This window comes from Pleurodeles waltl, chromosome 10 (genome assembly GCF_031143425.1).
Source record: "Pleurodeles waltl isolate 20211129_DDA chromosome 10, aPleWal1.hap1.20221129, whole genome shotgun sequence".
In the NCBI taxonomy this organism is placed as follows: domain Eukaryota; kingdom Metazoa; phylum Chordata; class Amphibia; order Caudata; family Salamandridae; genus Pleurodeles; species Pleurodeles waltl.
This window is the reverse complement of record NC_090449.1, coordinates 255,959,604-256,103,782: the sequence shown is the minus strand read 5'-3', so window position 1 is coordinate 256,103,782 and position 144,179 is coordinate 255,959,604. Positions and strand designations below refer to the sequence as shown.

Genomic DNA, 144,179 nt, shown 5'->3' with positions numbered 1-144,179 from the left:
AGCCATAAATCTGAGTATAACTTTTAATCTCCATAACTTAAATATTTTGCCTTTTTGTTGCTTGGAGAGATGGATATTCTATGTGGGATGTAAAATAAACAACCATTAAAGTGATAATAGCAAATAACTCCAAAATGTAAATATAAATTGTTGCCTATAATAAAATATCTGCCTATATGTATTGTAAGAAATGATCAGCAGAAAGCTCTCCCAAAGTGATTTCTTACAAATCCATCAGCATTGAAGTGAGATGTCACACTTTCTCTGGAATTGGCTGAATCCTTTTCAAAATAGGTCATTGAAAAAATTAGACTTCCAGAAGGGAAACTGATTCAATATCTCCACTTAGTATACCCATTCAAATACAGGGTCAATGTAGTGTATTTACCAGTAGTTCCTTTAACAGATTCTAATTTATTTTCCCTTTAGAAGGTTGAAGATTTGATTGGTTGAAGCAACCCCTAGATGCTTGCGTTTGTACGAACAAAAGTAAGCCCATCGATTAACACTCTCATTCAAAATATTTTAAATGCTTGTCTTTGTCTCACTTCTAGCATTGGTCCCTTGGGGCTGAAAACTGATTGTAAAACCCCTGTAATGACAATTGCATTGGTTCCTCTTAATCCTGTTAGTTTTAAGATTTTTTTCTCTACTCTTGTATGTTGCCAATTCAGTTATTGACTAGTCTGACGGGGATAATACCTGGTTTCAACATTGAACTAGTGGTGGGATAGGTAATTGATGAACTGAAGTTGAGACCCTGATTCTATAAGATCTGCCAGTGGCTTTCAAAACAACTGACTATCATAGACTAGTCAAGGTATCCCTTGACGTTGCAATGCTAAATTGTACAAAATAATTTCTTACACATAGAATTCGGATGATTCAGCTGTTTTTTTTTTATCTCAGCCTTGGGTGGTGTGTCATGTGGTGTACCAGGGTTATCCCTTCCTCCCGTATTGTTCAGTTTGTAACTGCGGTCTCTGTCACGTGTTGCAAGGAGTCAGCACGACCTCCTTAGTGAATGTGAATGATATTCAGCTTCTATTTTTAGCATAGGAGAAGAGAGGGATTAGGAGTATGAGAAGATCCACTTGGGGTCGGTCCTGGTCCCTAGGTGGAGGAACAACAAATTATGCCACGCTAAACCCATCTCAAACAGAAATTCTCCTCAGATAAAACAATTCCAGTATTTCAGAATACAAGTCGCAGCCAACTTCAATGGGAGAATAGCCCAAACCAATATCTGTAGTGAGAAATGTAAGTATCTAGATTAATTCACACCCCTACCCATGAAGTTTCAAAAACTTTCTTTTTCCATCTTAAAAAAATTGGTCAGAATCTTTTCTTTCTGTCTACAGCACATAAGATCACAGTATCTAATGAATTCATCCATTCTCACATTTCCTATAGCTAAGTAATTTCTAGAGCTGATTTCATTGTAACCAAATTTAACTGCCACGACTTACGTAAATCCACTGGTTGCCCGTTCATAACAGAACGATCTTTAACGTTCTCTGCATCGCACAGAGAACAGTTTATTTAAGTAAGCCGACATAATGGTCTGAAACATTCATAAAAAAAAGCTTTTTCTATATTCCAGTCAGCTTCGAATAAACCTTGAATGATGCCTAAGTTCAAGAGTATTTGATGAGGTAGAAAATCTCCAGGAGCTCCTGGCCCAAACTAGTGGAATAGCATCCCTCTTTCCCTCAAGAATGAAGATCGCCTAGCCTAATTGAGGAATCCAGTAAAATCATGGCCAAGTGACTAAAAGGTCTATACCCTGGTTTACGTGTCAGCAGTACCAGTTCAGCTTTTCCAGTGCTAAATGACCGCTGCTTAGGAGGTACACTGGAACAGCAGACATATCCAAAAAGGACAAGGAGAAGAAGGTGGAGGAGGAGGAGGAGTAGTAGTAGTAGTAGTAGTAAAGCTGCAATCAATAGATTCTCATAAGATCTGGGTGGCATGTATTGCTTTACTAGAGGCAAAGGAGAGGGACCGGGAGTTTATGTGGTCCAGTGTACAGTCTCCCAACAATGTAATATACAAAAAAGGTACACTGTTCCAAAAGTGCTCAAATAACCTAGGGCACACTGAGGTGTCAGGAGCAAAGACCCTCAAGCATCACAATGGATGGCTGGCATCATCATTGGGAAATGCTCCTCGCCAGGCCGGCGCTGCAACGCCTGACGGGCTCCCCTAAAAGGGAAGCACTCAGCCGTACTGTTCTGATGGAAACTAATCAGACAGGAATGCCTATATTAAGGCACCAGCATACGCTCGGAGAGAATAAGATGTAAGACTAAAATTGGTTATTCATCCAGAAAAAAGTTACATTCCTTTAATTAATATACTCGGATGAAGACCAAGACTAAAATCAAAAAGGAAAGTAATAAACTGAGTATTGATGCTCAATTACTTTCAAAGAGCAACGAACTATCGGGGTCTGTAATAATCACAGTACCCTCAGAATAAGGTCGACATGTTTCGCGTCGTGTGGTCCTCAAGGATCCAGTGACGCTTCATCAGGACCAAAAAAAAGGCAATTGTTAAGGTAATTCTTCTCCAATTAAAAAGGAAAAATGTGACGAAAATTAAATATATATACCGGTCACTTACATTTTAAGTCAAACTGGCTACGTCACTATCAGGTCGCCCTAGGGGACAGAGAAGTATCAAATCAAACAAAAATATATTCATACAACTCATAATATCTATTGTGAATATCATGGTGTAATATGTTTTTATCATAAGGTTGATCAGGCAGTCTTAGAAGTAAAACATGGGCTTACCATCCCTTAATCAGGATAGGGCTCCTTGAGAGGCACGTTTCAGAGACTTGGAAACACGTAGCCTATTGGTAGATGTAAGTCATCAAAAAGCACAAGATAACCATGTAATCCATGTTGTACACATAATATAAGTAGCACCCAGCACTCTGTAATCAGTGCGTCGCATTATGAGGTAAGATTGGTGTCAAAAGTAACCAAGCAATTATGTGCGTTAAAGTTGTTAGTACCAATCATTAACAATGAGTAATCCAACAGATTATAGTACACGTCACCATAAGTGCAATACAATTAAAGGAAATGTCCATAATAGTGCCCACACTCGTGTAACCTGGAAATATACATTAGAAACGCTAGGTCGTTATGTCTGTTGCTTCAAATAGTTTAGAAAAAAATGCCCACTTACTATAATGTGTGGTGTTTAAAATTAGTACACCATTAGGCATTTGTGAGCTCGAAAAACGAGCTATAGAGCGCTAGGTATCGCGTAAGTAGCAGCCGCAGTACTCACATTAGTATTCCAGGTCCGTAGCTATGGACCTACCCTCCGTAAACGGCGTCTCGCACAAGTACAAAGCGAGCACCGTCGGAGCTTAAAAAGACGCAGCGGACCCGGAAGCAACTGTGTTTCCACGGGTTCCGCGCGTCTCAAGTCATGGAAAGGGAGGAAGGGCTCCCAAAACCCCAAGTAAAAACTGAAAAAGGACTAGCAATGTCAATCCTAGTCAGATCACCGATGTGTCATGCTCAAGTCCTGCCCAAATTGTAACACACATCTCTCCTCCTGGAATACTAATGTGAGTACTGCGGCTGCTACTTACGCGATACCTAGCGCTCTATAGCTCGTTTTTCGAGCTCACAAATGCCTAATGGTGTACTAATTTTAAACACCACACATTATAGTAAGTGGGCATTTTTTTCTAAACTATTTGAAGCAACAGACATAACGACCTAGCGTTTCTAATGTATATTTCCAGGTTACACGAGTGTGGGCACTATTATGGACATTTCCTTTAATTGTATTGCACTTATGGTGACGTGTACTATAATCTGTTGGATTACTCATTGTTAATGATTGGTACTAACAACTTTAACGCACATAATTGCTTGGTTACTTTTGACACCAATCTTACCTCATAATGCGACGCACTGATTACAGAGTGCTGGGTGCTACTTATATTATGTGTACAACATGGATTACATGGTTATCTTGTGCTTTTTGATGACTTACATCTACCAATAGGCTACGTGTTTCCAAGTCTCTGAAACGTGCCTCTCAAGGAGCCCTATCCTGATTAAGGGATGGTAAGCCCATGTTTTACTTCTAAGACTGCCTGATCAACCTTATGATAAAAACATATTACACCATGATATTCACAATAGATATTATGAGTTGTATGAATATATTTTTGTTTGATTTGATACTTCTCTGTCCCCTAGGGCGACCTGATAGTGACGTAGCCAGTTTGACTTAAAATGTAAGTGACCGGTATATATATTTAATTTTCGTCACATTTTTCCTTTTTAATTGGAGAAGAATTACCTTAACAATTGCCTTTTTTTTGGTCCTGATGAAGCGTCACTGGATCCTTGAGGACCACACGACGCGAAACATGTCGACCTTATTCTGAGGGTACTGTGATTATTACAGACCCCGATAGTTCGTTGCTCTTTGAAAGTAATTGAGCATCAATACTCAGTTTATTACTTTCCTTTTTGATTTTAGTCTTGGTCTTCATCCGAGTATATTAATTAAAGGAATGTAACTTTTTTCGGGATGAATAACCAATTTTAGTCTTACATCTTATTCTCTCCGAGCGTATGCTGGTGCCTTAATATAGGCATTCCTGTCTGATTAGTTTCCATCAGAACAGTACGGCTGAGTGCTTCCCTTTTAGGGGAGCCCGTCAGGCGTTGCAGCGCCGGCCTGGCGAGGAGCATTTCCCAATGATGATGCCAGCCATCCATTGTGATGCTTGAGGGTCTTTGCTCCTGACACCTCAGTGTGCCCTAGGTTATTTGAGCACTTTTGGAACAGTGTACCTTTTTTGTATATGTATTGCTTTACAGCAGGCAATGACGACATGATCTGTGAAGCCTCAGATCATCTAAACTCCACAGAGGTAGCTCGGAACTCACAGAATCCCCTAAATCTTAACATCACCCTCATTCATTGGAACAAAGGTGTCAATGTAAAAAGAAAGGGAAAGGGCTTTAAAAACAGAAGCAACATTCCTAACAAATTTCATAACTGTGACTCAATCCACCTTTGTTATCATCTTCTTGTATTTGTCAATTGCATTTTGCTCTATTTTCTCTACTACGTCTCTTCCTAAATATGATTCTTTTAAAGCGGTTTTCTGATAAATCAAACTAAACAGTTCAAGTGTGACAAGTCATAGTCAGATCTAGTGTACAGTAAGGGGTCTTAGAAGGGACAGACTTCGCAGTCCGATCCTCATTAACGCAAATTAAGTAACTCTGACATTCGCCTCCGTCGGTAGAAATCTTAGTGTTGCAGTTAGAATCTCAACAAGAATTTAATCTTTCATTAGTGCAACATGTGGCATCAAATAAACAAATTTGAATGATACACCCTTTCTTTCCAAACAGCTAAATAACGAGCCAAGTCACCAATAACTGGTAAAGTGGGCTATTACAATATTCTATTAGGGGGACTTACCTAGTATTTCTTCTCACGCTCCACATTGGCTTTACCTTCACTACTAGAACCTGGTAGAATCCCCAAAGGCACACTCCTGCCTCATCATCTTGCCGGAAGCTGACCGGCTTGCTGCTAAAAACAGGACCATATGTAAGATACCTTAAGTTTATAAAGCATTCCATGGCATATACCCGGCTACCTTTCTGATCCTTTACCCATTATACTCCTACCTGCAACCTAAGATCTGCCAGCTAAGCTGCTGTAGCCTCAGCACGCCGCCATACTTTACACCTAGGATTGCCGTCAGGCTGTTTTTCACTTTCCTGGCCTGTATTTTTAAGCCCAGGCCTGTAAAAATATTAGGAAAATTAAGACAATCAGATATTATGTCCCTTCTCAAACATAAAGAAAAATAAAACAACAAACACATGAAGAAATCATTTATGAAGTATTTCAGAGCTGTGCAAATCATGTTAGTATATTTAGAGCAAACACAGGAATAAAGGCCATGTTACAAAATAATTTCTGACAATTTTACACAAATGAATGCTTATGAATCTAAACAGTCCCTGCAACAATTAAGTATTGCCGTTGCCCAGCTATGCATAGGAACCAGATGTTAGTGCGAGGTCACAGAATAACCAAGTACCTTCTCGTTAGGGTTTGACTTTTCGGGGGTAAGAGTCTGAACAGACAAGGCTTACCCTTCCATGGTGGTGAAGGGTACAATCAACCCGCTTGTCACACATCTCGCTCACAATAAGTATAATGTCCAAGCATTGTTACTAGTTTAAGAAAAAAGACAAGGTTTTTATTACATTAACAAAGTGCTATTAGTAACCATACTGATGTTATGGTAGGAGCATTATTCTATGTAACGTAATTATTCTGTAATGTCTCTCTTTCTGAGGGCCTGTGTTCATTTGTACAGACGTAAAGTAGCAAAGATTTAATAACAGGAAATATTCTGCGTTTTTGTTTGTAAACAATCACTGACACCCCCATAATGGCCCGGACTTGTTTTAATGGATAATCGCAACCTGAAACAAAGGACGGTCTGTATGTTTCTCCCTTGAAACGTTTATTTCAGAGCCTAGGGCCCATTGAGTACAACACTGCCATCCTTTAACTAATAAAAATCATCGCTTGCGCTTTAAAGAAAAAGTACAGAAGAGCTTGTTCTCAGGCATTGTAAGGGCTAGAGAGGGGCAAATGAGCCTTTAATCTGGAATCAGGAATGGCATTTTAATTTCGCTGAACAATTAATCAACACCATTTGCACTAGACATTGAGTACAGGCCTGGGCAGCACCCCCCTTTCCGGTCACAGCTCCTAACAACGGAGCGTGACACTCTCGCGTGAAAGGCACCTAGTTAAGTTAAAATGTAACTGTAAAAATAATGGTTTTTAATTCCATCTTTACTGAACCCCACTTCGTCGGGAGACGATGTATGAGAGGTATCCTCCCACCATTTTCCTTTATTTTTATTTTCTTCACTGTTGTGGCAACGTGGCCTGTCTGGTCAAGACAGGCTGGTTCCTCTCTGATAGTTTCGCCAGAAGGCGGACAATTTTGGAGCCCTCTCACAACTGATGTCTGCCAATATTGCATCCAACAGGGAAAGCATAAAACGCCTCTGTCTGTGAATGAACTGTCAGGCTGTGCATCCTTCTTCCTTCAGAATCAAACTGAAATTTGAAATCGAAACATTTTATGGATTCCAGGAACTGGTGGCTTTTCAGCATCTCATCAGACATCACATTAGACATCATGGTCCCATCCTACTTGCCTGGTGAGTCCCCACGGGGCTCCACTGCTGTCCCATTTAGGGGAGCCTGATCAGTTTTCCATGGTGGTGTCCTTTATGCAGGTCCCCGTCTTGTGCAACCTTCATGGTTGTGCAGATACACGCTCCTTCCATGAAACAGCTGTGGTCGGCACCTTGGCCAGGAGGTGAGCCCGTATCTCAGTTGGTGTGCAACCTTCCTGTGATCCAGGCTCAACTGCTCGACCCGTTTAGGGGAGCCTGATCAGTTGTCCATGGTGGTGTCCTATATGCAGGTCCCCGTCTTGTGCATCCTTCAGGGTTGTGCAGATACACGCTCCTTCCATGAAACAGCTGTGGTCGGCACCTTGGCCAGGAGGTGAGCCCGTATCTCAGTTGGTGTGCAACCTTCCTGTGATCCAGGCTCGACTGTCCTTCCCATTTAGGGGGAGCCTGATCGGTTGTCCATGGTGGTGTCCTTTATGCAGGTCCCCGTCTTGTGCATCCTTCAGGGTTGTGCAGATACACGCTCCCTCCATGAAACAGCTGTGGTCGGCACCTTGGCCAGGAGGTGAACCCGTATCTCAGTTGGTGTGCAACCTTCCTGTGATCCAGGGTGTGGAGATGTACTGCAGAAAGTCAGGAGCGCCCGCACTTTGGGTTGGTCTCAGTTTGCTAGCCACTTTCCATCTCCTTTTCCCACGGGCAGCAGTAGAATCTGAACATTGTTCATTGTCGGTTTGATGTTTTCAGATTCGCCTTCGCTCTCTTTGTTGCTGTACCGGAGGTCCTGGCACAAAGAATGCAAATGTTGGCTACCTGGGAGTTCTGTGTGTTGTCTATGGCAGTAGGCGAGTGAGGGCCCACAAACGAAGAGCTGTGACGTTCTTAGTAATGATTGTGGCATCATTACATCTGTGATGTGAATTGCGACCTATGTACATGAGGTAGGTGGACGCCTTTGGCATTTTCAGGGTACTATGATATCATGTTCATGTTGCATAGTGTCCAAGGTTGCTACGGAGGATGACTGGGACACAGGAGAAGGCTGTGCTGCAAGACCATTTCTTTTTTAGGTCAAGCATAGACATATTTAGCTGAATCGCTAGCCTCATGTTTTCCAAAAACATCATAATACAAATACATACATATATACAGGGGTTTTAGTCAGCCCTTATTCCATTATTCTGTTTAGGTGTCAATCACATTCTGCTTTTGACCACCACAGGATGCAGCATGCAACGATGGCTCAGCACACTTCATACACTGGCAGTCTTGAAATGCGAGTGATGGCATTTCGCCTGAGGAGTGCACTTCAATGATAGGGCTGTATGTTTCGGCTGCCGGACCACTCCTTTAGTTTTATATGTATATTTCATATGGTTCCACAAAAACAAAATTGAAAAGACCCCGGAAAGCTTGCCAAAGGCAGACTAACTCGCCTTGCCAGTGCTTGTTATAATTTTGGGACTTATTTTTCTATTATCTTCAGAACCCGAAAAAGGGGTAAAGGTCGAGGCCTCGAAACCGCTGGATGCACTCCTCCACCAGGCACAAAACAGATGAGGCACTCAAGACAGATGAGGCACTCTTTTACCGCTAGATGCACTCCGCCGCCAGTCACAAGACAGATGAGGCACTCTAGACATGTTCACAAGCTGGTACTATAGGGTGGATGTCCTCTGTTGCCCAAGGCCTAAGATTTCTTGGAATTGTTTTTTTCTTCTTCCTCTAATTGGGTTTTCTGTAAAGGGGGATGACCATGCAGAGATCTCAATTGCTTTATTCATTGGTGAAGGGGACTCATTTCTCCTGTATCTGATGCGGTCACCAGAGGGAATAGACATTCCTCATAAGTGTATTGCCTCCACAATGTCTAATGTTATTCTGGACGCAGCCTCAGAATCTACAATTCGGTGCATGCATGGTTTTGGTCTCACATCTCTGGGGACATCAAGGATTTTGTCTTGCATATACCATATTTTGGAAGACTTTCAAACATCAGTTCATGTTAGCACAATCTTGTTAGTTCCTTGGGATGAATCCGGTTGCTCCACCCTTGGTCTCACTGTTTCTCCTATAGATGTGAAATCCAATTCACTGCCATTTTGAGGAACCGCAGAGCTTTTGTGCCTCCTATTCCACTGGTGCCCTGACGGATTACTTTCTGGTTGTCCCTGGCAAGAATTGAGACCCACTTTGCTTTCACTTCTGATAAGCGACATGGTGGATGTGGGTTCAATTACCCTACAATCCTTACCTCAAGCCTCCTCTTGTTGGCATAGCTCATCATCCACACACGTTTCAGGCTTCAGGCACGGTCAGAATCCAATTTGTCTCCTGTTTTATGTCTGCCTTGCTGAATCATTCTTTCAGTTGGTATCAAGACACTTCTTTGGTTTGCCTGAGCTGTGGAGTTCAGTTTGGCTGGTGCTAGAGGCCCTGACTCTGCTTTTCGTTGTGCATCAGTTGTCAGTGTTATTTGCATCATGAAATTGTGGCCGAATCACTGTTTACAGTGACCTTTTCAGTTAATGGCAAATACCTAAATTTAGGACTATATGGCTAGTATAAAAACGATATATTTTCAAAGTCTGTACATCCAAAGGAATCTATGGGTGCAACACCAATATCAGACATGTGGGTGTTTTATGGGGTCATGGTGGCCACAGGCAATTAACCAGGTGCAGTGCATTTTGGAAATTTAGAAAGCAACCACAAGCGAAATGTCACTTTAAGCTACCTGCCTTTTGGTTGTAGGTATCACTCCTCAGCTGTATGGGAACCTACCACATATTCAACATCTACACACTGAGTGCCCAACCACTCTCACCTGAGTGACCAGCTGGGAGATCAGCTGAATGTGACATTTGTCAGATGTTTAATGTTTGTCCAAAACATGGTAATTTTCTCCATTCTCTCTAACGCAGGAACTTGTCTTTGCCAAGCCTTTGTTCCACTGGGCCCTTGAGGTGGACCCCCACCTTTGTTCCACTGGGCCTTATGATGCCAGACATGTATGAAATACAGAATTTGGGTGCACATCGGTGATATATTGGGTGCAATGCATTTTATAAACTTGGAAAGGAACAGCAAGAGAAATGCTGGTTTAGTCTTTTTATCACAACTATCAATCCTGGACTTTATGAAACGGTAATACAATGAAATCTTTTGAATAACTACACATCATAAGGTTTCTATCGCTGGTGCCAGACCTACCTCACCCTGATTAGTTGGGCAGAAGATTGCACTGATCATGACCTTTGTCAGATCTTTTGAATTTTTTTTCCAACACATGGAAATTCCCTCAAATCTCCCCTGCTTACAAACATATGCCTATCAAGGCCTGAGCCCTCCCAACTTTGCTTCTCTGTGTCTTGAGCATGGTGGTAAAAGACGTGTATGGGTTTTATATTGGTTGGGCATGCTCACAGCCAATTAACAAGGTGTAGTGCATTTAGGAAATGTGGACATCAACTGAAAGTGAAATGTTAGTTTAGGCTACCTGTGTTTGGTCCCAGATAGGACACCTGGTCTAAATGGAAACCTACCACAACCACATATTTTCAACATCTAGGAATCATAAAGATTCTGTTGCTGGGTGCCAGACTGCTCTCTCCTTGATTGACTGTTCGGAACAAAGCACCAAACAAAACGTTAGTGAGCTTTTCATTATTTTTCACCAAAACATCGTAGTTTCCTTCCGTCTTCCTCCCACAGAACTTATTACTCAGAAGCCTTGACTCCAAACTGGATTCTCTTAGGTCTTCCGAGTGTAGGGTTATCAAACGTGATTTTTTCATGAGTTTGAGTAAGAATCCATCCACACCACGCCCTGGAATGTTTTTACCGGAAGGATATGGGGCATGTCCAGTGCCTAATTTGTAAATAAAAAGATGCCGGTGCCCAAAGCCCTCCTCAAACACACAGCTGCTGTATTTAAATGTGCGAACACGGAATACGGAGGCGTAATCCTGAAGCCATCTCGGGCCTCTTCAATCCATATAAAGCCACTCCCTGCCCCTTCAGATCACTCTGGCAGCTTTCTACTTTCTCCATTTGTGATGCTTTTTCGTTTTTCCCTTTCTCCGTCTTTCCCATGTGTGTCGTTTGCTCGCGGCAAATGCTGGAGGCTGAAGAATAAGCCCCGGCCCTGAAAAATAAGTGCCGGTGCTCAGCACCGGAAACAACAAGCACAAATTAAGCACAGGGCAAGTTTTTACTTTTTGGGCCTGAGGTAGGATGGCAGCCAGGGAACCTTCCGACCCCTGACATTTCTGAAAGTTAGTGATATGGGGAATCCATAGTGACATTGCTTGCATTAATAACAACACGCTTTATGACCATGATTCCCTGGAAAAGTCAAAGCATGTTGGGAAAATACATTTCCTTAACTTTTATGTAAAAGAAAACTCCATAACTTCAAGCAAACAGCAAAGTCCTATCATCCAATGTTCCACACTTCTCCCGATAAAAACGGTACCCCGCGTGTGCTTGGAACACTTTATATGGACAGGACTGGGATAAAACTGTGACTATCTAAAGACCACTTTGACTTCAGACAATCACATATTTGGTCCGTTCCTTTGAGTTATGATAGGTCCAACTAAACACAGGAAGTACTGTTTGTATTGGTACAAGTATGGGAATACTTGCAGGAGGGGGGTTTTCTGTTCCAGGCAGAGCCTGGAGCTTTCCATCTCAGAATAGTGTGCATATTCTTTTTTGATCTGCACACAGTGTACTGGGTACGTAAACAGGTAGCATCCTTGCAAATCCCGCCACCTAAGACTCCTCCAGCTACCTGGTGTTGGTGTCTGAGACTGATAGATTTCCCTGGGAGCCAGAGGGTCCCAGACCGTTTCAGTGCCCCCGGAAGGGGCCAAACACAGCTCCAGCTCCTCAATGGGATGCAGATGTGTGAGTCACTGTCCCAGCAAGCAGCCAGATGCTGTTCGAAATATGAAGCAAAGAAAACTATCTAAACAGTGTCCAGATCGTTGCTGGGGTGCAGACACATGATGTGTATTTTCCCCAGCAAGGTGCAGGACACTGTTTATATTCAAACGACATCATACTCCTTTGCAGGGGCACAAAGCTGTGTGTGTATGTTTAGCCTACAAGAGTCAGACAATGTATGTTTTTTTCCCTTAGGATATCAAAAACTCCAAATAGTGTCTGCATCATTGCTGGGTCACAGAGCACTGTATCTGTGCCCCAAAAATGAGTAATCACTCCCTGCATTTTGTGCAGACTAAAAAAAAAAAAAAACAATATCAGGCTTGCAGCTGGAATAGACAAACAGCCCTTTCCTCTGCAAAGGATTCTCAGTGACAGAAGCTTTTGAGAGAAGGCGCTGTGTGAAAACAAATTAGCATGTGAGATTGGAATGGGGGAGTAGACTAGGAACATTCTTAGCCCACTTCTAAACACCACGTTCTGGTGACATCATACACACGAGTTTGCCTGTGTCTAGAAAGGATCAGGTACAGACAAACTCCTTCCACCCCACTTCCAGGCACTGAAACAGTGTGTACACCCCCACCAAAGATACAGCAGACAGAAACATGTTGACCATTTATAGCAGGTGGAATTATAACCCAGTTGTTAACCTCTACCCACTAGGCAAAGGAGTAAATTAGAATAGATCCACCACGCTGTAGCTGTGGACTTCGCCTAGACCCACAATGTGGCATCCGAGAGAGAGGAAAGAAGGAGTGCTAGCTTAAGGACATGGTAACATGCTCTGCTGGGACTTCGACCGAGGGAAGCCATTAGTCTCCGAGGCCGGAACCTGCGGCGGTATTGGGCGAGGAGGAGGCCCAGTTGATGCACTCCTTCATGGAAGCGCTCTTCGCTTTCCTTCGTGATGACATTCTGGCAGTGAACCGGGAACTTGCACAGGGCCTTCAGGAAGTCAACTAAGATCTGGAGGTAGTGGCGACATGGTGTCCACCCTGGAGGACAATGAACATGGGAAGAAGAGATCGAACATTTACAGCAAGAGGTCCTATGACTGAGGGAGCAGCGGGAGGTGTTGCAGGCCCACGCAGAGGACCTCCAAAACTGCCCCCAAAGGAATAATATACGGATCCATGGGGTGCCGAGGGGGCTCGAGGGCACTGACATTGTGGGCTATGTGAAGGCTTCTTTCAACAGCAACTGTGTCCCCAGGGGGAGGTCCATAGAGCTGGTCTATTGAGCATGGATATGGGTAGGCCGCCCAATATCCTTGCCTGTGTACACAATTTCCAGTTGAAGGAAGCCATCATGTGCAGGGGTGAGGGACACTCAGTCTGTGCAATTTTGAGGACAAACCTATGCTGTACCAAGTCTTGCCAGTGCTAACTCTTCAGAAATGTAGGGCCTTCCGACCTGTTACTACCTTCCTCAAAAACACAGGGCTCTCCCACAACTGAGGGAACCCGTTCCGCCTGATCTTGCAGGGGGAAGGCCAGGCTGCAACAACTGAAAGGTCTGAAGACGGCCTGCCAACTCCTAAACATCCCCAATAGTGTCGGGGAGGGATCGCCACAGGGGACTTGCAGACATGAGAACCAACATGGCACTCAATGAAGTATACCAACGTCATTGTCTGACGGCTTTCACCCAGGTCCTGAAACCGTTGGCCTGGAATGATGACGATTGACAGCCTCGCCAGTGACCCGGAGAAGCATGACACAAACTAAGACCTGATCCGGACCTGTGGCACTCACAGACTGCCTGTGAGATGGTGAGACTGTGCTGGGTTTGTGGGATGGGGTTGTCTTGGGTTCGTTTTAGTGTTTTCTTTGGGCATAATTACTTTAGCTTTGGTCCTGTGCCCTTTTACCAAGTTCATTTCATTTATTCTTTTTTATTATTTTAACAGTGCTTCATTTTAGCTGTGATGTTTTATTATTTTTATCAGTTGCCTTCTCACGCAGGCATCGTTATTGAGTCCTTGGCATGACATTTCATCTTGTGCCCCTGCTCAAGGCTGTACATTATAGTCTATTGGGTACTGCCGTCCAAGAGTACGATGGCAACCTTACACAGAAAGATGCATTATCACGTCAGGCCAGTTCTCAGAACACAACACGTTTTGTTATAATAAAAAATAAAAAAAACACCACACTGGCAAAATAAGGTTAAAGGGGACATTCCAGCCATCCATCTTATGCTGTATCATGTAATCACGGCTCTGCTGAACTTGGCCTCATCACTCCAGCCACTTGGGAGGACTGCCAGCAGATCACAGGCAAACCTCTGCTTATTATTCAGGAATGAGGCTGGTGGTCCTTCTAGGAGCTAGTATGGGAAGAGAAGGGCTATTATGGCTATTCTCTCATGTAGGTGCTAGAAGTGTAGGTAGGGATTTTAGATTCACTAGTGTGCCAGGATCTTGGGACTTTTTTCATTTCTTTCACGCTCATAATTGTAGCGTTTAATCTTCCTAATAATCGCAGCTCATACCTTCTTACATATAATGCAGTTGCTTCAATAAAATATATTGAAACCTGTCCTGCATCTCTCTGTCTTGAAAGTATAAGACCTTGTGCAAATGAGAGAAAGGGGGAATATCTGTTCTACCACAACTTTCATGAGGATTCAGAGCGTCATGCCTCAGGCTGCCACAAATCACCTTTACTTTCTCGATTTGGGTGAGGTGCTGCTACCTAGCTGAAAGGGTTAGGACGACAGTTTCCAGAGAGTGTGGGATTGACTCAGTCGCCCACACGCGGTTGTGCTGCCACCCAAAACCAGCAGTATTGTCTCCATGGTAAGAGTCCAATGACATGGCACCACCAATGTTGCTTAGGCACTAACTTTACAGGTCTCACAAGTATCTCTGTCTGTTTACATGTTAAAGGCACCCTAATCACCTTACACAGAGACGTCAGTGTTATTATCCTCAATATCCTCCTCAATTAAATAGGCAGTACCTATTTTAGGATGCAGGTTGTTCAAGCTTGAACTTTAAGAAGAATTTCCCCAAAGTGGTGTTTCCATCTCTGAACTGACCATTTTTAAATATGGCGGGCCCTCAACTGGTAGTAATTGCAGCAAACAATGCACAACCTCTCACACAACATCTACTTAATCATGCGCTCACTGACGAGGGCAGGGAAATTACGTTTGTGGTTGAGACTCAAGATGCGTACATAATTGAATTTTTCTATTCCTAGGTCACCTTTCTATCAGTAGTGTTGTAGTTGAACTCTTGCTCTAGGCAAGACTGTTGGTTTAGGGATGACAGCACTTTTGTTTGTAGGTGAATAGGCCAATCCTACAACAAGTCGCAACTGTCGGCTCACCCCTCCCGGCTCACATGCAGTACCTCACCAAAAATCTAAATAGTAAAAGGTGATTTGTGGCAGCATTTACGCATGGACTCAAGAGTGCGACATCTCAGTGGAGTCGTGGTTGAACGGAGATTACCCTTTTCTCACATGAGCAACACGTCTCAATCACACACAGGCAATAACTGAGATGCAGTAAAGTTTTCAATAACAAGACTGTGATCTACAGTAAATTGCATGGGCTGCAATGATTAGGATAATAAACAATGCAAGAAACAGAATTGCAAAAATGAGAGTCAAGAATATAAAGACCCCCATCTTGCAATGACATGAGATGTGGAATATATGTGAAATATGCCGGGGGAGGAGCCAAGATGGCGACTGAGTCGGACGCCTGAGCAGTGAGCTCCGACTCTGGCCAAAAGAAACGATCCTGCAGGGCGCTCCCGACGGGGAGATTAGAGCCCTGAAGTGCACAACCGGTCCCGGGGTCGATCACGGAACCGGGGGACCGAACGGAGCTGCGCATGAGCGGGGAGCGCGCGAGCACCGAGGGGCAAGTGAGGCCGTGGCGTGGCGGTGCCTCGGAGGCTCGAGCTCCCGAGGAAACAGGATTGGAGTGCCCCGGTGCAGTAGGGGCGGAGGTAAGAGGCGGGGGGGCTTCAGCGCGGGGGAGGCCCTGAGGAGTGGAGCCTGTGCATCGGTGTGGCTTCTCCCCTCGCCTTTGCACCCCCCCCTCCGGCGGAGCGTGCCGGCGTACTGGGCCGGACCGGCTCTCCTTTGCGGGGCGGGTCGCCCCTTCGGAGCACGGGGGGAGCGGCAGTGCAGTGGTGCTGCGGCCAAGCACCGGGGACGGCCCAGCTGCGCTGAACACACAAGGCGGCACAAGGGGCAAAGAAAGGAGACGGCTGCAAAGCCGCATGGGATTCACAGGCGCTCACCCGACCCAAGGGTGAAGCCCAAACACATCGGTGATAGCCCCCCCACCGCCCAATTAAGAAAATAAATGCCTTCCCCTCCCAGGAACGAGGGGACAGTGAAAAGTGAAAAGGGGGCAACAATATGGACAGCGAAAAATAGGCGAGGGGGTGGATTGACCAGGAGGCTTCCCACCCTCACCTGTGCCGCCGCCTTCGATAACGCCGAACTCCCATGCATGCTTCCCTGCGCTGCGTTGGCGGGGGCCCACAGACACGTGCAGGAGCGGTGTCTGTGGTGGACCACTTTGGGCATCTGGGCCGCCTGGAACCCCAAAGGCTCTATACAGGTTGGGCACCCTGCGGGGGCACCTACACGCACTGCGGGACCGGAGCACCCAACCATTAGCAGCAGGATCCCCCCCCCCCCCCAACCGATCCAATTGATCTAGCACAATGTCCCATAGATAGGTCTGACAGACAGGGTCCACAGGCAGAGTAGGGGCCTCAGTAGGGCAATATACACCGAAAGAAGAACCGGTGCTCTTGGGGCGCCCGGCCGTTCAAGAAACACACAATAAAGCTGCCCCCCTTGCTGTGGGAGTTACTCAAAAGATAAAACAATGGCTGGGAAGTCCAAGTCCGCCAAAAACCAAGACCGAAATGCGCCTGGCCCAGCATTCAGCGACCAACAGCAAATCCCAACCTTGCAGTCACTGGAGAGCACACTCCAATCCCACTCCATTCAATTCGTAAAAAGTGCTACAGGCAATCATGGACACTAAATCCTCGCTAGAACTCAGAATAGAAACAGTATCGCAAGATCTAAACCTACTCAGAGTGGACCATCGGAGCTTGACAGAGAGAGTGAAAACGACGGAAGATAACCTGAGCAAGAAGAGTCCTATGGTTTAGGAAAACCAGAAACAAATTCAGCGTCTAGACGCAGAGGTGAAGATCCTTTGGAGGCGTGCCGAAGAAGCAGAAAGCAGATCCCAGCGTAATAATGTTCGCTTCGTAGGGTTTCCTGAGAAATCACCAGAACAGAGCTCGGAACTATTCATAGAGCAAAGGCTAATCAAAGAAGTGCTGAGTGGGTCCCCCTCGAAGTTCTTCTCTGGCGAAAGGGGGTACAGAGTCCCGGGAAGACCGCCATTGCCGGGTCAACCACCCAGACCATTAATAGCGAGATTCTTAAACTATAGGGACCGAGACCTGATACTGCAGCAATTCCGCAGCAAAGGCCCATTCCGCCATGAGGGCTCAGTGGTCCACGCCTACCCAGACTTCACACAGGAGGTACAGAAACAATGGAACTCCTATGTAAAGATTAAACAACTACTTCGGGAGCACAATATCAAATATGCTCTCCTCTTTCCTGCCAAACTGAGAGTAATTTCAGAAGAACGCACCCACATGTTCACCTCCCCCGAAGACGCCTGGACCTGGATGCACGCTAAAGGCATAGCGCAAACTAACGAAGGAGTGAGCGAAGAGGAGGAATGGCTGACCTCCAGATCGAGGAAGCGCACCAGGAGACGCCCCAGGGGTCAACCCACGGAGAGACAGGCAGCGGAGGAAACAGCAAAAGTGTTGAAAGAAACCCCGTTGCTGATGCAGAACTCTTTTGAGACATTCCGGACGGGCTCCTTGGCGGGCTCGGACTCTGATTCAGCCAGCTCGGACTCCACGATTACAGAAGCGCTCAGGGGCCCAGAGGTCACCCCTAGAACTGCAGACGAACTGTGAACGGTAATAACAAGACCGCCTCCTCTGCCCTGTCGGGGCGGCATGCTGCTAGGGAACAGGAGTGACCACAGCAGGAACGGAACTGCCAGCCATGCTGGCTAAAAAGAGTATCTTTTGAACGATTAATCCCTACCTGTTGTGATCGCTGACTAATATTTGTGTGCATACGGAATGGGGGGGGGCTAACATATCGGGAGCGCCCATACTCACACATATACATACACGCAGACTAGGTCTGAGGAAGGATGTGAGCTCCGTACAAGGGACACATCTGTCACCTAAAATGGCTCTCCCACAGGTATTCGTACGGATACAGGCTTCACCAAACAGTAGAGTGTGGTGTGTTTTACTGTGTGATAGCAGTTGGTTAAGGGAAATAGTTAGAATGGGGGAGGGGTAGGGGGAGTTAAGTTGTATGTTATAGGTCAACTCAGTGGACAGGGTATACTACAGCGGATGTCAGTCTTAAACACGCACCCGGCGAAATGGGGGGGGAGCTCGAAAGGAAGTCGCAATCCGGAATGAGTACTGTAGAGGTGCACCACACAACAATACATGTCCCAACGCACGAATGTACATACACACCAATATGAAATAGTCATGTGGAATGTGACGGGCATGGGCACGCCAGGCAAAAGAGCGCAAGTGCACGCGCGTCTCAGACGCCAGAGAGTTCACATAGCTATCCTACAAGAAACACACTTACTGGAGCCTGAGCTACAGGAGATCCGCGGGAAATGGGGTGGGCAGATAACAGACACAGCCTATTCAGCATTTGCTAGGGGAGTACTGATATGGATGGCAGGCGGCGTCCCATTTGTCCGAACCTCGTATAAGATAGACCAAGGGGGCAGATACGTAATAGTAGAGGGACAACTAGATGGGAGACACTTAACGATTATAGGGATCTACGCCCCCAACAACGCACTGGCGGGGTTTCTGGGTACACTCTCCCCGGCACTACTAGTAAACCCCGCAGCCCCGGCCATATGGGGGGGCGATTTTAACAGCTTACCAAATGCAGTGCTGGACAGATCAAACCCCCCCAAGAAAGGTATAACAAATAGAAGTGCTAAGTGCCCTCTGCAGACAGGGGCGGAAGATATGAGACTATACGACTTATGGCGCATGCAACACCCCCAACAGAGAGAATAGTCATTCTATTCAATACGGCACTGCGGATATATGCACATTGACTAATGGGACAGAATACCTGGCTAAGACACTATCGGACCACTCACCGCTCAGAATGATATTAAAATGGGGGAGAGGACACTCAGTGATCCCCACATGGCGACTACAGCCAGAAGCACTCCAAGATCAGGCATACGCAGAGGGACTGGACACAGCATTGAGGCAGTACTGGGAAATTAACACAGACTCCGCGGGCTCAAGAGCGGCAGAGTGGAAGGCGCATAAGGTGGTAGTCAGGGGGTACTGCATGTCATCCTCTTGGGGGGTGAGGCATACCCTACACTCGGAGATCAGCAACTTAGAAAAGGAACTGAGAGCACTTGAAACAGCGGTGGCAAGGAGGGAGGTACCCTTCACCGCATTAAAAGAGGCACGTATAAAATATAATGAAGTAGACTCTCGCCTTCGTAGACACGACCACAAATATCATTTAATGCGGCTACAGTGGGAGGGAGACAGATCAGGCAGACTGCTGGCTTGGCTCCTGAAGGAGGACCGACAGCAGTCTCCAATAGGGGCTATAAAACTAGACGACGGCAAGACAATCACCACGCAAGCAGAGATAAATGGGGCGTTCAGGGAATACTATACAAACCTCTATGCCAAACGAGCGGCCTGTTCAACCGCACAGCTTGCATCCTTTCTTGCAGGATCTCAATTGGCACAACTATCTCAGGAAGACGGAGAGAAACTAGAGGCCTCTCTGAGCGCAGCGGAATTGAACGTAGCACTAGCACAGATGCCCAGGAACAAAGTGCCGGGAATAGACGGCCTTCCACTAGAATACTATGCGAAGTACTCAAAGCATTTAAAGCCTCATCTGCTGAAAGTATTTAAGGAGGCTTGGAACCACAAGGCATTGCCCCCCACGCAGAGAGAAGCTATGATAGTGGTCCTACACAAGCAGGGGCGGGACCCCACGGATGTTAAATCCTACAGGCCACTTTCACTCTTAAATACTGGCTGCAAAATCCTGGGTAAAATATTGGCTAATAGGTTAGCACCCGTCATTCACACTTTGATACATGACGACCAAAATGGCTTCATCCCTAAACCCAACACCTTTTTACATATCCGCAGATTGTTGGGAGTGCTGGGGGGCACTCCACCGGAGGCGTATGAGGAAATGGTGCTTTCACTAGACATCGAGAAGGCATTTGACACACTAGGGTGGGACTTCTTATTCGCCACTATGCGGAAAATGGGAATCGGCCCTAATTCTATACAATGGGTACAGACATTGTACTCTAGCCCACAAGCTCGTGTGAAAACGGGGTGAGTCGTATCTGATAGAATCCCGATTGCTAGAGGCACCAGACAGGGATGCCCCCTGTCCCCCTTGCTATTCGCAATAGCAATGGAACCATTGGCGACCCGCCTGCAGATAATGGAGGACAGCTGGGGTATACTCAGGAATGGGGCGCACCATATAATATCTTTATATGCAGACGACACCTTAATATACATGCGGAAGGGAAGCAAGACGATTCCATTAGTAATTTCACTCCTGACCGAATTTGGAGAGATGTCAGGACGGGTGGTGAATTGGGAAAAATCGTGCGTGTTCCCCTTGACCATACGGCCCCTGTCAAGCACAGAAACTTCCCTGACTGGGCACCTGAAATGGTGCGTTGACTCATTCAAATACCTGGGGGTGCAAATATATCACAGACCAGAGGATCTCAGAGACAGAAATTTGGGGCGAGCATTGGCTTCCATAAAAGGGTTGTTACGTTTCTGGAGTAAACTACCACTGTCACCGATGGGCTGAGTGGCGATAGCAAACATGCTGATATTACCCAGGCTTCTATACTACTTTGCGGCACTGCCGCTCTTGATCCTCAGGAGTTTCTTCCGAGATTTGAACGGAACCTTGCTGCAGCACATATGGGGGGGAGGGGGTAGAGCGTGCGTCGCACTCACTACACTGCAGCGCCCAGTGAATGCGGGCAGCCTGGGTGCCCCTCATTTTGAACTCAATTACGCGGCTGCACAGCTTCAGTGGATACTGAGTTGGATGCATAGACCCACGTTGGCAGAGTCAGCATGGGTACTGGCGAGTTTTCCCTGTGCACCCTTGGTCTCTTGGCTGGCAACCAGGTCTCCGAAGGGGGCGACCGACAAACCGCCTATGCTAGTGGCGCATGCATGCAGGAAGAGATATATCCAAAATGGCAGTCGCGTGTTCCCCTACTCGCCGCTCCTTCAGTTAGGTATGGTCCCTGGTTGGGAAAGAGGGGACAGAAAACACTCGTTAGCGGCCTGGACAGAGGTGGGCATAGTGACGGTAGGAGACTGCTGTGAGGAAGGAAAATTAATGTCTTTTGAATCGGTACGGGACCTCACTTCAGTAAATCCTGGGCAATTTATGACATATTATGCCATATGCCATCCCATCAAGAAGACGTGGTTGGCAGGAAACCAAGAACCAATGATCTCCCCCGCACTGCACCACATGCTGCAATATGACAGCCAGACAAAGGTCGTGTCGAATCTATTTAAAACCCTGAATAAATACCCCGCACCCAACCTGGAGAATGCACGGGTAAGGTGGAACGCTGTTCTTCCAAACCCAATTTCGCAAGAGGAGTGGCCGGACGCTTTACAACACACACAGGGGGTATCGAGAAACCCCAGATTCCGCTACACGCAATTTAACTACACACATCAAACGTACCTCTCACCAGCCAGGATTAAACGTATGCTCCCCAGCTCGGACCCAACCTGCCCAAGGTGTAAGGCCCCACTGGCACACTTCTACCACATGGTTTGGGAATGTGCCCAGGTGCACAGGGAATGGAGCGGAGTGGTGGAGAGGGTATCGGAGTTGACGGGGTTGGCGCTCACAGTGGACCCTAAATCCTGCCTGGTGGGTCTGAGACAGAGAGATAAGAAACATAAGCACCTACATAAGTTCACAGACATAGCATACGTGAAGTACAAAAGACTGATAGCGATGAACTGGAAATCGGCCACAGCTCCAGATCTGAAAACCTAGCAGAGCATGACACTGAGATGGGCTAGCGCAGAGTCAATGGTACTGCGGAAATCAGCAAGGGAGGGCCAACAGCATACAGGAAGCGAGGTCTGGGAAACTTTAACAAGCAGACTAGAAGCCAAAAGCGATGAGAAACCACCATGAACTGGTACATATTGCGACCCTGAGACAAACATTCTTTTACCTAACTAATCTTCATACCCCGAGTAAGCAGGACGGGACAAATTGTATAGCTAGAGTGAGCTCCCACGCCCACCTCTTCCACCAGAAGCAACCCATAGTGATTAGTTAGAGCGGATCTAGTGCCCCGCACAGGAACACAAAGTCAAGGGGACCCATACACCACAAATTGTCACTACACTGGGTCTCCCCCACCAAAGCAAATAACTGCATAGCCCAGAGAAAGAACATTACTAAGCCGGGGCACACAAGTCCACTAAAACCACATGGTTAATTTGATCATCCAGCAACCGCATCTGAATACCCTTTAAGCATAATGACAATACCTAAGTTAAGTTTTACTGTTAATTTGTGTGATAATTGCGTAAAAGATCTACCATATCCTGAAACTGTAATTGTTAAATGTTGGTAATGGATCTAAATTGAAAATTCAATAAAAAAAATAAAAATAAAAAATATGTGAAATATGCCCTAATACCCTAGCATGATGAACCTATAGAGAGCTAGGTGTGTTAAACCTAATCTGCCAGTATCATGTCCATGAGAAGAACCCCCCAACCCTTGTTACCTTGGAATGAGGTCGCTATATCAGACTCCGTGGGTACACAAAGGCTGGGTCTGCATCAAAGCGAGGTGTAGCATGAATAGCGTTGATGGTATCTGGTAGGAATCCCTCTGATAACCCTGTCTGCGTGAGATGCATTTATACAGATCTTGTAGGACCCCTGATGCAGGTATGTTCCCAAACAATAGTTAAGAAGGCATGCTTGGGGTGGCAATGATACAAACAATTCCCTGAAAAGGTGCATTATGTTACTGTCTCACGTAAGTGGGAAAGTACATATTGTGAATAACTATGTATCTCATTTGTTTTTGATGCTGATAGTGTCGCCTTCACAGAGCGGCACTGATAACGTGAAATCAAAACATCTTCCTAACTACAAACATGGTAGTCATCTTAGAAGAAATAAATAAATAAATGAGCTAAAACAGAGCAGGCTAAGTAGGTTAAAAGTCTCTAAGTGACAGGGACTCAGGCCTGCCAGCCAGAATGCTAAGCTATCTCCCGATTCCCAATAAAACTATATAGGATCCACTACAGTAGATGGGAACTCAAATACATTTCACAAATACACAATAGCAAATACACCTTCACAATACAAACCATATGCATATTTAGAAATACCATTATCTTATCAAGAACACCAAAATTGGCTTAATGGTGCCCTAACAGACGTTCCACAAAACGTTAGATTAGGTTCTTTAAGTAATGACGGTTCTACCTGGCCAGCATTGGCCACATATACACCACATCCTAATGCAGAAATCTAGCCAGTGGTGGATGTACGCCTCTTATATAATCATTTAGTAGAAAGATATCAACACTTAATACAATTGTCAACATCAGGACAGTGCGCGCTCTACGGGGGACAAAAAATGCAAAAACCCAGCCTTTATGCAAGAGCATAATTCATGCATTGTGTTTATATGCAGTATGTTAACCTTTTGCATTGCAGACTTTAACCTTGAAAAACACTATTAATGATGTTTGCAATAATTGTTCATTTGAAAGGTATTGCTGCAGGCTTACTGAGTGTGTTAGGGCGTGGTCCCTTTCTAGGACCTTCTAGAAGCTTTCTCTGCAGCATGACTGGGTGTGGTTTGTGGGCTGGGCCAGACTCTATATAAGAGAGCCAGCCCAGCTCCACGTGCTCACTATTCAGAGGTCCCAGTGCAGAGCAGCAGCAACTTCCTGAGCTCCTGTTCCGGAGGCCTACCTTGATGTTCCAGGCCTGCCCTGCATTATACTGGTGATCCTTGAGCAGGGTGGTAAGGTGGAGGTCGGCTGGGCCCCCGACCCCGTTCTCAAAGACTCTTGAGTTTTGGGCCTACTCATGAAACTTTCAGAGTACGCGATTCATTGCTCTCATGTAAAACTTGGTGTTCAGATCGGCAACAGCTTGCGCGATCATTTTATGGCATTTGCATATTGTTCGAATCGGCATTGTGCGCGATTCATTTCCCACATGTAAAACTTGGTGTTCAGATCAGCTACAGCTTGCGCGATCATTTCATGGCATATGCATATTCTTGTTAGAATCGACAGTGTGTGCGATTCATTTCCAGCATGTAAAACTTGTTGTTCAGATCGGCAATAGTGTGCAAGATCATTTCATGGCAATTAAAACTTTGATGTGTAGTGTTTGTTGAAGTGCACACATTTATCCTGGGCTTTTGGATTTTCTGTGAAGATGCTAAATTCAAAATGTGACATTCTTTGCGCATATTAAGTCCCTAGTACAATTCCTATTGTTTTCCAGGGAATGTTTCAGATTGCCTTTTGGCCTCATGTAAAAATGCAATGTTTGTTCTGAAACATTATTCTAGAAGGTTCTTGTATTCCTAGACAGTATGTGACATTTCATGAAAAGCTCATATGAAACATTGTATTAACCATTCTTGATTTTTTCCAGGTACCCAGAGTTCTTGAGGTCTAGTTATAGCCACTTCTTAGGTTATCCATGGTTACACTATGAGAACGCTTAGAACCATAGTCTAGTGAAAGTCAATGTGATAATATCTTGATATTGTGTTGTTTAACCTTTTGCTTCCTACAGGTCTCCTTCCCAGCTGTTCCCTACCTAATCCCCTTTTCCCCCACCTGGACTCTCTCAGGCTCTGTGATATTTCCATCAGAGTGTTGGCGCTGTTTAGTGGTGGACATGTTGGGAGCGTGCGCAGGCCCTGAGGATCTGGTCTCCCTGACAGAATAGTGAACCCACAAATGTATTATCCTCCCGGTTTGCGTGTGTTTTCAACATGGCCACACTGGATGAGCTAGTCAAGGTTATCACGCTGCTCCAAGCAGAGGTAGTGTCATCAAACGATAAAGCAACCAGCTTAGCTGAGAGAGTGAGTCAGTTGCAGGTAAGGGTAGAAAAGAAAGAACAAAGTCCTTTGGGTGTGGCTTGGCCTGGTCCTCCTTCTCATGTTTCTGGAGGTAATCCTCCTATGAACATTTCCCTCAACGTTCCCTCAGCTATTCCCCTAGCTCCTCCAGAACGTTTTTCAGGCGATTCCCTGAAAGCGCAATCTTTCTTGGTTCAAGTGGAATTACATTTTACCTGCCGACCAAACACTTTCCCTGATGCCCAATCCAGGGTGGCCTTCTTGTTATCTTACCTGACTGAGGACGCAGCCACCTGGGCAATCCCTCTTGTGCGTAAAGACAGTCCCCCGCTTTACAATTAGAGAAATTTTGTTTGTGAGTTTGAACGAGTGTTTGATCGAAGAACAGTGACATTGTCGGCAGATCGTGAACTATTAGACTTGCGACAAGGTAACCAAGATTTAGTTTCTTACTTAGCTAATTTTAATCGGCTGGTAGCCGAGACATCCTGGCCTGAAGCAAAGCAAGCAGCCTTGTTTTACAAAGGACTCAAGGACGAGTTAAAGGACATTCTTGCCCAGATAGACCCGCAGCCTACAGGTTGTCGAGATCTAATAAACCTTGTTTTGAGACTGGATCATCGTCTAGCAGAACGAAGGGGAACACGAAAAAGACTGACAAATATTCCTGCCGTGTTCACGATCATAGAGAATCAAGAACCCAGAAAGAGAGAACTCAGGAACCTATGGAAATTGGAACTATCAGGAGACCTTTGACCAAAGACGAAAAGGACCTACGTAGAAAGAATGGACAATGTCTTTATTGCGGGCGCAAGGGTCATTTCGCCAAAGATTGTCCAGTCAAACCAAAAAGCAAACGAGGTCCTGTCGAGAAACTTGCAGCCAATGTACAAGTCGAGCCGGAAAACTAAATCACCCAAGATGTAAAGAAGGGTTGCTCTTGGGTGTCACCGTGGACCCTTCACAGTCTAGACATCTCAAGCTGGGCATAAAAGTTCAAGTAAAGAAGAAGAACTATTTCAAAAAGGTCCTCGTAGATTCTGGGGCTACCGGGAACTTTGTTGATGCCCAATTGGTTCGCGCATGGGGGATCCCATGAACCAAGAAGAAGACTCCAGATATAATACAAGCAGTAGATGGAAAACTCTTGACTGGAGGCCCAGTAATTCTTCAGAATGTCCCCTTGTCGGTGATCTGTGATGGGGGAAATCAAAGAACCAAACATGAAGAGAAGCTCGTATTTGACGTGATCCATGCTCCTCAGTATTTAATTATCCTTGGCTTACCATGGTTAACTTATCACAATCCTGAGATTAATTGGGCAGAACGGAAAGTTGTGTTCTCTTCCGCCCTATGTAATAAGATATGTCTCCAGACGTCTCCAGTCGCCAAAAATTGCAACTCTCACATAGCCAATGCAGCGGAGAAAGAAGTAAAGTTGCCCAGGCAGTATTCGTCCTATGAAGATGTATTCGATGAAAAAGAAGCAGAAACCTTGCCTCCTCATAGACCTTATGACTACCAAATTGATTTAACTCCAAGTGCAATACTCCCTAGCTGTCATGTGTAAGCCTTGTCAAAACATGAAAATTAACATTTTCGAAAGAACCTAGATCAATTCTTAGAGAATGCTTCATCCGCCCTTCCAAGTCTCTCGCAGCCTCTCCTTTGTTTTTTGTCCCTGAGGCAAATGGGGACCTTCAAACCTGTATTGACTATAGGGGTTTGAACAAGGTCACAGTCAAGAACAAATACCCCTTGCCTCTGATTCCTGTCTTGTTGGATCAAGTGAAAAAAGCAAAGATTTACACTAAGCTCGATCTACGAGGTGCTTACCATTTAGTCAGAATGAGAGAAGGCGACAAATGGAAAACTGGGCTCAAGACAAGATATGGTCTCTTTGAATACACCTTCATACCCTTTGAACTGTGCAATGCTCCAGCAGCGTTTCAATCTTTCCTGAATGACGTCCTTAGAGAGTACCTCGACATATTTGCAATAGTCTATACCGATGATATTTTGATCTACTCCGACAATGAAACCGAACATGTACAACATGTCAAGAAGATTCTCACAGCTCTTCGAAAGCATCATTTATATTGCAAACTAGCCAAGTGTGAGTTTCATGTTACCACAGTTGAGTTTTTAGGGGTTATCCTTACCCCTCAAGGTATGGTCATGGCAGAAAAGAAAGTACAAGCTGTATCTGATTGGCCCACTCCAAAGACTGTTCGAGATGTACAGTGCTTCCTGGGTTTTGCTAACTTTTATTGCAGGTTTATAAACCATTTCTCCCAAACAGTGGCGCCAATCACCAAGTTACTGAGAAAGAAAGAAAAATGTGTATGGTCTCCAGAAGCTGACCAAGCCTTTTCAACTTTGAAAGAAGCTTTTTCCACTGCCCCAGTCTTGACTCACCCTGATGTGGATCGTCCATTCATAGTTGAAGCAGATGCCTCAGATATGGCAATTGGTGCAGTCTTGTCACAACGAAGTAAAGACACTGGCCAACTTCATCCTGTAGCTTACATGTCTCAAAAGCTGAACGAAGCCGAACAGAACTATGTAATTGCTGTAAAAGGGCTTCTGGCGATCTGTGATGCCTTTAAAGAGTGGAGACATCATTTGTTGGAGGCCAAGTACACTATCACAGTATATACTGATCATCGCAATCTCCAGTTCAGCTAGACTTTTGACTCCTCGGCAATTACGCTGGATGCTGTTTTTTGCAGAGTTCGATTTTGTGGTAACTTTTCGTCCTGGTAAAGACAATCGCAAAGTAGAAGCCTTGTCCCGCCAAGAGTCTACCACATTGCCTACAATCCAGCTTTCCAGAGCTATCATTGCTCCAGACAAAGTCCTCTGCATCATAAAAACCGAAGACTTCTTTGAAGACATCCGTAATTCCTTCACCATTGAGAAATGGCAGGCATGGGCTCAAGCAGATCCCAAAAGATCAATCAAGCAAGGACTACCTTACCATGGCGCTCATTTGTTCGTGCCCACTACCAAGCTTCGCAAGTTAGCATTTCATTGGTTGCATGTTATACCTACGGCAGGTCACCCAGGCACTCCTAAAACTCTTGAATTAATCCAACGCTACTTTTGGTGGCCTACTCTGACAAAAGACGCCAAAACAATGGTCACTAACTGTGAAGTCTGTGCTCGCATCAAGACAAGTCATTCAAAACCGAAAGGTTTGTTGCATCCGCTCCCAACTGCACGTCGACCTTGGGAACACATCTCGTTAGACTTCATTACAGGAGTACCAGTGGTTCAACAGCACTCAGTAATCCTTGTGGTGGTAGATAGTCTCACGAAATATGGACATTTCATTGCCTGCAAGAAATTGCCCACCTCCAGTGAACTGGGAACCATCCTACTGAATAGAGTGGTCCGTTATCACGCGCTGCCGAGAATGATTCTCTCCGATCGAGGACCGCAATTTGCCTCCAACTTCTGGAAAACGTGGTGCAAAACACTTCAAGTTACATCCACACTATCTACTAGCCATCATCCTCAAACAGATTGTCAAACTGAGAGACTGAATCAGACATTGAAGCAATATCTGCGTGCTTACGCTGAGAAAGCACTTCATTCCTGGACATCAATGCTCTGGTTAGCTGAACTAGCCTACAATAACTCGTTTCACACCTCCACTGGTGTCACACCCTTTTTTGGCTTGTTTGGCTATCATCCTGATACTTTGCCTATCACGATTCCTCAAGAAAGTTCTCTTACACCAGCTGTGTCCGAAACGATTCAACACCTCCACCAAACCCAGAAACTGATTCAACAACATCTAGAAAAAGCTAAACAAAAATACAAAAAGCAACATGACAAGAAACATTGTGAAGGACCTTAGTATCAACCAGGTGATAAAGTGTGGCTTTCTACAAGACATATAGACTTCAAGAAAAAGCACATGTTTAATCCCAAATTCATAGGTCCTTACACTGTCCTCCAGCAAATTAATCCAGTGACGTACAAACTGCAGTTGCCCTGGTCACTGCGTATTCATCTAGTGTTCCATACTTCCCTCCTGAAAAAAGCAGTCCAGAAGGTACGCTCCCAACCAGCTCCAGTTCTAGTACAGGGGGAAGTGGAATACGAAGTTAAACAGGTGTTGGATTCCAAACTTAGAGGTCGTAACCTGTGGTATCTGATCTCTTGGAAAGGTTACGGTCCTGAAAGTAACTCATGGGTCTCCGCATCCGACGTTCATGCTCCACGACTAGTGAGACGTTTTCATTGTCTTAACCCAGGCAAACCAGGCCCTAGAGCGCGTTTCGGAGAGGGGAGTTCTGTCAACATCAGGACAATGTGCGCTCTACAGGCGACAAAAAATGCAAAAACCCATCCTTTATGCAAGAGCATAATTCATGCATTGTGTTTATATGCAGTATGTTAACCTTTTGCATTGCAGACTTTAACCTTGAAAAACACTATTAATGATGTTTGCAATAATTGTTCATTTGAAAGGTATTGCTGCAGGCTTACTGAGTGTGTTAGGGTGTGGTCCCTTTCTAGGACCTTCTAGAAGCTTTCTCTGCAGCATGACTGGGTGTGGTTTGTGGGCTGGGCCAGACTCTATATAAGGGACCCAGCCCAGCTCCACGTGCTCACTATTCAGAGGTCCTGGTGCAGAGCAGCAGCAACTTCCTGATCTCCTGTTCCGGAGGCCTACCTTGATGTTCCAGGCCTGCCCTGCATTATATTGGTGATCCTTGAGCAGGGTGTTAAGGCGGAGGTCGGGCTGGGCCCCTGACCCCGTTCTCAAAGACTCTTGAGTTTTGGGCCTTCTCGTGAAACTTTCAAAGTACACGATTCATTGCTCTCATGTAAAACTTGGTGTTCGGATCGGCAACAGCTTGCGCGAACATTTCATGGCATTTGCATATTCTTGTTTGAATCAGCAGTGTGCGCGATTCATTTCCCGCATGTAAAACTTGGTGTTCGGATCGGCAACAGCTTGCGCGATCATTTCATAGCATTTGCATTTTCTTGTTCGAATCGGCAGTGTGCGATTAATTTCCCGCATGTAAAACTTGGTGTACAGATCGGCACCCCAAGAGATCTGAGAGGACTCCGGACTGCAAAAAACGAACATCGGAAAGCACCACAGCACCTATGACGCCTAGCCCGAGCTGAAATGGGTCAATGGTGCAAACGTGGTCCTCCATCCCTCCAGAGACAGAGCTCACCTTAGACTTGCCCACTGTGGACTCCCCTAGGTCGCCTGCAGCCACTGCCCGCGGGGCCTCTCAATTACAGGTGCTCCAGGTGGGGAAAACCAGATGCCTAAGGACACCTCTGCACCTATCGCCCCTGGCCCGTGGAGAAGAGGACTTAAGGTGTCTCCATATCCTCGATCATCTCAAGACTTGAACCCTTGACTGGAGTCCCTGTCCAAACCTGCAGCCAGTTGCGGCTCACGGGTGTTAAAGGAGGTGGGGTGGTGCCAGGGGAGGGGAGAGGGGGTGGCACAGTTGGGGGAGTAGGGGGCTGGCGGGGGGGGAATAATAAAATTTGAAAAAAATTAAATAAAAAAATTAACTTACCTGCACGCTGTGCTCCACCGTCGCTCCTCTGTCTCCTCAGCAGGTTGCAGGCACAGGCTCCCAGCCTGCCCTGTGGTCAATCCTCACGCTGCTCAGAGAAGTGGCAGGATTGGCCTGGAGCACCCAGCTAGGGCGCTCAAAGGCAGACTGGGAGCCTGTGCCAGCTCTCTCCAGCCCGGCAGCTCAGTGCGGGGCTGGAGACAGCCTACTGCTCGCGTATGTGTTTGGCCAGCCAGGGACGTACATGCGCACTGAGGGGAGTGCCATAGCTGAGGAGCCGCCACTGCCTGCAGTCTCTTTTCAACTGGACCGTTACCCATTGACTAACATTGGGCACCCAATGCTGTAAAGCACCTCTGCACCCGGCAACCCCAGTGCCACCTGAGGTGACCTGTTGGTGCTGCCTTGGACCTTGCCACATACTTATCTTAAGGCCAGGAGATTGGTCACATAAGTCACTGTGAAGTATCCGAATGCAGCATAAATGTTTTTCCTCAATAGGATAACATTGGCCACCCGATGCTGAAAAGTACTTCTGCAACTGGCCACCCTAGGTGACCTGTTGGTGCTGCCTTGGGTCTTACCCCATACTTACTTTAAATCAAGGAGACTGACCCTTCACGTTGCTGTGAAGGGACCAAATGCAGTACGTTTCCCCTCATAGGATAACATTGGGACCCAAATGTTGAAAATCACCTCTGCAACTGGTCGCCCCAGTGCCACCCAAGGTGACCTGTGGGTGCTGCCTTGGACCTCGCCACATACTTAGCTTAAGTTCAGAAGATTGGTCCCACAAGTTACTTTACTATAACTGTATGCAGTATTTATTTTCCCATCATAGCATAGCATTGCCGCCTCTGACAAATGCACTGTTGACTTTTGAAACCTGAAAGTATTTTTCTTAAAAACGTACTTACCGGATTGTATTGATTCTGAGATATATATATATTTGTTATTTTTGTAAGTTGGTATGGATCCCCTTATTGAGTAATGTCTGTCATTTATTGACTTTTTGTGTATTTGCAGATATCTTAAACACTCTTCCCTGATAACCCAGGGCTGGACGACCACACTGTCCCCTAAAAGAGCACCTTAGGACTTCTAGAGCAAGCCCCTGTCCACTGTTAAGGGAACCCCTGGACTCTTTGCACGATATCTCTCATTTTGATATATAATATAAAGAAGCTGCTTCCTACAGCTGTAGAAGGCTATGAATACTGAATGAAGTCAATTGGCTTAAAGAGTGTGTGGGAGAACTAGAGACTAGCAAATACAGGGTAGAGAAGTTTTATTTACAGCATGAAACTGCACAACAAACAAGTTGTTTAGGCTTGGCGAAAATAAAAGAACTGAATACACCCAGTATTTCCTCACCAGCTAAACTTGATAAATGGCACAATTTTAAATGTCACTGAAGAACAGTTCAATGGATGGGTTCAGAACGGTACCTTTAATTCAACACTTTCAGGTCCCACTGGGTGGTTATTGTGGTCAATGGACACAAATGGATGGCATGTGTGTTTTGTCAACTCCACGTGGAGTTTTAGAGCAACTAGACCTGACCCTTCTTACGTCACCACACAACACTCTGATAATGACACAACATATAGCGTGGGCAAACTATGTGAACAACAGTTATAATCTTTAACGCTAAAAGATGTTAAAGAACACCTTCGTGTCCTGTCAGAAGATGTAGACTTACAAGATTTCTTGTTACGTCCCAGGAAACAAAGTACAAAATGTTTCTTCTATGTAATATATAATGAAATTTTGAAACTTTCCCAAAAGGAAGCTGCAGTCCTGTTAAGGCAAATAGATCTGGAAAATTTGCAGAAAGCTCTAGCCGTGGTCGATAATGATATAAACACTTTATCCAAAATAACATTGTGTCATCTGCAATCGACACCATTCAAAATTACGTCACTTTTACACAATGGAAAGAGTCAACTTAGGTCCATTATGCAGTTGAGCTGATGTTACAAGTTCTTAAAAATGGCCATGTGTCCTAGCAGCACAGCAACTCTAAGGAGTTATCTGCTGCATTTAATTTGACTAGAAATTTGCCTCGCCCCCATCACAAGAGATAAAAGTAGCAGATATAGGGCCTCCTATTGCTACTTCTAATGTAAATTGTGACAAGCTGAGCAGACTGGATTCTCTTTTATTTCCAAAACATATAGCGCTTACATCAGCCCACAAGACCTTTGAACAACTAGGAAGGTACAGTCCCTATTAAATACCAACTTTCCATAAAGATTTCAGTGAATTGATTTGTTGCATCTTTAATTCGTCCAACACCGTTGGGATTGTGCACTTTTTAAGGCTGTCGGTTCTGGTTTTGTTAGCGCCTTTCAAATCGTCTTTGGGGTTGTACCTTCAGCCATTCACTCACTGCTTTTGCTTTTTTGGGGGGGATTCCTAATAACTTTGGCATTACTTGGCAGTATTCTGCTGCTGCCGTTTTTCATTCGCAGTGGCTGCCCCAACACAACAAGGAGGAATGATGGAGCTTCCACCAGCCCAACTGTCTCAGGAACACATTATGCAGTACTTTGGAGCACCACTCCTGGAAGAACTGGAGTCCAACTGGTCACTGTCATTCAGACCGGTTCTCAATTGCATGCAGCCCCTCTTTCGATGCGTGTGGTTCCCATTGAAACATGCGCTGGAAGTGTCTTGTTCTGCAGCGTATACCTTCTCTGGATTTGGGTCTGACTGTGTTGTCAATGAGGGTTTATTGCCAGACATGCCCAATGACATTGCGGTTGAAGCAGTATGCTTCCTATAAGTTGCCCTTCGTGGATCTAGTTGCTCCTGCTGCTCTAACACCCGACACTTCACAGAGTGCTGCCTCCTCAGCCGGACATATGGCTGAGGCACCAGAACATCCGTGCCCCCTCTCTTTTCTTAGTGACAAGCTGGTTAACTTACCGCTTGCCAGAGTAGGATCTTTCCTGGATTCCATCATTATTGATGATATTGGTGATTTTCTGCAGGATCAAAATTATTGTTGATTTTGACATCTGGCCTTCATTTGAATTAATTTTTGGTGAAATTTTAAATTGACCGTTTTTAATTTGACCGGTCTTCAGTTTGTCCTGCTTGTCAATATGGACACTGCATCTCTTTTATGTATAGTTTAGCCTGCTTTTGGACCATGCAGTCTTGTACCGACAATGGGCAGGGTGTTGTGGGTTCATTTTAGCATTTTGCTTGGGCACATTTATTTCAGCTTCAGGCCTGCAGCCTGTGTCCTTTTACTTGATTCATTTCATTCATTCCTTTTATTATTTTAGCATGGCTTCATGCAGTAACGTTTGATTATTCCATTAGTTGCCTTTCCATGCAGGCATTGTAATTGATTCCCTTCCAGGACATTTCATCTTGTGCCCCTGATCAAGGCTGTACATGATAGTCTACGGAGCACTGCCTATCCAAGAGTACGAAGTCAATCTTGCATAGAAAGATGCATCATCACATCAAGCCAGTTCTCAAAACACAACATGTTTTGTTATAAAAACGCCACACTGGCAAAATACATTTAGAGGGGACATTACAGCCATCCATCCGTCTTATGCTGTACCACGGTGTTGCAGCTCTGATGAACTTGGCCTTGTCGCTCCAGCCACTCGGGAGGACTGCCAGCAGGTCACAGACAAACCCCTGCTTATTATTCAGGCATGGGGCTGGGTGGTGGCTTCCTGGGACTAGTATGGACAGAGAAGGGCTAGATTGCTATGCTCTCATGCTGGGACTTTTTCATTTGTTTAATACTCATGGTCACAATAATAATCGTATTGTGTTTCATCTTCCTAATAATTGCAGCCCATGCCTTTTTACATAGAATGCACTTGCTTTAATAAAATATATTGAAACTTGTCCTGAATTTCACTGTCTGCCTTGCATGTATGAGATCTTGTGCAAATGAGAGAAAGGGGTAATGCTTGCTGCCAAAAATCACTTTACTTTCTAGATTCAGGTAAGGTGCTGCTAGCTAGCCCGAAAAGGTTAGGCAGACAGTTTCCAGACGGTGTGGGATTGACTCAGTCACCCACACTTGGTGGCACTGCCGCCCAAAACCAGCAGTCTTACCTCAATGGTAGGAGTCCTACAACAGGAGCGCGGGGTGGGGGCAGATTGGTATCCCTGTACCCACACCAAAAAACGTGGACTTGGCTTGCCCCGTTCAGGAACGACTCCTGGGACTTCCTCCGCTACTACCAGCTACCCAGTGGACTCATTAAGTTATGATTTATTTACGTTTACGGTTGGGGTTTCTGTTGATTTTGTTCTCACTCCCTTATGGAGACTGCAAAGTGTGGGGAGGGGCCCTGCCTCGCATTACAAGACTGATACCTCAGCACTCCTCACACAACAGCTTCCCCTCTTGTCATCACCTACAAGGATGGCTAGAGTTTTAACCTTCTGTTGTCCCTATTCATGATGAATTGGAAGTCATTACACTGATTGTGAAGGGGCTCAAGTCAAGGTGGTCAAGTTTGAGGGGATTTTGTCTTATTTAGAGCATGCGGGTAGAGATACCTGCGTGGTACAGGAGATGCACTTCTCTCATGGCGACTGCCACAGAATGAAGTTCTGCCACTGTCCCATCCATGCAGTTGAGATTACATTTACTACTCACATGCCCATAAGACACATGCTTGCCTTGATTATTTTCTGGGCAACCTGTCCGTGCAAACACTGATCAGAGGAGTGGAGATTGAACGCAGATCACTGTCTGATCACGCCCCATTGATCCTTAAGCTTTGGATGGCCCTGATGCAGAATCCCAGCCACCCATCAGTCGGGAGTAATTTTGCTAGGCAGACCTGACAGTACACCACACTACGCAGGTGATTACAGACTTTGTAGCCATTAACGATACTGGAGACATCCCCCTGACTACCCTACGGAAGGCCATGAAGGTGGTGATTTGTGGAGGGCTTATTGCGGTCTCCACCGCTGACAATAAGATGCATAAGGAAAAGAGAGGGGAACTGGAGGCCATTCATAAAAGGACTGGGGCCTGAGGACATGGCGGCAACTGAAGAAGACGAGGGCGCAGGTGAGTGATCTGGATAGGGCGCAGTTTGCACTATTTCACCTGCAGCACTCCTACATGGGTTGGGACAAATGCGGCAGGCTTCTCACTAACAAGTTGCAAGCGAAGCGACAAGCTGAATGGGTAAGGCCATTCTTCAGTAGGATGGCAGCAAAGTGACTGCGGATTTGGCCATAGCGGCTGCTGTCAGGGACTTCAATAAGTCCCTTTACACATCGCAAGACCGGCCGTCCACATATTTACAGACCTATTTGAAGGATGTCTACACACCCTGGCTGACACCCCAGCAGGCCATATCTCTTGATCAGGCCATTCGTACAGATGAAGTCATTTTGGCCACTGCACATCAGAAGCTTCTTAAATTCTCAGGCCCGGATGGCTTTGTAGCCCTTTTCTATAAAATGTTCTCTCAGGTACTCTTCCCTATTATTACTAGATTCACTGGCAGATTTGGGCACCCTTCCATGCTGGAGGCATCCATCACGGTCATACCCAAACTGTGGAAGGACACACACCAACCAGTGTAGCTCGTACTGGCCCATTTCACTTATTTTATAAATGTGGATGCCAAGATTTTTACCAGAATTTCAGAGGCAAGGCTCAGACCCTTTAAGCCAAGCCTGATAGATCCTGACCATTCAGGATTTCTCCCTCACCGCCAATGTGGCGACAACACCAAGTGAATCCTTTGCGTAGTTGACAAAGCCAAATGTTTGCGGCGGGGCATAACGTGTTTGGCTATCAACGCTGAAAAAGCATTCAACCGAGTGTATTGGTGTTATCTAGATGCGGTACTGACCCACTTTGGTGTTGGGAGGCTGATTTGGTGCCTAGATCCTTCATAGCTATGGGGTGCCCAGGGTGGCATTTTAGGTGAACGGGGTCTTATCGGCCCCCTTTCCTACTGGTGGGGGTACTAAGCAGGGCTGCCCGCTTTCACCCCTGCTGCTTTTTCTGTACATGGAGCCCATCACACAGAGGGTTATGTAGACCCCCACATTACTGGGGTGAGGTTTGGAGGTGATGAGCACATTATTATCCTTTACGCAGACTATGTCATTGTGGTGCCAGAGGGCCCATTGCAGGCCCTGATATCCTTTTTGACAGAACTGGAGCAGTTTGGGGAGGTCTCGGGCTTTCGAATCAACTAATAAAAGTTGCACGTCACACCTGCTGTACTGGATTAGCTGGTTGCTTGCTATCCATCTGCATTGGCAGGCTCCTTGGTGACATACATTGGAAAACACATTTCCCCCACCATAAACAAGACTGGCTACCAACTACTGAGCCTTACTCCGACAGGTTTGTAAGTACCTTACACAATGGTAACACTACCACCTCTCATGGCTTGGAGGGTGGAAGATCTGAAAATGACTCACCTACCAGGGTTTTATTCCTGTCCAGGCCCTCCCACTAACGCACCCGGCAGGTATGCGCCTGAATCTCCAAGCAAAAATCCATGGTTTTGTCTGGGAGGGACGGAAGGCTGGTATGATCCACAACAGGCTGCATTGCCCAGTTTGTGAGGCTGGTTTGGAAATATCTAGCCTTCTGCATTACTACCAAGAAGCTGCAACATCGGTTCCTCCTGGAATGGAGTTATATGGAGACAGAAAAGCACTGGTTATTAATGGATAGGGCGATAACAGGGGACCATCTCTGGGAGGAGCAAAAGATCCTGGGGCTGTATTCATCCACTGCCATGACTGCCACTCTTAGGGTGTGGGACCAGGTCACTACTCGGAAGGTGTTGACATTGTTCCCCTCCCGACTGCCCCCAACCATGGAAAACTCAAAGTTTACCCCCATCAAATACCACCATCCCCATCTGCTGCTTTTGTGGCCTGGCAGGCAGCTGGCTGTAGATACATTGGTCACTTATTTGATGCGGAGTGGCTCATTTCCTTCAAACAACTTAAGGCCGACTATGGCCTGCTGGAAACAGCACGAATGTGCTACCTACAAGTCAGTCAACTGTGTCACCCATGGAGACACTCAATGTATCCTTGCACCCTTTGAAAAGTGGCATTTGTCCAAGGAAAGTGAGCAGTGCCTCATCACAGAGTTATATACCCTTTGGATGCCACCCCACTCGGAGGAGAAAACAGCGGGTCAGAAACATTGGGAGTGCGAACTGGGCAGACTCTGATACACAGGGAGTGTTGGGGGGGACTTATATTACAGAGCACAACACAGCCCCCAACACTGCAAGCTTGGAATCCGCTGCTAAAATTGCAACGTAGTGGTAATTTAAGGCCAGCTAGACTACATGGGGGAATCCCACTCGTAGTGCTGACTGTTGGAGGGGCTGCAGGGCTCCAAGGACCCTACTCCATCTCCTCTGGGCTTGTCTGAAACTTACACGATATTGGGAAACGGTTTTAGCAGATGTGCATTTCGATACTCAGCTGAATCGCTTCCCTGCATACATTATCCTGGGGCTCTTCTACCCCTTGACTTTTCCCCTTAATTCTAAACTGGGTCGACATGTTGATTTAGCACCGAGAAAGGCACTGTAAGCCCTCCTCTTTCTATAGGGCTTGGAGAAATCCCCAACCTATACTGACTGGCTCCACAGAATATGGCGCATACTGGGCATGGAACGCATGACCCTTGCCTTAACACATCAGCAAGCTGTTTACCAAGACTTGTGCCTACCGTTTATCTGACTACTTTCTGCCGAATTCGACAAATTGACTTGCCCTAAGTGTTTGCATTTATTGAGCCTGATGGAGATAAGGGGCGAACATGAGCCAGGGTGCCAGTAGCAGACGGGACGACTGACGTTTAGGTGCTTAATGTTGGAGAGAGTAAAGGTGGGGAGGGTGGAAGAGGGGTGGGGTATTTGGGGGCGCTGTGTTTTTGCTGTTGTTCTCACCTTGCAGGACGCAGATCAGGGCTTGCTTTGATAAATATGTTTATGTCGAAACGTTTGCAATAATAGAAAAGGATTTGAACCATAAAAATTGCTCCGATGCTAGGTAATCCTAAATGCTGTGGCTTTCTGGAAGAAGGTTGACTTTGCAGATCCACTTTTGTCAATAAATTATGGTTAACTGAAGAACTGCTACCGTGAACACATTCCGATATCTTAGTTTCCAACGAACCTGGCAATGTATTTTATTATTCAAGATTTCCTAAAAAACAAAAAAAAACAACAACAAAAAACGTACATATATATATATCCTACCATTCATTCTGGACCAAAAGCCTGATCCTTGCATACAAAGCATGAATGGGCTGATTGTATTCCACCTATGAGTCTCTGACACCCATATTGTAAGCGGATGTCTAGATCATAAGCTCCAATCACACATTCCTGATATGTTTCTGCTACACCAGTTTCAACTACTGGGGCCAACGCAGGAAAACAAGACACAAGTGGATAATAACCCCCACCGTCACAGTTCCAAAAACGTCATAATTAATCACTGACTATCTTCTCAAACAGAATTTGGATCTCCAAACACAACAGCCTATTCCTGTTTGACAACAGAGACTACTTCTTAATGGATAATATAAAGTGGTAAAATTTCACCCTAAGAAAGGAAGCACGTCAAACAGAGAAAATAAACGCTCCCAGTTGCACTACTTCATCTTATAAAGGAACTTCACCGTCTCAGTGACCCTCAATGTATCTTCACCTTACCCCAACTCAACTCAACCTCACTAACACACTCATGCCCCCACTAACTGCACCTGTCCGTCTTATTCCATCAAGCAGGGCTAAAGACAATCCACTGACACTACTCCTTCTCCCAATCCAGCCATTCCCAGGAACCAGCTTCTCTTCTTGCCTAAACATCACTCTATTGCTTAATCATCGCAACTTCACCCTTAGCTATCAATTATTTCTGCTTTACATGCTGTCTCTGAAGCACACAATTATCGCCCATCTCCACTAGCTCACACCTCTAAAGGACTGCATATGTCAGATGAGAAGTATTACTGGAATGAGAACTACTTAACTCCCAACTCTGCCAAAGACACTTAATTTAACCCTAACTCCTCGTCTTCCTTTACTCTTCTTACTGCCTAAGCTCCTTGTTAATTAGAGAGCGTAGCTTTTATAATCTATATTAACATGAAATGTTTATGAATTAATGTGTGATAATGCCGCATAGAAACTGTAGATGATTTTTCGCTTAAATGTGCACTTGTAATGTGACCACGGGGAGTGGCTGCCAATGTATACATGAACTAATAAAAATGACTAATGTTATGAATTAATATAAAGAATAAGTTTATACTAATTATTAATGATTACATTATTGAATTTGTGCTGAAATCCTCGTAGGCCTTAAGTTAGCATGAGCCGAAGCTTAGCTGCTTGGCTCTCATATTAAATGTATTTTTCCTACCTTGCAGTGTGCTGACTCGCAAAAGGACATGACCCCTTGTTTTCTTTAAACTAGAAGCCGAATGTAACCATAGTAGATCCGTTCCCATGAAATCCACATTGCTTGTAGAAAATGTTAATCAAAATGCAACAGTGTAGATTAATGTAATGTACAAGGTCATTCAAACCGGTGAAGACAATGGAGCTACTGACCAAAACATGTGCAAAGAATTACAGAAGGATGAAATCATACCGGACGTGCTACCTCCGAAGACGTCAATCATGTGGACCAATAAAAAGCTTCTAAAATAATATGGGGTGAAAGATTAATGACATAATCAATTTCCTAATTGGGTAAAGATAGTGGGGTATAACTAAGATCCAATAAAACTTTAGGGGAATGTACAACGAAAAAGGGATAAAAACCCATGACACGGGGAGCCATTTAGAATTAGGTAGGGAATGCTATTGATTTTATCCAGAAACGTTGTCACTCTGTTTGGCGACTTACTTTGGTTTTACTTAAACCATCCTTTTCTTAGATTGCCCATTTTACACTTTACTCCTTATGAGGGAAGTGCCCCTTTTGCCCTGGAGCTGAATTCTGATTGATGGCGATTAGACTGATGTCCTGAAGACGAAGACTGAACCTGAGTGCTGACCTAAACCTTGGAGGGTAACTATGACAATGATATTGTGATTTGTCTGTTTGCTTTTCCTTTCTAGGTACCAACTGCTTACTTTTGACAGAGACCATAGCTAGATGTTTTCCAAATTGGTGTTCTAAATTGTTTTGCATGAAGCCCAACATGCTAATGCTAATCAGTGGTTAGGACAGGAGTTCACTAAACTGACGCAAATAGACAAACAACTGAATCTATGCTTTGTTGAACTGACGCATTGATGACACTGCTAAAATTGACTTATGTTGACGCTGTGTTATGTTCTAATAATTGCGTTCCTTGTGTTGTTCAAGTCTTATTTGAGTTCCCAAATTATGACAATGTTATTGAGTGTTTTGCTAATGAAATTAACACATATGCTCTTAGAATTGTAATCAATAGGGAATAAACCTCATAAAATTCTACTAAACTGGTGTGGTTATTCATGACTGCAAGGTCATGATAGTGTCTTGAATTGATTAATGACTTTGACTAAAGTGAAATGTATTGTGATAAATATTGATGACATCATTGACATATTGATTGACATATTGATTAGCTATCTCGTCCTAAGGTGTCTCTCAACTGGGTCAAAAGATTCATTGGCCTAAAACGAGTCCTGATGTGTAATAAATTATCATAAAGGGACGCGTTAACAGCTCTGGTAGCAGAGTGACGGTTTGGCCCTTTGGGGCCCTAGGACAGAGAATTATTGTTTAGATTGTTTTTCTGAGATAATGCAAATTGGAGGTATGATGTGTTTCTAAATTCACCATGACTTTCCTGGGATCTCGGAGCCTGCCTAAGTGAGTTGGGGATGTTCTCGGCGTTTTAGCATGTGTGGTGTAGGATTTGCGCTTGCTCAGCTTATGCATCTTGCAGGTGATTTGTGAAGTTTGTGTGTATTTAGGCCAGGTGATGTTGTTTTGGAAGGAGTGGGCGTACTCCACAGTATGAGAGTAGGGAAGTCGGCGAACTTCATATGAGTGTGGTGCTTTGTGCTCAAAATTATCCACGTGGTTGGTTGTTAATGTACGGACCCGTCGCGGTCTAAGACTCCAGAGTATACTGACAAGTGTAGAAGACACTTGGGTTTATGTTGTAATTTGTGCGGTTTAGTAGGTCAATCGGCGTGGTTGACAAGTCGAGTTTGAGTCAATTGTGTGAGTGAAACCTTCGATGGAGATTTAGCAAGTTCTAAAGTGCACTAGAACAAACCATTGACAAGTCGAGAGTAGGCTTCAAGTGAAATCTCTGTAAAGTTCTGAAGCGGTTGTGTACCCTTCCTGTAGTGAACCAGCAAATTTGAGTTGTTGTTGTTGTTAAAGGTGATCGCAATATGTTGCATTAGTTTGGTGTGAATCCAGTGAGGGGCGGACAAGCCGCAAGACTATGTCAGCTGCAGTGTGTGTGAGTGTGACGTCAGTGGTGCCACGCTGGGATAGGTCAGTTGCCGAGAGGGGTCGTGCACGGATTGGCTGCCATCCGTGAGAGGCAATAGGTTGAGGAAGGTGGGTGAAGAGTGTCCTGGGAGTTAAAGTCACTTCCTGATTAAATACAAAACAAAAGAAAAGACACAAAAATGAATTTTGTCAAAGCTTTTAGGAGCGCTCTGAAAGGAGACGCATATATTATGGCGAGTGAAGGGGAGCCTACACCGCCTGAGGGTACTCCAGCTAATATAGTCATGGAGGAAAAGGGTGTCGCGCCTCGCTTATGGATGAAACAATGGTGCAAACTGACAGAGAAGGAGGGATGTTTGGCGTTTCCGGAGCACGTAACGTTCAATACGAGAATTTTAGAGAACTTGAGGTGGATGTTAAGTGTACAAAAATCACCTCCGAGGCCAGCTCAGTATGAGGCATTAGCAGTCTGGGAGTTAATGGCTATTAAACAAAGACAACAGAAATTCGAGAGGAGAATGAAAAGGGCAGAAAAGACTTCAGCTGAGGCTAGATGGGACAATGAGAGCAAAATGTGGAGACGGGGAATAGTTGACGGACTCAAATTGTTTCCAGCAATAGCACAGGGAGACGAGACGCAGGGGAAGAAAGCCACCTGTAAGACAGACAAGGATTCTAATAAGCCTAAAGAAACTAAGAGGTCTTGGATAGAGGAAGATGACTCAGATGATGTAGAGTTTCTTAATCAGTTACTGCATGATCGCCCGCCACCTTATGCAGTAGGCGACAATGTCCAGAGCACCAGTGCGGGTCCTGGGAACCAGACGCAGGAGAAGGGAGTTATCGATACAGTACAGACTAGTGATACGGGTTTGATACAGAATGGTGTCAGTGTACCCACTGCACCAGACATGCAGATACAGTTGCATCCTCCATCGCAGATACAGAGAATCTATCCAGACGTCCCAGTACTGGAGACTACTACAAATCCGATGGTGCTGCCTGACCCAATATATACAAAATCAAGGTTAGTGCAGATTGAGCCAACTCCACAATTGCTGCCCCAGCCGCAGCAACAACTGATACCAGGGTATAGTCCAGCAGCAGGACCTCCATTAGTACCTGCCCGGCTTCAGCAAGTCAAGCTTTGGGAGTTACTGCTCCACGGGGTTTGGGACCAGGTCAGACACCAGCTGCCATATCATTACCAATTACTGTCGGTCCACCGGTGCCATTGTATGCGCAAGGTAAGCCTGGCGTGTGTGATTAGGGAGTAATGACCCAAGATGCAATAAGAGGAGGGTCCATGGGAACTCCCCAGTTAATGACCCCGGGAGAGCAATCAGTTGAAAGACCAAGGTCCTTGCTAGACCTTAGCCCGGTTGAAGCACCTTTGGAAGCAATGAGACAGGCAGGACTAGGTGTGCTAACCCCACAGACAATGAGTACGAATTCTTCGCAGTCGCCAATGATGCATGCAGGGAATATTTCACTGCAAGGTTTTACGGTGCAACAATTAAATGAGTGGCTAGAAAAGACTTATGCTTCACAAAAGACTGCAGAGAGGCCAGAAAAGTCAGAAAAAGATGAGTACTTGAACTTTGTGAGACTGGGTGTGGAAGCTGCTGAACTAGTGGAAGGGACAATAGAGGTAAACAGATTAGAATCGTACACAGAAGCAGATTTAAGGTATCTGTGCCCCAAGATTACTAAAGAAGTGGGCAAGGTGCATCAGAGGTTGGCGAACCTGGAAGACAAATACAATATTGACATTGAGAATACTAAGCATTTGAAAAGAAGTTACAGATTAGACTTCGACTCCAAAGATTTTGATCACATGAGGTCGGCAGGAATAAGGGCGCATCTTAAAGAAATACTGCAAAGTGCTCAGATCTGGGGAGCCTTAGAAAAGTGGGAAGGCAGATGGGCAAAGAAAAGAGATAAGGAGAAAAGCGACAGTCCGGGATCGAGTCCGACTAAAGCCTCACCAGACACGGGGACAGTAAAGATACTACCAATGAGAGAAACAGCTCGAGGGGTCCTAGTCCATGTACCGTGGACTAGGGGAGGCATTCTGTCTTTTATGAATGATTATCCCAGGTTGAGGAAGAAACCGATAGAGTGGTATCAGCAGAAAGATAGGTTTGTAAAGCTTGCGAAGTGTCTCTGGGAAGATTTGAATAACTTGTTTGAGATTATTATCCCACCCGATTTATGGCTTGAGTGCAAGAGAGGTGTAGACTGGCCGACACGGGAGCCGGCAAGGGATAAGGCGACCGGAGCACCATCTGCGGAGGTGATGTAGTACTATCATAAAGTGATTGAGTTTTTGAAGCAAAAGGTGTCGCCGAAGGTGACAGATTGGCAGAAAATCGACCAGACCTCACAGGAGGTTAAAGAGTCAATCCATGCTTACTATGAGAAGTTATTGAAAGCGTTCAAACATTACAGTGGCACTGAGACTATTGAGCCGAAAGACATGAACCATCTTGTGTTTAGGTTCGTTGAAGGGCTGAGACCAGAGGTTAGCCAGATGATTAAGAATCATTTGATCTGTTGGCAAGCGAAGCCGATTGATGAGGTGTTACAGTATGCGAAATACTGCAGCGACGAGATTGAGCTGAAGCAGAGAAAATTGAAGGAGAAAGTGATGGTGATGCAGATAAGGGCAGTGCAGGCAGGTATGCAAGGGAATGGAATCCAGCAGATGGTACAGCAACAACCGCAAGGGAATGGCGTGTTTCAGGCACAACCAAGAGGCCGAGGTCGAGGTTTTGTGAATCGCGGTCCAGACTTGAATACTGTTGTGGTTCAAAATGACGTACAAGGGATGAAAAAGATGTCACCATGTCACGCGTGCGGGGGCGTGGGGCATTGGAAGCGGGAATGTCCAAATGCGGTGCATGATGGTGTTGTTCAACAAAGCACTGATGTCGGTACATTTCACAAAGTGAGGGGTCCAAAAATGAGAGGTCAAAATCAGAACTTCCAAAATAACATGGTTCAGATGCAGGGGTTACAGCCCATGCAGCAAATGCCGCGTGTTCAACCAGCACAAATGCAGCAGGTACAACAGCAGGTTCCCATGGTACCTAGACAGCAAATGCAATTACCCTTAGCCCCAATGGGGCAGCAACAGGTAATGCTTCCTCAGCCGGTCACAGGTCAAGTAGTAAGTCAAAATAATACAGTACAGCAGTTCCCATTACGTGGTGAAGATGGAATAAATGATGAATGGTCGGATGAGAGTTCAGACAGTGAAGAGTGCAGGCTTGCAGCGTCCCTAGAAGTAGACCAAAGGGGACCCTGTGTAGAGGGAAAGGTGATGGGTCACAAGGTTTCATTCTTGGTTGACACCGGAGCTACACGCTCTACAGTCAGAAGTGCAGAGGTTCAGAAATTGCCACTTTCAGGGCGTACCATAAGAGTGGTAGGAGTAGCAAACCAGTACTTGACAAACCCGATCACAGATCCGGTGCAAGTTGAGATTGGCAACTTTCAGGGACTGCATAAGTTTGTAGTCTGCAATTCAAGTCCTGTGTCCCTACTGGGAAGAGACTTACTGTGCAAAACAAAATGTTCGATTACCTGTTCCAATGATGGAACTGAGGTACAGACAAACAGTGATGATGAAGGGGATGATGGTCAGTTCTCAGAGTTAGAGACAGAAACCGCGAATGAGGATTACCCTTTGATAACCTTATTCCCGATGCTTACAGTGACTGACTTACCAGCTGAGTTACAGGGAACAATGACAGAGAAAGTGTGGGACTTGACAGGAAAAGAAGTGGGGCTGATAAAAGGAGTGGAACCAGTTAAAGTACAAGTGAAGCCAAATGCAGTGTTTCCCCAGGTGCCACAGTACCACATGGCACAAGATGTCCTTATCCAGGTGTCGCAGATAATTGCGGATTTTGTAAAGCAGGGAGTTTTGAAAGAAGTGTTGAGCAGTCCATGTAATTCACCAATAATGGGTCTGAAAAAGCCTTGTGGGAAGGTTCGAATTGTGCAGGACTTGAGGAAAATAAACGAGATTGTGGTAAAATGTTGCCCTGTAGTGCCGAACCCAGCAGTGATTATGTTTCAGGTTCCGTCTGATGCAGAGTGGTTCACCGTTGTAGACTTGTCACAAGCATTTTTTTTGGTGCCTCTTCATGAGGACAGCCAATTTCTATTCAGTTTCAAATTCCTGGACAAGGTGTACAGTTGGTGCAGAATTCCTCAAGGATTTTCTGAGTCCTCGTCCATCTTCAATCAGATATTGAAGAAGGATTTGGAGACATTGGAACTGCCTTTCAGTTCAACTCTAGTGCAATACATTGATGACTTGCTAATTGCGTCCAGAACAAAAGATGACTGTAGGTATGACACAATTTCTTTACTGAACCATTTGGGAAAGAACAGACAAAGTGTCTCTAAAGAAGCTGCAGTACTGTCCAAAAGAGGTGAAACACTTAGGACATTTGATTGAGAGAGGGTCCAGGAGAATATCAAAGGAAAAGGTGACGGCTATTCTGTAGATGAACCCCCCCGACAACAAAAGAGAGATGTCAGAATGTTTTTGGGAATGGTGGGCTACTGTCGCCAGTGGATACCCAACTTTTCAATTATCTCTAAACCATTAATAAAGCTGACAGGCAAGGAAACTAAGGATGACCCGTATACCATAACTCTGTCCAAGGAAGAGCTTGAGTCATTCATGGAATTGAGGGAGTGCATGTGCAGGGCACCAGCTTTAGGTATGCCTGATTACACAAAGCCTTTTCTACTGCTTTGTCATGAACGTGATGCTTGTTCTTTGTCTGTCTTGACATAGGTCCATGGAGGTGCAAACCACCCTGTAGCATATTTTTCAACTACCTTGGACCCAGTCGCAGCAGCCTTACCGGGTTGTTTGCGTGCAGTTGCAGCAGTTGGTCAGAGCCTCACGCAGTGTGAAGACATAGTGATGGGACATCCCTTAACAGTAATGGTTCGACATTCAGTTGAAATACTGTTGACTAACTAAAACCCAGCACATGACAAATGCCCGTCTTACCCGATATGAGACAATTATTTTGGGGTCGCCAAATGTCTCCTTAAAGAGATGTACTGTATTGAACCTGGCAACTCTACTTCCTGTTGAAAGTACTGAGATTAATAATGAAGAGGAAGTGGAGCATGATTGTCTTGAGGTAACAGAACTATGTACCAAGCCCTGACCTGACATTCAGGATACGCAGTTAAAAGAAAATTACTGCATTATGTTTGTTGATGGATCCTGTTTGAGAGACTCAGTTGGAATATTGAGAGCCGGTTATGCTGTGTGTACAATCGCTGGTATTATTGAAGCTTCCTGGCTCGAGAGAGTGTATTCCGCACAAGTGGCAGAATTAATTGCCCTTAGTAAGGCATGCCACGCAGCTGAAAACCTGAAAGTCACTATCTATACTGACAGCAGATACAGATTTGGCTTTGTACATGATTTTGGCCAATTGTGGTCACAGAGGGGTTTCGTGACCTCTTCTGGTTCTCCAGTGAAAAATGGCGAACAGATTAAGGATTTGTTACATGCGATTCAGTTACCTCTTGAAATTGCCGTGGTGAAATGCAATGCTCATGTTAAATCACAAGACTTTGTGTCAATGGGAAACGGCTATGCAGATCAAGTCGCAAGGTTTTGCGCATTGAACTGTATATCGTTCAAGGATCAGTGGGAATTGTTACCGCAAACTGAAAATGAAACATGTTTGAACTTTGCCTTAAGAGTGGTTGATACCTTAGATGAGTTAAAATCACTACAGGGTCGTGCTAGCAGAGAGGAAAAACGCTCCTGGCAGAGAATGCAATGTGTACAGAGGGCTGATGACTTGTGGGTCTCAGAGGAGGGGAAGCTGGTTTTACCAAACAGTCTCCTGTCACAATTTGCAGGGCTTTATCATGGACAGGCACATCTTGGGAGAGATGCAATGATCAGGTTATTCAAAATTGACTGGTTTAACCCGAAATTCAGACAAGCCGCAGAGGTTACTTGTCACAGGTGCATCATCTGTCAACAGATGAATGCAGGAAAAGGGACTGTGGTAACTTTGAGCCACATAGGGAGAGCTGGTGGTCCCTTTAGCAAGATGCAAATGGATTTAATTGAAATGCCTGTTTGTGGAGGATTGAGGTACGTGTTGGTGATTGTGTGTGTTTTCAGCCACTGGATTGAAGCTTACCCCACACGTAGAAATGACAGTCTCACAGTCGCAAAGCTGTTGCTCAGAGAATTAATACAAAGGTTCGGTTTTCAGGTCTCTTTAGAATCAGATAGGGGCAGACACTTCAACAATGAGGTGATTAAGCTCCTGTGTGCTGCGTTAGACATGGAACAGAAGCTGCATTGTAGCTACCGACCTGAAGCATCAGGACTAGTAGAACAGATGAATGGTACCTTGAAGTCGAGAATGGCAAAAATGTGCGCAGCTACTAATATGAAATGGCCAGATGCATTGCCCTTAGTGCTGATGTCGGTGAGGAACACCCCTGATAAGAAGACAGGACTATCACCCCATGAGATCCTCATGGGCAGAGCTATGAGGCTACCTGCAGTACCCGCAAATGCTCTTGTGAATATCACGGATACATGGTGTTGGACTACTGCAAAGGTTTGGCTGATGTGGTTCGCTCTTTTTCCCACCAGGTGGAAGCCAACACATTGCCACCGATCAGTGATCCAGGTCACACCCTGCAAACCGATGACTGGGTGGTTGTCAAGAAGCACGTGAAAAAGTCATGTTTGGAGCCGCGCTGGAAGAGGCCATACCAAGTAATACTGACAACAACCACTGCTGCGAAATGTGCAGGCGTTCCAAACTGGATACATGCCAGTCACACAAAGAAGGTAACATGTCCAACTGATGAGGAACTTGAAGTTTCCGACTCAGCAATTCCAGAGAAGGAAGTCTCAGGGCCAGAAAACACCCAAGGGGGAACTGAGACTACAGGAGAGCCCGCTGAGAACAGCCTAGTCCCTCAAACAGTATACGAGTTCGAGAGAGGTGACAGTGAGCCTATCTCAGTAGAGGCAGCAGGAGAACTAAATCAAGGAGAGGTTCTCCCAGAAGTAGACGGGTACGGGTTAGAGCTTGAACCTGTTACAGACCCAGAAGAAGGGGAAATAGCAGAGAGAAGTCAAAACACACTGGCATCCCCTGAGCCAGTTGCAGGTCCATCAAGAGAAAACACCATAGCACAAGAGGAGGGTGCTGTTCAGCGTCCTGAAGGGCCAAGCAGGAAAAAGACGCATAAAGGTGATAACTGGCCAGAGAAGCAGGCTGCAAAAGAAAAGGTCGTACCAGGTGAAACAATACCGGAAGAAATCAATGCAACCCGAATAGAGGATCTAAGTGAAGGAGAATTGCAAAGTGAAAGCAGGTTGAAAAGAAAAAGAACCGCAAATAGAAGGTACGCAGGTCCTGAATGGGCATATGCAACAACATCTGAATGGCAACAAGAATTCTTAGCGTTCTGTTTTGATAGAGAAGTACCAGGCCAATACTACGGTACCTGAAATCAATCAAAGAAAGAGTCTGTGTTAAAACCGAAATTGAAATTGAAAGCTGAAAAGCTGAGAAAAAGACTTTTAAACTACTGAATGTGACAGTAATAACCTGAATTGACTTTGAAACCCGATTATGACAAGCTGCTAACCTGACTGACAAAAGGGTCCTGGAGTGAGTGAAACGCTGTAAATACATGCAGAGAGAGAGACTTTGCATCAAGAAAAAAAAAAAAAAGAGAGAGCTTTTAAATTATCCTCAAGTTGATTGTTAGCTCTGAGTTATTCTGCTATCTGATTCTTTACAGACCATGGCTCATAATAGAGGTAGTAGCAAGAAGGGTAAGGTATGAGGTTGGTTAAGTGTTATATTACGTATTGTGTGTACAATAATAATTGTAGGTGTGATTGTGGGAATGCTGATTGTGGGAATGCCGTGGTTGGATAAGAAAGCGATTAACAATGCTTCAAAACCTGGGACTACAACACTAACACCGTGGGAAAGGTTTGAGCAAGATACAAAACACTTGCATGAGGGAACTAACTCAAAGGGGGAACTCTCCACTAACGTCTTCTATCGATTGCTGAATGAGTATGTTGAAACCATGGATGCAAGAAATTGTTATGTGTGCACAAAGATTCCTTCATCAGTGCAAGAAGGGGTCACTTATCATAGCTTGCCGTTAACATATGGGATAAGCTGTAGTTTGCTACTAACAAGATTCTATAATCAGGAGCATGTGCAATATGTTTATTCTAATTTGGATGTGGTGTTTTCTTTTGTACCTGTGATTGAGTTTCTGAATAAGTTAGCTAAAGAGCATAGTATAAAATTAGTTAGAGGTTTCTTTGAACCGACACTTACATTTGGGACAGCTTATGCACACCGCAACAATCTGACTTGCTTATTAACACCTGTAGAGAAAAGCTTCTTAGATCACACTGATGATAGACGCAAAGCATTAAAAGAGAGACTATGCAAATGAATATGCTCACACTGCAATAAAGACGCAAGGCAAATTAGCTATAGATGCACTACATGTAGGAAGGCTTTGTATCTATAGGCCAAAATCTGGTCATGACACTTTATTTGTGGGAACGAGTGAATGCAGGCATGTGTTTTTGTTTCAGAGTAAATGGACATTCATGTTAAATGGACAGGATCCAGCGATCCCTGGGAACTATTATATTTGTGAACTTAATGCTTATTACCATCTCCCTACGGGATGGTATGGGACATGTTATTTGGGGATAGTTTTACCAAAGATTTACCAGATTGATGACTTAAAGCAAATACCTAAAGCGTCTGAATTACAACATGCTAGACAAAAGCGAGAGACAGCCGCTGCTGTCGTTGGTGACATATTTGGAGCCATAATTCCTTCAGTAGGGGTTATTCTAAACTCCATAAAGATTCGAAAGTTGTCTACTATTGTGGATAACATGCTGACAAATTTTACAGGGGCTATACTCCTGATGGATACTGAACTTGCTGCGGAAAGAGCTATAACTCTTCAAAATCGGCTTGCCTTAGACATTATTTTAGCAAAGAGCGGCGGAGTCTGCAAGATGCTCAAAGAGCATCATTGTTGCTCATTCATACCGGACAATAGTAAAAAGATTAGAGTTATGCTTACTAACCTAACTAGAGATAGTACAGATTTGAAGGAATTGAAGGAACCTGGAGTGTAGGAGAAAGTGGGAAAAGGAATTGCCAGATTAGGGAGCTGGTTTAGCAATATTTGGAATGGGGTTCTTGCAAAAATATTAGGGGGTCTATTAATTGTTCTGGTCTGTTTATTAGGTTTATGGGGAGCATGCAAAATTAATGACAAAATTAAAAGAAATTGGACGAAGAGAAACAAGAGAAATGAAGAAAGTGAAAGGGAGAAAATGTTAAATGAAATTTGGGAAAGTTCACACAAGGGACAACATGTTGAAATGCGCATTATGCGCAAGGTGAAAAATTAAAAGTGAAACGTTGAAAGGGAAAGGTTTGTGTGATGACGAACGTCATCAGAGGAGGGACTGAGAGAGCATAGCTTATATAATCTATATTAACATGAAATGTTTATAAATTAATGTGTGATAATGCCGCATAGAAACTGTAGAAATGATTTTTCGCTTAAACGTGCACTTGTAATGTGACCACGGGGAGTGGCCGCCAATGTATACATGAACTAATAAAAATGACTAACGTTATGAATTAATATAAAGAATACGTTTATACTAATTATTAATGATTACATTATTGAATTTGTGCTGAAATCCTCGTAGGCCTTAAGTTAGCATGAGCCGAAGCTTAGCTGCTTGGCTCTCATATTAAATGTATTTTTCCTATCTTGCAGTGTGCTGACTCGTATAAGGACATGACCCCTTGTTTTCTTCAAACTAGAAGCCGAATGTAACCATAGTAGATCCGTTCCCATGAAATCCCCATTGCTTGTAGAAAATGTTAATCAAAATGCAACAGTGTAGATTAATGTAATGTACAAGGTCGTTCAAACCGGTGAAGAAAATGGAGCTACTGACCAAAAGATGTGCAAAGAATTACAGAAGGATGAAATCATACCGGACGTGCTACCTCCGAAGACGTCAATCATGTGGACCAATAAAAAGCATGTAAAATAATATGGGGTGAAAGATTAATGACATAATCAATTTCCTAATTGGGTAAAGATAGTGGGGTATAACTAAGATCCAATAAAATTTTAGGGGAATGTACAACGAAAAAGGGGTGAAAACCCATGACACGGGGAGCCATTTAGAATTAGGTAGGGAATGCTATTGATTTTATCCAGAAACTTTGACACTCTGTTTGGTGACTTACTTTGGTTTTACTTAAACCATCCTTTTCTTAGATTGCCCATTTTACACTTTACCTCCTTATGAGGGAAGTGCCCCTTTTGCCCTGGAGCTGAATTCTGATTGATGGCGATTAGACTGATGTCCTGAATACGAAGACTGAACCTGAGTGCTGACCTAAACCTTAGAGGGTAACTATGACAATGATATTGTGATTTGTCTGTTTGCTTTTCCTTTCTAGGTACCAACGGCTTATTTTTGACAGAGACCATAGCTAGATGGTTTCCAAATTGGTGTTCTAAATTCTTTTGCATGAAGCCCAACATGCTAATGCTAATCAGTGACAAACAACTGAATCTATGCTTTGTTGAACTGACGCATTGATGACGCTCTGCTAAAATTGACTTATGTTGACGCTGTGTTATGTTCTAATAATTTCGTTCCTCGTGTTGTTCAAGTCTTATTCGAGTTGCCAAATTATGACAATGTTATTGAGTGTTTTGCTAATGAATGTAACACATATGCTCTTAGAATTGTAATCAATAGGGAATAAACCTCATAAAATTCTACTAAACTGGTGTGGTTATTCATGACTGCAAGGTCATGGTAGTGTCTTGAATTGATTAATGACTTTGACTAAAGTGAAATGTATTGTTGTGATAAATATTGATGACATCATTGACATATTGATTGACATGCTGATTAGCTATCTCGTCCTAAGGTGTTTCTCAACTGGGTCAAAAGATTAATTGGCCTAAAACGAGTCCTGATGTGTAATAAATTATCATAAAGGGACGCGTTAACAGTTCCTACCTTAGATCCCTACCTTACTTTTTAATCTCACTAACCAATTCTCTCAGAATTCTCCTGGTAGCCGTACCCTTCTAAGCTCTGTAAAATTTCACCTTGGCATGCTACATGCCCAACTCCTCTGCTGTCACACTTGTCTGAGCTGCAAACAGAGCATTCCCTAGACCAAACTTCAGAGCTATCAACCACTTTACAACCAGCTAAGAAACAAAGGCAAATCCACAGATCCCTTCCATCCCAGAAAAGCTGCCTAACTCCCAAAAGGCAACATTTACCATAGAGATCTAAACAAGCATTTGCAATGCAATAGGTCTCGCTTTTGCTTGAGTTAGAGCTATTGGCGTTAATGCATAACTGGACTTTTCTTGCCACATAAATTGGTCATTTGGTTCTCTTTTCCATGTAATTCCAGTGGCTCTGCATATAACTAAAGCACTTCCATTTACCTTTTTCCTCTATCAGCTAAACATGAAAATATTGTCATTATTTATTATATTTATTTATATTATTTAGGCGTTCCCCCAACCTAATGTGGGGACCCAAAGATGACCTATACAGAAAGAGAATCGTGCTGTTTTGATGGTGGTCCCACTGTCCTCGGACCACCACACTGTGAGTTATGGGCAAAAAAGAGGTCGAACAGGAAGGAGTGATGTCTGCACTGACAGTGAGAGACGATGTGTTATTGGATGCTGTCCTGGGTGTGCTTTAAGGGGCCATACAGCATGAACCGCCTTGTGAACGATACGGTAGTGAGAGTCTGGTGAAAAGGCCCGAGTATATCACACATCCAAACGTAAGAATTTTTTAAAAGTATGTTTACGGATCCAGACATCCAGGTGGAAGCACCAGTTTGCTCACAGTTATGTATTTCTTGGTAATGGATGGGATTGCCCTGGCCATTCCCCAGCCCTGCACTCACTCCAAGATTCTCAGCAAATTGACTAAGGCATGTAAACTCACTCCTGTTTAGGGGGATTTATCAGCACCCACGTACTATATCAGAGGGTAAATGGCATGTATGAGGGGGTAAAACTTGCACCATACACATTTTAAAATAAGCTACATGATTACATATTTAGAACTTGACAGAAAAATTACACTGACAAAGTCACCACAATATAATTTTGCCTATCATAAATTCAGCACTATAAGTACAACAATGCAAAATAAAAACCTTGAGTGAATAAGCTACATTTGCACAGAATAAGAACATTTTTGGGATTGGTTTGTTTTTACAAATCATTTAATTACATGCGTTGGTTAGTCCAGCTGGGTTAACAAAAACAAACCAAGATTGTAGCTCACAGAACACATTAAGATGCAAATTAAAAAAGACAGTACTGGAAACATGTTGTTCTGACAACATGGAGGGAGCTTGTACCATTAGATCTCCCCAGCTGTTCCAAAAGACCTGAAATATCGACATCAGTATGAATTGAGAACTAAGGGAGATCGATTTCCAAAGCAGTCACAACATGCATAACTTGCCGACTGAATGAAACCTGGAAAAATATTCACGCCCCCAATGTAGTGTAAGGGTGAATTTTCAATAATTGACAAACATATTCATGTGTTGTTTTTTTTTTTAAGAGAAGACGGAGGGCTCCAATTGCCAGAGACTTGATATCTACGCATCTGTATGTGTCATATAATCACAGATCTCAAGCTGTGCCCTATCAAGAATGAGTTTACTTTCCTGCCCTGGAATTTTCGTTATGTTCTAGAACTTTTCAATTTGATTATCCTATTGCAAGTGCAGGACTACAAGTACATGAATTGACCAGGAAGAAATAAAAGCCAGAAAACCCACGAACACAGGGTAATGAGAAAGCCATATGTTAGTCAATCTTGAGATCTGCCAAATGTCCACCAGAGTCCAGTGTAACTCCTATAGCAATTCCTGTATTTTGGCCAGCAGCACTGTGCTTATGGCCTGAGCTCATATTACAATGCCACAAGTGAAAGTACAAGTCCCAGAATGCAATGTGCTGATGCTCAGCAAGTCGGGACTGGTTGAGTCATGCATAACATGGGATCCATTGATAGCTAGGTTATAGAACAAGTAAAAGCACTTTGGGTTTTTACGTTTGCAAGCCAAAAGTACAGCAGACGAGGTAACAGTAAGGCAGACTTGTGAAACGCCAGCCTTTCTCCCTCTAGTCAGTCTTTGCTATCAGTGATGGCTGTCTGTGCTCGGTGTGTTTACAAACTCGTTCCTAGGAGACCGAGTCACATGGCAGAGTCATTTAAAGAATAGTACTTTATTAGCATGAGAAAAAAAAGAGAGACAAACGACACAATGTGATGTAAATGGTAGTCATGCAAAGCACTCCAATACCGCCAATCGAGTTTATGGTGTATGAAACTTCAATGCGCCCCGGCTGCCATGGAGCACGAAATGCAGAGATGAAAGAAAAAAGTAGTTCGCCCACACTAAAGCTTATCAGCAATCGTGCAACAATCTATGAAATAGGGTCAGTCTGCAAGGTGTAACAAAACAGCCTCAAGGCAGGACAAATGTAAAGCATGTACCAATGACATCAAGGGATTTTTGTAAGGCAAGCCCAGGAGTGAATGAAAGTGATGGGCATGTTTAAAGCCCACAAAACAGATTACAACATGTTGAAAAGCGATGCTTGTGCACTGCTATGCTCAACCTAAAAATGACATTTGCCACTCCCAGAACTATATTTTTCCACAACATTCCAATTATGAGCCACCAATAACTTTCCAACTCCCTCACCATCTAAAATCTCACCTGAAAATGCAGACACCCGCACCAGCAAATCTTTATAGCTGACCTTTAACTAAGCAGCAGGATGGCTAACTAGTTACAGAAAGCCAATCAGATCTGGCAATGCATCCATGCCAAAAAACAAGCAAATGGCATGCTTTCTAATCAATGCCAACACACTAAGCAAAAGCACAAACCTACTAGAAGTCCTTAAACCAGATCTCCTTTTCATCACAGAAACCTTGCTAGGAGACAAGGCACGAATCCTACACAAATCAATTTCCGAATCATACCTATCTTGCTTTGCAAACTGACTAAAGGGAAAAATTGGAAGAGGGCTGGCTATAGCCCACATTAACACATTTCCCATATTCTTCACTAAGGAGTTTGCCATCTCACAATGCAAAACAATGATTTCCATCCACCACTTCCCCAGCTGCCTTCTTAATATGCCACTCACCACATCAGGCATGACTACTTTCTCAGAGGTGATACTGGACTCTATGGTGGACTTCTCAATAGAGCAAAAAACCTAAGCATTTTAGGAGACCTAAACATATGGTCCAATAAACCTCAACTATAGCAAATATCAGGTCTACTCACCAAAACTGAAGTATTTGGTTTAGACCAATTAGTTTCTAGACACACACACCCAAGCTGCCCATATCCTTGATGTTATAGCTATTCCAAGATGCCAGATATCAATTACAGGAAACAGCCCTGCCATAAGGAGACACCCTCACCAAATTTGAAGTTAACTTGCATTCGCTAGCCCAACAATCTCTGAATTCAATACAATTGTCTCTCAAATGTGGAAGAATCCTGACCTAAACCCAATACAAAAAACCTTTGTCTCCATCTCTGATGCCTTCTATATAGTGATTCCTCACACAACATAAGTACAACCGCAGAGAAGGAAGACTGCATAGCTCAGCACTGATATAAAATTACGAATGAAGTAAACTAACAATTAAACTACAGTACAATGTCTTATGATCAACTCTATTATTATACCATACACTTCACTCAAAACGAGTGAATTTTGAATTGTACTTCTATTCAAGGGCAAGCAATGAACAGCGATCAGCACCCTTGTTACCAGATATCCTATATCAACAACATGAACAGTGCTACTTTACCCTACTAACTGAACGCAAATTTCCTGACAAAATCAACAGCATCCACTTGGCAAGCTAAGATCCACTCAGTTCAAACATCTTCAAAATGATTCCCCTAGAATTGTTTGCTGCCATGCCAGTGAGAGAGCTGATCAATTTCTCCCTATCAAGGAGGGAAGTCTAATGGAAATCGAAAACATCCTTCAATAAACCTGTACATAAGAAACAAGGACTTGATCAGGCAGACCCAGCAAACTACAAACCAAAAAGTAAGCAACCTGTCATTGGTAAACTTATCAAAAACCATATTTCTCACAGACCTAATCCTTAGTCAAACTACACAGCCTACTATCCAGTACAAAGCACGGCTTCACAGCTAGAAGAAGCACTGAATTGGCTCTAATCTGCAACTGTGATGATCTCAAGAAATCAATTGACACTACAGAAGTAACTGTTTTACTCCTATTGCACCTGGCATCAGCATTTATCATGTTTGGGTCTTACTAGCCCAAAGACACAAGTATTCAGGGCACCGTGCCGGATCAGATTAAATCTCATTTTAAGGATAGATCACAATTAGTTTCACTACCATGACTGAATTCCCAACAATAACCCATGCAAGCAGGAATCCTGCAGGAAGCATCAATTATGCCCCTACTTTTCAATGTTTATTTAGCCCATCTTTCTGACCTGTTGAAATTATTAAATCTCACATACTAAAACTATGCTGATGATACCCAAATCATTCTAAAACAAGAACCTTCTAAAATTAACATACATGACTTTAGTAAAAGCAAAGTCATAACTCTATATCTTCCTGACCCCTCAAAATAAGGCAGCTACCAAGAAAATCAAGATTTTTTTTTATAAACTTTGCAAACATGAATATGAAAGTTTCACTTTTGAATTCCAAAACAACAAAATTACTAGAAACACTCTCTATATTATGTGAACACTTAACAAATCTTCTCTGAATCCTTGGACCTAGTTATTATCCCACCTAGACTACGCAAATAGACTCTACATTGGAGTCCTTAGAAAACTAATTGGCAAACAACAATAAAGCCAGAATTTAGCAGCCAAACAAATCCATCAGTTAAGAAGAGGAGACTACATTTCTCCAGCTCTCAAAGTGCTTGACTGGTTACCAATGGCTACAAAAATATCTTTAAAAGCCCTTTGCATTGCACCAGGAGATCCATAGAAGAGGGGTCTTCTTATCATTCAAACTCAAGTTATACAACCAAAGGAGAAACCTTAGATTTAGCGTGGCTACTCATCTGACAATACCCATTTACCACAAAACCTGCCTTGGTGGTAGCTCCTTCTCAGGACAGGCATGCAGACTGTACAAAACACCCAAGGAGGAAAAGGGTCAGCAACAATTATTGACTATTCAGAAGGGAAATATACACCAGGTGTCTCACATGGTGTACTATACTCAATGAAACCCTACCCCAAAATTGTTGATAGTTTACATTTGCTGCCTATGAACCCCATCATCAGACTCCTTTGCTTACAACCACAAGCATCAGAGAGGAAAATGTGATACTGCGCAAAGCCTCAAACACACAAGGCTATGGGGGTAATGTTTGCAATGTCTAGCCACTGGCAATCGCTTAGGGTAGCATTCTAGTTGGGTGTATCTAGGTTCAAATTGGCATAGTGAGCACAGCACTCACATATAAGGACATATCCTTGGAGACTCAGGGCATTACATCAAACACACAAAAACAAGTGATGGGAGCAATGATTGCAATACGTAACCACTAGCAATCACTTGCGTTAGCATTCCAGCCCATCATCCTTTAGCCCTCCATGCCACCTCAGTTTGAAGTCAGCAAAATGCAAATCAGTATCAACCCTGCACCAACAGGAACAGTCAGTCCATCCTGAGCAGCCAGACAAGGTTATCCCTGATCCTGGACAGAAGCAACTCAAGACTGATTTCGCCCTGACTGGGGATCTTCAGTCATGTGTAGCTTGGTTTCAGTTGCAAAGTGAACATGAGACCCACGTCTGGGCATACCCTTGGCCACTCAGGGCAACACACAAAATGTGATGGGAGGAATGCTTGCAATAAATCTAATCAGTCACCTGAGGTAGCATGCCAATCCATCAAGCCACCTTACCAAGCCTGGAGTACATCCTTGAAGTCTCACATAAGTCACCAAGCGTTGGCACCAAGAGATGTCGCTAGTAACCACACCCTTCTCCCATCCATGCACTCTACATGCTGCAGCTTTTCCCAAATACCGGATAAAATTGAATCCATGTTAAAATTCTTGTCCGATTTGTATGTGCTGCTATGAGTCTATACACACACTACCTTCCTTACACCCACAAATGTAAGCTGTATGTTTAAGCAGGGACACAAAGTCTGGAACACAGTCTCTCACCTACAGACAAGACACCAAAACACTAATACATCTCAATATTACAAATATGTTTCTACTATTCGTGCACTACTGATGTGGAATTCACTCATGTGACCATTCAAAAGAGCATCTGGGGGCTCACCGGGAGATAGGAAAGTGCTATGGAAATGCCACAATACACAGTAATACACTGAAGAAGAGATACGAACTGCAACAGCCCAAATTAATTTCTGATAATCTTGATTAGACAGCGCGAGTACTAATCCGTGTATTAATCCTACACTCCACCCATGCATTATCTGGTAGGCTTCACCACTTGATCCTTGGTGCAATGTTTGGTGCTGCACATGAGGGCTGCGTAAGGATGAACAAACGTATTTCCTATCCTCCGGGGAAGGGATAAAAAAGGTGTACTATAAAAATGTACTTTAGATAACGTGCTGCCACGCTCTGGGGGAGGGTCACCTTTAGCTTTTCAAAAGGAGCAGTGCTACTCTAACTAATGAAGGGTACATTATGGAAGGCACTTGTAAAACCAGCACTATTTTATTCCAAGCATCTGAGCACTTTCCATAAAGAAATAACAGGGTCTTAAGAGTAGAACTGCAAAGTTAATGCTGCTTCAAATATCGGGATAAATAACACTACAGATGGCTGAATAAAAACACTTCCAAGTCAAAGCATTCCGGTGTTAGTGGAATAACTATGAGATATCGGACAACAGCCATGAGCAACGAGACTAGTATCAATAGGAGAGCCCTAAGAATGCACTGGTTACAGAATGACCTTTGTCAATAGCCTCGTGAAGCCCTTTATAAGGGATAAAGTTATACCTGACAATGACTTTTAGAGGGGAAACACATGCATGGTCAAAGTTCGAGTGGCAGCAATAGAAGAGCCTTGACTATCAGAGAGGAAAACACACCTGTGGCACAAGTTGGCATTACCTCTAAAGGTAAGTCCTGCCTAAGCAGGGCAAGAGGGAAGGGCCACAGAAAGGTCTACATCTGAGCAACGTCAGCATGGTCAGAAGGGCAGCCGTGTATAAAATGTGGACTTGTTCAGCATCCCCTGTGCCACAGTGACCAAGTGCAGCATCATGTGTGGCAGCCCTTGTAACGGCCAAGGAACTGTAACACAGCCTCGGTCTGAAGAAAAGCAATCGTTCCGGACTGATTCTGTTCGGTTTGCAGCCTATTCCGAAAGATACATTTACACATGTAAATTAACTCCTGCACCAAAGGCATGGATTCACACGTATGTGCAATTCACCATTTCAGAGTGCTGTTTTACACCGAAATGTAGACTTTCATGTCTCCACTCCCCTCATTTCCAGAGATGGAGACGTCTAAGGCTGAATTTATGACAACAAAATTACCGCGAATACATTTTCACACAAAGATCTTTGCCACCCAGTCATCTCCTTATGTGAAACTATAGCCAAAATTAATAACGTTTATAATGTTATGTTTTAATGTAAATACAAATGTAAACTAATTTATAAATCTTTTTACCCTACAACTGATCAAATTAAGTGTTATGACACATTAAATCTTCAAAAAAAGTTTATTAAAAACATTAAATTAGTTTATTTAATAAAAAATAATTTCTGCACAAAATAAAATTCACCCTCATTATCATTTTATTTTTAATTATTTAGTTAATATAATTACTATATGCATTTATTATATATTTTTTTGAATTTTTAACGAACGTTTGCAAATATTTCATTTTTAAAATAAGTTAACCATTACAAATTTTAAATAAAAGTATTTGATTAATAACTTTGTAAATTTGTTAACACTAATTATATAGACATGCACAGGCACTCACATATAAATTTATATATATTTAAAAGTCTTAATAATTTAATTTGTTTAAACATTATTTCCTATGGGTGTTATTTTAATTCACTGCTTCCTTTACTGTCTATGGTAGTGTTTCAATAACTGCGAGTGACAATGTATGGTGCTAGACTTACTCCAGGAATGGGCTGGAGGAAATTTACAATTCTTTTGTGGCTTTTAAGGCTGTAGCAGTTTTATTGTAGTCTGTAAATACCAACGGTCTCATTCTTTTGTAAATATATATATTTGCATGTACCACCCTAACCTCATTCCATGTAAGAGAAGATATTCCCTACTTTCATACCACTCCCAATGGCATCTCCCACATTCCCAGCTAAATCACACATTCACACGTGCAGAGAACACGCTCCACATGGAAAAGACAGAGAAGGCAGAGGTGGAGGTCTCTGCCAGGAGGTTAATGGATATCACTTGGTAGTTCGTCAGCAGTACTACTTCATGTGCTGCAAAATTGAGTTTGTGGATAGACCCATTAGTCAGAAAATCGACCTTGACCAAGTTCTGAGTCTTAACAGCTTCACCTCAGTCAAATGGAAAACCGTTTCGAATTTAGGGAATGCACAGAAACAATTGCGGACAGCAGTACTAAGCCGGACTTTACACAGCAGCACTGGAATCGTACTGCCACGCATGTGAAAACAGCACCTGGAGATCATTGAATTTCATCAAATGGTAATCAATCAAGAAACAGCAGGCTTTTCATGCACGTTAGAATTGGTTTTAATTTACTTCAGAAGGTGTCATCATGCGAACGGCACAAGATTTTGTCCACTCCATTATTTCATTCTCTCCAAACAAAGACACAAACAAAAACAGGTTAAAAATGATGCTCCTGTTCACTGTGATGTAGAGAGGGACTGAGGTACTTTGCCGAGGCAGAAATTACACCATACTGTATACCTGATGATTAAAATGTACTTGATTTCCTTGGGGTTTTTGTGGTTACGTTCAAATCTGCAGTCTTAAGCCCCAATAATCCATCTCCCTTGTTTCAACTTTAAAATAAATCATTTAAAAGCTAAAAATCTAACATATAATAGTTTCTTTTCTTGAAACTGATTTATAATTCTCCATCGCGCTTCCAACCTTCTAGTGCCTGATTGGCTGGGTCTGGTGGTGTTGGTGCTTCCGAAACATTGCAACAGCTCATAACAGTTGAGAGCACAAAACAAAAAACACCCAGACTCAATTTCCATATTCCTAAATTGAAGTGCTGTCTTGAACATGACTGTTGAGGCTGCAGGAAGTGAAAAGTGTGCTCATTTGAAAATTACAAAAACGTAGTTACCATTTCTAATCACAGAGCTGAAGTGCCGACACAGGGTCGTCAATCTGAGCACAGGCACACTCCTGGGGAGATCTGTCAGACCAGTTACAAAGGTGTTATTTTCCTTTTTTTAAAGGCTCGTTTTGTGTTCCAGAAACTGCTAAAGGCGTACATCACACAATGGCACGCACTAAAGTCCAGATGCGGCTCCACACGTCACATCAGATGGTCTGCTCTCAGGGTAATTCCATTTTTCGCTCCTGATAAGGGAAGGGGTGATAAGGACACCAACACAAAGCTAACATCTTCGGCCTGTGCCTCATCTTTCAGCCTCCATGGCAGCCTTTGGCTCACTATCACCATTAGCTCCATGGCCTGCGGGAGGGGGAGGAGGCGGGTTGGGAGTCCACATGCTTTGTTGATGCTGCTGGCTTGTAGGTGGGATCATAGGCCAAGCAGAGCTGAAGCTTCCATGGTGGGGAGGAGGAAGTGGTGGAGAAGTAGCCATGGATCCAATCGGACTGCTGCCACTCAGGCTCTCTGAGGCCTTCAACCGTGAAAACATGGCTAGGGCATCTGGAAAATTGGGTGGAGTGGCGGGAGTGTTGGCTGGTGTACACATCTAAAAAAAGAGCAGAACAAAACAATTAGGAAGATTGAGGAGAACCCAACCATGACATCAACATGTATGTTCCAGTTGTTGCTGAAAGTAGTCAACGCCTTTATGTTCCCCTAATTATGACCTCTTCTTTCAGTTATTCTGAGCTACTTATGTCGTACTCCTCTGTTTAACTTGTCTCCACACCAAAACCTGTACCCTGTAGGGTGGCATCTCAGGAGGGAGAAAAAGAAGTTGCTTTATTGCACTACATATCACCTTAGGGGCTCTACAGCACAGACAAACACTTCTGACACCAAGACCAACCTACATATTACAATAAAAACAAGCACTGGTGAAACTATTAGGTCTGATTTGCACTCTGAGTTTTAAGCCAGACCCATTGGCTTTCTCAATGCTTGTTAGTCGAGGCTCAGCAGCCCGATACATAGAACTCAGACATACTGGTAAGCAGCGGCATACTGGCAACAAAAAAATAAATAATTGCTGAACTTTCGACTGCAGGATGTCATAATCACAGAATTGGTGGAGATCAGATGACATAACCCCCCAAGAATTGTGTTTCAATGACTGGCCTGTGGTTGCTAATTTCAGAAGAGTTCGGTACAGCATACCTAAGCTCAGGCTATTCGAATCTACAAAGGAACATGCCAGTATGGAGGCCACTGTAGGATCATGCGGAAAACGAACCCAGATCTCATGGCCAGCCATCACTACTGTCAAAAAAGCTGCTACCATGAAGATCATCCAATCAGGGGCCCCATCTGACTATTGCCTCCAACACCAGGACGCTTACTGATCAGAGAAGCACTAACACCCACCCTCAATGACTCCATTGGGTTTGTCATTCCTGCCCACCTGGAAACATGCCACCATTATGCCCCTATTAAAAAAATCCAAAAAAAAAAAATCACTGACCCAGCAATACTTTCTAACTACAGACCTGTATCCCTTTTACCATTCTCGGCAAAAGCATTAGAGAAACTATTCAACCGATGCCTCAACCACCTCAGGAACCAACAGCTCCTCCACACCACGCAGTCCGGACTCATGCCCAACCATAGTACAGGAACAGCACTTATCACCGCCACAGATGTCACCTGCATGATCCTTGACAGAGGAGACATGGCATCCTTCATTCTCCTTGACCTCTCTGCAGCATGACACGCTCTCACACCTAATTCTTATCAGGCGCCTACATGAGATTGGCATCAAAGGACACGGTCTTTGCAGGATCTGTTCCTTATTAACGAACAGAACACAAGCTGTCAGCCTGGTACCTTACCTCTCGGAAGCCTGCAAACTCATCTGTGAAGCACCTCAAGGTTCATCGTTTAGCGACACCCTTTTCAACAGGTACATAATCCCTCTGGCCAACGTCATCCGTGCATACATCAACATTCACTCCACAAGCGACAGGCAACTCATACACTCCCTCTCAGAGAAGAAATAAGTTCACCACCTTCATGACCGAAGTCACTAACTGGATGAAACCCAACAGTCTCAAGATCAACACCGACAAGACAGAAATAGTGATCTTTGGCATGAACACCTCACCATAGGACTCCTACAAGTAGCTGGCCGAACTCACACCCAGCACCCACGTCAGGAACCTCAGAATAATAATTGTCAGCAAACTGGACATGACTGCACAAGTCAGCGCCATCACTGCATCCTGCTTCCACACACTGAAGACGCTGAGGAAGATCTTCAAATGGCTCAAAGAAACACTAAAATAATTGCCATACACACCCTAGTCACAAACAAGTTATACTACGGGAACACCCTCTATACCGGTGTCACTAACCAACTCATTTGAAGACTGTAAACCATTGAGAACTTGGCAGCCAGACCCATCCTCAACCTCTCACACAGAACTCACTTCACAACATACCCATGTGATCTACACTGTTTCCAACAAAAGCCCGCTTATTTCAAACTCCTCACACACATTTTCAAAGCACTATACAATTTAGGCCCCACCGACTTAACAGTCACAGCTCTTTCCACCAGCCATCCAGGCACCTCCTCTCCACAGGACTCCTACTCGCACACATGCCATGCATAGACAGAAGCACATAACAGCGTTCTCTTAAATCACTCCTAAAGTGTGGAAATGCCTCCCATTTCACATCAGACTCTCATCATCTCCTTGAATTCCGCAAGAAGCGGAATACTTGACTTTTCAATTAACCAATCTACCATAGGCAGTGCTAGGCATACACACACGCTCAGAGCCATGTGGTTGTGCACTTTACAAACACAGAACATATTACACTGCTGACAGAAATGTCTGCAACAGTAAAAAAATATATTGACAAAGCTAACAGGCCTTGCCTTTAAAATGTGAAGCTATTAATTTTGCCAATGCTTACTGGCACTGCCAGGCAAACACATGCATTAAAATGCACGTGCACACATTGCAGGCATAGCTGGAATGGGTGGTCAATTAGAAGAATCCCTTTCCAAAATGGTTGCTGTTGAGCGCACATGCTGTGATGTGGGAAAGTGTATATGTCCTGCCATAGCAGCCAACTTACTGCTCATATAGTCATATTAGGACAGTTACGTAAATTAGAAAAAAATTCACAAACACTGCACAAACTCCAAAAAAGGTAGCGAGTGGCCCGACAGCACTTTGCACCTGGTGGACCTTTATTTAAATAAAAACATTCAAATAAAATAAAAAACTGCAGGCGTGATGGTGAGCATCGGGTGGAGGGAGCCAAAAGAGTCTGCTTAGAAGAAAAAAGCAAACTTAAAAAATAAACGCAGGGAGTGAGACAGGAGCATTGTGGGTGGAGAGAAGTAAAACAAACATTTGCAATGCAATAGGTCTCGCGTTTGCTCGAGTTAGAGCTATTAGGGTTGTAAATTTCTAATGAAAATAAAAAGTAAAACAGTTGACATAAGCGAGCCAATTCAAAGAGCTGCCGTGAGCGCGAAGGGTAGAGACAAAAGGAAAAAGAAGTTTGCTCGCAGTCAAAGTTATGGGCAATAGTGCAACTATCCATGTAATAGGGTCGATGGCCAAGGTGGTAACAAAACCGCACTAAGGAGGGACAAACGTAAAGCAGTTACCAACGAAAACAAAAGATTTTTGAAAGGCAAGCCCATGAATGATTGATAGTGATGGGCGTTGAGTGGGCATGGTTGAAAGCCCAGATACATAACAGCACACTGGAAAAGCAGTGCTTGCACGCTGCTATGTTCGGACTAAAAACAGCATAATAGGGGTTGGAGGTGGGTATGGGGAAAGAGGTAAAGGAAATGCATGATCTCCCTTGGCGTGCTTAACAGAAAAGAAAAAAGTGTCTACATGAGACTGAAATGCTCCTTGGTGGGCAAACACAGAATAGTATGGAAAGCCACTGGATCAGGGGCAGGCAAGTGAGATAAACCGCAAAGCTATCCGAACATGAGCAAAGGGCTAACCAAAATCCCTTCCTATGTAGATGTAATGTATTGGAAGCAAGAGTTCTGGTCAAAAGACAGCTTCAGTCTATAGTTGCGAACTAATGAAATAAGAACAAGCCTCATTTATCATCAAAAGCCATGTGTGAGATAAAGCATTCAATAGGACAAAGTGTGATGACTGAGGGTGCTTCTGAGATGCAGCAGTCCCTTATGTATTACCATAAGCCCTCCATGGGAGGTGGCATGATGTATCAAACAGCCAGTAGGTAGAATGATGTTGGTGTGTATGTATGTGGCATTAAAAAACAGCAAACCTAGCTGAAAAGCATAGCAGTGAGAAATACTCCTCGGGCGGAACCAAAGCCGCACCTCATGTGCATTTTAAAGAATAAATTTTGCAGCCAGCTGCACTTCAAATCAAGGGGCTAATGCTGTTTCAGCACATCTAGAAAATTACGGTAGTAACTAGCAGTAGCGGCTCGCGGAAGGGGCATGGTAGGGCGGGGAGGCGAGGCGTGGGAGGGAATAAACATTTAATTTTTTTTTTAAATCACTTACCTCTTCCGCTGCTCCTCTGTCTCTCGACGCGCCTCGCTCCACAGACTTCCAGCCTGCCCTGCGCCAACCCTGATGCTGCTCAGAGCAGCATCAGGATTGGCTGGGAGTGCCCAGCCAGGGTGCTCCCAGTCAGACTGGGAGCCTGTGCAGGCTCTCTCCAGCCCAGCAACACACTGCAGCCCAGAAACTGTGTTGCTGAGCCTACAGCGCATGTGTGTTTGGCCGGCCCAAGACGGCCGGCCAAACAAACATGTGCAGTGAAGGGGGGGTGCACACCACCACGTGGCCCCACTTCTTCCAAAGAAAACAATAATAAACTTAGTTTATTATCATTTTCTTTAAAAGGTTTTGCAGCTGCTGCTGCTGGCAGGGGTTGAGGGGGGTTGGGGGGGATGGGCAACACTTCTCTGCCCAAACGGAGGAGCCACCACTGGTAACTAGTTCTAAAAACATAATTGTGAGGGCACAGATTATTTTAAGCTAGTCTTTAATGAGGAGATAAAGTTTGCTAGCCGTGCCACAGGGAATTGCAGTACACACATTTTTAACACTAACAAACTTTAGAAAACTGTCCTTTTCTGTATCTGGCATATCAAGTAGGCCTGGGAGATAATTTGAGTTGTCTTGCCGACCTTATATTGACAGGGTATCTGATTCAGGCTGTTCATGGGGTTCGCTGAGGTGAACAGCAAAATATTCAAGTATGATATTATATTCCAACTCCTTTTAGAGAGTTCAAACCAGGCCTCCCCTGTAAATACAGAATGCATGTGGAATTTTGTTTGCATTTCATCTACACAAAAATGCTAATTCGGCTCCAAACCCAATGTTACACATTTCCTAAGCTGCAGAGCATGCGACCTGCTCGTGCTACAGAGTCGAAACCAGCTCTAGTCACAGGTGCCCCAGAGCTTGGAGGTACAACTTCCTTGTTTTTCTCTCTGCATGGCACACCGTAAAACCAACCGCAGTTCAATTAATGATTAATCAGTTTCTCTTCAGGTTACTTCTCTGCTGTTAATGAGGAAACTCTTCTGGTCGCTCTAGTGTACAGGGCGCTCACCTCTACTACGCTGTCGCTGCTACTGTTGGATCATGGACAGACTTTCTCCAGGGCCACCGTGGGCCGGACATGCACTTTTCTCATCATTCCTTATGTTCACAGGGAAACTGTATGTGAGTAGGTCAGTCCTTCTCCACATTCTGTGCTCCTATGGCACAGAGGAGACCGGGAACACCCAACCCACCTTTAAAGCTCAGCCTTAAATCCTCAGTTTAAACATATATATTCAATAACACTCCCCAATCAGTACTGACTCTCATTACATTGTATACACAAAGCTCACCCCATCCTATCCCCTAGTCCACGTCCACTCGACCACACAAAACACGACCATGTCCTTCAACCTATGCGACACACACCACATTAGCCAAAAACATTGTGATTTTACTAAAATGATATGTGTACGAATCATGTCTCTAACTTATTTTTATTCTGCGACTTATGGCACACCCATTTGCAGATTATAAAGAAATGCCAGAACTCAACTGTAGTAACTTACTACAGCAGAGGTTACAATGCCAGCTGCCAGAGTCAGCCAGGTCAGGTCATGGAGCTTCTTTTTCTGCTGTTTTTTAGCTCTTCAATGACAAGCAGAAAGACGATAACATGTTTATGTTTTGCTTTCCTGAGCCAAATACAGAAGTTAGAATCGTTCTGCATGTTTCTAATGCATCTTTTTGCTTTTTTTTTTTATTAAACTGACTTGCACTAAACTGCTTCTAACATCTTCTTGCAACAACTATCTAACATTACATTTTTGATGTGTTCAAATTTGAACCAGGGATTCTATTTTAGTCTTCATGTTTGCAAAAACGTTTTCTTTCATGTGAAAGAAATGTGCCTCAAGGACTTGAGTAGTTGGTGGGAGAGTGTGACCATGTATTATAAGGATTCAAGTATCCCTGCCGTGCAAGATAAGGATACTGCTAGTCATCACAGAATCCCATTACCTTAGAAAGGAACTCGTCATTTGGCCTTGTTCTTCTATGTGGTTGTGGAACTCCCCGGTGACTTGCAGTATCCTTATAATGTACGGGAGAGGGTACTTAATCACATACTTTTTGCAACAATTATCTAACCGCTTTTTTGACGTGTTTAACTTTGCACTAAATATATTATTTTTAAACTTCATATTTAGAAACATGCGCTCTCTTTCACATGAAGGAACTACGCACTAAGGATATAAGGGGTTTGTGGGAATGGTAATGGTTTGACCATGTATTCTAGGGAATAAAGTACAACACATAATATGGATAAAGAAAGTCACCTTGAAGTTCCATAAGCTTATAAAGGTACTCCTTGATGGCTTACAATATATTTAAAATGTACAGCAGGGGATACTTTATCCCATATATAATATACTTATTTATAGGTATTTTCAATCCAGACATCTTCCTCCACTGGTCTATTACTGTGTCATTCGCATTTTAATTCTACCCACAAAGGATTACAGTATGGGGCAACAGGTCTGCCAACTTCAGCCACTGCTCAGCTTCACAATGAGTGATGGCACTTTGACATTTCACAAGGAACACATCCACACACAAAGTAGTTCCCTTAATTGCTGGGGACTACTATGCCAATGTGTGCTTTTTGAGAACAAAAAATACCTTTGCTTGTAACTTATATTTATTTTAGATTCAAGAGGGCCAAGCAGCTTCCTCAACATTCAAGTCCTGCAAAGACCATCTCAGAACAAATTATGCATTATCAAAGTCAAAAAGCTGGTGGTGAAATCCAAACCTATTGGCTTTATCAATGTTTGATGACGATATACAAGCTGTATCAACATCTATTTTGAGATGTGCCTACAAACCCAGGATGTGAACTATCTACAAGCTGACATAGGTCCTCTATTTCATCTGATTACATTCGGACACATAGGTTCACATAGAAACCAAAGGTTCTGGCTTGAACCAATATAGAGCAAACCAAGTTCAAAATATATTGCTCACAACACAGAAGATAAAATGTAACTATTCGGTGTACAAACATACTCACCTGTACAAAAACTGACTCTACCGTACTGACTACCACTATATAATCAAGATAAGAGAGGACCACCGCCTCCTGAACGAAACCAAGAACGCATTAGTAGGCTGCATCAAAGCCAGTGCAAACTACAGCAAAGAAATCTTCGCCTTTGTGAAGGAGTTCACCAATCCCACAGCCACCAGGAATGACATCTGTCCTTCCCAGGAACTGTGCAATAACCTTGCTGACTTCTTCCACGACACGATTTCGGCCATCTAAGAAAACTTTGAATGCCAACCCTCCTCCGCAGATAGCATCGACCAGCTCACACCCACAAACACAAACCCTGAGCACCTTATCACCCACTGGGAACTCCTCAACACGCAAGACACTATCTCCATCATAAATACCATGCACTCTGGAGCACCCACGTACCCTTGCCCCCACCACGTCTTGAACCTCGGAAGCAAGACAATCAGCGGCAAGCTCATGAAGGCACTGAGTACCTTCATCACCGCAGCCTGCTTCCCGAGGACTGGAAACATGCTGAAGTGAGGCCCCTCCTGAAAAAAAACATCTGGCAACCCAGTCGAATTTAAGAACTACTGGCCGATCTCTCTGCTCCCCTATCCAGCAAACGTTTTTAAGAAAGCAATCAACCAGCAACTTACCCAACACCTAGAAGGCCACAATCTCCTGGACCCCTCACAATCCTGATTTTGAGCTAACCACAGCACCGAGACAGCCCTGAGTGCTGCCACAGATGGCATCAGTGCCCTCCTGGACCGTGAGGAAACAGCAGCCCTCATCCTCTTCTATCTGTCCGCCGTGTTTGACAGCGCCTCCCAGCACATCCTGATCCACAGACTCCACTGTATCGGGACTCAAGGAAACAGCCTCAAATAGATCGCCTTGTACCTCACCGGCAGAACCCAAAGGATCCGTCACCCATTGTTCACCTCAGAGTCCAAGAAGATAATATGTGGAGTCCCCCAAGAATTGTCCCTTCAGCCTGACCCCCTTCAATACTCACATGACCCCCCCCCGGCAGTCACCAGCAGATCACTTGGACTCAACATCATTTCGTATGCCGACAACCTTATCCTCTCTCTGTCTGAAGTTCCCTCCACCACAAAAGCTAATTTCCACAGGTGCATGATGAATGTAGTGGACTGGAGGAAGGAGAACTGTTTCAAACTCAACACCAAAAAACGGAAGTCCTCATCTATAGGAACAACAACTCGCCATGGACCGAAACATGGTGGTCCGCAGAGCTCAGCACATCCCCTGCCCCAACAGACCATGCCAGCAGCCTCCCCATCATCCTCAATAGCAAGCTATCCATGAAGAAACAAGCTGACGCAGTCTCATCTTCCTGCTTCCACAGCCTTCACATGCTCCACAAGATCTTCAGGTGGCTCCCAGCAAACACCATAAGGAGCATCACGCAGGCCCTCATCACCAGCAGACTGGACTACGAAAACACGCTCTGTGGAATCACAACTTTTCCTATATGATATGGATCCATCTTGTTTTGTTAAATCCTGTGATACTCAATAATAACACTGCCTGTTGTTGCCGCACACTATGAATTGTTTTCCACATTTTATATGTATAGCTTGGAACTCAACATGATGCAAGGCTTGCTCAAGAGGCAGCATTTGTGATGTACCACAGCATGCTAGTTCAGCACTAATGTTCTTTTATTGAGTCAAGACACCTGCTATTGGCCAACATATTTCCCAATCTATAAACATCCCAAACTGATATTATGGGAAATGTGATTATTGCTGTGCATTTGCTTATAATGCAGAACTACTCTGTAATTTGATTGGATATTATCTATAAATGTTATGAAATCCTGCCGGAGATTGCTGGATACTTGATGTGTAAGTTTGTGATTGGACAATTAATGGGACCACCCTTTGTGGTTTGCAGGAATAAAAGATTAGGTTTTAGTTCTGCAACTTGAACATTTAGCCTTGGAGTCAGATGTCACTGTGTCACATCTTTCTTGATTTTACTATAGTTGGATAGTTCCTGTCTTTTGACTGTTGGGATTTCAACAGCTCCACAAAAGAATCATGCCTTCTGAAGAGACTCTAGACAATACAGAATTCAGCAGTAAGACACATACTTGACCTCCCCAGAAGAACCAACATCACACCCCATCTGAAGAAACTACACTGGCTCCCGATTTAGAAGAGATGCCAGTTCAAGATGCTGACCCATGTCTACAAGGCCCTGCACAACGAAAGACCAGATTACTTTAGCAAACGCCTGACCTTCCACCAACCGACCAGACACCTCAGATTAGCTTCCCTCTCCCTCACAGACACCCCACAGATCCATCGAACCAACAGCAGAGGACGCTCCTTCTCGCACCTGGTAGTCAAGGCTTGGAACAACCATCCCCTGCACCTCAGGACTGCACTGTCACTCAAGTGATTCAGAAGAGAACTAAAGACCTGGATGTTTGAATGATCATACCTCCACGCAGCAGCATGCAGCTCCAGCGCCCCAAGACCCTCACGGGTGAATTGCTGCCCTCTATAAATGTTTGATTGACTGACTGATTGAGGGAAGTGTATATTTGCGATGATGTTGTGGATGCAATATTCTGAGAATCCACCTCTTAGAACACTGATCACTTGGAGGGGCTTGTCTTAAAACAGCCTAACTAGTGTAAACTGCAAATCATTACCCTATCAGGAGATCCGGAGACTACAAAAGGAAATTGTTGTCACCTTCCTAATAAAGGCCATCTACAGCTGGAAAACCAATAAATCTACATGGTTTGTTCCCACAGAGCGTGACTACTTAATAGAAAAGTGATCACAATCAACTTCTTTTTCTGGTCACATGCCACAATCCGCATTATAGGTATGTTTAACTGTTAAACAATTAAAATGACTGCAACTGACCAGGACTATAAACGTTGTTGGTCGAGCTCTCAACTGGTGTTTCATCCAAAATCACTAGGATAAACTAAACATATTAATAATATTTTGCACAGACCCAAGGGCATTGCCCATGCAATAACATTGCTAAGGAGGTTTATGGGTCATTGTTGTTCTGCATAATCTAGTCACCATCTTCTGTTTCATATTATTATATTACAATGGCTACCAAAAAACAAACAGGTGTGTGTTGCCCACAGTCCAAGCATACTTCCTATTAAAGGCTCTAACTTGCATTTTACTAGCATTAAGAACATGTTAATTAGTGTATTAATAGGGCTCTAACACCGTTAACTACCTCAAGATCATGATAGGGGGTCCTTTCCTCCACCACTACATCATATTCATAAAGGAGGACAATTAATCTTGGCGCTGGCAATCTAAGGGGGAAAAGAATGAACTTGTGACAGCACTTTTTCAACTCCCTAAGTCAAAGAACAGGAAGTGTGAGGAAGTACACCTTGGTTGTATCCGTTAGAGGCAGGAAATGATTCATGTACAAATACTTGCTTTTAAGCCTTACTCTAGCCCAGGTTGATGCACGAAAGCTTTTAAAAAACAAAGTAGACCAGATAAGACCCCTAAGAAATCAAGCTAGTGCACAAGCATTGCCTATCCACCAGGTTCAATGCTGAGCTGACAAAAATGAAGCGTGAATGCAAACTCTTCCCCTCTATTGACTGCTGCACAGCATGTTTCAACAAAAAGTTCTGATGGCGAGTATTAAGACTAGGGTGGAATGCAGCTTGCCCATATGCAATAAGCTAAATGTCCTTTACTCCCTCCCTCAAGCAAAACAATACAACTCTTCCAAAATACTTAGAAGCAACATACAAAAATAAAAGTAGACCTCATAAGGCAGGGTCACATTGCTCCACGATTCTTGCAAATCAGCTTAAGGATAGAGCAGGCCCAAGAAGAGGGCATGTTATCTGGGAGGTTAATGTGGTTTATAAGACAACAATAGGTACTTATAAGGGATGAATGTAGGTTTCTAGTCCCTATCAACAGCTACTGCACAATACATCAAATATCCTTGTGATAACTGTCCACTGTAGATGGTTCTCTCTTCCTTAGCTACTGCTAACTTTTTATTCTTATGAAATGGAAATCCGCAGTTGGAGCTATATGTGGAGACTGGATCGAAGAGCAGATGGTAATGGCAGGTCATGAGAGATTGGTATACAGAATCCGACATCAAATTCCAGTCTTTGATAAAATAGGGGGCCCTTCCTGTCCTTTCCCATTTCATAGTTACTTTAGTCTTACGTATGTACTTGGGATTGTACGTTCCAATGCTTTTTTTAGTGTACTACCCCTGGGTCGGGTTCATCACACATTCCTTGGAGCCCAGTTGAACTGCCTCTCGCCCATCCGATTTAATGCTACAATACCCTTTGCCCCTATATTCATCACTGTACCTTAGGGGGGCATTTAAGGGTTCTGCATTCATAACCGTTAATATGCTCTACTGGCTTGTGTCATGGCTCAACTCCTTTGTTGCTATATTCAAGATGATATCAATGATTCCTGTTGTTGGTTGTGTCCATGACACCAATATTGATTAAGAGACTTTGCTCTAAGTAAGGCATACCATCACTGGCTGTCTTTCCCACCTTCAATTTTCCCCTTCCCCCTCCCTCCTTTCCTCACAGCATTTGCTGGAATACACTACTGAGATTTCTTTATCCCCTTCCCTGACCATTGAACCAAATCCTCCTCCCTTTCAGCTCTTAAGTGTCCCTCATTCCCACACCCTTCACCACGTGCCTCCCCTTCGTGGATATTTAGGCCTTTAGTTCTACCTCTGACGTGCCATTTCTAGCGTGAACAGGTTTTTTGTGTTGCTCCCCAAATTAGAATGGTTAAAGACTTCACAGTTATATATATGAAATGCTCAATAAAGATACATGTTTTTTAAAAGGGTAGCAATAATATGTGTTCACAATAAAGGGGACATTTTAAAGACATAATTCAGGTGGTCCTCAATCCCTGCACTTCTACTAGACTTCAGTCTGGCAACTACATGCATGACACTGCCCAACACAGCAGGATTGAATGCTCACACCAAGTAAGTTAAATGATGAAACGATCACAACTTATTACAACCACCTTCCCTGACCCCCCCACGCCCCTGAAAATTATGAACCATCTTCCTCAATACTGATATTATCCCAAAGTCTTTTTTTTCGGGCAAAGCAATCATTTGTGACATTGGCTTCTAGAACTGCATTAAAAACACTTCATCCACTTAAGACACCAAATATCTTTTTCAGTTTATTTTGAATCTATGGCATTCGTTGTCATAGAACTGTTTTTCCACAGTCTACATTCTGCCCTTCTGTACAATAATTGCAACAAATAAAGTGGTTGAAATCACTGATCAAAAACCTGTTGGCCTTTATTAATTTTGTTAGATGAAATTTGTCCAAGACCATCTCAAGATTTAAAAACTTGACCCATCCAAATACTTAGCTTTCCTTTGAGAGGGAGCAGCCTGGCCTAGAGTGACCAGATCTTGAGAACCTAAATCTGGGACATTTTGCAAAAATGGAAGAAGGATTTCAATATTACATCAACAGAGTGGCACAGAATGATAGCTCTCATCAAAACAGGAGGACAGAACAAGCACCATGAAAACCAATAAAATGTAATTTTTTAAACCAGCATTGAACCTGTTAAATTGCATACTTATAACAGCTGCTATCTAGCACCCTTTTAGAACAACAAAAAAAGTGCCTCTCACTCTTTTCAGCTGGCCCCCTCTAAAAAACGGGACATTGGTCAAATTGGCCAAAATGTGTTGGGACAACTGGAGAAAAACTGGGACTGGCCCGGCTAATCCGAAAGGCCTGGTCACCCTAACGTGTACACATGATCTCTGCCATCTCATGCTAGGATACTTAATTTACTACATAGGTCAAACGCAGTGATATATAACCACATAATCAGTTGGGCCCTTGTAGTCCTGCTATTATAAGTTCACCCAGCCGGTCAGTCACCACAGATGTCATCAATTCTATTACACAGTTTCACTTCCTGCAGAAGCCGCCTAAAAATTTCCACTCTACTCTTGTAGGTCAGGCCCAAAAAAAAAAAAAAAAAAAAAACACAATAAAGGAGTGAGGTTCTCTCTCATCTACACTCATGCCATTATTATTTGTACCGCCATTAGACCGCCAGTGCGGTCTAAACACCACTGACCCTATTAAGAGCTTCCCGCTGGGCCAGTGGGAGGAAACAGTGTTTCCGCCCGCAGGCCCAGCGGGAAACAGGGTCTTAACATTCCAGACGGCTCGTAATCAAGCCGGCAGCAATGTGGCGGTGCGGATGGTGCAGCAGCACCCGTCGCAATATCCACTGCCCGTATTTCGGGCAGTGGAAGGCACGACGGGGCTGTTCAGGGTTGCCTCTGCACTGCCCATGCCAAGAGCATGGCAGTGCAGGGGCCTCCAGTGGGCTGCCAACGCCCCCCTTCCGCCAGCCTTTCCATGGCAGTCTGACCGGAATGGGGACTCGTAATCTCCAGGGCAGCCGGTTTCGCCACAGTCATAATGAGGCGGCCGGACCGCCACAACGGCGGCAGACGAAACGCCACCGCAAGTCTGGTGGTCTTAAGACTGCCAGACTCGTAATGACCACCTCAATGTTAAGTTCTCTTTATAGCTCAATCTAGATTTCCTCACAACACTACTTCTGTCATCTGTAGACAGGCAGCATACAAATCTTTATCTCCTTCGCCTTACACTCGCCACAAGTCTCCAACTCTTATTTCAGATGACCAATTTCAATCTGCCACCAAGAGATGAGTTCCTTCTAAACAGACAATCCTCTAAATTGCACAAACAGCACCACAAACCATCCCAGATCATTTACCCTATTCCTGATGTTTTTCTACAGTACACTGTTTCTATAAATCTTAGTCCAATCTTTAGCTCCAGCATACCCCTGGAAAACCCATCTACACCATGGCTACCGCAGCAAGATACCAGCTGATGAACATAAGTAAGATCCACTCTATCAGCTCTTCCAAGTGGCCCGAGGCTTGGTCAGTGATCTAGTAATGAGCACAACTGATTATTGCAACAGCCTCCCTGTTGGCTACTCTCCTGCCCCCATAACTATTCACAACCTGAAACAAGGTTAGTGATTTTGCAGCTTTCAACCTTCAAAAACTCCGAAACAAGGCTGAACAGACGCCTTTGAAAAAATAGCAAACATTACGAGAATGGCTTAGCAGTGTGTCCAAGGACATCCATAGAGTTTCTCCTACAAATCCCACCAAAATGCTCTACTGCTACATCCCTGGCAGAATAAAACTTGTGATCTTGCCGCTGGCAACCTACTCAGATTGTACACATATTTATTCTGGCATACCAGTCTCTTGAATTCTCAATACTGAAGCTCACTCCCTAATAATCTGCTTTTAATCCCCTTCGTTCTCAAGCTGAAGACACAGCACACATATCCAACAACTAAGGATTTACAGGTGTACATTACCACCCCCTGGCTCCCTACTCCGAATCTCAATCCAACAACCATAAATTTTAAAAAGAACAAAAATGTATGCTATGTAACGTAATACATTTTGGCCATTTTGCCTTAATACTATTCACCCACCTACTACTGCTTGTGCCATCTAGAAAACAATTAACCTAATGCATTGATGGTCACATGTACTACTTACACAAGTAGTTACGAGGTATCAGCTATGCCTTTATGGTTTGCAACAGGATCAGAATAAATCAATTGCAAATCTTGAAAAAAAAATAACCACCCATTGATTTCCTACACTTCATATTATTAGATGGCAGAACCGCAAGACAAAACCTCTTTCTCTTTAATCCAGATAATAGATTGGCATATTTGTGAGGGAAATGTTCAATTCTTTTCCCAAATATTATTTTTCACATAGAGTATGTAAAAGGTATAATCTAGTCTTCTCTCTCTGATGACATCAGCTCCTTCACAATAATACACTTTATTTTTTCTGCTGGTGCTTATTAACTATGCCAACTGGGGCACTGATGGTCTGTGTAACCTCTGGGTAGCAGACAGGGGTTTAATTTCTTTCAGCAGGTGATGGGCAAAGACGTTCATTTTTAGGTCTCGCCTGAGAGCGCATGCGCCACTGCTTGCAGAGATCTCCCCAAAAAAGGGAGTAGAACCTACCCTTTACTCACCATTTGTTGGCTTCATCGTCACTCTAATTTCCTATTCTCTCATTAGTCAGTGCGTCCCGGCTCCCCTGCTTCTTCATGAGTTTGTCCCTTTGATGGAGCATGAAACAAGTACTGATCATTACTGGTGCCCTTCTGCTGCTCGTGGTAATTTTTTTAGGTCGAGCGTTAGTGTCCAACCTGGTGTATACTTAAGTATACTTATTCTGTGGAAGGAAGTGATCTCATTTGTTGGTTGCAGTGCCCTTTAAATATTCTTGCTAGCTAGTGGTCAGGTCTGCCTTTTTCTTCCTACTTTTTCTGTTTCAGAGCAGTGACCTACTACCTTATTGTTCCACTTTGGTTTCTTTATCTGTTGCAGTGACAGGCAATTTTTGACATTTCTTTGGTGCTCCCCTTTCACTGTGGGTGGTTTAGGCTGGTAGCTGCCTGTGTTTTATTGCGCATTCTGTTCCTCCCACATCGCTGACATTTGTTTTGGCTTTATTCCAGTGCTGTCCTCGTACCCGGCTCCTAAAATAAGCTTATTTTATTAAACAAATGGCTCCTAAAATAAGCTTATTATACTAAACAAACACCATATGCCCTTGCATCACAGAGAGTCTCTCTCTCTCCAGGATCCTCCCTGCCAGCACTCATGACATCGCACAGAGGGCATTCCTTCTCTCCTTTATTGAGGCCATAAGTCTCCTCAGGCTGCTCTGCTAACTTCATTAGAGCTTTGTTGAAATTTAAGTAAAAAATGCTTGTTTTTACTACTGTCAGGATCGAGCATTGCTGAAGCACTGAACAGGTTTAATTTCCTTTGCTGTGTCCAGATGTTGGGGGAAGATTACTCGTATTATCAACTCTGCTGGAGTCAAGGAATCTGTTTTTAAAGAAAACGATATGCTAGCAAACATTGCTGCTATTCCCTTGTCGTACCCTTCACGTTCAAACAAGCATTTCATTGTAATGCATTAGGTGTGCAAGAAGGGGTAATTTGCTGTTTTACATGGGGGCGTCACTGGGCAGAACTGGACCAAAAGTCCCACTGTGTTTAGAACACGGGTTAGCTCTGTCAGTGAATGCACGTACGACTAAAGCTCTCATCATGCTATCTGAGAGAATGTAACATGTTTATAATTTGCTTGCTGACAGTCTATGAATTTGTCATTGAAGCCAACATACCCCTCTCTCAGATTTATAGTAGAAATAACCAGGATGCTCTGACCCTGTGTTAGGGGACATTTAGAAACAACACAACATTTGGGGAAAAAAATTGAGTTTCAGGGTGCAGATTTAATGTGATAATTCACGTGAGGAAGTTTGTCCTCATTAAAAGTTTGTTCTCCTAGCGAGTGGGAAACAATTTATCTTGCACACTGAATGCAATTTGAGTATCCAACAGTAATCATTTTGTAAATCCATCGTCTTTGGCAGCAATTCTAGGTTGGGCCTACTGTTAGCTTAACTGACATAATTCTATCAATTTTTATTAAATTATTAAAGTCGATGCTGCACTGCACTGCAATTTAGCTTCCACATTAAACAATGCTGATTGAGCTCTTTATGCTGGATCTACAATCTGAAGCATGGCTTTCCTTGGTGCAGCAAGTGCTGTGGCACCGGGGCCCAGAGGCCTGCAGCCCCACCGAGCCCTGATTATTGCTGTATTTTATGATCCAAATAGCAGTCAGAGGGCCCATTTCTTTCCTTACATGAAGGACAGTGACACACAGACTCGCCTATTTTATTCTCTTTAATCATGGCTCTCCAATTCTTTTTTTTTTTTTTCACATGATACACTACCAGAACATTGAGTCCTAAATGTATTGTCAAGGTACATTGATGTGTATTTAAGAATTGTAAATGTATACTTACCTAGCTGTACTTACCTTCATGATATTTTTTATTTTCGATATTTTGCTACCAGATATCGTCAATATATTTAGACTGTGAAGGCACTTAGATGAGTATTTAAGAACAGTAAATCTATAGTTACCTATGTATACTTACTTCACAATATCTTTGCTGTCCAATATTTTTGCTTTAATATTTTTGTTGCACAATATTTTTGTAGTCACTATTCTGACAAACAACCATGTGGCCTGTTCACCCAGTGGGGCTTGGTCAGTGTAGAATGTTGGCCTTGTATGTTGCCAGCAACGTTTTGTTGCACAATATTTTTGTAGTCACTATTCTGGCATACAATTATGTGGCCAGTTCTACCCAGCGTGGCTTGTTCAGTGTAGAATGTTGGCGTTGTATGTTGCCAGCAACGTTTTGTTGTACAATATTTTTGTATTCACTATTCTGACATACAACCATGCAACCAGTTCCACCTGGTGTGGCTTGGCCAATGTAGACTGTTGGCCTTGTATGTTGTCAGCAACGTTACCAGTGGCTGGCCACTGCTTTATTTCAGTGACCGGTATCTAGTCGCTTGCTAACAGTCACATTCAAGCTTCATGGCTGGCATTTAAAGCCAGCCTACTGCTTTGTGGGTCATGGGTTATTGATGATTTAGTTGCCACTACAGAAGTCAAGAGATACATTTGTAGTTGTTTAGTTATATGAGCATCTCCATTAAATTGCACGACACAGCATATGAGAGCTAGGTCAGATTGCATTAAAATAATCCTCAAAAAGCAGGAGATAAGTGAGACACTGCAAGTGTGAAGCAGCAAAGGATATTGTTAGGGCGAGCATGCAAGCGCTTTTCGACCTGTGGGCTTTTAATCAGGCCCATCTGACGCCCATCACTTTCACTTATTCATGGGCTTGCCTTTCAAAAATCCCTTGATGTCATTGATTATTGCTTCACGTTTGTCCCGACTTGGGGCAGTTTTGTTATCGCTTTGCAGACTGACACTGTTATATGACCTTTTGCATGATTGCCGATGTACTTCAGCGTGGGCAACCTATTTTTTTCTTTTCTACCTCCCCTTCGTGCTGCATGGCAGCCATGGCGTTCACAGCGCAAACTCATTCAGCGATATTGACGCACTGGTCACATTGTCACACTGTTACCTAATCAGAGTCATTTCTTTAGGCTCTCCCCTTCACACTCCATAGTTTTGACAAAAACACTTAATTGATAAATGCTCTACGTAAAAAACAAAGAAATCCTCAAAGCGGCTCTCCCAACACAGAGAGCTGATACTACAATATTCACTGCACTCAGGATACTTGTCCCATAATGCTTTGCATGCCATTACTTTTAGAAAACATTTTTGCTCATAACTCAGCCTGCGGTGGTCCTAGGACCACCACCAAAATGTTCACAATAATGTGCTCTTTCTGTCTACATCATCTCTGGTCCTCAAGCATGGCTAGTGGGGACCCCAAAATAATTAACCATTCCACCATTCAGTGTCTGTTTAGGATCTCTCATGGCTGGAACTTTTGTTTTACAGCTGGGAGTAGTTTGTGTTTTATGGGCCTTGTTTGTAATATCATTGCTGTAGGCATGTTAGCTCAGAATATGTGTAAGATACTATGATCTCTCATACACTGCAATACTTTCTGCCATTTTCCTTTCATGTGGTTACGCCCTCTAGGGGCTAACTATATGGTTACATGACCATGTTTCATACAGATGCTATTTTCATTGTAGTGTTCTCTAGGGGCTGTTCTAAGCATTACAGTCAACATATCAACACAGTACAGTATTCGCGGCATGGAAACATCAGCCATAATGCTTTGCAGGACATTACTTTTACAAACCATTTTTGCTCATAACTTAGGCAGTTGTGATCCTAAGACAATGGGACACCTTCAAACATTCACTACAACTTTCTCTTTCTGTCAACATCCTCTCTGGGTCCCCACACTAAGTTAGTCTGGACCCCAACATAATAACCCATCCCGCCATTCAGTGTCTTTTTAAGCACTCTCATGGAAGTAGTTTGTGTTTTAAAGGCCTTGTTTATAATTTCATTGCAGTAGGCCTCCTAGCCCTAAAAATGTGTAATGCGCTATGTCCTCTAGAGACTAAATATATGGTTACAGTGCATCACTTTCTGACATTTTCTTTTCATGTGGTTATGCCGTCTAGGGGCTAACTATACGGTTATATGACCATGTTTTTACAAATGCTACTTTCATTGTGGTGCCCTCTAGGGGCTATTCTGAGCATTGCAGTCTAATGCAAAGAGTGCATTTCTGATAAAGGTTTTTATTGGAGTTACATGATAATTGTATTTATTTTATTAATCTCTCCTTATTGCAATTATGACCATGATTAAGACCAACTTAATATCCTTATTACATTATGACATTTTGAACACTCCTGATATGTTTGGGTGGCCCTTCTATTTTATTTCTCTTGTTATTCCCCTGTGGCTGTCTTGTGTCTTTTTTGGGGGAATTGTGTTTAGCCAGCCAGCAACTCTGATGGTGGGGTGGTCAAAGTGGAATTCTACTGGAATTAGATGGCATTCTAAATTATGATGCTAAATGGTAACATTTTCATTTTTGGCTGCAGGTAGAGGAAGAAGGTATATGGAAGTGCTTTAGTTATATGAAGGGCTACTGGAATTATATGGTAGGAAAACACAAAATTATGAGGCAGGGTGGACCGATTTATGGAGCAAGAAAAGTCCAGTTATGAATTTAAAATCCTAATAACTCTAACTCAAGCAAATGTGAGACCTATTGCATTGCAAATGCTTGTTTTACTTCTTCCCTTGTATGATCACTTACACCAGCTGAGGTGTCTGTAGCCTGAGCGACCAAGTCAGTAAAGTGTACTGTCTTTTTTTCAAAACAAAAGTACGTTTGTTTTTCCAGAATGGCATTACTGCAAAACTGCATTACTGCACTGCAAATGGAATGGTCAGAAAAAAAAATCATGTTTTCTCGCTAGTTTGTAAAAACAACTTATCTTTTCATTATTATTAAACTTTCACAGGAAATTGAAGCATCGCCATTCAAAGATGTCCTTCGCAATTGCTCGAATACCTCAAATAAAAAGGGAAAAATTACTACAGGTGTAATTTTACCAATGAAGTCTCAAACGGAGAAAGCAATTTTAAAGTAGTGATATTCTTATTTAATAACGGCATCACAAACGTTAGATGTTCCATCATTTTCTATATATTTGAAAATGTTGCTGCATCTCTTCCAACCCTCAAATGAAATTGCACGATCTCCAAGATGACCGAATTGCTATAGTGTCTTGGGAACATAGCACAAAAAGCCTACTTCACTGAATATCTACTGCAATAGAGATTTCTAGTTACTAAATTATGGTGTTCTGTAAAAAGTCGAAAAGAAGAAATTCGATGGGACTTATGGGCACAGCTTCACAGGCATCCATTTCTGTCACGAGTGGTGAGTGTTATTGGTGTGTCCCTGCTTAGACACAGGGACCCCAATTTTACATCTGGAATAGTTTTACTATTAGCAAGTCTATATGTCAGTACTCTCAAGGTGTTTTTATGTTAGGTGTGAATAATTTTATCGTTTTTTGCATCTTGGTATCTGCAGTTTGCCTTTTAACAATTTTAAATCTGATACAAAACCCAGATTGTGAAGAATAAACACGTCTGTATAAACTACTCACGTCTCACATGTGACAACTTGATTGCTTTCTCAATGGCACCTGTTGGGTTTAGGGCAGGAAAAGTATGGGTTTCTGTCAAAACATTATTCATTAACAGTAAGCATTCCAGAATGTTCTGTTATTTGATGCGGTCTACAGGATTTTGATCACAACTCCTCATAGAGGGCTTCAGTACAATCTTGCACCCTGAAATGGGTGTGAGCCTTGTAAATAGGTACAAGGAACATTGTTAGAAATGGAACAAGCACTAGCAAAGCCAAGCGGTCTAGCCTGCTGTGCAGCACGGTTGAAAGTAAACATAAAACCCTTTAGTATGGCCAGCATTGATCGTTTCACATTACTTTCCTTTTTATTTTCAGCCGTGCTGCTGTACAAATGGTTAAAAAATATTGACAAAGACAACAGATCTCGCAATGGCAAGACCTGGTAGCAGTGCCAATGCTTGCTTATCATCAGACTCTGATCCACAGAAAGAGACAAAGGTAGAAAAGAAAGAAAGAAGAAGGAACATATGAAAACAGTGAAAATAGGAGAAAATGTAATGAAAAATAACCTACAGGAGTGAGATAAAGAGATATGAAAAGTGACTAGACGGAAGAGAGAAGATTGAGGTAGTTCCAAGACTAGAGAGGCATGGTATACTGCAAGCCCGGAACAAAGGAGTGCTGCAGCAGGCTCACAAACAAACCTTGGAGCCCTTGCACATTTTTTGGAGGGGAGGGGGCAAGAGGTCGGATAAGCAGTCTTTAATTTTGAAGAATTCAGACAAAGGTTTAAACACTTAATATTACACGCTCAGCCCATCTCCTCTAACATTACATGTGGAAAGCAAAAAGATGCCCCGCATCCCCCTTGCCTCTTCAGGTCACTATGTACACAAGAGAAGTGGTCAAACCCTTCGGTCTAACTAGTTCCGGGTGGGATTTCTAATACGCAGGTGTAATTTGCGTACTTTCAGGAATCTTGTGGTACTCTTTCTACTGTAAAGGTTACCATGTTGCACAATTTTGTCATGCAGGCAGCAACATTAAAGTGCAGGAGTAACAGCAATAGCCACAGTGCAAGTGACTGTCCTTTACGCTATTTTTGTTTTTGGCACCAATTTGTTTTTAGCGAAAAACGAGTTCTCGCAGTTTTAAAATATTTTCCCAAAATTGTCCAAAGTTTAACACCCGCCTCCTTCTAATACACAGTGAAAGTAGGACTGTTTGTCTCGTGCCTCCCTATTAGTCTTCCCCAAGCCCTACCGCCACTCGCTCTCCCCTATTAATGATTACATTTGCTGCATCACTGTAGAAACCATGGGAGCCTTTCAAATTACCGAAATAAACTCGCGTTGAAAAGCTCTTAGAATCAGAACGGAATGAAGGGACCCGCGAGCCAACCCCCTCATTTCTAATCTGCTGCCAGGCCGTGAGCACATCACACTAAACCAGCTATTTCTGTACCGTGAGGGGATTTATTCCATAGAAGGACAAACTCCAGCGTTAATCTAAGCAGTGCTCAAGCTGGAGAGCAGCCAGCAGACAAACATGGGATTCCCACTACAAAAAGGCTCTAAACAGAAACCTTGCAAAGCAAACAGATATGCTGCTGCTCCGGTGCGCAACGCAGCCGCCTCCAAGGCAATGAACGACTAAAAAAATAGGTCAGCATGTTAATGTCCGAGAGACAGGACCCAATAGCAGATTTGCCCAGAGGAACATGATCAGTCACTCGTGGGATGTCAGAAAAGACCAGGAGAGAGACACCTTAACCCCCTCACTACCGAATCCTGTGGGGACAAAAGGCCATTAGATAACAAACACCAGTTGGCAAGGACGGAGTGAGGTGCATACATTCTTAGCCAGACATCGTGGAATGTTTGCATTTAGTGATGCCGGATTGCATCTCTTACAGAACTACTGGCAGGCAGATAGATGTACGACGGCCATCTCATCATCGTTAATAGAGCTTACGGAGGACAAACACCGCACTAGGCTTTTAATGTACTATGAACGATCAGCATTATTCCAAAGAAGCGGCCAGAGAAGGTGCTAAGCACCTTTCAGGGCGCGTCAACCAGACAGCGCAAGCTGTCAGGCTGCGAGAGATTGTGGGTTTACCAAAAACACAGGAGCATCCCGCCTGCGGACTGCTCCCCATTGGTTCGCTTCATTGTTACCCTCATTTGCCGGATTCTTTATTTAATGGCTTGCCTTGCCTACCTTGTGTCTATCCCTTCCCTGGAGCTTTTTCATATCCAATTTTCTAGTGGTATGCCGCTGCTCGGTTTTAAAGAACTACTTGCTTCTTTCGTCTTAAGCACTCCATAAGAGTGCATGTAGCTTCCGGTGTGCTTCGCATCTCCACTTTGCACTGCTCTCTTGCCAGGTGTTTCTGTTAAGTCACTTCCCCGCTCCCCCATTGTGCGCTCGCCCACGTGCGCTTCCCATCCCTTATTTCCTTTTCGCCATTGTGCTTCTCCCTCCTTAGCTCCACTCCACGTTGCTCCCTCACCCATCTCCTTTTCTCCCACTGCGCATCACATTGCGCTCTCTCCCGTTTGCTTTCCTTTTCACCCCACTTGCCCACTCCGCAGTGCTTCCCTCACCTGCAACCCCAAGATGCTTCTACACCACCAACTTGAATTGTAAATAAAAAACAACAAGCATACTCGAGCTAGTAGCGGTGTAAACTCCTAACCGGACTCTTTTTTCCACATAAATTGAAAATGAAAAGAGTTTCACATAAGCAAGCCGATTCAAAGTGCCACGGCATGAGCGGGAATGAGCACACAAAAGGAAAAAGAAGTTCTCTCGCAGTCAAACGTATCGGCAAATGTGCAATTAGCCATGTAACAGGGGCGATGTCCTAGGCGGTAACTAAACCGCCTAAGGAGAGACAAACGTAAAGCATTTATCAACAAAAATAAAGGATTTTTCAAGGGCAAGACCGTGAACGAGTGATAGTGATGGGCGTGCGGCGAGTGTGGTTAAAAGCCCAGATACATAACAACACGTCAGAAAAGCAGTGTATGCGTGCTGCTATGCTCGACCTAAAAAATGGGTTCATTTGTAACTGCACACATGAGTGGTGTGTGAGCCTACAAGTGAGGCTTGATCACGTCATAGGCTTTTTAATTCTTCTTTAGCGATGGTGTACAGCACTGGCAAAAAGCTGTTTCTAAGCCAATAAGTTCCAAAGGCGAGACCTACTGGCTTTGGCAATCATTTTTAGGTTTGTCTTGGCAACGTCTGCTGTCTCCAAAAGGTTTGTTTTGGGACAGAACATTAGCGAACATGTTTCTCTCAAAATAAATCAATACTGGGGGGGATTAATATATTTTTGGGAAATAAAGCTTTATTTCCACTAAAACTTTATAATATACAATGCAAAATAGCATCACACCAGGTAAAAGGCTTTCGGATATTTTGTATTGAAGTCTGTGTGAACTAATGCAAGTTCAAAGGTTACCTATGAAGCAATACAATGAAAAGAAGCTGAAGCCCAGTTTCAGGAATTGAATGGGTACAATTATTCATTGGCTCTTAGTTTTATTCAGTTCTTCAGTGACGTCATAAAGGATGTCAAAAACATGTCATTAGTGATGTAATATGTGAGGTCATAAGCAATGCATGGTGGGGGCACAAGATATAGTTAGCTCTGCTACCTATAACTGGTGAATTTATGTTTTTTGAGTTCAAAACATTATGTTAGCACTAGCACATTCACCTAACTATAACAGCACTTTAACCTTTGTTTTTTCAGTAACTCTCCATTATTATTTTTAAACAAACCATTTCTTTTCATCACACCTAACTAGAAAGTCACTTTAACTTTTATATTTATAATATTTTAATATATATGTAATGACAACCCCGGCGCCCACGGCCATCAGTTACACAGGCCTGCTGTCACACCCTTCGGCCAACCCCTTGCAGTCAAGTAACCTCAAGGTGCCTATGGCTGCCAGGCTCTCTCTCCTACGCCCCCCTACAAACAGCCAACCTACACCCCATAGCCCCTATCACCATCCCCCCAGAGAGGGTGTCATGGAGCACCCTCCCCAAGTAAAGCCACTATTCATCCTAAGTATCCCAGGGTCCTTTGCTTTGTTTTTAAAACAAGGGAGGGAGTGTGTGCAGCCCTCCTCCCCAAGCCCTATTGGCCACAGAGACCCCATCCCGAGCCTTAAGAGGCCCCAGGAAAACCATTCCCCAGGGTAATATATATTAAGGGAAGGGGGCTTTGGCCCCCTTTACCCAGCCCAAATGGACCCTGGGGATCCCTTACCCTGGGCCATACTTTATAAGTAGGAGACGTGTGCCCCCCGCCCTCCCCCCTCCACCCCAACAAGCCTTATTAGGCCCTGGGAACCTCATCTACCGGGGCCAAATGCAATTACAAAGTGGAGATGCCCCCTCTTCCCGAACCTTAAAAGGCCCAGGGACCCCATTCCTTGGGGCCAAATACTTTAAAAATAGGGTAGGGGCTGGAGGAAGGTGGCTTTCTTCTAGCATGGTTACCCCCCATTTTTGACCTGTTTGTCAGTGTGTTTTTACTGTCTCACTGGGATCCTGCTAGTCAGGACACCAGTGCCCATAGTGTGTGGCCTATATGTATTGTATTGTAATCGTATTTATATAGCGCTTACTACCCCTGACGAGGCGTCGAAGCGCTTTTCGATGAGTAGCACGCTACTCCGGAACCCAACAAGAATTAGTGATGGATTAGTATCGTTTAATAATGAGTACAGTTTTAGTATTATTATGAGTTAATTTGAGCCACGGATATGAGAGTTTGTTAGTTAGATTGACTGGAGTAATGGAGGGGTGGAGGAGGAAAGAAATCCAGAAGTGTTAATTGGGAGTATATCCTTCATTTACTCAACCCAAAGGCTTGGGATGAATAAAGGGGGGGTGGAGGGGGAATAGTATGTGGAAGGGTTAGGGAGAGCATAGTAGCAGGGTGAGATGAATGCAGGAGAATTTAGTAGGGTTGTGTGGGAGGTCACAGAGGTAGAGTGAGGTTTGGTGAGTTAGATGTGGAGGGAAGAGCTTAGGCAGAGATATTTAGGAGATGAAAGTGGTAGAAGGGATTTGGGATGAGTCAGAGTGAGAATGGAGGATAGTTTGATAGAGGCATGACATAAGAGTGATGAGTAGATAAGTGTGATAAGATGAGAGCAGGAATTCATAGATATCTAGTATAACAACCCAAAAACCAGGAGCCATGCAATGATCCACGAACATGCCAAGCACAGAAACAACATATACACATACATACACATATAAGGAAAATGTCACTTACCCAGTGTACATCTGTTCGTGGCATTAGCCGCTGCAGACCCACACGCTGCGCACACCCCGCCACCCGGCCCGGAGCGCCACAAGCCGCTTTTCTTTGAAGAAGTCCCCTCGAGCCACGAGACCGAGGAACCCCCCCCCACCCCGACTCCACCGCGCATGGGCGTCGACTCCACCCCAGACTGCCTTCCCCGCAGAGGGTGAGGTAGGAGTTGTGTATGCTAGTAATAGTGCCCATGCAATGGAGTGAATGCGTATGTACATAATAAAGTTTCAAGTAATCTATTTACAAATGTTTAAGATCTACTTCTAAACGGCTACAGGCTCCCGGGGAGGCGGGTGGGCGCATGTGAATCTGCAGCGACTAATGCCACGAACAGATGTACACTGGGTAAGTGACATTTTCCGTTCGATGGCATGTGTAGCTGCAGATACACATGCTGTGCATAGACTAGTAAGCAGTTATCTCCCCAAAAGCGGTGGTTCAGCCTGTAGGAGTTGAAGTAGTTTGGAATAATGTTTTTAGTACAGCTTGACCTACTGTTGCTTGTTGTGCAGTTAGCACATCTACACAGTAGTGCTTGGTAAATGTATGAGGCGTAGACCATGTCGCTGCCTTACATATTTCGTTCATTGGAATATTTCCTAGAAAGGCCATGGTAGCACCTTTCTTTCTGGTTGAGTGTGCCTTTGGTGTAATAGGCAGTTCTCTTTTAGCTTTAAGATAGCAGGTTTGAATGCACCTAACTATCCATCTAGCAATGCCTTGTTTTGAAATTGGATTTCCTGTATGAGGTTTTTGAAAGGCGATAAATAGTTGTTTTGTCTTTCGAATTAGTTTTGTTCTGTCAATGTAGTACATTAGTGCTCTTTTGATGTCTAATGTATGTAGTGCTCTTTCAGCTACAGAATCTGGCTGTGGGAAGAACACTGGTAATTCTACCGTTTGATTCAAGTGGAACGGTGAGATTACTTTTGGTAAAAATTTGGGATTTGTTCGTAGAACAACTTTATTTTTGTGTATTTGAATAAATGGTTCTTGAATGGTAAACGCTTGAATTTCACTCACTCTTCTTAGAGATGTGATGGCAATTAAAAATGCAACTTTCCACGTTAAGCATTGCATTTCACAAGAGTGCATGGGCTCAAAAGGTGGGCCCATGAGTCGTGTTAAGACAATGTTGAGGTTCCATGAAGGAACTGGTGGCTTTCTTGGTGGTATAATTCTCTTTAGGCCTTCCATAAACGCTTTTATGACTGGTATCCTAAATAATGAAGTTGAGTGCGTAATTTGCAGGTAAGCTGAAATTGCAGCAAGATGTATTTTTATGGAAGAGAAAGCTAGTTTTGCTTTTTGCAAATGTAGTAAGTATCTTACTATATCTTTTGTAGATGCGTGTAAGGGTTGAATTTGATTATTATGGCAGTAATAGACAAATCTTTTCCATTTATTTGCATAGCAGTGTCTAGTGGTAGGCTTTCTAGCCTGTTTTAGGACCTCCATACATTCTTGTGTGAGGTCTAAGTGTCCGAATTCTAGGATTTCAGGAGCCAAATTGCTAGATTCAGCGATGCTGGATTTGGATGCCTGATCTGTTGTTTGTGTTGTGTTAACAGATCTGGTCTGTTTGGTAGTTTGACATGAGGTACTACTGACAGGTCTAGTAGTGTTGTGTACCAAGGTTGCCTTGCCCATGTTGGTGCTATTAGTATGAGTTTGAGTTTGTTTTGACTCAACTTGTTTACTAGATATGGAAGGAGTGGGAGAGGGGGAAAAGCGTAAGCAAATATCCCTGACCAGTTCATCCATAGCGCATTGCCCTGAGACTGAAGTTGTGGGTACCTGGATGCGAAGTTTTGGCATTTTGAGTTTTCCTTCGTTGCAAATAGATCTATTTGTGGTGTTCCCCAAATTTGGAAGTAAGTGTTCAGTATTTGTGGGTGAATCTCCCATTCGTGGATCTGTTGGTGATCCCGTGAGAGATTGTCTGCTAACTGATTCTGAATTCCTGGAATAAATTGTGCTATTAGGCGAATGTGGTTGTGAATAGCCCAATGCCATATTTTCTGTGTTAGGAGACACAACTGTGTTGAGTGTGTCCCTCCTTGTTTGTTTAGGTAGTACATTGTTGTCATGTTGTCTGTTTTGACAAGAATGTATTTGTGGGTTATCATGGGTTGAAATGCTTTCAGCGCTAGAAATACCGCTAACAGTTCTAGGTGATTTATGTGTAACTGTTTTTGCTGTATGTTCCATTGTCCTTGGATGCTGTGTTGATTGAGGTGTGCTCCCCACCCTGTCATGGAAGCATCTGTTATCACGTATTGTGGCACTGGGTCTTGGAAAGGCCGCCCTTGGTTTAAATTTATACTGTTCCACCATTGAAGCGAGATGTATGTTTGGCGGTCTATCAACACCAGATCTAGAAGCTGACCCTGTGCTTGTGACCATTGTGATGCTAGGCACTGTTGTAAGGGCCGCATGTGTAACCTTGCATTTGGGACAATGGCTATGCATGAGGACATCATGACTAGTAGTTTCAGTATTATTTTGACTTGTACTTTTTGTTTTGGATACAAGGTTTGTATTACATTGTGAAATGTTTGTACTCTTTGTGGACTTGGAGTAGCAATCCCTTTTGCTGTGTTGATTGTTGCTCCTAAGTATTGCTGTGTTTGGCACGGCTGCAGGTGTGACTTTGCGTAGTTGATTGAGAAACCTAGTTTGTGTAGGGGTTTCTATGACATATTTTGTGTGTTGTGGACACCGTTTTAGCGTATTGGTTTTGATTAACCAATCGTCTAGGTATGGGAACACATGTATTTGCTGCCTTCTGATATGTGCAGCTACTACTGCCAGGCATTTTGTAAAAACTCTTGGCGCAGTTGTTATTGCGAATGGCAACACTTTGAATTGGTAATGTATCCCTTGGAATACAAACCTTAGGTACTTTCTGTGTGAAGGATGTTTTGGTATATGGAAATATGCATCCTTTAGGTCTAGTGTTGTCATGTAGTCTTGTCGTTTGAGCAGTGGGATTACGTCTTGTAGAGTAACCATGTGAAAATGGTCTGATTTGATGTAGGTATTTAATGTTCTGAGATCTAGTATCGGTCTCAGGCTCTTGTCCTTTTTGGGTATCAGGAAGTACAGCGAGTAAACTCCTGTGTTTAATTAATCTTTTGGTACTAATTCTATTGCTTCTTTCTGTAGCAATGCCTGAACTTCTAGTCCTAGAAGATCTATATGTTGTTTTGACATATTGTGTGTTTTCGGTGGAACGTTTGGAGGGAATTTGAGAAATTCTATGCAATAACCATGCTGGATAATTGCTAAGACCCAAGTGTCTGTTGTTATTTCCTCCCAATGTGTGTAAAACTTGTGTTGTCAGTATGCTTGACTGAGTCACTGGAGTTCTGCTAACAGTGCTTATGCTCTCTGTTTACCAAATTTGTCACTATAGTTTAGTGACTCCACATTTCAATTCAGATTGGCACACTGGATCCCCATTATAAGTCCCTAGTATATGGTACCTAGGTACCCAGGGCATTGGGGTTCCAGGAGATGGTTATGGGCTGCAGCATTTCTTTTGCCACCCATAAGGAGCTCATACAAACACTCTTTCATGACTGCCACTGCAGCCTGAGTGAAATAGTGCACACACTATTTCACAGCCATTTTCACTGCGCCTGGTAACTGATAAGTCACCTATATGTCTAACCTTCAGTTACTAAAGGCTAGGTTCAAAGTTATTGTGTGTGAGGGCACCCTTGCACTAGCAAAGGTGCCCCCACGTTGTCCAGGACCAATTTCCCGGACTTCGTGAGTGTGGGGACATCATTATAAGCGTGCACTACATATATGTCAATACATATATGTAGCTTCACAATGGTAACTCCGAATATGGCCATGTGAGGTGTCTAAGATTGTGAAACTAAACCCCCAATCCAAATCTGGTATTGGGGGGCCAATTCCATGCATCCTCAGGGATCCACCATAGGACCCCAGTACTGCCAAACCAGCTATCTTAGGCTTCCACTGCAGCCCCAGCTGCTGCCACCTCACAGACAGGGTTCTGCCATCCTGGGAATTGAGCAGCTCAAATTTCTAAAAAAAAAAAAAAAAATTACATTGTGAACTGCATTTTAGCACAAGGAAATATGTACGTGTAGATATGCTCATGCGAAAATCTGTTGAGCATGTAGATGTTCACTTTCACTTCAATTACTTTTTTCCCCCAACTGTTAGGAATAAATTTCCTAGCTTTCTCAGCGTAGGGAAATATTAGAGAACAGTTGACAAAAACCCCTAGAACATGCAAGTTCGTAGGTTTGCACAGACTCAAAAGGGCATTCCACCTCAGAAACTATTGCTTACTGCTACCTACAGCCCCAACACATACATCTGTGGAAAGGTCGCAAAATAAGGGATTTGAAAGTATTCAAACCCTAGTATGAGCCCGAGTATAATCTGAGAGGCAATTATCAGAGCCCTTTTATAATAAGAATTGCTGCCATAATTTGTTGCCGCACTACATAGCAAAGAGACAAGTGGATTTTGTTGCAGGACAAGTAGATTTATAAAGCAACCTGTCTCATGGACAAGTAGATATTTTAATAAATTCAACAGCCCCGGCACTTGATGCATGTAATACTGCACTACAGGAAGCCTCTTTCAGTACATACAATCAGTAATGTTCGTCACATATAGCTCGACATCCAAAAAGTAAATCTTTCCTGTGCTGAAATTCAATCTAAATGACATAATATAGGGAGTAGTGTTTAGATTCGGTCCAAATAACCTGATGCCATCTATGAATCTATCCCAATAGTTAATAAACTATGGCCCTCATTACAACCCTGGCGGTCAAAGACCACCAGGGCTGTTTTGGAGTTTGTACCGCCAACAGGCTGGCGGTACAAACTTGGGCATTATGACCGCGGCGGAAGCGCCGCGATCGCACCAGCGGTTTCCCGCCACTTTTGTCCCAGCGGTTGTAATCCCCCAGGGCAGTGCTGCCCAGGGGATTACGAATCCCCCTCCCGCCAGCCTTTTCATGGTGGTATGAACCGCCATGAAAAGGCTGGAGGAAAGGGGAGTCGCGGGCCCCCTGCCAAGGCCCCATGGAGCTTTTCACTGTCTGCATAGCGTGTTGCGGCCGAGATCCCGAGAACCTGGTTTCCGCCCGCCAGCCCAGCGGGGATCTCAAAATAGACCCTGCAGGAGTGCGGCCGCCTGGCGGTTTCAACTTGGCGGGCGGCGGTAGTATCAACCATATCTTGAATTGTCAAATTGCTAAAAGGTTAACCGATCAGTTGTTTGTACATCACGTGATGGATGCCACAAAAAATATTCTTTCAGTTTAAATTTGCTTGCAAATTTAAAGATGTCAATCTTGAGCTGGTACACGTCCATATTAGCAAATGAACAAAAACCCATACCTTTTTGCCAGATCATCAGTTAAACTCTTGTTAGATAAGTTGACATCTGAATCACATGGTAGTATGGGAACCAACAAATTCAGAGATGTACAAATAACCACTGTTCATAAACTCTGTATCTGGTGTCCATTTCAGAGATACATATGCTTCTTTGACATCCATTTTTCACTCTTTATATTTTACCATAGGAATGAAAAATATCCTATCGTAACAGAAAGTTTCAATTCTATTAAGGACGTGGAGGCAAGGATTAGGCTTTACTTTCTCCACTTTACTTCTCCAGCAGCCCTCATTAAACAGTATGTAAGAACTAGGTTTCCCATGAAACACTGTGAAAAAAAGTCAAACACACCAGCCAGTTAACATCCACAAATGTCAATATAAGGTCCTTTGGAGTCAGTCCTTCCTCTTTCTTCCTGCGAACACAGCCGCTGATTTTCCAGATCAGTCTTGTTTACCCAAATCTATTCTCAAGAGTGAAGAACCACGTGAAAGGCTACACTCTAGTAGAGCAGGCAAAAACAGTTGTATGTAATCGTGATACAAGAAGACAATATTATCATAGATTTAACCATTCACTGTCCTCACATAACAGGGAAGATGAAAAAACATACATACCGTTATGCAGCAACACAAATAACGCAGAAACAGGTAAATATAGTCCACCATATAGGACGGGACCAGTAAAATCACGTTTAGAGATGGCTAATCCTTACCTCCGTGTCCCTAATAGCATTGAAACTTTCCATTATGATAGCTAGGAAATGTTTAATTCTATGTCAGGACTGAAGGCGAGGATTAGGCTGGTAAAAAAACTTGTCCACTACCAGAGGGTTTTTGTGGACCGACTTAAAGTAAATTCTTTTCAAATGTGGAGTCGGAGGACCAATCCGCTGCATTAAGGATGTCCTCCAGACTCGCTCCTACAGAAAAAGCTTTAGAGGCCATGGCCCGTCTGACCAAATGTGATACATACGTATCTAAGCCAGCTTCCTGAATGGACCTTTTTAAGTTACATGTGTGCTGATTATAATGTGCACTACGGGGTGCTTGTGAGGTATAAATCTATGCGTTTGATACAGATTCACGCACACGGCTGACCTTTTGGGGTCACATTCAGTCACATACACTTATGGGAAGAAAATTATTAACATGGACACACACGCACAATGGCATTTTTGGGGTTCTACCGACTTACTCGATCATTGTGAGTTATTCTATGTGGGCTGACTTACTTATGTCAGTACCGTGTAGTTTAAGATTGCGTCCTATGTAAGTTAGTATTGAACTACAGAAGAATGACGGTTAGTCATGAACACAGCTAGACAGGTTACTATGAGCATGTACTTGTATACATTTTATCACGCTAATTTGTGGGAAGTTTACTTATTCGCGGTTATTTAAGGTTACTATTATATATGGTTTGCAGAATTTCTTATACACACATCTATACACGGTTCCCTGATGTGTGATGCTGAAGTATTGTTAGGTGAGCCCACATTTTACTAATTAACCTCCAATACGTATTCAAGATTATTCTCTTTCCTGACTTCCTTCTTGATGAGTGCCAATTGTTAGCGGTGCATCCCTTTAACTGATCATGTCAATAATTGTCTCTCTCTTATGTATTAGGTCTCCAATTGAAGTGATACACCGGTTAATTCTTTGAGTAATAGAATATGTGTGGGAATTGCTGGTGTGCTATTATTATTTTAGTTTTTACCCATCTTTTACAATGATGGTGTTTTTGGTCAGATTGACCAGGTGACGGTTCCTTGAGTACCAACTGTTCTCTATATTGAACCCTTTATTTCTTATTCTAACCCCGACAAAGTCTTTTGGTGTATTTACCACCTAAGACTAAATACATGTTGGCTATTGTGTTAAGAAAGCAATAGAACATTGCTTGACACTCTATACAAATAAAGAACGTAAGAAGATTGAATACAAAGGAAGTCCTTATTGATAATTTTGAAGAGCTTGAGATTTCATTTCATGGTCAAGGAAACTATTGGGTAATGTTTGGCTAGAAATTCTTTTTAAATTGTAAATCGCTACACAAAGAAGAAAGTTGCACCCATGGGATAAAGAAGATGTGTTGTGGCAGAGTAGCAAACAAAAGCCAAGGGCAAAAGAGGCTTAGAGGGCTGGAAGCAAGCACCGTTGTCCAGTCCATCCACTCATTATACTAATCACTAACCCAATCAAGCGTCCACCTGCCCATATCCTCCTGCCTATCCATTTGTCCACCTACCCACAGAGGAATAATCTACCCACCCAATATTCTTCCTACCAACCTGCTTTTACTCCTCAACTCATCAATTGATCTGCCCACTTTCTTGCAAATCTAACAGGCCTGGCTTTCCTATAGTACCCATGCAGAATGACAACACTTCAGACAGATTGAATGCACAGACAACACATACCCCTGTATAAGGACATGAAACACAACCTAGCCCGCACGCACAAAAACAGAATTCACACATCCTACTTCTGTACCTGAGTCTTACACTGTACACTGTCTTATGCATGAACACATGTGAATATGTCCATGTGTGTTTGCCGTAGCAGTGTTGTCTTTCTATGCATGTCCCATAAGACAGCAGACCTTTTGGCTCTAACAATACTAACTTTTATCTTATAGAAAGTAAAACGCAATGTCTTTCATATAGTATTTTCAAAATGTATATATCACTTATTTAGATCAAAGTGGAAACACACACCATTGTAATTAATAACACTGATTTTCTGGACACTCCTTAAAGCACGATTTGCATACTGCAAATAATGGGAGCAAATCAGTTATACAATGTTTTCCTGTTCACTTAATATGCTTCCTCCCAGCACCAGGTATGAAACAGGTCTCTCGTTACATTTTTATTTTTCTAATCATAAATATTATAACACACAGGCTCAGAAAATCTATAATTTCTGAGTTCCATTAAACAGTGTATCATGCACCCCAAGAAGCCAATTTAAAACTGAATTTATAAAGCATAACCACAGAATTTATTTTTTCAAAAATATAACAAATAATCAAAAGAAAAATAAATGTTATCTAAATATGATGAAAGTGACAGACTGGACTTATTAAAGTTGACAACCTTCGAGCTTCGTTTACAAAACGAGCATCTCATAATCAAAGCAGCTAACAGAAGGTGATACTCAATGTTCTCAGACAAATCATACAAAAGAGAATATCTCTGTGAAAGTATGGGAACACAATTTTTTTTAATTACATTTTCACTATTTATTACAAGTCAACATACCAAAAGGACGCAAAGCTGCAGTCTTTTTCTAAACTAGTAAAGGCTGAAACTGCCACTTTAAAAGCAAAAAAGCAGCACTCTTCCTTCCTTCAGGCACAAGAAGGCCAGTCAGGCTCATTGTTTTTGGAATTTATTTAATGACCGGATCTACAACAGCCCTATTTATGACAATATTCTAGGGTATGGGGAAGAAAATTGGATGTATATGCAATCAGAGAAAACACCATTAATGGAAGAACAGAATTATAACTAAGAGCTCCTCTTTCGGTGTCTTGGTACTCAAGTATTCAAATATGAAACAGATTAGGAAGACCATCCCGTTCTAAGAAGTGACTGGGTTCACAGGGATAAATACAGAACAATAATTACGTCAAAAAACGGGCAAAGGGATGACTGGCCTAATAAACCATCCACCCTAGAGTCCAGAGTCTGTATAATACTTAGTAAACTTGTACACAGTTACCACAATTATATTTCTCAAACGAGAGAAGATATGGGTACTTTCCCATGATGAACAGCCTCTGAAAATATCAGGGAACAGCATTTTGGCCTTTTAGGAGCAAGCACTACTGAAGAAACTACCAATCTTGCTATTGACTGGTAAGACATGGTCAAATCCAAGCATGTATCTCCATATTTAAGAAAGAGCTGTTTATACTTTCATGAGGCTATCTGCCTGTTTTAAGGACACTTCAGAGCCCGCTTAACCTGCAAGGTAAGGTGGAGCTTACTTTCAAAAGAAAGTCTGCAATGAAGTGGCTCGGTTAATATGAATATTGCAAACAAATTTGGGGAGAAAATGCAGGCCACTCCTTAGCAAAATCCTGTTAAGGTGAAAACAGTAAACAATTATTTGTTGCATAGAGTTTAAAGCTCAAAATCCTGATTTAAGCGATAGCTATCAAGAAGGCAAACTGCAGAGTAGTGGAACTATGCGTTTTGTACAGGATCAAACAGAAGTCCCATTTAACGTAAACATCAATATATACAATTTCTAAGAACTTTTTAGAAACATGGACAGTGAAAAAGTTATCCAAGGAGTGCATTTTCAATGTGCAGTTCTGGCAGTCAAATTTACTTTTAAAGAATATAATTGGAGACCAGATGTAACCAAGCATATATAATAAGTTGTGGAAGATATTTTTCAGTCATCTGGACAGCTAAAGAAGCCAGTCAGTTATCTATCGGAGCAACACAAGGCTATGGTGAAAGATCTTCCCTGACAACCTGGAGAGATGGTTAAACTTAACTGGAAGACTGATTTCTGATTAGATGGAAAGGCCAATGTCTGGACACCACTACTAATGAGGATAGTTTGGTGTAGTGATAAGCATCAGTGAGGAGATCTTCTTTAGAAGAAGTGGGGAAAGAGCAAAAAGGGATAGCAGCGTGCTCAACCACTAAGAAAATCTCACTCCTCCTGGAAAAAGGCTCTAGAAACCTGAATGAAACATCCCGACATTCTTATTTTCATCTACAGTGATTATTCTTATATTGGGTGTTCCCCAAATAGCAGAAATGTGTCAAAGCACTCTGTCATTTAACACATCTGCTTACCGCACATTTCTGCTGAGATTAGATTTTTGAGGCAAATAGAGTCCTGGTAGATGCAGCCCCTTTAAGGATATGTGCCTAAACATCAAACCGACGAAACTGTTTGTGCTTCTCCTGAGAGAATTATGGGCAATATATCCCCTTCTTAGTGGGATATCACACTGTGTGGTCTGTATATTGCTGGGATATACTTGCACTCTGGCTGACCAATTCCTCTATGTGGGCAGGTTGTCCATATGGTCTCCCCATTCTGTACTTTTACACTATCAATGGACAGAATGAAGTGTTGATTTATTCACTGAAACAGAGTTGTCACCACCTCTTCTCCTGGGACGCCACTGGTCCTTTTGGCATTCCTAAAGATGGCACATGTTGCATGGCTTGCACAACCAGTCAAGTGTATGGAACAATGCAGCCACTGCAATGGCTTCCCCTCTCCTCTGTGATCTGAGCAAGTGGAGTAAAATTAGTTTATCTAGCTTTCTTAAAATGCCTTTTGAAGATTCAAAGACATGAAAGCCAAGCATGATAGGTGAGTAGGCAGGAGCAGTCTGTTTCATGATAAGAGTGAAGCTCAAGAGAACGGTATAATTCACAGTCAGCCTTCATCCCTGAGGTCTAAAGCAATGCAAGTGGGCCCAGGCTAAGACAGGAAAACAGAGGGCAGAGCAGTGATAAAACAGAAGGGCAAAAAAGGCAAGCCAAGTTGTTGAAGTGGCCAGAGCAGCAGATAAAGCAGGACAAGGAAGTACCAAGATCAGCTATGATGATCTAATCCTTCAGCCCACACACAACCTTCACTGACTTTGGCAGTGATTAAAAAGACACAACTACACTTGTTCATCTAACTTGGCTGCTTTACATCTCTTCCCCTCCTTGCAAATAACATCTGCAAGGGCACCCACAGACCACTGCGGGTGCCTCTGACCACAGACAAGGAATAAGATATGAGTGGCAAAGGCATCTGATGCTGAGCCTTCTCTCATGGGTAGAAGACTGCAACATCACCAAGCTTCTGTTGACATGTCAGTGTTTCCATTCAGGAGGACCTGGCCTGGCAGTTTGGGCTGGATTGCTCATATCGGAACAGGACCAAGGCTGATTTACATATGGTTAGTTCGTGTCCGAGATTGCATGGAGCCCAAAAAACGGTGGACTGGACTGTTGCCCTGAATAATTACCAGTGGCTGAGATTAATTCAAGCAATCCCTTCATCACTTTTATCTTTTACTCAGTGTGAAGGGTATGCCCAGAAGTGGGTTCCTTGCTCACTGTGCCAGACACAAACTGCACCCTATTGACAAGACCTGGCTAGGCAGAAACAGGTCTGGGCTGCCCCTGTTCCCACCTGGCCTGGCAGTTCGGAGTGGACAGTTCCTACTGTTGCAGGACCACGTCTCATTTGCATACGGCTGGTTGCTGTATGAGGTCAAATGATGTACAAAACAAAACAAAAACAGTGGACCGGATTTCAGCCCAGTGAAATTACTGAGATTTATTCAAGGAATATACCCATAACAATTGTTTTCCTCATAGTTAGACTGTGGCACTTAAAATCAGCTGTTTCCTTATCAGAATTAAGTGATCAGAGGTGAGTACTTATTTCAGAATTTCCATGGAGATCTCCCTCTTATCAAAGCCAGTTACACTGAATTCCACAGTGCACAGTCATTGCAACATAAGAGAGTGCAAGAGCTGGTAGCGTACAAAGTAGAAGCAGATCATTTACAAACGTATTGGCCCTGAGAGTACATCAGTGCCTCCTTTTTCTTGAAGTGCTGCTAATGAATGACCCAATGCACTTCTTTATCGAGGAGACCACAGCAGAATTTGGAGGACTGGGTCTTAAAAATTAGGTACTTGAGTCCAGACTCTTATATTTCTTGCGTTGCTTGTTTTAAAAGGACAAAGGTCAAGAAGATGTAAGCTGCAATTGTCCATAGACTACCATTTTGTGAGAAGCAACTCAAAGATGACCAGTGTCTTGGTTAAGAAAATAGTAGTCTCAATATTCACTTTATTAAGCTGAAATATTTATGACATTAAAGAATGCAATAATATCATTCACTGACGAATCTAGTGTTGGTAAACTAAGGAGATTGAGCAGATTAAGAAACCCAGTCTCAAACATACATTGCAAAGAGTTTTCTGTGATTCTGGAAGTGGCAGAAGAGTATTGCTTCTTGGGTTTTGTGGGAATCACGTTAACCTTTGAATTGTCCTCTTAGGTGTTCTTCTTTAGGGTTTCTTTGTGTGACATTCATGTGGGCACTGTTTAACAGGTTCCTCTTGTTTAGCATACTCTTCTGGGGGAGGTCCTCTCTTGGCAATACTTTTTTGTGGTAAACTCTCCTAGTGAGTTTCTTTTTAGAATCGTCTTCCAAAGGCCTTTGTCGCCCAGCCTTTTGTGCCACTGCCTATATATATGCTTAACGGTCAAGAGGAGAAGCTTCTGTTAATGTGGTAGGGGGAGTAATCAAACATTGTGAAGATTCCTGAAATAAAACTAGAAGCCAGTAATGTAATCGATGCTGAGAGATGCGAGTTCAACCACTTTGATCACAAGCAGCAGTGATGCCAAGGATTGTGAGATGTAATACATGAGCAGTCAGACTGGTCCCTTATCCTCCTCCAAATGATGACAGGGAGAAATACTGCGAGTCATGTCCTTCCATTCTCTTCAACAACATTAGCTGTCAGACTGTATACCTCTCTGCAGAATTAGAATTTAGAAGGCGGATTACAAAAAACAGTACCACTATCCTTCCTGGATTTCTTCTCACTAAAAATGGGCATCTGACAAACAGAAAAACTGAGTTTTTACTCTAAAAAACAGAGTAATGGAAAGGATCGCTAGGAATAGAAATCTTAACATAGCACTATCAGTTTTCTGTCAGGTAAAAGCCTACACATAGACCACTGTATCATGTTTTCCTTTTACTATTAAAATGAATTTGTGAAGAAATGTCTTTAGTGAAATATACTTCATTATTACATATTTTGGTTTAATATGCTTAAAGAAAAAAGAAGACAATGGCCTGAAGACACGTTTTCTTTCTCAATTTTTGTGAAAAACTTAGAAATATTTACAAATGTGTGCAGGGGTGCAATAAGATTATCTATTATAGTTATTCACACACTGTTCAATATAAATTAGCTCAGAATAATTGAAAGTAGGACAAATTAAGTGAGTCTATTTGTGCCAGACCAAACAAATTATTCCAGCTACAAGGTTCTCCTAAATTTCAATCAGAAGAATTCTGATAACTTAACTCTTATCTCCAGGCTTTTGAAGGACCCTTAGTTACCCGAGATTCGCGAGACATCGAAAGAGCACACAGATTAGGAAAAAGAATCAATATGCACAAGCCAATGCTAAACCAAGAGAAATTCATATTCTTTTTTTTTTAGAATGTATAGGCCTAATGAATGTGCTCTAGGAAGCAACAAATGAACAAAAGCTTTCATGGGCTGGAAAAAAAATATTTATTTCTCAAACTATAGAAGGTAGCAAATTTCTCCTTCCTGGATTTCTTTTCACTGCAAAATGGGTGTCTATCAATTAGAAAATCTGAGTTTTCACTACTCTTAAAAAAAAACAGAGCCATCGAAAGGATCCCTAGGGAAAAAATCGTAATGTAGCAAAGTTTTCTGTCATATAAAAGCATATACATAGATCACTGTGTCATGTCTTACTTTTACTATTAAAATTCCTTTGAGAAGAAGTATTTTCAGTGATAGGTACTTCATTAGTACATATTTCGGTTTAATTTGCTTAAGGGAAATTAAAAATAATGTTACAGCCTGAAGGCATTTTCTTTGTTAATTATTGCGGAAAAATGTAGAAATATTTAAAATTGTGCTCAGGGGTCTCATATACGCATTACAATATTTTACCCTTCATTAACAATACAGAGAACTCCCATGAAGGACAATACACTGTTACATCCAAGTCGTTAAAAAAAAAAAAAAAAATGTTTATGATTCTTTTACCAAAAATTTGTTGGCTAACAATTGAAAAATATATATCCACGCAGTAAATCTATTAATGTAAACAACAAATCTTCGAGGGGACCTTTGGTTTTATGTTTACTCAATAAACGTTGACAGTGAAATATTCATGAATCAGGATTGAAAGGCAATGGCACTCACTGTAATGTTAATATTAATTATAGTTTAATCACGCACTGTTCAATATAAATAAGTTTAGAATAATAGAAAATGGGACTAAGGAAATTAGTCTATTTGTACCGGGCAAAACAAATGATTACAGATGAGCTCTTCTCCTACATTTCAAGTCCTCCAATAACTTACATGGTGAGGGTGAGCGTATCCTGATTCCTTTCAGAAAGTGTTTTGCTCCCAGAAAATACCTTAGTGTTTTTTTTTTTTTTTTACTTAACACAGAGGTCATGCCACAAGTCCCATAGCATTTGACTATAAATGTCTGGCTAGGTGGTTTACGACACTTAATCTTTCCCTGGTATAGTTCCTAATAAACTAAATAGGTCTATCACCACACATTTGTTGAAAATGATCCTTGGACTCAGATTAACAACTGTAACAACTGGTGGGCAAGGCTAGGACACTGTGTGGAATGGTAGACAGGAGTTGAAACTCTGGAGTGGGTGCAGATATTTATCAATGTGTCACCACTTTAAAAAAGATTGACTAAATTCATCTCAATTTTCAGGCTTGAGAGCGACCAAGGAACAATATGACCAAGAAATGGTGACTATTTTGACCAATTTCAATTTATTTGGCTTTTCTATTAAAGGGGGGACATTTCATGAGAATAGGAGTGTTCTTTATTCCATAGAGATTTCCTTTGCTAAATATGTGAATTTCACAGGCACTCAGAAAGGCTATTTGCTTTACAGTATTAGCCTTGCTGGGTATTCAGATTCCTAAATATGGAGCAACTGTAGAAGATGGCATGGTCAAAGTCACTAAATTTAAAAGAGAAATGAGGAACCTTAAACGTTATAAGGAGGACATAGTAAACAGTAACCACAAAAATAACTTGAGAATACACTGTGCTCCTCAGGGTTTAAAAAGGAATAACATGATCTAATTTCTTAATCCTTCCTCCCCAGCCTTCTGAAGACCCCATAGTTACCAGAGATTAACACTCAAATAGCACACAGATTGGGGAAAAGGCTCAATATGCACAAGCCAATGCTAAACCCAGGGGATTTATTCTATTTTTGGACTTTACAGACCTAACAAATGTGCTCAAGGTAGCAAAAAATGCTTTCATAGGCTGAAAATAAAATATTTATTCTTCCATATGTTGCAAAACCTATAGAGACTAGAAGGAAAGAATTCCTGGGTGTGAGATCTGCATTAAGAAAACATAATGCTCGTTATGTATTGGCCTGTTTAAAGTGATATATAAGGATGTGAATATTACTTATAGTGATCGTCTCAAACTCAAATCTTATATTGCCAGTCAAAAAAAGATTACATGGATGACCCTTAATTGCTTTTAAAGTAATTTTCTATATTTGTGCTTATTTTAATTCTTTTCTTCAGGTTTTTTCTTTAATTATTACTTTTTTCAGATTCTAAAACATGTTTAGTATATTTTATGTCTGTGGCTTTTTGTTGTATAGACTTGTGTTGTCATAAATATCTGGATCATAGACATGCTGGGATCAACGAAGGTTGTTTTCCCTGTTTTCTAAAACCTTTGCCAACCCCCCTTCCAAACTTTCTATAGGATGGTATGATCTCTCATTGTATAGTATGTGATATGGCTAGTGACAGTATGGTTTCGTGTGGCCTGTCATTTTATAGTATGGTATGGCATGGCCTGTGATTGTATATTATCGTCTGATCTGTTACGGCATGATATGGCATGGTACAGCATGACTTGTCATTGTATAGTATGGTATGGCCTGTCGTTATGATATGGACCAGACTGTCACTGGATGTTATGATATGTTATGGTATGGTATGGCCTGTTATTGTATAGTATGGTATGGGATTGTATGTCCTGTCACTATATAGTATAGTATGGTATGGAATGGAATGACTTGTCACAGTATTTGGTATGGTATTGCCTGTCATTGCACAATATGACATGGTACACCCTGTCATTGTATGGTATGGTATAGTATGGCCTGTCATTGTATAGTATAATATGGTTTGTCATTGTATGGGATGGTATGTTATGGTATAAGTAATTATCTGTCATTGTATACTATGGTACGGCACGGCTTTTCATTGTACTGTATGGTAATCTCCATTACAATGTAAACGTTAAGTTATAGGAGGAAGCACACTATGAGTGGCCAAACATGAAATAAAGCGATTTTCATGCTAAAAATGTTCTATCCAATGTGTATTGTGCAAACATAAACCAATATGAAGTACAACCTGTTATTTTGCATTAATCATTTTAACCATGCCCAAGACATCCTATAAATAGGGCTCCTGTTTTTTTGGTATTTTTTTAACATCTCTATCTGCATTTATTCATATTAATTTTGGCCATGTTTTGGTATTTATCCATATTTATCTTGTATTTTGAGAATAATTGAAGTAATAAAATGGTGTATTACCACCTTTATATCAGTGATAAATATGAACTTTGATGCTCGTTGTGTTTTACCCAGTGAAGTAGCCAAACATAACAAACACACTACACCTACGTGTACATATTAGCATTACACCACAATTTTTTTTTTAAATCTGCTAGTATTTTAGAAGTCTCGTCTTGTTTTCTTTTTCTTCATCTTAACTCCCTATGCTGTCCACCTGTTCCGGTGTTGGCCTTGTATTCATGAAAAACAGCACTAAGAGTCCCTCACAAGAAACCCAATTTTCTGTATACTTCCACTTTACAAATAAAAACAGAGAGGAAACACATTGTTTAAACTGGGAGCTTTACCTATAAATCAGGAAACAGATACAAAAAAGTTTTTTGTTACAAACTAAACAAGTAAATACTTAATAGTGTTAGCACAAACCCAGTGATGTTTTATGAAATTGTTGCTAAAAGTGACACTAAACAACATGTGTCCTGTTGGCGCTATTATGCTGCACCAAACAGGAGAAGGGGAGAGGATGAAAAGTATAAAAGAATGAACTTGTGAGACAAGTAGCGAAAGCAAAAGCACTGAGCAAAACCAGGAGCAAGAGAACCTAAAAACACAAACATTCTTACGAAATGCTGCACGCAGAAGACAGAAAAGGCCAAGACAAAAAGTGGGAGGAGACCCCGCAAAAATGAAAGCTGTACTTCATCCATGCTTCAGGGATAGGGACACACAAACAGAAAATTAAGCCAAAGTGAAGCAAACACAGGCTGAGCAAACAAGAGGCAGCAAATAAGACTGACAATGAAGCCAACGAATTGTAAGCAATCAGCGGCTCTAAGCCCTCTATATGTAAACAAAAGGTTTTGCAAGCAACAGCGCATGCACTGTCGCAGGTAAGACCTGAAAAGAATGTCATGATAATTTTTATTTCGTACATCACTTCAAATACAGATTTTATCAGGACTGCGGTACACAATGTAGATGGTTTTTACTAAATGTTCTGATAGACAAAGTTCCTTTACCTTTACTGTGTATATAGGTATCGCCTTAATAGTATGAACATTTCATTTTAGGAGGTTATTAAAGAGAAACCACTGACAATTCCAAATCTCAATGTAATTTTGAAGGACACTTCAATTCAATACATGATCCCTTGATTTCGCAGAATTTCCAATTGTTGTTAAATTCTAAATACAGTACAATAAACTTAAGCAACTTATTATAGAAAGAGTATTTCGGAGACTGGGGCTTTCTAATCTGGATAAAAGGAGTTTTCTCTTTTCCCTCTATACCTACTTGCCCCATTCTAGGCTAGATGGTGTTTCTCCACCTATAACCTTACAAATGGTCTCTTAATTTTAAAAAATGGGTTCAATAGTAATTTTGGATCATGCGCCTGTTTGTCATGACTGATATTTGGCCCCCATAAAATTGGGTCTAACGTGTGGGTATTTAGTACTTATTTGTTGGATGACTACATATTTTTAGAGGAATTTAAGGATTTTCTATAGATTTTTTTCACATTATGATCCCAAGAATACATAATTTTGTAATTATGGGTACAAGTACAAGGTATGATCTGGGAATCTAGGATAATTCGCAAGTTCACACTGGGAGGCCGTACTGAGACCCACAGTGTATCTGCGGTCAGACATAAAAAAAGAAAATTGTGCAATTGTTTTGACCAGGACCGCCCCCTCTCCATGTATCCTACAGGTATACTGACCCCTTGCAGGTTTTTACACTTTACTTTTCCCATCCCTTAGCCAATGTGAAAAACAAAATGGCGGCCGCAACTTTCTGTCAGTTTGCAGCCAGCCAATTAGCTCCTTGCTATTCCCCTGGATCTGAGAAGGGTATGCATCACTAGATATGTGAATGTTTCTCTCCTTAACAACTCAGAAAGTACTGAACGATTTACACTAGATAACAAAAAAGGTACTTTCTGGATGAAGATCTACCTTTCTGACATTTTTTGTATCTCTGTTCAGCGGTTTGGGCCGTATCCGTGTCTAAAAACTGGAAAAAAATCTCACGGACATAGAAAGGGGGAAGAGCGCTTTGGGACCCTCCCCATTTTCTTGGCCTCCACTTGACAGATCATCCCGAAACGTTCAAGACAGTAGCTGAACTGACTGTCGTAATAATTTTGAAAATTTCATGAAGATTCATCAAACAGTGCCAAAGCTATTGGCAAAACAAAAAAGCTCCATTGATGGAAAAGTTGGCCCTATATGTAAGTGTACACACACACACACCCCACCCACCACCCTCCCTACCTACCTACCTATAAATAGGTTCAAACGGTTGAAGCAAAGATTTTTTCTTTATCAAATAATTTATTGGTCAAGATAGGATAAAGCAATCTACAAACATTTTAACAGTGGGGGAAGAGATAAAAGTAGGTTTCTGTGTCGTGGACGTTTCTGTGAAAGAAAACAGGGGATACATGCATCCTCCAGTTAAACCCACAAAGTACAATCATCTATATTTGTATTTTTAAACCAATACGAATTTTATGGAGAAAAGTAGGAAATAAAATATATATATCAACCATGTGGGATAATAAAAATATGCAGATCAACAGCAGAGTAATATTTTGGAAATCTTTGAGAGATTTTTGTGAACTTTATGTAGAGTTGCATATCACAGTCATGTTGGTAAAGCCAGATTCCAGTGTCTCTCAGAAGCAAACTGAGCGGTTCAACACAAAGCGTAAACAGAACCGGAGAGACACTTGAGCCTTATGGGACTCTGCAGGCCTTCAGTTCCGTTCTAGACGTAGGGCTCTCTAATCTGACTAATTGCATATGGATTTTGAGAAAGAAGCTAAACCAGCTTAGTACTTTATTCTTGAAGTCCAATCTGGTTTCTATTGACTGCAGCAGTATGTTTTGGACTAGTGTGTCAAAGGCTTCTGAAAAAGTCTAACAGGCCGAATAGACCAGCCCCACCCTTGTTCAGTATATGATGAATGTAATAAAGCTCCTTTAGGATAGCAGATTCAGTAATGTAAAATAATTTCTTCCCTCTTCCTTTGGTTTAATAATGTCATTGAATACAACACATGTGAAGTAATTAATACAGTAATAAAAACATAACCAGACAAATTAAAAGCAGGCAGGTCATATCGTGGATAGCCAGGATCTTATTTCCCCTATGCAAGACTATTGGAGTGTTTCTCCAGTTTTTAGCTCAATATGCATTAAAGACTAGACTGTGAGAAATGGCTGTGATCATTGAACTGAAGAAATAGTTACATGACAATGGTGGATGGATGGAGAGATTCTACATTTTAAATAATGGAACAGAAGTGAAATAAAGAGTGGGAAAAAGAATAGGGGAGGAAAACTGGATAACAAAAATACGTTTGTTGACATAGAGTAACACAAAATGAATGAAGCAACAATGTGAAAGGAAACTAAATTTCAAAAAAGATAATCTCCTGTATTTAATACACATGCCAACAATGAACCCAAAGCAATGAAAGAGAACTACAGTTAGTTTTAGAGGTGGGATGGAGAGGTTATGATTCCAAAATACAGTTGCACGTGCAAAATATCCTGGTATTACATCCACGAAAACCTGCTATCACGTCTCATTCATACCAGCCAATGTGGAGTATTCTCTGGAAGCAGAGGGCAGTGAAACTCTGCAACTACCTATAAACATTGACAAAGGAATTATGGAGGGTCATGTTTTCTGTCAACTAAACCTCCTTTTGCAGTGTTTAGCTCTTTTCTACCATCCCAATAAATTGACAGCAGTAGGTGGCCAGATGAAGACAAAACTTTATAAACAAAACTGTTTGCAGTCCTGCTTGGGGAATAAGTATAGAAAAAAAACGGAATCCAGACAACATAATTAATTTACTCTGTGAGCTGCTAGCTTGACTAGTAGTGATACTTTTAAAATATCAACCAGGGTTGGATCTCTTTTAGCAGGACAGACAGATTCCTCAATTGGTAATGCTGCTTTTAAAGGTTCCGATCATGGCAATAAATGGGGAGCGGTTTCATTTACAGTGCTTGCCACGGACGAAGACAGTGTGAATTCTAGATCACTGCAGATCAGTGATTTTTTCTGATTATCAAAAGTCAAGTTAATGTATACAATACTGCTTATGTGTTGAAGATCCAGGCAGGCTGAGGGGGCAGTAACTTACCATGTGGTGATGAGCATATGGGACATTTGATTCTTGGAAGAAAGTACTAAGCGCCGTCTGAAAAACAAAACACCAACAATTTAGGAAAACAATTACAAATTAGAATACTGATTAAACAGCATGCAGTGATTGAAAGCAATGTGTGCTTTCACAGCCTCTCTCTGCACTGCTAAGTGTGCTGTGAGTATATTTCTACCCACATTCAATTAAATAAAGATTTTGGCAATAGTGGTTAATTGGGACAACATTAACTTGTGATCTTTATTTCATATAGATCAATTCAAAACTGCAATTTCCTTCGATTTCCAAATACCACCCTCATTCTTTTATACAGTGTAAATCCCAACACAGATTACCTCTTGAAAAAGCCATACATTTCAAGCAGACTCGTTGCCTTTCATCGGGAATTAGTACAAATCTTTAATCTAAATTACAAGTGTCTGAAAAAGGATCAAAATAATATCTATAATCATGGTCATATCAAATCTAATTAACGGGAGGCTATGTGTGTCACAGGAAGATGCAGAAAGAATAAAAATGCAAACAGAACAAGAAAAGCAATTTAGATAATCGCCACTTTTTGTATATCTGAGTCAAATATCCAGCATTTGGTCACATGACTATCTCAAAAAGAATATAAATTCTCATGAGCTACTAATGCCAAAGATAAGTGGAACATTCCCATGTTCGAACTGCAGTGTCTGTAACTCAACAATCAAAGGCAAGCAGGCGCTATTCAATAATTAGAGACAACCCACTGGTAAAACGTACATTCAGATTAGATCATAAATCCACAAGTGATGCATCAAACAGTGTATACTGCTTGTGTTGCCCATGTGGCAAACTATACACACGGAAAAGTGAATGGAAAATGAAGATCTGTCTTGCTGAGAATAAATCCAGTATCAGGAACAGAAACATCAGAACCAAATATTAAAGCAGATAGAAGAGAAGCATTTTGGATTTATTAGAAGCTGGATCACCCGCAGCCTGGAGTTTAGTGAACAGTTTGAAATTAAATTAGTTTTTTTTTTCTAATTGGGTAGTTGCTTACTCTAATTGGGAACTAAACAGGACAGAAAATAAACACTTCCGACAGGATGTTACATCTCTAAGTCTATGTATTACCAGATGAAGAAGCTGGAAGTTACACATTTAGCATCAGCTTCGACACCAACCATGGAAATGCAGTTTATACAAAGACCAACATACAATAAGGCACAGCAATTTGAACAGTTATTATTAGAACCGTTTGAAATGCTTAGAGACCTCACTAGTGACAATCTCGGTTGGGATTAACAATGTAGAAATTAAAAGTGCATACTTTGAGAGGATATATTTGAAATACATTTTTCAAGAGTGAATGTTCTCACAAGCAACAGACAATCATCAAAATAGTAAGCCACTGCATACTCTAGAGGGCACAGAGTGATACTAAGTGCGTTTCACAAAGTGCTTCCAATCAGTAAAACTAAAACTTCCAACGGCTTTGACTTAGGGATGCACCAGAAAAAAATGTTTAACAGAAATATCCTCTTTTAATTAAATGAGGAGTGCACCTTATAGGGTGAATAACCTTTCATTAAATTGTAAGCATGATTTGTGACACCCTGCATTTAAACACCCCTAAAGTAATGCTGCACATACAAAAAACATAGAAGCATTGTACCATTCATGCAAGCATCCTCATGAACCCGGGCATTTCAGAGGTCACTCTCCCTACCAACTATAAATCCAGGAACCTCGTGGGCTCCACCCAACGAAGCACACAAAGGGGAAATCACCAACAAAATAATTAAGCAAGCCTCACATTGTTAGGGAACTAGGAAGCAGGACTAAGGGTGTTCAGCCTATCAGAGGATCCGTTCTCTTTCACTTTTGTCTACTACAGAACTTAGGCCCTCATCACAATTCCGCCGAAGCCGCCGGTGCCGGTATACCGCCGGTGCTTGCGATCTTAGGACCGCCCTAATACAACTGATCCCTGAATTCCGCCCGAAATCGGGTGGAATTCCGAGACCAGTCGTGCTGGCAGCCGGCGGTGCAGAGGCGGTACCGCCCACAGTACAGCCACGCCAAAAAGAGACAGCACACAGTATTACAACCCGTAATACGGTGTGGCGGTGTCCAGATGGCGAGGCGCTGGCGGCGGTGGAAGCACCAGGACCCGTCCCCTCCCGGATGACCTTCTTAAGTGACGGGGAGGGAGGTGCGTGTTTGTGTAAGTGAAAGGGGAGGGGTACGTGTTTTTGTGAGTGAATGGGGAGAGTGGGTGAGTGCGTGTATGCGGTGCAGGGGGAGTGGGAGGGGGGTGTGAATGTATGTATGTGCTGGGAAAGAGGGTGTGAACGTATGGATGCGCTGCAGGGGTGTGTGAATGTATGTATGCACTGGGGAGGGGTGTGTGAATGTGTTTATGCGCCTGGGGGAAGGGGGTATGAATGTATGTATGCACGGGGGAGTGAATGAGTGCGTAAGTGTAGTGTTTGTGTATGTTAGTGTGAATGGGGTGTATGACACGAGTGAGTGGGGATGTGTTTGGGTGTGGGAGTATGTGAGTGCATGTGTGCGAGTATGTCGGCGAGTGTATCCTGGTGACAGGAATGCTTATTCCTGTCACCAGGGGGCATGACCACCAGCTTTTGCAACCGGAAGTAAAAATGCTGGCTGTCTCCCGCCTCGTGATACCACTAGCGGTATCACGCCATCCGCATGCGGTAATGTGGCAGGATGGGTGAAGGCTCGGCGGTTTGGCTTCGGCCAAACTGACAATCTCCTAATTTGGCAGTATTTACTGCCAGCCCGTTGGCGATGACATCGCCACCATGGCCCTGGTGGTCTCATGAACGCCAGTATCGTAATGAGGCCCTCAGTCTTGTCTGAGTCTGTGTGTGATGCATGCAGGCAAGCCATTATATAAGGAGATTCAGGTACCCCACCTAACAGCCTCCCCTCGAGGACTTCAGACATCAGACCAGAGAAAAACAAATGGAACCAAGACCAACAAAACACAGTATCACCAGATCTACAGGGAGCGTCAACAAAAACGCCTTCCAGGCAGAGAGCTGAGCTAAATATTCAATCAAGAATACATTAGAGAAGATGAAAACATCCTGCCCCAAGTACTCACTAAGAGTCACTCCAGGCTCCCAAGGTAATTCTTGTTCTATAATTCTGTGACCAAGAACAACTGTGTTACTCAAACAACAAAATCCACAAAATAGGTAGTAGCAGAGAACGGTATTACTGTTGCATTAGAGTCTACATCTGAGGGGTTAAGTCCAATCCAAACATGCACACTACTGAGTGTAACTTCCAATGGGAAAAAAATTAAGAAAAGGCATAAGGTTTACACACAGTAAGAGTTAAGTGTGTGTATTTTAGCGGGTGTCATAAGGTATGGAAAAAAACACTACTCTTCTCACTAAACAAAACAACTACCAGATAATAAAGAATTGTCCATGAAAATACAGGGAGTGCAGAATTATTAGGCAAATGAGTATTTTGACCACATCATCCTCTTTATGCATGTTGTCTTACTCCAAGCTGCATAGGCTCGAAAGCCTACTACCAATTAAGCATATTAGGTGATGTGCATCTCTGTAATGAGAAGGGGTGTGGTCTAATGACATCAACACCCTATATCAGGTGTGCATAATTATTAGGCAACTTCCTTTCCTTTGGCAAAATGGGTCAAAAGAAGGACTTGACAGGCTCAGAAAAGTCAAAAATAGTGAGATATCTTGCAGAGGGATGCAGCACTCTTAAAATTGCAAAGCTTCTGAAGCGTGATCATCGAACAATCAAGCGTTGCATTCAAAATAGTCAACAGGGTCGCAAGAAGCGTGTGGAAAAACCAAGGCGCAAAATAACTGCCCATGAACTGAGAAAAGTCAAGCATGCAGCTGCCACGATGCCACTTGCCACCAGTTTGGCCATATTTCAGAGCTGCAACATCACTGGAGTGCCCAAAAGCACAAGGTGTGCAATACTCAGAGACATGGCCAAGGTAAGAAAGGCTGAAAGACGACCACCACTGAACAAGACACACAAGCTGAAACGTCAAGACTGGGCCAAGAAATATCTCAAGACTGATTTTTCTAAGGTTTTATGGACTGATGAAATGAGAGTGAGTCTTGATGGGCCAGATGGATGGGCCCGTGGCTGGATTGGTAAAGGGCAGAGAGCTCCAGTCCGACTCAGACGCCAGCAAGGTGGAGGTGGAGTACTGGTTTGGGCTGGTATCATCAAAGATGACCTTGTGGGGCCTTTTCGGGTTGAGGATGGAGTCAAGCTCAACTCCCAGTCCTACTGCCAGTTCCTGGAAGACACCTTCTTCAAGCAGTGGTACAGGAAGAAGTCTGCATCCTTCAAGAAAAACATGATTTTCATGCAGGACAATGCTCCATCACACGCGTCCAAGTACTCCACAGCGTGGCTGGCAAGAAAGGGTATAAAAGAAGGAAATCTAATGACATGGCCTCCTTGTTCACCTGATCTGAACCCCATTGAGAACCTGTGGTCCACCATCAAATGTGAGATTTACAAGGAGGGAAAACAGTACACCTCTCTGAACAGTGTCTGGGAGGCTGTGGTTGCTGCTGCACGCAATGTTGATGGTGAACAGATCAAAACACTGACAGAATCCATGGATGGCAGGCTTTTGAGTGTCCTTGCAAAGAAAGGTGGCTATATTGGTCACTGATTTGTTTTTGTTTTGTTTTTGAATGTCAGAAATGTATATTTGTGAATGTTGAGATGTTATATTGGTTTCACTGGTAATAATAAATAATTGAAATGGGTATATATTTGTTTTTTGTTAAGTTGCCTAATAATTATGCACAGTAATAGTCACCTGCACACACAGATATCCCCCTAACATAGCTAAAACTAAAAACAAACTAAAAACTACTTCCAAAAATATTCAGCTTTGATATTAATGAGTTTTTTGGGTTCATTGAGAACATGGTTGTTGTTCAATAATAAAATTAATCCTCAAAAATACAACTTGCCTAATAATTCTGCACTCCCTGTATATGTATTCTTATACACACACTTTCCTGTAAGGGATGTTATGGTTACCTTTCAAAACCTAACAACCACTGATAGTCACAGTTTATGGTAAGCAATGCTTCCATACCTTCCTTTTATGCATTGCTTAAGATGAAGCAAGTCACAAATAATGTCACAAATTACATCATCAATGTAATTTCCTATGATGTCAGGGTCGTGGAGCAGGCTACAAGCATCGGAAAAGTGTAAATGAAAAATTGCTGAACTAGTAATCGCTTTGGCCCTGCTCAATATGCTCTGAGTGTAGGTTATGGCCTTCAGACAATGCCATGCATTTTGGTCTTCCACTCAGCACACTTCGTCCAAATACTCACTAGCTATAGCCTTAAAGTGCATCCAGTGGTCCCAGGGCAGCACTTGGCCCTTGTCCAGTTCTTGAAATTACCCTTGCACTGTTCAAAGCCTCATTTATATGATCGATTCCATCGCTATGAAAGTTGGCAGATCCCATAGCCAACTTCAGCAGTGTCCTGGGTAATCAGGCAACTTGATCTGAAAAGACCAGACCGTGCAGTCAGCAACCTTACGTTTACAGATAACGAGATGCCACACCAGTTCCGCTAGTTCTGTGAACTCAAGTGCAACTACACATTTTTTGTGACAAGAATGGCTGCTGTTCCTGGAACCGCAGAAGCCAGATACTACTGTACCTTTGATGATTAACTGTGGGGTAGAACATCAATTTCAAACAACCTGCGTATCTCTCATGATAAACAAATAACCAGTTAGTGTGGTCTTTCTAAGAAAAGATCCAAGACTATATTTCTCCTATGTATAACTAATTAGTGAAATTGTTTTTTAACCTAAGATATCTTCATGTTCTGAATAAGACATACTTTTTTACTATCTTCTGTGCTAATGGACCATACGTGTTTTCAATTTGTCCCGTAACAAGCACAACAGCATAGTATCTGCATTTAAGGAGATACAAAAGCATCAGTAGCTTTAAAGTCCGAGTTCTTGGGGGCCACGCACTGACCATGGCAGGGTTCTTCAGGGTTGGAACACCAAGGTGCACGGAACATTCCTCTGCTGCGCACATTTTTAGTTCAGTCATTTGCAGAGACTGCGTCTATGAACAAATGCAAGGAGTCAATTCAGTTCACCCTTCTGGTTCAAGCTCTTCAGTTCAGGGAGACAGTTAGATGACTGCAGCCTTGAGGGTGATCATGTTGCTAGAATAAAGACTTGAGGGCCTTGATACATGAGCATTTTCAACTAGTCCTTTCGCAGGAAGATGTTCAGAGGTTTGCGGTCCAAGATAGACCTGAAGTCCCTGTCTTCTTTCAGGATGAAGAAGTAGTGCCAATAACAACACCTGCCCTTTTCCAAGTCTGTTACATTTTATGTGTCACCCTTTGATTGCAACAGGAGTACATACTGACAGGCAGATGCTCGTCTGACATTCGCTCTGGTGTGGGCCGCAAACTAGGGTAGGGAGAAGAGAAAAGGAAGAGTGTGGCCTTTTTGAACAGTTTGCAAACCCATCGGACGAGATGAACTGCCAACCTGGGAAGAAGGGCTGGATCCTGCTTTCCACTGGTTAGGTACACAATGCTGGGGGTAAACTAAAGAGGTTTGTTGGCCGCTGTAGCAGGGGAGATGGAGTTAAAGGACTGAAGTCCCTGTTGGGTTGCATGCTGTCCTCCACTTCCTTGTCCCCGAAAGCACTGAGCTATCTGCTTCATCATGAGCCAGGAAGGCTGGCTCTACCTATTTGCCAGTCCCTTGGAATAGCCTATAAATTACCAGAACTGATATAGAAATCGTTTTGCATGAGTCAATAACCCTCAATGACAGCAATGCAGCTCCACTGTCCCACAGCTGGGTCTGCCTATTTTCCAAAGAGGTTAGACCCATCAAAGCGCATATTCATTAGTGATGCCTGTCCAATACCCAAGAACCAGGAAGACTCTTATACTGTCATGTCTATGAAGGACAACACTAGTAACACCCACCCTGCCAATGCAGCCTGTAGTATCTAAGCCTGCATGGAAAACGTACTTGACCAAGAGCTACACTTCTGAATCATCTGAGCTAGAGAGGCCCTGAGGTCCTCCTACACTGCTGGCAAAGAACCAAAGGGCATGTGTATATCAACCCAACAGACAGACTGCATTTATGCATTGTAGTGCCAAGTTAGCAGAAGGAAACGGAACATTGCAAAAGGCATCAATCGTTTGGATTCTCTGTCCGGGGATTGGTTGGAAATGCACTAGTGTTCACCTTACTGGAGTAGGTTTGTACAATTAGCTTCTCTGGAGCAGGGTGCTCAGTGTGAAAATACAGTTCACTTGATGCTGGTCATTATGTCATGGTCATCTGCTGGGTAACAGGCTGGCAAGAACATGATTTCAATCAGGTATGTCCTCAAAGTATCTGTGAGGGTGTCATTAAATGGAAGCAAGGGCTCAGATGTTGCTGTCTCAGGCCTCAAAATATCTGTGAGAATTATAGTTTCAGATTCAATGGAGGATAGCTGCAATTCTAGTGCTTCGGTTGCCCTACATACCACCACTGCAAGTGAAGCACCTTCTTCCACTAGCGACCCATGGGGCGAATCAAGCTCTGTCTCTGGGGAGGTACCAAGCCCACTGGCATTTTGTAAAGCAAGGTATAAGGCCTCATCAGTACAATGAGGGGGAGCAAGCTAATCACCATCCATAATCAGTATCATGAGGTTCATCCTGCTCTAGCTGAGGATTACAATTATACCCAAAAAGAATGTGAAGCTTATGTTAATAGTTGTGATGCAGAAGAGGCATGGGGTTAGAATCAGGCTGCATGACAATTGGCTGTGCTTTTGTAATTTCCTGGCATTACATCGGTGAAGCTTGAAACATCGCCAGTGCTGAGGAAGCAGAAACCAGGGTGGACATCGGGAAAGGAGTGGAAGACTGTTTCAGATTCAGTTAAAGGCCCCGCGATGGAGCCCAAGGAGACAGACGATGCTGGAGAGTGACTCGCTGATAGTAACCCAACTGGAAGCCCCTACACTGCTATGTAGCCGTAAGGTATGCCCAAGGGAGCCAGAAGTGCACTGAAAATTACATTATGGCCTCCCTGAAGGCCTTGATCTGCTGGAGGGACCACGCTGGCCCAGAGAAACGTGAGGTACATTGGGGACAACTGAAGAATCAGTTCTGGTACAAGTGGCCTGGAGGAAATGAGATTTGCATCTTGACACCTTTGAACGTTCTGTTTAGAGTCAGAGTGGTGGGATGGGGTTGAGTTCCTCATCGCCCTCATGTGTTTACGCTTAGACTTGCTTTATGACTTACCCAAAGACTTTAAGCAGGAAGTGGAGCGGTCATGGAAGTGGCCACATGACCAGCAGGAGCGATGTCTACATTAAGATTGTGACTACTTCCTGTGCTCATGAAAACTTCCATACTAGTCCTTGAATCGCCTTCAGGTGCCTTAGGGAGATTTTATTACATGACTAAACAGATGTGTCTGTAGCCCAGGAACTATAGGCACTCCTTGCGCGGGTCTGTGACCAACATCTGTGAAGTCGTGGCACATCTTCATACTGGGTATTGTTGGTGTGGACATCACTCCCTACCAGACTGTGGAAACATTTTGGAGTCATCAATAGACCCACAAAGTTGGGGCTGGAGCTCCAGATCATTGTCGGAAGGTGCAGAAAGAAAGGAACTGACATCAGCATGCAGGGGTGGCGCTTAGAACCGGCTCTGCTCCATGACTTTTAGGGCGGTATAAAGTCAGTACGGAGCCAAGTAGTACCACATGTCAGCATCTACAACCATTACTACAACATTCTCTGGATTGAGTCTGGTGACTGAAGGATACTCTAAGGTGAAGAATTTGAGGGTAGAAGTAACCATCAGAACTACAGATGATCTTTAACCACCTTTTTCACTATTTTTGATAACCTGGCCAAGGCAGAAGCCTGCTGCAGTACTGAGTGCATCGCATCAACTTTCAGAACAAAACACACCCATTTCTGTTTTGCTTTTCCACTATATATATATATATATATATATATATATATATATATATATATATATATATATAGGCATTTTTAAGGTTTAGGAATGGTTTTGGTTCTTTTACCTACTCTGCTTATTTTCATGTTTTTGCAAATAAACAGCTTCGTAAACCCTTCAGGAACATCCTCTTACTTACCAGGGATTGCCTTTGCGTGGTCCACCAGGCTTTTTCCATGGCAAAGGTTGGAGAGCTGTAGTTGAACCTTTCACACCCTGGTTTGGTGCCTGGAGCAAACTCTTGAACCAGCGACAGCAAATCAGAGACAGCTCTCAAACTGTTTCAGAATTACATGCACAGCACAGGAAATAGCTACCTCTTCCAACTGAATTTGTTTTTTCTATTCTAAATCAGGTCTTGTTTCAGCAGTTCCAAAATCTAAGAGTCCAATATTCAAAAGAATAACTCTCCAAAACACGTCTATATCATGCAAATGTATCCAAAACACGAACGAAAACAGAAGTATTGACAAAGATAAATGGGATGCTTTTTGTTAGAGGATGCGTTTGTTAATTGCTGGGCAAATTTGTTGCACAGTTGTCTTAGAAAGAAAACCATGTAATGAAGGTGGGTCTTAGGTGATCACCACATCGAATAAGGGCTCCTAATAATATAATAGTAATATAACTCAACACGCAAGAGCAATCAATCAATAGTACACTTTTTTAATTTGTATAAGGCATCCACACAACAGATACTTATTAATAATAAAAAAACATTAAAATCACCATTTCCTGTAGAAAGTTCAACTTAATTATGTAGATGCCCTGTAGAATATATGCATAAGAAAACATCTGTAGTTTTCTTTTCATGATGCTTGATACTATTGTACTTTGAATTATCCACGAGTTGCGCAATCTAGGAGATTTTCCTGAGTCATTCAGCAGGTCTCATATTCCAATACTGGCAAACTACCTTATGTGCTTCATGTCTTATACCTACAAACAGCGGTTTACGGGTCTGAACCAGTAAAGACTGCCCCACGAATCATAAACGTGGTGTTGGTGGCATGGTATTTAGGCTCAGTATGTAGGTCACAAGTTCCATTACAGATAAGAAACGTCAGCAGTGTACGCACATATTCCATACACACGTTTATTCTTCTAAGAGCAATAAAAGTAGTACCCTAGAGTAAGGTAGCAACAACTATCATATTCAGCGAAAACAAATAGTGTTGTATGTGATAATCATGATCATTCTTCGTACACATATAATACTTAACATTGATGTTATGCAGTCTGAAGATAAGAAAAAGCACGTTGTCTGCGTTTTCTGCTCTCTTGCTGTTCTATAACCATTCTATAACCATTCTCTAGTCTTTTTAGTGGAAAATAATTTGCCTTTTCAGTGATCAAGGAAGCATATAAGGCTTTGTTTTGTTTGGCTCCTAGCAGATTTGTGAAATGAAGCAGCGAGAATCGAATGGGCGATACCATCCAGCTGTGCCTTTCCACATAGTCATCCAGCCATGAAAACATATGTCCACAAATACAAAAAATGATAGAGGGTGCTAAGTGTCATCAGGTAAGCGAATACAGAGGGGGTCTGTCCTTCTCTTTCCAAGAGACATTTACTTCGATGTAAAAAAAATTCAGGCAGTACATGAGGGGGGAGGAGAAAGTTTGCCTGCATTGTGGGGCCGCAGGAGTGAAATTGTGCGGCACCTCTGAATTGCGACCTTCATTAAACACATATCAAAATAAATGCCCCTACCGCTTTCACGGGTTTGAAGCGATCCTGACAAAGACTCATAGTGGGACTACTTTTATGTATTTCTCAAGGCAGAACACTAGCAGAACCAGGCCCACTTAACCCACTGACCGTGAGTTATTTCATTGATAGTCTTCTTGCTGTACCCTACAGGACTAATTCTATGAGCCTTGGAAGGACGAAAAGCTCAACAGTAATTTCTCAGATATGAAACTAAGCCTTTCAATTGAGGAGATCTCTGTAGCATGCCTGCTAACTCCACTATCTTGCTAGAAAGAGGGCTTTGATTCAACTACCTACTGAACGCTTTGTGTCACAAGGATTTTTAACAATGCTGTATGTTACTACCGAAAAACCAGCACACAATGCAAGTCAGAACAGAGATGCCTCAGTACTGATATACACCAGTGCATGAGTTAGAAAGAGGAGTGCTGTAAGAGCACTGCAAATGCCCCAGTTAAGCAATGTGTGCATACTCCAAATCCGTATAAAGAAGGGTGAGAGCACTCCAAGAACCTCTCAATGCTGTTGTACATCTGCATACTGCAGGCCAATACAAGGGTGCTTTGTAAGATCTCTGGATGTTTTGTCACTAAGATGCCCATAAGTAAGAAAACTATGTATGGGTATTTTTTCGGAACCCTGTAGATGTCTTAGGGGGTAAGGGGGAAGGAAGGGATGGCGTACCTCGTTCAGTTCTAGATTCTCCTGTGCAGAATGTTTTTGTAGTTTTAGTTATGTATTATAAAAAATACAAGGCACAAATTTAGCAAATTGCATAGAAAAATTGGTATGTGGGTGATCAGCTGATCACACTTGACATGAGCAAACTTAGCACGATGCTGTTGTAAAAAAAACAGGAAGAGACAGCAGATAAAGAGTAAAGAGATTCTCTCTAAATTACCCACTATATCTGCCGCCCCATTAAAATTATCAATGCCTTACCCAGTTTGTTCCTACCATTTTTCAGTCTAATAAATTGTGGGCTGTTTTCTAAAAGGTGAAATACCAAAATGGAATGGAGGATGAGGCGTGGATTAGTTAATAATGCATCGTATGACACAATTCAGAATAGAGGGAGAAATTCTGCACTGAGAACTGGTGCCAAGCGGAGAGAAGTGGAATGTTGTGGGGGAACCTAAGCTGGGATGGGTGGGGGGGTCGTGGGCAGATAAGGGATGCGAGACATTACAGTGCTTAAGCAAAGGAGGGGAAATCTGAAATACACATTAAATCACTCATTTTTTCCACATGCAAAATACAAGTGCACACGCACTACTACGAAATCTTCAAGTTCCATTCAGGGCCCCTCATTTCCCATTTTCCAACAGCTCGCTCGGTTGAATGAGTCCCTGGATTTTTTTTTTTTTTTGCTCCCCCACTTAAAGCAGTGCTTGATTCTCACTTACTGAGTTTAGAGACAGTTTTCGAATTACTGACTGCCCAAATCGGTAGCACAGTTTGGTCCACTATGCAAAAAGATTTTATGATTTACTGCCGCATTTGTAATTTTTAAGTATTTATTTCCCATGAGTATAACCATTTTAGGTCACAAGTTAACCAAGACCTGTTGGTTTTACTAAAGTTAACTATATAAAACCTACTTACTTACGAGGGTATTCAGCTAGCCCTAGTTAGTCTGAGTGTCATTAACATTTTACTTCCAAACACTACAGCATTATGCAAAGGGTTAGCACATTTCAGTCACTGGCTAACTTTTCTGTGAGTGGAGGCATTATGCTCTTCCACAAGCGCACTCTATCGCAATGTGTGTGTTTTGGTGCCCAAAAAATAGTTGGAGTTTTAGCCAATGACGATTTAAGTTTTATTTATTTGTATCATTGTTGAGGGCACAGCTGCCTCCCAACAATTAAGTTTTACAAAAAGTATGACAAAACAGTCACTGTTAAAACCCAAAGACTGGCAGCTAAAGCCAGATCTACTGGCTTGGCCAATGCATATTTACATTTTCCTCATAATTCTCTGCATTTGCAGGCGGAGAAGCTGTCAAAAGCTTTAGCAAAGAAGGTAAAATATCTGGCCACAAAACTGAAGCTACAGCTACCACAATGGGCTATGAACAATGTAGACACTCGTTTATATGTACATTTAGAAGTAATACCAGAGGTGAGCTACACGCTTTACTGATCAGAGGAGCCTGCACAGTGAATCTTTGCCAGGAAACCACGCAGCTGGCGTTCCCTTCCATCAAGTAGGACTAAAGGTATAAAGCACTTGTGCGCTACTGAGCACAAAACACACGAAAGCGGCGTGAGGCAATGACTAGGAGGGTTACACAAATCATATGCTCCAGCATTAAACCAGAAAGCGGGTGACAAACGTGTTTAAATTAAATAGTAAGAAGTTGAAGCTACGTGTGTACGTTAGGGTGCAGAACCCCTACATGTTTCAAATTGCTTGCTTTCTAATTATGGTGAACAGGTGCCCCGGATTTGTCGGGACAGTCCAGGTAGTTTTAAGCAAATTTGGCTTGTGTCCCGGTGTTTGGAGAGTCGACTGAAAACGGAGGGAGGAATGTTTTTGTGAGTTACATCGGGGGACTAGTTAGCAGCTATTACACGAAAGCAATGTAATTAAAATGTATCTTACTGGGTTTAAAAAAAGGCATTTTATTTATTTTCTTTTATGGTCCTAAATTGATGAGGGCTATCATTCTGGGGCGCTTTGATTGGTATAAACTTGTCGTCCTTCTTTAATTTTTGCGAAATGTCCCGGTTTTTGGGCTTCAGAATCTGGCCACCCTTTTTCTAGTCGTTCAGGAACGTTGAAAAATATAAACGCAGTAAGTGCGGATTCATGCAGTCCAGTTACATTTGCCCCAAACGGCAACAGTTGCTTCAACAGACTTTTGGACTATCTCCATAGACTGTAATTCTATTCGCTGCGAAAAGATAATTTCTCCAACTTTTCAATGGTTTTTGACAAGATTAGGACATCATGTAGTTACAGTACACTGCGGGCAGCAATGCATGACACGTCTATAGCAATATCAACACAACACGCAGTTATGCAATACACGATGCACAATAATGTATGAGCAGTGACAGTGTATCAAGCACAGCGTGTAGAGCAGAATGGGTATAACCAGGGTCACTGGAATTACGTGATTCGGTAGTTTTATTGCATAATTGTGGATTTGCCACATAATCTATCTGCTGCATAATTTGCAGATTTTTAACACAAAAAAGGTTTTCTCACGCAAACATATAAAAAATTACTTGAAATGCTGCAGAATCTGCTGCTTCCCAAAGGTTGACTAGCCACCTCTCTGTAGCTTATTGCTGTATTTGAGTATTAAAGACTTCCTAATAGAACTAAACATTTGCTATAGCAGTGCCAACTCTGGAGAAAATGACAAAATAATGAAGTAATACTGTCACAAAATATGGTGCATTATGCCGCATAATTTGCCTTTTCTCGCTATATAATTTTGTCAACTCTGTCTCATAATTTGGTCCTCTCCTGTCGAATAATTCCAGTGGACCTAGATTCAAACAATGGCACTGCTATTATGAGTCTGCTACTACAGTGCTTTCCACATAGGTGTGGATTAGCCACACTTGCCACATAACACCTGAAATATAATTAGTACTCAGCAAAACACATTTCATTTCTAGAGGAAAGGATATAAAGTAACTACAAAAAAAGTGTCACAGACATGTGCCAAGCTTTTGCAGATGTTTTGCAATCGTTCATGAGTCGCCCCTCAATTACTGTACCCAGGTATTTAGTGATAATAATGAAGTGACATTTACACCAGACTGTATCAGTGTGGGTTGAAAATACAAAAAAGTGCCACATCATGCACCATATTTTGCGTTTTCTACCCACACAGTTTAATCAAAGCTGCCACATATTTTTTGCTTCAATGCCACATAATTCCAGTGGCACAGGCAAAGAGGTGGAGACCATGACGAACGGGAAAACAGTCAGGGTGCAGTCACAGACTTAAAGCGCGATGCAGACGTTTTATGTATGCAATAGCATAGGTTTCGCCAACAGCATTCTGCAATGCGAGCACCGACTAGCGATATGAGCAAAGAACGCACCTCAAACTCCCAGTGCGCCCCCCTCAGGAGCTGCTCCGCCTGCTCAGCGCCGCACCCGGCAGTGAGAACGAACTGATTGATCATCAGCTGCTGCTTGAGCGCCTCCAGGTCCATATCTGCTGCAGGTGAGCGGCCCCCCTCAGAGCTCACACCCCAGACAGTTGCGCCTCCAGCCCCGCAGACACAAACACAGCGCCCACAGCTTCCCATCACACAGCACCGCGCATGCGCGACGGCGCTGCATCACTTGGCACGCACGTCCTCGCATAGGCAGGCAGCCGGTGCGTGATCGTCACGTGACTCGCTAGCGAGCCGTAGATTTGCTCTGGCGTGTAGTACATAAACACTGTCTCACGTTTACTCCCTGAGGGTTAAAGAATTAAATAATTACATAGTGGAGGGGTGGCTTGTGTGCAGTCTGATCACTTTTCGGGCAGGCTGTACGGCTGAGAGCGGGATATTTTCTCGAAAAGGGCTAATGAACTGCTGCGGGTATGCGTCGCCACGGATTCCCATTGGTTTACGTTTGAAGAGCACAAAGGTGAAGTGACCGAGATATCGTAGGAGTAACAGCCGGGTTCCGGTTCCACCGCAGGAGGTGTTGGAAATGTGCCACGCCAAGGAAAAGTTGAAGGGTCCTTATAGGAAAATCAAAATATATCCCAAGACCTCAACAGACGCCTTCGAATAATGCAACTTTTTAGAATGTCTATTTTTGGAGATGTGGGACTGGGAAACGAAAGCTGTTTTTTCTCTCCAGTGGCCTGTTCCAGACCATGGCTCTTTCCAAACAGGGGTTTTGTAGCCCCAAACGATGCTTCCCCCCTAGTCCTTAGACAAACTTCCAGCAAAGCTCCGTTAGATAGATAGCCAGACAGCAGAAGCTCTGCATTGCCCCAATGGTGGCTTTCAACATTTTGAAAAGTAGTAGAACAATTGGGCTACTCGGGTAGTGCGTGTCCGGGCATGTTCAAAATCTAAAAAATACTAAATAACCTAATTAAAACACAATCACAGCTCTGTAATCATGCAGTTCAACCCCCCAACCCACCACAAAAAAAACAATTTAACTAGGTCACAAGAAGATGACAGAACCCTAGTACTATAGGGTGGCAGGTCAGTGAGCCAACAAATTAACAGAAAAGCAGAGCTAAGGGTGTGGCTTGGCTCTGAGAGCCCTTGCACGAGCCAAGCCTTAGAACGTGCGAGTAATGCATAAACCATGTGAAATATGATAAAGTCTCTTCAAAATTAAGAAAACGTGCATTTCTTTAACATTATTAAACCGCATTATAGGTTCATTGACAAGTAAAGACGGCCAAGCATTTGCAAAGCCAATAGGTCTCACCTCTTTGAGAGCTGTTGGCTTTGCCAATGTCTTTTATCCATGTTGTACTGATGAGCATGGCAAAATGGTAGTAGCAAAGAGGAGCGTGGCGGAGAGTGTGGAGTGGCATAGAGGGGAGTGGCGTACAGTTGAGTGGCATAGAAGAGAGTGAAGTGGCAGAGTGACATAGGTAAAGTGGCGTAGAATGAAGCGGCATAGTGTGAAGTGGCATAGAATAAAGTGGGGTGGAGTACAGTGACAGAGAAAAGTGCATTGAGTAGAGCGGTGTAGAATTGAGTGGTGTGGCAAAAGGTGGCATAGAGTAGAGTGGCCTTGTGTGGAGTGGCAAAGTGTAGAGTGCGTGGAATAGAGTGGCGTAGAGTGGAGTAGCGCAGAGTAGGGTAGTACAGTTGTAAGTGTAACTAAAACATTAATAGGGAAGGCAGATAAAATGAAACATAAATAAGAAGTCATATGCCTGTGTTAAAAGTAGGAAAACACATTGCATGTCGAGGAATAATACTGAAACTTTTATAAAATATTAAAAAAAATAGTGTGGTCCATGCTCTATGCATAAGTTAACAAGAAAGGAAAGGAAGCCTAGGAGGACTAAGTAATCAAAATATTACAAATGAGAGTGACAACCAAAACAACTAATGGTATACTATGGACCGGTTGTATGCCCACTGAATTGTAAACAAAACATCTTTCAGCACATCCCATGCTCTTTGTAGGTGAGACCTAAAAGACAAATTGGTGGAAAAATATTTGCCTAAGATCACACATTTTCATTAACAGAGGAATCTGTGGATAATCTCGGTTTTTCTGGTTTCAGATTGTAAAAAATTGCTGTCTATTTGTCTCTCTTTTTGTACCTCAAAAGATAATGCCTTGTTTTTAAGTGTGTGTACAATGGTAGACCTGTTATGGCACGTAGAAGCGAAATAAAAGCTTGTCTATTTTTGGGCTCAAGGTTCCAAGAGGACCTGGAGTTCAGCCAGGGCCCTTATCTGGCTTAAGCCTGGCTCGAGCGTGAAGTGGCTTACCCACCTGTAAATCAGCAAGCTGTCAAAAGTGGACGTCTGGTTGTTGATGCCATTGGGCTCGTCTGCTTTCTTGGAGCACTACTCTTCCTATGCTGATAGGCTAGTGTCTACTGTTGGCTATGTGGTCACTTTGGTATCGAAGTACCGTTTGGTGATGTCACTCGAGTGTGTTAAAGGTTGATTCATGGTCATTACCATACCCAGGTGGCATATTTTGTCCTGTTGCACAGTTGTTCAGTTAGGGTGGCTAGAATGGGTGTGAATTGGCTACAATAGTTAATTATCTCAAGAATGTGCTCCTCAGTCACACTATGGAGAGATGGTGGTGTTGTCCTTGTGGTGCCTCAAACCTGACTTCTTCAGATGTCTGGTGCTCTGCAGGGGATGATGGTGCTCAGCCACATTGGGGACATATATGAGAATGTCATTATTTATTGTTTATTACACCATCTAATCCTGACAGTGTCTCACGGCTGGTATGCTGAAACTTTTCCACAGCTGATGATACTGTAGAGGTGAGAGTCATGTATCCCCTGAACCCTGTATGGGTTGAGAAGTTAGTGCGGTAGCAACTTGATTCCTCCAGAATCAGCTAGTGGTAGCCAGAGTTCATTTCTAACTCTGGAAACCATTTGGCACCATTTAAGTTTGCCCAGATGTCATTACTGTGAGGTGATGTGTCTTTCCCCCTTATTGGCAGCATTTAGCAGTCTCATACCAATAATTATATGAACAGTGTTTGGCTGCTTTGACTTTGTTGCTATGACCTGTCACATGGGCTCTCATTATCCTAAATGAGACTACTGGATTTCTAGGCAGCAGGATCGATAACGGTGTGGGGGACTGAGTCTGACCCACGTGTAAGGAACTCTGTCACCCTAAATCCGGTTGTTGCTCCGGCTAACTAGCGGTGCCTCATTTCTCCCATGGGGAAGAGATGATTGGGCAGCCAAGCGCATGACATCTTTGGAACTTCTCAGGGAAGTCGTGGTCACTCAGATCCAAACCAACTCTCTCATTCACAATATGGTCTCGTATACAAATGACAAAGACAGTATAAGTTTTATATAATGTTTTAGTAAAACAACTGTATTTTAGATATTAAGGCGTGAGCCGCAATAACCAGAACAATACAACATAGTAGGATTGATATAGTAACCAGGAGAGTAAAACATAAGAATAAAGCTATCATAATTCCTAACCGTTTCTACTCTCCCTCTGCTTGTTCTCTTTAGAGCACATCATGTTAAGCTTCTAGCTTGCCTTTCTGTATCACTAGGGAGACGGACACACTCGTACCTGAGCAAAGGCCTGTGATCTGGTTCAGCATCTGCAACGAGGCAGTCAGCGTCTAGTTGTGGTTCCCGGGTCGGAATCTCCCTCTTGCATGTATTGGGACAAGGAAGTGATTTTATAACTAACATGTCATCGTGATCACAAAATGTCCCTACGCAGGAATGGCAAGTCTAAACTCCTACCACGTCTATCGGCAATGTACCAGACTGTATCCTTGACTGAAGCACAGAGTGAATATGTTATGAACTCCAGTGCTGAAGTAGGCAAAACAGTGTGATATGAATAAAAAACAACACCGTAGAACTGGCTATTCTGAAAAATAACAGTACGAAGCATAATAAAAAGCATTTAGAGTAAAGTGCACAGAGGCTCTAAGCTGTTAGCAAATGAATAAAATATATTTAGGGCAAAGTGCACAGAGGCCTAAAGCCTGAAGCTAATGCGCAAAATATACGTAAAACTGACCACACTACACCCTCTCCTTGTCGGTAGCAAGTGGTTCTAATAACATAAAAAACATAACCTAAATTTAAACACAACATTTCGACAAGATGAGAAGACAACAAAGTCATAAATTTAGGAAACATGTGACAATAGAGCGAATTGCAATATAGTGTCAATTTAGTCGGGAAAAAAAAAATCCAATTGTCAGACAGAAGCAATAGAACGTAGAAGCTCCTCCACTTCGAGATATGTCAATATCGGAAGATCCACGCCACAAAGTACCATGGAGCAGGTGTGTTCCAAAGCCCCAAAACCATTCAGGGCGACACCCCGTGTAGTGCCAAGGAAAGAGACAAAACCATCTTCCTCCAGGAAGGGAATCTCATAATCCGCTTCACGAAGCAAACGCAACCGTAGTGCACAAGTCTGGGAATGAGTCCTAATCGGGAACATCAACAGATCAGGATCGACCACTGGAGAGCGCTGCAGTGAGAGACAGAAAGCCAGTGCATGTTCAAACGAGCACCAAAGGCATCGAAACACGGGTTGCACACAATCCAAAACCGGTCTGAATGACAAAGACCAGTCACACTCCAAATGAGCCAGGAGTGTTGCTCCAAAACGCTGCATCATGCGTTCACGATACAGCTGCGCTGAAGGGAGCAGCAAGATAGGATCTCGTCGCGGCGGGACAGCCATTGCGAAAAAATAGTAACAATAGCAAAACTCCAGCCAATAAAGCCAAAGTAATTGGGAAACCCCCAAAAATGCTTCCGAAAATAGAGTGTATAGCCGAAGGTATCAAACCGAATATGGAAGCGAAGGTGTGAACGAAACCAACACCAACGGCTTTGAAAAAATGAGCAATACCAGCAGTGCTGGATGCATTAAATATACGTCCCACAAGTTCACCGAAGTGAGTCGGAAAGTTAGTATTCAAAAGGGACTGTATCTCCGCCGATGACCTTGCCACTTGAAGTGCGTAGGTCTCGCTAGCAGATGTAAGGGCCACATGCTTTTGAAACAATAAAGCTTTCAGCCGACTCAACTTGTCGAAATCAACCTTGGAAGTAGCAATATGAGGCCAGATGTCTGCTACCTCCCTAAATTCAGTAGGGGGAAACAACACATTCCCGCAGCACGTAACGGCCTTGTTGACGACAACGACGTAAACTATTCCGGCACGCATGCCACAGCAGCGTTCGCTGTTAAGAACAATGTAACTGCCGTTAAAAAGCACCTGGAAAGTGTTTTTAATTACCGGGACTGGAACTCCCTTCAGATAACAAGCAAAGTTAGCAATCGAAGCGTTACACGCTCCGTGCAAGGACAGCTGTTTACAAACCATGGAATGGCTAACAGAGGCTTCACATTCGCTACCGCTAAGAAAAACCTCCCTCAAACCATTAACACATCTGTACTGAAAGGGAACCTCCCACACCTCGTGTATGTAACTGTCACCCAATAGTTCATATCTACCCACCGGAATGTGCCTCAAACAAGAAGTAAATTGCAGAGTGGAAATAGGCAAATTAATAACCCCATGAATCAACCACTCAGCTGACGGAATCTCAGCCACCGTGAAAGGCAGTTTCTCCAATTTTTCAATATTTAACATAACATACGTCGCTTCCTTCTTAGCCATCAATTGTTGTTGACGAGTTAAATTAAAGGAGATAAAGATCTCTCTGGCACGAATGTGCTGCCATGGAACGCGACCTGCCTTCAAGGTCTGAAGAGTCCAACCCAGCTGCATGATAGATCGTGTCTGACTCTGCCCATGATATAAAGAAGACATGTCTGATTTTATAATGTCAATAGCAGAAGAGACAATGCTGTCAATCGTGTAAACACGGTCAGAAAGGGTATGCATGCCATTATCAACAACAGACAAAGTCTGCAGCAGATTTTCTTGATCAATCTGTCTTAACCGGGCTGCAGCCTCCTGCTGGGAAAGTTTCCAAAACTCATTATACACTTCGTATAAGAACCTTTTTCTCCAGGGCACCTTGGGACCTGATAAGAAATCTTGCAAATCAGTACCATTAGACAGTAACTTGAGGTGTGACTTAACTGCACCCAGGGTGGAATACTTCAACCATTGTTGACAAAGTTTCCCCACACTGTATGTAGTTATTATATCAGCATGTTCTGGTGAAATGTAACGAGGGTCTGCCCTACTAGTCCTGAACCCCCCTGAAGAGGTAACAAAACGTTGATGACACTGATTAGTGTCTACAGGCCACAACAACCACCCGCCCGGATGTAACGATGAAGCGTTAAGCGTACCATTCTGGACCCAATGCGTAAATTCACTAAAAGTAGCCTTCACATAGTGCTGCCAGTTATTTAATTTAGAAGGGACAGGTATACTAGGCAAAGTCAATTCTCTAATCGACGCCAAGCCCAAACAACTAGTCTGTTGTACTGTGTCATTGAGGAAAATCATTTGCACAGGGATAATGCATGCTCGAAATAATGTATCCCTGCCTTGCATCTGCCAATTCTTCGTACCCCAAACACTTTTCAAGTCAACAGTCTTCAACCAGTATTCATATCCTTTGACCGAAAGTTTAGATACAAACTAATTCGAATAGAGTAATTTAGTATCGGTCAACAAAATTTGCTTATTAGAATACGGTGCCACTTTAAAATAGTAAGACTTAGCATTTCGCTGATCATGCCCAGAAAAATATGCAAATTTATCATTATACGTTTTCGAACTCCCTTGTGGAGGAGTCGAGCAATGTTCCCATTGTACATAATTAAACATGGACTTAGGGCTACTCGCTTTGTGAATAAAGTGGTGTCCATAATAGTTGTAGCAAAACATATCACCATGATTATCTCTAAATTGGTAAGCATCTTCATCGTCATAGACAGTATAATATTGCAAATCTTTTAGCATAGAATCTACCGTCTTCACATCCCAATCATCAGAAACAATGCCTGGAATAACAATATCATTCATTGGTAACTTGAGGACATACGGTATTTGAATCAATTCAGTGGGACCATATATATCAAACATTACTTTATCCCACACAATCCCATCCGGAATTGGTATTGCAGAAATGTTCACATTGGATAAGTCTCTTCGAACCATATGAGACGAAAAATGTGGTCTCAACACAGTCTCCACGTGCTCAATGTCTGATCGATCAGGAAGAAAATGACCATGTATTACTAGAAAAAAGTAACCACAAATCCCAACCATAAAAAAAGAGTCATTACAGCCATAAAAAGCCACAAATAGTTCCAAGGAATAACAAAATATGTACGTTTAAGCCAACTGAGTAGCTTACGTGGACCTCGGATTGAAGACAGCGAAGACGAAGAGCTGGATACAGCCGCATCCGCGTTGTTGAAGCAGCCAGAGGCAGTTCTTGCAAAAGGTGCAACAGCGAACAAAGAAGCAGATGGAGGCTCTCTCCTAGGTACGCTATAAATCACATGATCAGAAACATCAGTAGAACGTACAGCAACTTGATCAAAAGATTCAATATTAATCGTTGACTGTGGAACAATCGCAAGATCATCTTCCACCCTCCCCAAGCTCGGAGAGGAAAGAGTGTCGGTGCAAATCACCTGCAGCGGGACTTCTTCCCCAGTAGTGAGAGGGATGCCGGAACTACTGGGTGTCCCTCTTGGTCTGCTGTGCAGAATCGGCCACATGTTGTAACTTGACATTATCAATGGAAACGAAACGATTTCCTTTGGCCCCTTGCAGCGGCAGTAAAATCACAGTTCTCGTGCCGCTCACCCCTAACACCGGGACAGGTGCTCGATAAGAAGGACCAAATTCTTTCTTTACTGCGACCTTTTCACGCACTAGATCCCCAATCCTGGGTATCCAACCAGTAGGTGTTACTGGCTCATCCTTAATTCCTGAGGAGGCAGCACTTGCAGAAGAGTTATCTTCACGGAATTGTTGTAAATCCTGCAAAACAGTGACACTATCATTTATGTCAAAGGGCGTATCCGCCGCCTCCACACCAGGACCATCTAGATCAGGAACATACATTCGTGTTCCGAACAGGCACTCATATGAAGTACGACCCCCTAGTGACCTTCTAGGCAAGTTATTAAGTGCTCTCTGTACTCCATACAGGTGGGCTAGCCAACTACGACCCGTACCTATAACCCTGGCCGTTAAGGATTGCTTTAAATCACGATTTAAACGCTCCACGACAGAATTTCCCTCGGGATGAAATGGAGACGAGAATTGGAGCTGGACCCCCAACGAGGCCATGGTGTCCCTGAATGCCTTAGAGGCAAAAGCAGGGCCCTGGTCCGAATGAAAAGCCGCAACTGCAAATGTATTGACAAAGATACGCAAATCTTTAATAACAGTCCGAGCGTCAGCCGAGCGCTGTGGCCAGACCCACACAAATCTGGAGCACGAATCTACAGCAACCAATATGTATTTGTATGCACAATCTGGTGTCAGCGGACCACAATGGTCCAAGTACACACACTGTAATGGTCTGTTTGAAATCAGAAGAGGCGTCTGCTGCGGGCGTCTAGCCGGCGATGCTTTCATTTTTTGACAGACGTCACAACAAAGGACATACTGCTTTGTCTCCTTATAGAGACCAGGCCACCAATAACGGGCCTGTAAAAGTGAAACCGTGGCAACCACACCAGCATGCGCAGATGCCACCCCTTCATGTGCTGCAGAAATTAATCGAGGTCTCTCAATCTTATTCGGTAACTCACGTACACCAATGCCAGGAATATTAACAACAGCATTTAGTGCACCACTCAAGCAGTAACTATATTTAGAAGGGAATCCTTTAGGAAATGGCGTGCCATCAGCCGTAGCTTTTATGGCAGCTGAGATCTCTATGTCTGGTTTGGAACTCGAACGAGTTACTGCGGCTACAGTGGCGATAGCCACTGCCGACTTTGCAGCCTCATCAGCCAAAGTATTCCCAGCAACGTGTATTCCAACGCGCTGGTGTCCAAGTGTATGTACAACATGGACTTTAGGAAGCGTTTCTTTCAGACCCGCAACCTTACCCCACAACAATTTATGTTTAATGGTGTTGCCTTTAGAATCCCTGAACCCATTCATTTTCCAATAGTGCAGATATTCATTGAAGGATTGCACACAGTAGTAGGAGTCACAGACCAGCAAGGTCAATATCGCCAGCTCTGCATGCTCCAACGCCAACAAAAGAGCTCAGCCAGCTGTGCCGTGCAATCTCCCAACGTTTTAGTATAAGTATGTCGGGGGCAGAAGACTTCCCCCTCCATAGTCCCGCTCACCACCGCACATGCAGCAGAATACTGTTGTTTAGTCCCAACCGCTGGTTGCGCAGAGCCATCGGTATACATGACCACTTCATATTGGTCAATAGGCAATGTGCCAGCAGGAACTGGGTACTCTATTTCATATTGAAGAAATTCTTGAGTCTGCAGCTTAGGGTCAAATATGTAATCCACATCAGTGGCCGTCAAAGACGTAGCCCATTGTATCCACCGCGGGTGTAAAGCTTTCGAATTAGGAACACTCGCTTTTGTAACAGCCTCTAAGGCCGGAATCGGGGAAACGACAATAATGCGTTGGCCCTGGGCTAGTGGTCTTTCTTTGATCACAGCCATCTGTACTGCAGTGAGAATTTTCTCAGTCTGTGCAAAACGTTGTTCTGCAGCAGAATACAAGTGGGACTTGTATGCTATCGGGACTGTCTCCCCTTCATTAAAGGTGACATACGTAAATCCAACAGCCCCAGTATTCACCCTGATGACCAAATGAGTTTTATTGTCCTGTGTGTGTAAGTGTTTAACCGCTAAGAGATCATCCTGCAACTCTCGCAGTATGTGTGTATGCTCAATCGTCCAAAATCTACTTGAAAAATTCGGGCGAATTAGTTCATATAAAGGTTTTATACGTGTAGCATAATCAGGAATGTAAGTTCTGCCAAAATTCAGAAACCCCAATAATGACTGAAGCTTCCGAACCGTATTAGGAGGCTGCAATAAAGCACATTTCTCCAAAAAATGTGGCGCCAGGCTCTTGCCCTCACTCGATAACTCATATCGCAGGAAAATAACACTGAGGAAGGCAATCTTTGATTTCTTAAAATTAAACTTATAGCCAATATCAGCAAAACCCACAACAGTGCGCGATACGCGTCTGAGATGTTGTAGAATCTCATTGTCCGTCAAATAAATGTCATCAACATATGATAACGCCTCAGGGTCCAACTCGTGCAGAAGTTCAGTCACACGAGCCGAAAACAGTCCTGGGCTATTCTTATACCCCTGAGGTAAACGACAAAACTTTTTCTGAGAGCCAAACGCACTGAAACTGGTATAGTCCCGACTTTCGGGTGCTATATTCTGGCAGAAAAATCCATTCGAGATATCCAAGGTTGTTTTGTATTTTTTACGCACTATATTATTCATAAGCGCAGCGCTATGTGAATTCTGTATGGCATATGTGCGTGTATGACTATTCAAATGTCTGTAATCCACCACTATCCTATAGGAATGGTCCGGTTTAGCAACCGGAAATAAGGGATTATTCATCGGCGAGACACAAGGCTCAATCACACCTTGGTACTCCAATTGTGTAAGAATTTTCCTAACCGATGCCCTTGCTTCAAATTTAATAGGATATTGCGGCTGTGGCTGAGGTTCACCCTTTATCGGAATAACATGATAAGGTGATTGATTATCCCACCCCACATTATTTCTATATAGGGCGGGGGCTTGTGCTAGAGCCCATGATTTACTATAGGACTCTGCTAGTTCTCTCGGAACAAGTGGTGAAAAGGAAGGAGCAATGACCTCCTCCCCAACCGGACAGTCGCGAACAAAGTCAGGTGGCCAATCTTGTTCAGCTAACAGGACATCATATGATTTCACCACATGGTCCCAAAAGATGGCGTGTACAATGCGGTCAATGTCCCCTTCTAATCGTAGAGTCACAAGATATACTTGATCAGGATCAGAGACTCGCATATCCGCCGTCTCGACTTGTATGAAGTCATCAGTTGCTTTCGCCTCCAGATGCTCTAGAAGACTCCGGCGAACTATTGTGACCTCTGCCGCGCTGTCTAACAGCACTAACGCCCATGTCTTGTTCGTCAAGAGAACTCTCTTTTTGAGCGGCATGTCTAACTGAGACTGCTGCCACTTTCTTCTTTTTAAATTGCTGTTTTTGTTGCAGCGGTTTCTCTTCTTGTTTAATAGAAACCTCCACTGAGCGTTGTGAATCCTGTCTCGGTTTCACGTACTCCGTCCTCCGCTCTGACCGCCCACCTCTCTCACTTCTTTTTTCCGAGGAGTCCTGAAAGGAACGAGATTGGCGTGTATCAGTATATTGATATCTATCAGGCGTCTTCAAAGTATCCCTATTCCTGAGATTATACTTATTTTGTGGGGTCTCCGGTTGCGGAGACTGCCCACCATCTTTCTTAGGTGTTTGCTGTTTCTTTTCCCAGCGCTTTTTTGCACCCTCAGGTTGCTGTTGCTTAGAATTATCCTTATTATTTTTACCCTGCAATTGTGGTTTCTGCGGTCGAGCCCCCAGGCTATCACGACCAATACTAGAATATGTTTCTGCTATTATTCTCGGAAGTTCCCGCTCCTGATCTGCGGAACGTCCCGAAGACGCATTCGCACTGCTAGTGCTACAGCCTCCCCCTTGAGATTACTCAAAATAATAGAAGAAACCGCATCAAAATTACCCATCAATTGCATGCCTAAATCCAAGGCAGGGGCTGCCCCATATTCATCCTGAATTTGTTTAAGCACCTCCGGCAAATTAGCCAAAGTCGGTGTACCGTGTGCTGTAGTGTAGAGTGCGGCAAACACCGTGCCCCAAGTATTACAAAGGTCCACCGTAGGAACCATCCCATACGGCAAACACATTGTCAAAATTCTATGCTTATCCTGAGGTCCCGTATGGGGAAATACTGCTTCCAGCGTATTAATTTTTTGCGCCAGCCAAAATGGAGTCTCCTCACGTTTAGCCGGTACTTTGCCCATAACTGAGTGTACAGTGGCCGGATTGATTCCCGGTACCACCGCGTGTGGGTGTGCTGGAGCAGCACGCGCTGCATTAGTATTTAATGTCTGCATCACAAACTGAACTAATCGTCTGTACGTTGCAGTTAATTTCATATATAAACGACGCACTTCAGCCACTGGCACATTTGCCACTCCAGGATACGGTGTATATGTAGCCAATAAAGGCCAGGTCGGACCATCATTACTCAATGGACCTAATCTTACTGGTGTTACTGAGTGTGGGAGGGCGCCATCAAGCCAATTATGCTGTTCTTGATAAGATAAAGATATTTCTAAGTATGCATAAGCCCTGTATTGTCCAGGGACATTCGCAACAGTATATTTGTGAAAAGTATTTGTACCCCCATCAGCTGCTGGAAATACGACCCAAGAATAAAAAAGTTCTGTTCTATAGGCTGCATGGGCGTCCACCACAAAAGTGACCGGACCCCCCTGGACTGTCAGTCCATGTGCTATCAGATGACCCGTGAGCGGAAATCGCATATTAAGCGGTATATTTACTACAACTGCATTCGCCATTAGTATAACAAAAATAGCTTTAGGACAGAGAAGGCACACCAATATCGGGGTTTTTTCCTTTCAAAGTTCAAGCTTGAACAACCAACCACTAAGAAATAGGATGTACCTAACCTGTGGTGGCGGAAACCCTCAGCCCCACGGACGTCTCCGCAAACGGAACCGAGGAGTCAAAATATATACGAGACCGAGAGAGTCAGTCGGACCCAAACATCAGAGCCAGACCAATCGTTGGTGGCGCCATGTCGCGTGGGCTCTCATTATCCTAAATGAGACTACTGGATTTCTAGGCAGCAGGATCGATAGCGGTGTGGGGGACTGAGTCTGACCCACGTGTAAGGAACTCTGTCACCCTAAATCCGGTTGTTGCTCCGGCTAACTAGCAGTGCCTCATTTCTCCCATGGGGAAGAGATGATTGGGCAGCCAAGCGCATGACATCTTTGGAACTTCTCAGGGAAGTCGTGGTCACTCAGATCCAAACCAACTCTCTCATTCACAATATGGTCTCATATACAAATGACAAAGACAGTATAAGTTTTATATAATGTTTTAATAAAACAACTGTATTTTAGATATTAAGGCGTGAGCCACAATAACCAGAACAATACAACATAGTAGGATTGATATAGTAACCAGGAGAGTAAAACATAAGAATAAAGCTATCATAATTCCTAACCGTTTCTACTCTCCCTCTGCTTGTTCTCTTTAGAGCACAGCATGTTAAGCTTCTAGCTTGCCTTTCTGTATCACTAGGGAGACGGACACACTCATACCTGAGCAAAGGCCTGTGATCTGGTTCAGCATCTGCAACGAGGCAGTCAGCGTCTAGTTGTGGTTCCCTGGTCGGAATCTCCCTCTTGCATGTATTGGGACAAGGAAGTGATTTTATAACTAACATGTCATCGTGATCACAAAATGTCCCTACGCAGGAATGGCAAGTCTAAACTCCTACCACGTCTATCGGCAATGTACCAGACTGTATCCTTGACTGAAGCACAGAGTGAATATGTTATGAACTCCAGTGCTGAAGTAGGCAAAACAGTGTGATATAAATAAAAAACAACACCGTAGAACTGGCTATTCTGAAAAATAACAGTACGAAGCCTAATAAAAAGCATTTAGAGTAAAGTGCACAGAGGCTCTAAGCTGTTAGCAAATGAATAAAATATATTTAGGGCAAAGTGCACAGAGGCCTAAAGCCTGAAGCTAATGCGCAAAATATACGTAAAACTGACCACACTACAGACCCAAGGTGTGGATCTGGTGCTTTTTCTATGATGCCACAGTCTCTTTCTCCACTGGTGTCCTTCTGGTGGAACCTACTTCATATGCGCCTGAGTGCTACTGGCTGTGCAGATTCATAAATATGTAGCTTGATGGGCTATGACTTTAGATACCCTGGCCAGGGAATAGCATACAGTATTCATTTACCATCTTGCTAACATCCCAAGTGTTTGTTCTGTGGAAAAAAAGACGAGGCCCAAATCATCTGTTCCACAGTGCAGCAGAGTGCCGGTGCCACTCTGCATCATATATTTTAGCTTTAATCGAAGCTTCTTTCATGATATAAGCTTGCTTCTAAGGTTCCTGCCAGTAGGAGCCCTCCATAGGCATAAATGCATGTAATTATTGGAGTCAGCCTAGGCTTGTGCTTTATGTGAAGGAATTGTTCATCTCTGCCGTTTACAGACGTTTTTGAGTCCATCAATGCCAAGGCAGTCAGACCTTGAATTTGTATTCATATCTGGGCTGTTGTCACTTGTCTTTGGAAAATTTGACCAGCAAAGAAATAAATAGTTTTTCTTCATCACTTTTGTAATTTTCGGAGACACACAGAGGATTGTCTTTGCCCTGGTGCTGTGACCATTTTGTGGCTTCTTGAGAAATTGCCTCAGTTGCTTTTAAAGATGTGGTGGTGATACTTTGGAGATTCAAAAGAGCCCTTCATCCACCTCACCTCGGCGCATCCTGGCAAAGTGGTTGTGTCACCCACACAAGAAGCACGTTTTGCTTTGTGCTAGATATGCTTCCGCTTTGCCCCACAGTATCTATACAACATATTTTCCTTGTGTTCCCAAACCTTTATCTGATGGCACCCCCTACCAAACTAACGGCTTATTAGGATTCACTTGTTTCTATTTTGATGGTTCTAGTCGTTTTTTACCATCATGCAGGACAGAGCCAATTCCATTGTCGCTGCCCTGTAATTGGACAGTTGAGATTGGCAAGATATAAGTTTGTAATTCATTGCCATTTGTCATTCTCGAAAAATGAGAGGCCGGAGGGCCAACAGGTATGCAACAGCCACAGCCGCATCATAGTTTGTCTCATCTCTAGTGCTGGGTACGTTTTGGAATATTTAAAATGTTTCTTTGCCTGCAGGGTTTAGGTGTACAGAACTCTTTACTCTTCTTTCAGTTTCCGATAGTTGTTGTGAACCAGTTGTTAAGATGACCCATCCATACAGCCCAGCGGAACTTCTCTGTCTCTGTTGCAGATATTTCCCTGGATGGCAACAGGAGGCACTCACTGCACCCAAAAGAGCCATTGCAGGATGATTTGTATCCATTCTCGCCATTGTGCACAGGGGCAGAGCTGGGCCCACGCCCAGGGTGCTGCCCATGAGAGGGGCTCAGGAGCCCCATGCCACATTCTCTCTTCGAGAAAGACAAGTGTGCTTAAACACTTTTTAGAAAGGCTGCTGGGTACTGTGCCCTCATTTGGTTTGGGTTTCTTCTCATGGATACCTTTTACCTTCCCCGCCTCCTCTTACCCCTCCAAAGTTTTTAACACACAGATAATTAAAGATGAGCGAGAGAGAGCATAAAATGTGGTTTTGCCCAGGGCCGTATCTAAGCAAATGCAGCTTTGCACAGGGGTCCGAGTGGGAATCAAATGGCTAAATGCCTTTTGCAGCATCCAATAATTTATCAGGAGAGTTCACGTCTGTTATCAAAGGCGCACTTTAAATTATTTTTTGTTGGCGTAGCATACAACGGTACGGAGCGAAGCTTCCAAACAGTTGTAGTGCTCCCACAGGTGGGTCAGAATATAATTACTAACAGTGCCTTTTAATGGGGTAAGCACGTGCTATGTTAAGGAAGCAGCAGACAATTTTCCGGAACACCCAGTGTCGTCGGAAAGAGGCAGTTTGTGCCCATATATTACATGTTAGTTCACTCACTTTTATTTGACGTGTATTTCCAGTACTTGCACCGACACGAGTAATGCGACACAGAGTGCAGAAGTGTCAAGGAGAGCTCTTTCCACAGGTGTTTATTCTTCACTATTACTTTCGGTCGCGCGCCTTAGAGAGCGGGATGTCCTGGCACCGGGTAGAGATAGCAGGAGCTGTCACGTGCAGATGAGAACACAGATTTGTGTCTTGTAAAGACAGGGAGGGCAGGCACGAGGGACATCCGCTGTACTGTTTACTTGTACTGCAGAACCACCAAGCCAAGGCACAGGGCTTGTCCACAGCCTGGTTGCAGTGTAGAGTGGCGCGATATCAATGAAATGGTACTCTGGTTGTGCAGTTAAAACGGGTCCTGTGGGCGCGAGCGTCCTAGTGAGTTAACGACAACAAGCCTGCCGTTACTGTATGTTCCTTTCTACTGAAGCAGTGAGGGGCAACTTACAAGCATAACATCAATAGAACCGGTGGGATAGAAAAAGATCTGGGGTCTCCTAAAAGAGCTTGTCCAAATAACCTAACCAGGAATCCTTTAAAAGAAGTGTGGCATTTGTAATTAAGGTGTGAGTTAAAACGTGAACTAGAAAGCAGATTTTCAAGCTATTTGTGCCAGAAAAGTGCGATTTTATTCAAGATACGCGGTTGTACATCTGGTGTTTCTTGTTCACTTTAGTCTTTCAGAGCCAAATAAAGAAACAAGATGAAGAGAAAAATAATCCATAACAAAATGTTAATGTGAAATACACTATACGTGCATTAACCTGCACCCATTCACCCAATAGCACAGTCTCTAAATAACTGTCCCATCCGTAGTCCTTCCTCTTCTTTGTTGAGAAGATGGAAAATGAAGTCAGACTTATCAAAATGTAGCGCAATATCCACCTCGCCACGTAAAACTGCATCCTTTGTTGCAAACTCTTTATTTTAATTTGTACAATGAAGTGTTACAGCATTAATGTCTACTTTCATGTTCTAAAATTCAATACAATGCGTGGAGGTACTTTAAAAATGGTAAAAATAAGTTTTCGAATGTCCATAAGAAAAATGGGTCCTTGGTTTTGAGTTGCTCAAAAAGTTTATTAAATCAGTTCTAAATATTACACCATAGAAGATCCATTTGAGCTTTACAGTCGATGATCCAAATTTGGCAAACTGCATTATGAAATGATACAAGTTAGCAGTAGCCAATACATGTTTTTCAGAATATCTGCTTCCTTAATGCTGACATATATTTCACATGTCTAATACATCAGCCGACCAATTAGGCAAATTCTTGAGGGTTTGAGTTTAGCCAAAAGTTTCTTATTCCCATGATAGGGATACTAAAACACATTCTACTCTTTAACTTCTTCTTTTGGAGCAACTCAAAACCAAGGATCCAATTTTGTTTATAGATTTTCAAGAACATATCTTCCCGATTTCTACAATACCTCCTCATATTGTATTGCATTTTGGAACACAAAATATATACACACTAGTAGGGTAGGATTACTGGTATGGGAGGTCTTTTTAACCAGGGATTTGGCATGTACCCCCAAAAGAGCTACTTGAGGTCAGGTAAAGTCAAGATTTTACATCATGATAGACAAATGTACTTGTTTAAAGCTCATGGACCACTGGCTACCTTGAACATGTTTTCCTTCAGGTGATTGTGTTAAAGGGAACCACCCAAAAAAAACGTGAATGCTACAGATCCTGTAGAAGAATGAGCTCAAAGGCAGAAAGGGCAGTATCTGATAAATTTACAATCTATTTTATACATCTGGTAATGGTAAGAGGGGAAACGGAAAGGTGAGGTTTCTTTTATGAAACCAGGAGTTGAGCCAGACATTGAGTTCTAAAATTGACTGCTTTCACCTTACATACATTTAACCATGTACAGTTTAACATTGTTGTTTAGTTTGATGGTAATGGAAGTACACATTACTACTTGTTGAAAAAAACGTATACTGATAGGAGTGAATTACATACTATTGATACACAAAGCTTTTACATCAGAACCTTTTTGGAAAAAAACTAACCATCGGATTAAGTTAGCTGACGTTTTCTTCAGAGCTAAAAAGCATTTTCATGCCAATTGTTGAGAGCCTTTACAATCATTTTAATATATCTTAAAGAAATATATTTAATTGAAAATTGATTTAACGTCTATGCTTTTTAACATTATACACCCAATTACTTGGGATCCTACAAAGACTTGCTTTCACCATCCATGACCTGCAAGGATTGTTGGCAAATTATTGGTCCTAAATGCTTTACCATCCTTGAAAAGGAATGAAAGAAAATCCACCACTTCTGTTGTAGAAGCCATAGTAAGTGTTCCCACATAGCAACGAACCCTAGATTTACCAAGCTTTTTGATTAACTTTGGAGTTTCTGGGGCCTAAGATCCCCAACAGTATTTGTATTGATGTTGATGGTCTTTTTTGAATTAATAAACAGTTTTTTATTTTAATGTCCATTACCAACAGTACAACCAGTCGCTCGGTTGTGATATACAACTTGTACAAGATAGTTCTCATTATTTCCCCTCCCATCTCTCCCTTCCGCCTCTTATGGCTGTATAGGCTTTCGTTGTACCCCTCAGCTTTCTAGTTCGTGGTATGTCCACAATTTTCTCCAAACCATCTTGTATTTACAGAGGGAGCCCCTAGCCTCCTATATAGTCTATTTCATTTTGGCACACCAGTCCATGGCATTTGTCCATGCCATCATTGAAGGGTCTACAGGAGATGTCCAATGTTTATCTATATCCTGTTTAGCCACCAACATACCCAACCCTGCCAGTATCTTGTCTCCACGGAGGCCCCCAGATCCTCCTTTATGCCTAATAATGTGGTTCTGAGATGTGCTTCAATATGCATCCCTACTACTTTGGC

General features: G+C 43.0%; 1 protein-coding gene across 1 annotated transcript; it reads right to left on the bottom strand.

Annotated features, from left to right (window-relative positions):
- Positions 1-62,427: 62,427 nt before the first annotated feature.
- Positions 62,428-125,670, bottom strand: LOC138261426 (UBA-like domain-containing protein 1). The gene is made up of 3 exons (XM_069210370.1): positions 125,435-125,670; positions 110,571-110,627; positions 62,428-63,610 (listed from the first exon to the last, which is right to left on the bottom strand). The coding sequence occupies exons 1-3, from the start codon at positions 125,642-125,644 to the stop codon at positions 63,308-63,310; spliced, it is 570 nt and encodes a 189-aa protein (XP_069066471.1). The 5' UTR covers positions 125,645-125,670; the 3' UTR covers positions 62,428-63,307.
- Between the last annotated feature and the right edge of the window lie 18,509 nt (positions 125,671-144,179).

Excerpts from the sequence above, each read along its gene's own strand:
- LOC138261426 (XM_069210370.1), bottom strand. The coding sequence starts at position 125,644 with ATGGGAAGCTGTGGGCGCTGTGTTTGTGTCTGCGGGGCTGGAGGCGCA. Across the intron at positions 110,628-125,434 it reads GGGCGCACTGGGAGTTTGAG|ACGGCGCTTAGTACTTTCTT; the intron begins GTGCGTTCTTTG and ends TTTGTTTTTCAG. Across the intron at positions 63,611-110,570 it reads CATATGCTCATCACCACATG|ATGTGTACACCAGCCAACAC; the intron begins GTAAGTTACTGC and ends CTCTTTTTTTAG.